This window comes from Schistocerca piceifrons, chromosome X, assembly GCF_021461385.2.
Source record: "Schistocerca piceifrons isolate TAMUIC-IGC-003096 chromosome X, iqSchPice1.1, whole genome shotgun sequence".
Lineage (NCBI taxonomy): Eukaryota > Metazoa > Arthropoda > Insecta > Orthoptera > Acrididae > Schistocerca > Schistocerca piceifrons.
In genome coordinates this window covers 580188955-580333133 of record NC_060149.1, presented here as the reverse complement: position 1 = coordinate 580333133, position 144179 = coordinate 580188955, and the positions used below count along the sequence as shown (strand labels likewise).

At 39.3% G+C, this 144179-nt stretch overlaps 1 protein-coding gene across 1 annotated transcript; it reads left to right on the top strand.

Annotated features, from left to right (window-relative positions):
- The first annotated feature begins 29627 nt into the window (after positions 1-29627).
- Positions 29628-141488, top strand: LOC124721870 (neural Wiskott-Aldrich syndrome protein-like). Its single transcript, XM_047247008.1, has 10 exons — positions 29628-29877; positions 40347-40468; positions 47640-47867; positions 55832-55928; positions 57790-57918; positions 62078-62241; positions 68432-68732; positions 74031-74212; positions 91357-91452; positions 138198-141488. The coding sequence occupies exons 2-10, from the start codon at positions 40370-40372 to the stop codon at positions 138363-138365; spliced, it is 1464 nt and encodes a 487-aa protein (XP_047102964.1). The 5' UTR covers positions 29628-29877; positions 40347-40369; the 3' UTR covers positions 138366-141488.
- Positions 141489-144179: the final 2691 nt, after the last annotated feature.

Sequence of the window (144179 nt, the reverse complement as noted above, 5' to 3'; positions counted from 1 at the left end):
TTGCTACAAGCCCTGACACCCGATGACAAAGTCAAACGCTTTGAATTTTCGGCGCGGTTGCAACAGCTCATGGAAGAGGATGCGTTCAGTGCGAAACTTGTTTTCAGTGATGAAGAAACATTTTTTCTTAATGGTGAAGTGAACAGACACGATGTGCCAGAACTGCGAGCTCGTATCAACGATGCTTTCGAACTCATTGATGGGGACATGCTGCGCCGAGTGTGGGAGGAAATTGATTATCAGCTTGATGTCTGCCGAATCACTAAAGGGGCACATATCGAACATTTGTGAATGCCTAAAAAAACTTTTTGAGTTTTTGTATGTGTGTGCAAAGCATTGTGAAAATATCTCAAATAATAAAGTTATTGTAGAGCTGTGAAATCGCTTCAATCATTTGTAATAACCCTGTATTATTATTCACATGACATTCCTGTTGATCAAATTATCACAAGTGTAAATTTTGTCGTCAGTAGTTGACATTAATGTCATGATGACTGATTTTCATACTTCTTTTACAACAAAAGGTTGTTTATTTAGGTTTCTGTAATTGGGGCTTAAAGGCCTTTCTTAGTTTTTGCTGTCGATCCATATGCCCTATCCTCAGCAACCGTAATTTCTGTCGAACTGCTTTCCGCGCTTGAAGCACTTTCTGCTTCGCCGGCATCTCCGTGTGTACTAATCAGACATCTCCGAAGCTTGAGGCTTTATATATCAGCTCGCTGGCCGAAGTGGCCGTGCGGTTCTAGGCGCTTCAGTTTGGAGCCGCGCGACCGCTACGGTTGCAGGTTCGAATCCTGCCTCGGGCATGGATGTGTGTGGTGTCCTTAGGTTAGTTAGGTTTAAGTAGTTCTAAGTTCTAGGGGACTGATGACCTAAGATGTTAAGTCCCATAGTGCTCAGAGCCATTTGAACCATATCAGCTCATTTCTTCTTCCTCTTACTGTGTACCTGCTCCCCCTTCTCAACAACAAGGAACTCTACATCTATTTTCCCCTGAATAGCGTCGACTTCTTCTGTTTAGTCGGCTACTTTCTTATGGACTTCATTAACTAACTCATTTATCGCATTCACCATTCTCAGAAGAGTCTGGTAATACGTCTCTAGTTCCCTGCGCATACCTCCAACTTTATGCGCAATAGCCTGAATTTTCGCATCCAGGTACAGGCGAATGTTCTGTCTGTGTACGCGCATTCTCTCGGGTTGAGAGCTAGACATACGCGCGAATTTGTCCATCGTGCAGCGTATACTGACGTACTAACCTCTCTTACCGTGCTATATATGCAAAAACTCTTGAAACTTTCGCCTGTACCTACCATCACTCAGTTTTCTTGTTTATCAATAACGAGAAACCTATACCGTGAATGATTCCAGCAGTCAGCGCATATCTTTACAAAATCATTGAACGACATGTTAGTTCCGACATGTGTTTTAAATTCCTTTGTCTTGTTTGAAGGCTATAATGGGGTTTGCATTATCCCTAACAAACTGTTTCGGGATTCTGGAATATGTTTGGCATAGATAAAATACATTAGCACCCATATGACGACTGAAACAGAAATATTTTAGAATTTGGTCTTGGTTTTCCGCAGCAACATCGTCAAATATGGAGAAAGTGTTTGGCTTTGCTTTTTCAAGTGGAGGGATATCACCGCTTTCACTGAATGTCGTGTATGCAACATCATCTACACCACGCAGTATCTGCTGCAATAGTTGATACTTGGGTTGAAACAGTGTTTTTGAGAATACACAAACATGCTCAAAGCAGACTCCGTCTACATGTGTTAGCAGCGTCATGAGGACATTAGTCCTCCCACAATTGGTTGGACCTACAATAATTGCTCGTATATTATCAGAAAGGAGAATTCCGTTCTTGTTCTTCTTCAGATCTTCTTTTGCATCTTCACAGGACCAGTCACCGACAACAAAGTCCTTGCGATGAGGATGTTTGGCCCACCCTGCAATGATACTAACTACACCAGGTACTGACAAGTAGTTGACATATATAGAAAGATGGACTTGAAGGGACAGTAATAGTATGTGTAGCAACTATAGCTCCATCACTTAACCGACTGAGCTATATTGGCTACATAGAGAAAACAGCTATATATTTAACCCATGAAGAGTAACTTGATCATTCATTTTCTCAATAACTGGTATAACATTGAAAAAAATATTAATAATTGTAATACTTTGATTATAATGAGAGAGGAATGAAATAAAACACAAACATGGTTTGACATTATATATAGACATAAATTAGTTATTTATTTAAATATCATACATGGCATGTAGTATTTCAGGAAAATCGTTAAACTCTTTATGTATCTTCTTCTTCTCAGCTGTACATTATTCCCAAACAAAGCTTTCTGACATGCAATAAATTCCGTGTGTATCTCCCTCACAGTACTCAGGTTTTTCACACACGTATTTAATCTGTTTCTCTTTAGGTTCAGCGTTCATGTGCAAACAAAGATGCTGCCTCAAATCATCAACATCTCCACTATGCAAACGTAGGGAGTTTACATCATCATTGTATGCACTCTATGCTTGGCAACCAAAGGTTCAGTCTGTCCAATGCAAGACGTAGCACAGAGTCCAGATTGTATAACTTCATAACTGAGGTATGCCTTAGATGAACACAGTTGTCACCCGATTTCACTCATAATGCACAGTCATCATACACTGTTGTAATAGAAAGTGTCACACCAGTAAGGCAAATGCCTGGGGGAGAACAAGTTGGATAATACTCTGTAGTCATCTGTTGATTGATGTAGCGCTCTACATGGCATATTTCTCCCAGTCGAACTCGGGAATTGGCACTTTAACACACTTTGATACATTTTAAATTTACATTCTTGCATGCAAGCCCCAGATATGATGTGCTTCTACACCAACGTTCACATGTTTCATTCTACTGGGAGTTAAATTGTACGTTGAAGTGAAAAGCATGGGTACAGTCGATGCCTTCTTATCCACAGCATCTGCACTCTGTGGTTGCACTATAACAGGGGCCTTCTGCTGGGATGGGTCGTATGTTGGTGAGCAGTACTGTCCTCCATCTTGATGTTGTTTAGGACCACTAGCAACAGCGATCGATGTGTTGGGTGCAGATCACGTGTCCTCATCACACAAATCGATGAGTGGGATGGACAACAGCAGCTTCGTGTCCTGCTCCAACAAGTGGGCTATGTGTGCTACAGGATCCCACATGGCTGCTACTGGTTCAGACGTGATGGAGGTTGTTGCTGTCGTAGGCCTAGAGGTCGCTGCAGGTCTCAACAAGATGGCTGCCAAGGTTGCTACAGGTCCGGATGTGGCACAATTGGCATGTTGGCACTTGACCCTGCTGGCTTCGATGTGTCGGGGCTACTCCTGAACAAAGACAAGGAAGCATTAGACATGAACCAATACGCGGAAACAATGAATAGTAGTAATAACAATGCTAACCACAGAGAAAGATGTGATATGGGGTACTTACTATTCCATTTCCTCCTGTTCTGCAGGGCCGCATTGGGTTGCGACTGCTGTTGAAATTTAATGGTTCTTCTTCTTCTGCTGCTGCTGAATAACTGAGCAAGACTGAGGCCCCAGAACTGCTGAGTCTCCCCTATATCCCCTCCAATGATCTTACCAGATAATGCCGTCCAACTGGATGAAATTTAACACATGACTTGATTAAGGGTTCTTATTGGCTCCCACCATTTCCCACACCCTGGACCATCATCTTGGATTACATAATTGGGGGGGGGGGGATGACAGTGTGCTCTAGTGACAGTACTGTGTACTAGGTACAGACCTCGTGGTGACCACACTGTTTCCCGCCAAAGTCCGCCATCTTGGATAACGGTACTTATGTCATCAGCTGACGTCATGGCCGCCATCTTGGATTTCGTCACAGAATGGATGACAGTGCTCTCTGGTGGTGGGAGTGTGTTCTAGGTTAGTTGGACTCTGGACCTTGGGGTGAATACACTGGATGGCTGTACTGCATCAAATTGTTTAAGTAAAGACTGTATGCAAAATAAAGACTTATGTCCATCACAGGCTGGGTCCTTTTCCCACCAATCCCTAGGAAGAGGTGGTGGTCGGATGACTTAGGTTAGTGGAGGTAGCCCAAGTGACCTTTTTTCCCGCCATTTTCTTAGGTTAGTAGAGGTGTGTAGCATTGTCCTGATGTAATTTGAACTTCCCACCATTTTATGGGGGAGGGGAGGGGAGTTAGGTTGGTGGAGGTAACACAATTGACATATTTTCCCGCCAAAATCCGCCATATTGGACGATGTTGTCACCGCTATTTTGGATGAAATCATATGCTGTTGCCAAGTCTACACACTGCCATCTTGGATGACGCTTTTCCCGCCATTTTGGATACATTTGGCAACAATGGAGAGTGGGGCTGTAACCACCTTGGGCCACTACTCCTGGTGCGTTGGTGGGATGATTGTCTCAAAACTCATGACGATTGTGCCTGATCGGCATACCGATTACCGGCTGAAGAGTCTTCAAAGAGAAACTTTTTGATCGTCCTTTACACAACAGTAAAACTGAGACATAAACATCATATGTGCTTGAATATCTCACAAAAATGCCTCCTCCAAGTTGTACGTAGTACCCACAACTGATCTGATATTACTTCATTATTTATTTCTCAACATTAACAGCCCAACACAACAGTAACTTTGTAATAGGTAGTACACTACTGTATGATTATTATCATTCTTCTTCTTCTTCTTCTTCTTCTTATTATTATTATTATTATTATTACTATAATCACCATCAAAATTTTCAGAAGTAAGGAGTCCAGCAATCATGGGATTTACAGATCGGAGGCCTAACTGCTGTTCACACATGATCTATGTTGAAAAATATCCACAGCGCAGAATGCCCTCTGATGAGCTGCTCAGTAGACGTTTCCGGTGTCTGAGGGACACAGGTCCCTTGCACCTCAGCAGACTGACACTGGAAGGTCCTGCACAGTCCGTATGCCTGACATGGAGGAGCATGTGCTACGTTTGGTGAAAGCAATCCCTGGAACCAGTGTGCGGCAATTAGTAGGGCGTGCCTCACACCCTTATCTGGGTGGTACTTCATGAACAACTGATGTAGCCATATCATCTACAGGGCGTTCAGGCCCTAAGGCCAGAGGATCATCATGGTGATCGGCAGTTCTGTCAATGTCTGTTGCAGCAGTGTGCCACAGATCCACTGTTCACATCCAAGATTTTATTTACTGATGAGGTAGGATTCACAACAGATGGTGTTGTTAATTTCCATAACCAGCACGTACGGGCAGATGTGCATCCCCAAGCAATTCAGGAAAGAGGGTATCAACACCGATTCTCAATCAATGTGTGGGCAGGCATAAGGCCATATGTGCTACCACTTTCTCATTAATTTGTTGCCTACTTTGCTGGAGGCTGTGCCATTACAGCAATGAATCAAATGTGGTTCATGCATGATGGCGCACCAGCACATTTTAGTCACAATGTTCGTGAAGATCTGATGTAGACATTTCAGGACCACTGGATTGTTCGGTGGAGAGGGAGGGGATCCTTGGCCTGCTCGTTACTCAGACCTCAATCCCCTAGACTTGGGGTTATGAGGACATTTGAAGAAACTGGTCTGTGCCACGCCAATCAACAACGTTTGGACACTACAGGGTCGCGTCTTCATTGCGTGCCAGCTGTACAACAACAACAGGGTATACTTCAAAGGGTGCATCACTCCTTACACTAGAGGGAAAAGGTGTGCATTACCATGACTGCACGCCACGTTGAACACCTCCTGTAAACACCTGTTTATCGCAGAAATTGTATACTTTCGGACCCATGTTTACTGGACTTGAAAAGTATGCATTTTCAGATCCATGTATGTTGGACTTATTTTTCTTGTTTCAGTGAGTACTACCACCTCTCAAAGTATTTTATTATAACTCTGTACATGCAGCACTACACTAGCAGGAAATTTTTCAATCACTTGCTTTTTTGTTGTATGGACTTATGGCAGGCAAGAACTTAAGAAATTCGATTAGCACTTAAACTCAGTACATGCGAACATGGAGTTTACGATGGAGAATCAGAATGATGGGACTTTACCCTTTCTAGACGTTCTAGTACGCCGTAAGAATGATGGGTCATTGGGACATTCTGCGTACAGAAAACCCATGCACATACATCTATATCTCCAAGCGTCTAACTGTCATCAAACCACACAAACCGCCAGTGTCCTTAGTACCTTAATACCTTGGGCGCATGTAATATCATAGAATGAAAACCTCCATGCGGAATTAGAAGCGTTGGACAAGGTTTTTACATAGAATGGCTACACTTCACGCCAAATGAGTAAGTCCTCACACAGCCATAATAACAAGAAGCATCGCACTGAGGACACTGATGATAACTACAGATCAACTGCGTTGCTTCCATATGCCAGGAATGTATCCTCTAAAACAGGCAGATTGCATAGGAGAATTTAAATTAAGGTTATTTTCTGTTCACCAGAGAGAGCTTGGCCCTGGTTGCATTCGTTAAAGATGACTTACAACTGAAAAAAACGGACGTTATAAAATTTCCTGTTAGTCTGGTGCTGCATTTATACGCCAGATGACACAAATTATCCAGGAGTATTGTACAGAACACGAAAGATACACCCGTCTTCGTCAACCGTTAAAGTCAGCAGTTCCATCAGACACTAAATGGGATACAATAAAACAAAAATTCTAGCTGCAGTTTCCAGTTTTTGGGATTCAGTAATCAAAGTACTGATGGAAATACGTCTTGCCGATAATCTTATAAATCGTGACAACAGCTTTCATCACGATAAAACTGGAATGCTATAATTAAAATTATCCAATCATAGCGGAATCGATGGGGTTATTCGATAATTACTTTGTCTCTCTTTACCGGCTTTGCCACACGAGTTTTTAAATTATTACCTCTTACCTTTTAACAAGTTTTCTCCTTTATCAGTTAACAGTTTTGATTACTTATTTTCGAGTCTAGTTAACACTTCAAAGCTATTTTTAAAGGGGAAATTCGTTTTAAAGCCTTCTAGCTTCTTTGTGAATGTTGTTTCTCATGAAAGAGATGCCCATCGCCTAACAACGTTATATATTTGAGCACTTGCTTCAGCAGTGTTGCTACAAGTGTGGTTGTTGGGCTCAATATTCTAATCCATTACACTACCCTTCTCCTTTAGTTTCACATTCTCTAACAAGAGAACTTTACTATCTTCTCTTAACAGTGATATAATGTTTCCGATTGGAAGAACGTGTTTTCCGTTTGTATCTATACAACCATGACACCTTCACTTGGTACTTTCGTCTGGTAGATTATTTTTCTGAAGTTCAGCACAGCGGAACTGACTCCATTTGTCACAGGTGTTGCACAGAATCCCGTTACATACTTTGTTGTTGCACTTAACTCGATTTATATCAAGTAACACATGACTTTTCCTCGACCTATCACAAATGCCACCTCACTACTTCGCACCACACTGAAAAATAAGACAACCTCAATGTCGTTATAATCGATAATTCCATATTATGTTTCACTGAAACTGGGTTCACACGCACAACTAAAGTGCACCACAGCTCGTTGACATACTCTACTGGCACCATAACCTATCCTTCCCACAGGGTGCCACACGTTCTACTGTTTGTACAGTTTTCAACATAGCATCAATTAACATCACAAACATCAGCAATTATTATGTAGTAGTGCAGATTGTGCTATTATAACTGAACCAAGAGTCAAATACAATCCGAAGAAAATTGACACGATTGCTACACAAATAGATTCTGGAATTAATGTACTCAAAGGACTGTTTAATACTATGAAATATTGTGAACCTATCACTGAACCTCAAAAAAGAGAATTTGCTTTTTATCACTGAAAAGTATTAAATCTAATAACAAATATAAGATTTAAATGAACTGGGTGGATTATTACAAAAAGCATTAAAAACTTAAAGTATCAAAAACAATCATAAAATTACTAGAACTGCACTCACAGAACCAACCATGAGAATTGCAAAACCTGGACTATTGGCTGCCATAGTTACTGAATGGCATCAAAATTGCTTCATGATGTCGCATCTAACCTTGTGAAATTTATCTCAACCTGACAATATAACAATTACAGTGAGCAACTGAATAGAGAACCAAAGAACCAATAGATATGAGGACGTATGGATGGAAGTGGGACAGTGAAATTTATCATGAATCTGAAATTCAAATTCTCGATTGTCCTAATATGCCAGAGTTGGTAGCTATGCTGGCCATAATCTTTCGTGTAATATGAGCAGCTTGGTGAAACTATCTCTCGCCACCGTGGAGTTCGACGCTAGGGTCGCTCTGCCAAGAAGTAGAACATTGCAAACCCATCGGCGCCTCCAGCTGAGAGTGCAGCCTGTGTTCAATGCCAAGTCCTTTTTTTCTAAGTCGGTAAAGAACTGAGAGCTCCCTTCTTCCCACAAAGAAAAACTCGACTGCCAGTCCGCTCTAAATTGGTCAACCAATGGTGTGATAGCTTCTTTAACAAAATATCCCGCCAAGAAGAGGCGAAACACCAAACAACAAATAATCAATTTCCTCCTCTCTTTTCTAAAAAATTCCCGCTATATGGTATTTCCTCCTGACGTCACTTTGATTTTACCAGTCAGTTCCCTCTCAGCCACCAGCTAGCCTTGGATTACAGGTCCTGGGGAAAGATAAAGAAACTGCACTCTAGGCTAGCCACAAAACATATGGTATGTCAGAGCTGTTTTACCATGTTTTTTGGAAAACTGGAAAATGGTTATCTACTGAAAGTATCTTTCATGACATGATCCAAACATCTACCTCCTGCTGGCAGAGTTTCGTCGGCAGGAATGAATGCTTTCAGCTCGGCTGTCTGAAGTGGATATGTGCAACAAACTGCTCACTAGGCTGGCGCTTGCATGATACTAGCCAAGCCGCCTTTCCCCAATACAACACAGCAGCAGCTATACTTGTTGGTCACATGGCTGGAATTCTATAAATTGCCACATTCCCTTGGTTAGCTGATAGTCTCCCTACATGTCACCTGTCTCGTATCAACAGCGCTTCTCACTTCCAAAGCTCACCCAGAAAAGTAACTGACTGTTGGATTAAAGAATATTAAAAAGAGGAAATGAAATGAAAGCACACAATCACTTTAATCTCATTAACCCATCTAAATTAACTCGACTCCCCTCGAGTCACTTTATTAATCATAAATAGATGAAAACAGACGAACCAAATAGCTTGCCACTTTTCAAGCTGCATACTGAATTCTATTCAAATAATTGGATTCATATTCAGTACTGGCTCCATTGAAACTACAAGTGACACTTCGATATTTGGCATATATAGATTACCTGTCAGCTCTCCAGTATGAAACTGCAATTTTAAAGTTCTTGTGTGATGTGTTGGATGTTGTTTACTAGTACAATGCCCAGAAGACTCATTTAAGAGCTAATATTTTCATTCTTGCACCTGACATCAGTTAAATAAAATGAACTATAGAAGTTATTCTATACCAAATTCTATAGTTATGCCTTATGCAAGTGCACTGAAAGACACTGCATTATAGTTGGCGATTGGCTATTCATGTTCCTTTATGAAAAACAATTGTCAAGCTGAAATTATACCACCATGAGAAACCTTGTTGCTTCCTTTCTCAAGTCCATGGACAGGTGCTTAAGTGCACTGAATTATCAAATAGCTTCACCCCACAGATTAACCAATAATGCTCTCAATCCAGCAACAGACAAAACCTTTAACTATCAGCAACCTTGACTGCAGAAAATTAATATTATGTTCATATTAAGATAACTACGATGGTGTTCATAGTTCTGGGTGTATGTAGTCTATACTAGTATATAAAGACAAGTTGTAGTTTAATGTTGTTACCAAAAATCTTTAAAATTCTTGATCGATTTACTTCAGTTTTTACATGGTGCTCTAATAAAAATTCAGACAGACGTAAACTACATATTTCTTAATATACATGGTATATAAATATATACTACATAAACAGGAAATGTAGTTAGCAAAATCTCCATATGTTCCTTATTAATTTTCTTCAGATTTTTACATGCAATGCTAATTAACGTTCAGAGAGAAATAGACTACACATTTTAAGTATATGTGGTTTTTAAAAACCTGTATTTATACTACTACATAAAAATAAGTCAATGTTTAAAGTTTTTACAAAACATCTTGAATAGTTCTTGGCAGATTTACTTCAAATTTTTACATGATCCCCTAACACACACTACATCATTTTGTTATCTTGATAATTGTACACTTACCATACAGCATAAAATGATCAAATTTTTGTAGTGAATAAGTATAGTAATAAGATTATTCTTATCTAACTTTCGGAAACTACCACACCTGTATTTTAACAAAAATGCAGATTTTTTCTGAAAGCACTTAAAAGAAAGTGACAAGTCTTAAAATATAATTTATTTTTGTAGAGGGTGGTTATAATTAAACTTTCGCTACATAACCAAATGTAGATGGAAAACGATTTACCACATAGGTACCCAGCTTTATAAGAATAATGTTCACACTGTGCACTGCAGGATTTGCGTTGTTGGTACCATTAGTGTCATGACTTGCCCTAAGGCACCAGTGACATAGGAGGAATTCAGACCTCAAGGACCAACGATATGCAGCATGAACAGAACACGGTATTGTGATCTTCTTCAGCAATATGTGATCCCTGCTCCATGGGAGAGAGGTGCTGTGGGCTGACTGTTTTGATGCACAATGCAGCTCTACCTCACATTGCTCATGAGGTAGCTCGGTTACTCCACAACACATATGGAGGAAACCGAATCAGTAGTCAATCATTCCAAACTGCTTGACCACCAAGATCACCAGATTTGAACTCGTGTGATTGCTGGCTGTGGAGTTACCTGAAGAACAGGTTTTATCAAGGGGGCACTTACGTTGGGGGTTCATAATACCTCCCATCCAGCAACTAAGTTCACAATCACAACAAAAACTTGCAACTTTATGGTGTTGTCGTTTTGGACATGTCATAAAGCACGATGCAAGCTTATCAGTTTGATTGACTACTTAATTAAATTGATCAATTTATTAACCTTTCCCCCTCTGGTAAACCCCCTCCCCTCCCATGCTCCCTCCCGGAAATTGGCGAAAAAGACTCAGTTGATCGGTTATTTGGAGGGAATTCGATTGTGGTGTATGGAGTATTGTTTAAACAATTTAGACAATTTATAGAATATTGTTTAGTTATTTGTGGCAGTGTCTGGAATATAGCTTATTTATTTATTTAAAGAATTTTTCAGGAAATCGATCACCACCCCCACCACCTCAGTATCTGCTACAGTAAAAGTCCAATGTCGGTTTAGGTAGTCCCTACGCATTTTGCAACTGCTGCCATTTCTGCAGCTTTACGCCTGTGATCGTTCCAATTTTAAGTCGGAACTGAGTAGAAGTCGGAAAAAGCTATATCTACCACCTTCTGCAACCTGTGTAGAAACAGGCCAAGCTGAGTTAGTGTGAAATGACTGTGTTTTGACCATTCGCTGGAAGCGGGAACATATTGTCGTAGCTCTGTCAACTATGTACGATGTGTAAGGTCAGCGCTAGACGAAGCCTGCTCCTGCAACAAAAAGTAGTATAAAAGACAGTATCAGAACTGGGAGAAGGACGAGGATTTTGCTACTGCGTTGTGATGGGTCCCCAAACTACATACAAGTACTGTTGTCCGAAGCTGATCCGCGTCCCTCAGGGCCCATTGACGTCTATCACCCCAACTTGCTATCTTCGTTATTCTGTACCATCCAACAGAGGGAAATTACGAACTATAAAAGCTCCACTAACTTTATCTGACAGGGATCTGTACAACAAAATAGTCTTTTGCCGCTGAAAGTCTCATCTGCAAACAAAAAAAAAAAAAAAAATGAGGCGGACATTGCTTCCACACTGGCAGCATCAGTAATTTGGCCAGTAAATTCAGTAAGAGCCAATCAGAATGCTCTATTCATTCACAGGACATCCTTTGTGCTGGGGCACAGGAGTCTCTACATAGCGGTGAAAAAGTTTTTGTTTCGGAGATGTCTGTTGAAAGCAGGAATTAACGATTTCCAAGAAGGGTAACACGTGATGGATGGGGAGCCTCGTTAGGACCATCAGGAACAATACAATCGGTGTCATTCTGAGCTTTTTTCGTGAACAGATCCTGTCAGGACAAGAATTTCCATTCAGACAAGCTGAGACATCACGAAAGCTCTTACATAAGCGACAGTTAACTATTTCTGTGAAACTTTACAATTCTGAGAAGAAGTTGATAAGTAATGGACGGACTGTCGCATTAGGATCACGACGGAGGCTGCAGTTGATGTTATTCTGGGACGCAGTGGAACAGATTACTATCACAGGTAGAGAGGTTTCGTGCCAGCAAGGGTAAACACCTGCGCACAGCTCACAGAGTGACTTGGCGCTTATTTACATTGACATGTGACGTCAGTATAACACTCAAAGAACTCTAACTGTATACCCGAAAATAGACGAGACTTTCACCTGCTGGCTGCCATCTGCAGTGACGTGAGAGCGATGGATCACGCCCCTGTATTCGTCTGTCCAGCGGTGGGTCGTGGTGTCTCGCATGTCCCGTTAGGATCTTTAGGAACAATGCAACCTGAGCTATCCTGGGAAGCATTGGAACAGATTTCTATAATGCTGTACCCGCAGCTGTGTGTCATCATGCCAGCAATGGTGCCTAGGTGAACACATATTTCGACAGGAATTTCCCGAGTGTCAAGTATGAAAGGGATGCCACCGCGCCATCCTTGCGGGACCTGATCTGACACCTATGCATGGTTCGGCAGCTGACAGCTGTGTTGTCACTTTGCGGGGGGGCACCGGTGCATCCCAACTCCTGGGAGTGTGTGCTGTAGTGTCCTGTGTGGTCCAGTGGACAGGGGACGGCGGGCAGTGCGTGCTTCATGATCGAAAGATTTGTAACTGTGTGTACTTACGTGTGATGTGTGTGTGTCATGACGGTATTCCTTGCGCAATCGGAATAAGAAAAGAAGTGCGATCGATGTAATTACTACTCATAAGACCTGCATGTTTCCAAACAGCAGAGAATGATGAGCAAGAGAAATTCAAGTCCTGCAAACTGACTTTTTTTATAAAAAAACAATATACCCTTCAATTTCCCTTCGTGAGATCCTTCCTCTCCACCACAGAACCGCCAATTTCCAGGTAGAGGAGGGGAGGTGGTGAGGGGAGGGGGTGAGGGGGTGGGGTTGGGGTGGTGGGGGTGGTGATCGATTTCCTGAAAAATTCTTGAAATAAATAAATAAATTGTATTTCATAAACTGCCACAAATAACTAAACAATATTATATACATTGTCTAAATTGTTTAAAGAATATTCCATACACTACAATCGAATTTAGTCCGAATGACCAATCAACTGTGTCTTTTTCCCGCCAATTTCTGGGAGGGAGGGTGGGAGGGGGGTTTACCAGCGGGGGTGAGGTTAATTAATTGATCAACTTAATTAAGTAGTCAATCAAACTGATAAGAGTGAGAGCGGCTGTTCCAGTAACTCAGATCTGAAAGTGTACCTACAGCAGCGAGGTGGGAGGTTTCCTGAGGGGTGGGATGGGTGGGGTGAACAATAGGTTAAGGACCTGTCAATCAAAATGAACGATCCTTTTAGCAGAACGATAGGTTAAGCACCTGTCAATCAAAGGAGAACAATTGGTTAATGACCTGTCAATCAAAGGAGAACAATAGGTTTGCCTCTGAGTGCATACCTGGCCCTCATGTGGGCAACCTGCACTAACAAAATGCACTGAAACATACTTTGTTCGACTACTGACAGCAGCCTCAAAACCCTTGAGCGAGATTGCAAGCGAGCTCGGCAGAAAATCGTTAAGAGTTCAAGCTGAACTGCCTTCATAACGTCATGTAAGACAAGTCTGACTAATCAGTAAAGATAATGTAACAAATTCTTTCAGTAACTGTATCGGAACTGAAGTCCATTGACAACACGAGAAGCGCAGAACTGATCCGAACATTGTCAATGACATCATTGAACAGAGCCTCTCCTTGAAGACATAAATACTCCACCCTCCCTAGCCTAGAGCATTCGATCAGTAGAATCAATGTCTTTATGATCTTTGCACTCGATTCCTTGGTAATGGTATGGTAACATCTTGTGTGTGATGTTATTCTTCTCTTAGTTTTATATTTTCTGCCTTAAGAGAAGATGAGCAATCTGTAGCGATCTCCAGGTAGGGCTACTTCGAACTGCTGCACCAAACTCTGATCGACTTCCACTATGAGTTGATGCAGCACATCCTCAGCCTAAGTCTGCTGTTGGATTTGGTCCATTCCTCTCCAGATCACATTGCCATGAGTCATTGCAGAAGACACGAAAACGACTTCTTTGTATTCTGAGTACTAAATGAAATAATCTTGAATACTGTTTGATTGCATTTAGTGGAGCCACGCAGGTCCTTGGTCTGCTTCCTGGCAAAACATTTGTGGTTTCCAGCCAGACAGTGAACGACTACAACAAATTGGTGGTCAGATGTGCCCCAGCCCTATGTCAGTAAGAGTTGGAGGCCAACGATATGGCACACCAAGATCAGCAACCTCCACAGACAGTGAGTCAAAGAGAAGACGCTGGTATTTGTCCTCAAAATAAAGAATGTTTTACTTGCGATGTTCAGGTTAAGACTTAAAGACTCTGAAGTTATCTCGTACAGACTGAGAGCACCGGCAGATTTAACGCAGTAAGGGTAATAGTTAGCAACGATCTCTTATTCGGGCACTTTGTAAAACATGTAATTTAGTGGGACATAGTGTATCCAATGATAGATTTGCACCAGCAACATGTACTATGTGTGGAAAATATGGTCACACGGCAGAAGATTGTTCAGAATGTCATTCGTTAATGATGAGGCGTAGGAATAAGATGTAAGTGTTTATTTTGGCAGCTGTGGCTATTGAGTTATTGTCAGAAGTAAACCCTGTTGATCTCACGTGAAGGAAAGAAAGGTAAGTTGCACAAAAATGGCACAGACATGGTCAGCTAGTACTAACGAAGTGATACACACTGCTACAGACCAGGTTTTCTAATTGGTATAAGATAATGGATAACAGAAAGAATGAATAGCTAAGTCAATAGTTACAAGCTTTATTGGCAGAATAGAATCCACAATCAGGTTTGAATGAAGTTACAACTGTAGTAAGCGTCCTCCCTTCATCCACTGACCCTCCAGCTGCAAATCTCATAACTACTTTCTCTGGGAAAACAACAGAGTATGTTAATGTGTTTATTGATGATGCCTTAACCATGGCCCCGTTTCGTGGTTGGTCAGATGACATATGCTTGCGGATGGTCAAGTTACAAATCACGGGCAAAGCAAAGACCTATATCTCGTACAATGAGGTGCTTAGTAAGGTTCAAAAATGGTTCAAATGGCTCTGAGCACTATGGGACTTAACTGCTGAGGTCATCAGTCCCCTAGAACTTAGAACTAGTTAAACTTAACTAGCCTAGGGACATCACACACATCCATACCCGAGGCAGGATTCGAACCTGCGACCGTAGCGGTCGCGCGCTTCCAGACTATAAGCACCTAGAATCGCTCGGCCACAGCGGCCGGCGCTTAGTAAGGCACAGTGAATTCACGGAGGGTTTGTGTTAGAGGTATAGAAAATAAAGAAATACACTATCCTTAGTGAGAAACTCAATTGTTTAATACAGAAGGAGAATGAAACAGTGGAATTATTTTCTGATAGAATACGCAAAATCAATGCAGACTTTTGAGCTAACACATAGGCGAGATGTGGACATAAGCCTATTGAAAGAAGCAGAAAATACAGCGTTTGACGTATTTCTCCGAAGGATCCACCCAGAGTTTTCGCAACGGTTTTGAACAGAAAGCCCTGACGATTTAGCTTCAGCACTTCGCGTTGCTACACATTTACAAGAAGTGTTACTAAGCACTTCATTGTACAACTAGGATGCATGCTGAACTGGAGATATTTAGATCTGGTGAAAATGTGTTTTGTGTTCAGCAGGGTCATTTAAAGGCACAGTTTCGCCAACCACAATGCTGTAATTGCCAACAGTTCTGACATAAGGTTTTGGTTTGTGAATTTAGAAAATATGACAAGTACAAAGCGAAAAAGAAACAGGTAAACGCCAATGGTAATGTTCCTTCCGTCAGGAAACGTTCTCAGTAAATCGCAGTACTGTAAAAACGTATGCAGAGATGGATTTTTGCTTGATAGTATGGATAAACAAATGGAAGTATAAGTTTTTAATGGATACTGGGGCACACATATTGATTGTGAGTCTGGACCTCATGGGCTAGAGGAGACTGAAGACGCAAAGATACATACAGGGCAAAGTAGAGAATAACAAAATTGATTCAGTGAGGAAAACACAGCTCAAGTTTAGGGTAGGAAACACACAGTTTCAGGAGGAAATAGATATGTTTCCAGCTATGGATCAGGGATTTCCTGCGATACTCAGTTTAGACTTTCTGGTTAGGTACCACTATAAAGTAGACCTTATAATGAGTCCCCCCCCCACCTCTAACGTTTTCGTTTTTTACATAAATGACCGATACCATGTATACTATCGATTTTTGAATAGGTTAAAATTATTTCAGCTGTTTCACTTAAAAGAATTCATATGATTTTGTATGCAATGTATTATATTTCAGGCTAAATTACATAAAAAAAATTAATTTTTTACACTGTGTACATTTGAAATTACGAAAATATCTGGCATATTTAATATTAATATTATTAATTGTACAATCTAATGCTAATTATTAAATTTATTTCTGGACTCAGTAAAACATTATGTTATATCTTGGTGATGATTCTTTTGTTGTCAAGAAAATATGTAAACTCTTTTGCTTTGTAAACTCTTTGGAAATTGTGAGTACCGCAGAATGTAGATAGCGGTGGGCATGCCTCAAATGGAAACGCACGTATTTTGATAATCTTGTCTCTAATAATGTAATTTGTGGTGTGACAAAAATGGAGACTGTGAATTCAATGTGGTATAGAAGAATGGGATAAAATAAAAAGATTTTTATAGCAACAGGCAAATCTTCATCAGTTATTTAGTGCAACAAGAGACCGCAATGTTAAATCAAAATTTTCAGCAGCAAGAGTGTACTCCTAGACACAACAAGATTTTGAGTCAGCTACAACAACAACAACGAGATAATCAAGATAAGTAAAAAAAAGTTCTTATTTTGTAATCTTACTCCTCTCGAAACTTTGAAAATTTGTGAAAAGAATGCGAACTTTAATGGTGATGTGTGGGAGGGTAAGATTACAACCTCCAGCAACAAACAGTTAACTCAACAGGTATTCGTTTTCGATGGGTGCAACGGTTGCAAAGGTTTCTGCATCACAACATACACCACTAAAATGTGTACAAGTGCATTAAAAGTTTGATTCACATGACAAAGTACCAGCAGATGTTGAAGTTCCACAACAACCTTTATGTTTAATAGAACCTCTTTTGAGTAATGATATGTTGGATGAACAATACTGTTTTATACGAAGAAGTATAGAACATGTTAGGGAAATAAATGGCCAGTTTCTGATGGCAGTATGCCTGGAAAAATTCGGAATGAACAAAGTAAGACTTCAAAGTACTATAGGTGCTCAACAAAGAAGACATCGATGGGTCAGAGAAACACTACAATGACAAGCAAACCATTAGCACATCTGCATTACGTAACAAGATTTGTCACTTACAGGGTAGTGATTGATCAGTCTTGGAGTCATTGCTAGTTTAGTACAGATTTAAGGAGTGGGCATCACCAGATTGAAGTATGTCCAGAAGACAGGCTGAAAACATCTTTTACAACATCATCTGGTCACTAACAGTAGCACAGAGGGTCTTCCAGGGTAAAAATCGAACCTGCTACATTTTGGTGCTTATTAGATTGTCCTTCAAGGGTTACAACCAAAAAATGCATGGTCTATTGGAATGACGTTATTGTTTTTTTTTTTTCAAATGATCTAGATGAACATTCCTAAGAGAAGTATTTGATAGACTGAAAAGCAGCTTGCCTCATTTCACTTCGCTCAGTCACAAGTTACTTGACTGAAGCATACTATTAGTCAAGATGGAGTGAGGACAGTCACTTCAGTTGTAAGTGATTTTAAGGTCCCTCAAACAGTATTTCTTAGATTGCAAAACTGTTACAGAAAATTCGTCAAAGACTTTGCAGAAATTGCCCAACCATTAACTAGATTAAATTCCTGAGATTTTCCCCGTCATCTATTGATTTCTTTAGGTGCTAAGTATTCTGCTTGTTATCAGTATCCTTCTTGCATGATATTAAAACAATGTAACTCATTCTTCATCAAGTGCTACTTGATATTTCGTTGAATAGAATAGATCTAGTATTTATACCCACGTTCTTCCCCCTCCATCGTCAGTTCCAGGCGTTCCATCTGTTGTCCATTCCCGCTGGAAGCGCCCTTGGGCGTTCCCTCTTTGGTCTGAAGCCCCTCTCTGTGAGCTGGCGTTCCTTTATTGGTCTACTACGGTTCCAGGTGTTCTCTCTGCGGTCCACTCCCACTAGGAACATTCTAAGGCCTTATCGCTTTAGTCTGGTGCGCTAGGCTGAATGCTGGTGTCTTGCATTTGGTCCCATGCAACAGTCTGCGTGCTGGTATTCTGTTTCGGTTTGGTGCAGTTGCAGGTGTTCCTTTCTTTTGTGGTCTGCCCCCATTAGAAGTGTCCTTTGGCATTCCTTCCTTGGTCTTGTACACCTTGTGCTTTATCTGGGGGTATTTTCCTGTGTCCACGCCTTAAGTTCCTTTTGAGGAGTTATGCAGCTGCCCTTACTGGGTTTTCAGCAACTACTGTGCAGGATTCCAGGCTCTAATGAGTTGGTACCCAGTCTCGCGATTCATTAGGTTATTTGTCACTTACATATCTATAGATTTTCTTATAACATTGTCCTAGTATCTGGGAGCCTGTGCCAAAACCCTCATTTCAGCAGAATACATGGCATGACTGAGTTCCAGACAGTGCTCAGCAATGGCTGATTTACTTGCCTGTGTTACTCAAGTTTGCTTCTGATTTTCTTTGCATCTAATGTCCACTGTCCTAGTTGTTTGGCCAGTGCACCAAATTATAAATTCCTGGTTTTCATAGTCCCAAGTCGTCTTTCATGTTTACCAATAGCGCCCTTATTTTGGTAGGTGGACAGAATCCACACTTGATGTTGTGTTTCCTGAGAATCCTACTGATTTTGGCAGAAACAGATCCTGCATAGGACAGGTACATCATAGTCTTTGCTTCATCATACACTTCTTCTAGATTGTGTAGCAGAGTGGCTGGATGAAGGGCCTTCTGTATGTGTTTGGCCATATATCCATTCTCAAAGAATACTGTCTTTAGATGCCCAGTTTCTACTGCCAGACTATCTGAGTCTGACATCGAGTGTGTTCTATGGACTCATGTCTTCATAACTCTGTTCTTCTGCAATAGATGGTGACAGCTAATGGCTTGCAGATATAAATCACTTTGTGTAGGTTTGAGATACAAACTGTAGCAAAGAACCCATCTGCTTTCGTTTTAACAAGTACATTTAGAAATGGCAGCTGGCCATCCAGTTCCACAATGAACTTAATATTTGGGCGGCACTAGTTCAGGTGTTCGAGAAACTCACTAAGCCTACCCCTACCATGAGGCCAGATCACAAAGGTATCCTCCTAATAGATGAAGAACCATGTAGGTTTGTATGTAGCTGTTTCTAATGCCTCCTCTTCAGATCTCTCTATGAACATTTTGGCAACCACTGGAGAGAGAGGGCTACCCATGGCTACATCTTCTGTCTGTCCATAGTTTTGGCCTTCACACAATCTAGCAAAAAGCCAAAATGAAGCAAGACTGTTGCATATCTGCCCAATGTAGGCTCTGTTTCTGCCGAAATCAGCAGGATTCTCAGGAAGCACAACATCAAGTGTGTGTTATGTCCACCTACGAAAATAAGAGGACTGCTGGGAAATGTGAAATACGGCCTGGTACTATGGAAACCAGAAATTTATTATATACATTGCCAATATTGTACGTTGTACATTGGCTGAACAACTAGGACAGTGGACATTAGATGCAGAGAACATCAGAGGCCCAACTGACTAATACAGGCAACTAAATCAGCCACTGTGAAGCACTGTCTGGAACTCAATCATTCCATGAACTATAATGAAATGAGGGTTTAGGCACAGACCCCCAGATATTGGGACAGTGTTATAAGAGTGTCTATCGAGATACAGGTAAAGAATAACTGATAAATCGTGACACTTGATACCAACTCAGTAGAATCTGGGATCCTGCACTGGAGTTGCTGAAACTGCAATGTGGGCAGGAGCAGAACGCCACAAAAGAAGAACTGAAGGTGTGGACATGTGAAACGACCCCCAGATAGAACATCAGGTGCACGAGACCGAAGATAGGAAGTCACAGGGGCGTCTAATGGGAGTAGATCACAAAGGGAACACTTGGCACTGCACTGAACTGAAACTGAAAGCCAGCGCACAGGCAGGTGCATGGGACTGAAGACGAAATATCAACATTCGTCCTGGGGCACCAGATTGAAGAGGGAACGCCTAAGACTACAGATAGAGCATTTGAAACCGCTGCAGACCGTAAACGGAATGGCAGGCAACAGACATGTGCTCTGGACCGAAGAGGGATTGCCTACAGACGCTGCTAGCAGAAGTGGACCACAGATGGAACACCTGGAACCAGTGATGGAGGGGGAACAGCGTAGGTATAAACACTGGACCTGTTCCACTCAACGAGCAGTCTCAGATAGCACCTGACGAAGATAACAAATCACGTTGTCGAAATATCATGCAAGAATGGCGCTGATGTCTGGCAGAATACCCAACACCTCAAGATGTCATTGACTAGATTATTGAAAAAGGGGGTTATGTTTCAGTGGGCACCTGAATGACAAGTAGCGTTTCAAAATTTGAAAGAGACGCTGACGTCAGTTCCTGTGTTAAGTTTTCCTGATTTCACGAAAAAAAATATATTACCTTGTGATGCAAGCAGTACAGCTTTGCTTATCATTTTAAGTCAAACTGTAGATGGACAATAACATTCGGTAGCTTATGCATCTCGCAAGCTGAGTAAGGCTGAGCGCAGTTATTCTAACACAGAAAAGGGGATGTTAGCTTTGATACACAGTATTTCGTATTTATGTTGCTAGCTATATGACCACAAATTTAAAGTCTACTGAAGGGGTTATTAGGACTAAAAGACCCCTGAAGTCGATTAACAAGGTGGGCATTGAAATTGAGTAAGTTTCAGTATGAAGTAGTTCACGAGCCTGGTGACAAGAAACTGAATGCAGATGTACTGTGTAGGAAAATTGCAGTGTTGCAAGTATTGAGACTTAATCTATTAGATTTGAAAAAAGCACAAGCAGTGGATACAGAATGCTAAGTGTACAGTAAACAACCAGTTTCTTAAGCAAGATGGTGTAAATCAACTAAATTCGAACAATGCATTGTCATTCCTTCAGCACCACAAACTGAAGTGTTATTTACAGGACCATGATCATGCACTACCAGGACGTGGAGGTAGGAGAGATACTGGCAGACGAGATTCAGAAAGATTGCTTTCCATTGCTCAACAAACAGATTTGAGTAACCAGAGTATACAACTTCATAAATTACCAGAATCGAAAAAACCTTTTCAAATGACAGGAAGTGATGTACCTTTTAAAATCAAACTAACAAAAACAAAACAAAAAAACTGGTAGTGCATGATCATGGTCCTGTAGTAACGCTCCAGTTTGTAGTGCTGAAGGAATGATAATGCATCGTTCGAATTTAGTTGATTTACCTTTTAATAGAAGTTTAAGGAGTGATAAATACATGCTGATGATGAGCGACCATTTTTCAAGATAACTTGTAATGACAGCAATACAAGATCCAAAAGCAAACGCTGTACGTCAAGCTATGGCTAAGAATTGGTTACTTACGTTTGATGCACCAGAAACTATATTCACAGATCAAGGAACTAATTTTATGTCTGGTCTGATGAAACAGTTGTGTTGTCTATTGAAAGTAAATAAATTGCATACTAGTCCATTCCATGTACAAGGTAATGGCCATATGACATGAGTCCACTGTATCGCAATGAAGAAGTTAAGTCACTATATGAACAGTTAACATTTAGACTGGGATACCTGTTTAGGCTATGTGGTGGGTGTACACAACTCAAAAATCCACGCAGGGTTAGGTCTTTCACTGTATGAAGTAGTGTATTGGCGAAAGATGGCATTACCTTTTGATTTAAACCACCGAAGATGGGAATACAGGGCCATCATGTGAAGCAAATCTGTGTACCATGAAGGGTAAAACCAAGAAACTTTTAACAAAGTTTCAAGGACCATAGCAGGTAGTGAAGATGATTTCACTGGTCAGAGTCAAGTTGCAATTACCAACGAAAATATTGGTTGTACATATTAGTAGAGTTAAATCTTTTAAGGGTACTGCAAATATCTGCATGTTACCACAGAAAAAGAAATTACAGCATCGAATGAGAGTAGCACAGAGCATACTTTACGACCTTAGATCTAGGAATAAGTGATAAAACAGCAGTGTATTGTGTTTAACTTTGTGTTGGATTAACTAGATTAATATTTTTTTAGTTTGCTATAGTAGTTTTCTGTGAGATACACTTTTACAGAGGAGGGAGAGGATTTATGGTAATCCTCTCTCTTAGGTGATGTCGAAGACAATGTAGAAATGTATTACCGATGAGTGAGCAAAAGTGTCAATTAATAAAGTGTTATTTGGGTCAAAACAAAGAGAGACGCACGTTGTTATGTCAATAGGAGACCACAGCAATTGTGTCAAGGAGTTGGTCACCATTTTTTGAGCGCAGAACGTTCGAACTAACGAGCAGTTATGAGAAATTGTTGTTACTAGGAAATATGGAAGCAAAAGAAAGTAAAATAGTAGTATCAGTGCCACAACCACATTTTCAGTGGATTATCAGCCACTGGTTATATTTTATGTTTTCGTCAGAGATAGTAATAGTGAACTGCTACAATAATAGTACTTTTATAGGTATGACAAAGTTAGAGTTAAAACAAAGTAGATTATTAGTAAATAGAACCACGTATGATATAATGGAAACAAAGTTTCACCTTCTTGCTTTAAGTATAGGAGCTCGGATCAATGTTATATTTGCTTGGATCAATGTTATATTTGCTGGAAAAACCTTTAAGTATATTACCCACGCAAAGCAGCACCTTCCTGAATAATACTTTAGATCCCACTTTATTACAGGCAATAGATGGGTTAATCATTGCAAAAAAGGACTAATTTCAGGAGATCAAATGTTACAGCATGTGTGAAAATATCAAAAGAAGCGTTAAAAAATATCGTAATAATCAAACAATCAACCACTAGTGGTATGATGATATTAGCTTTTATTTGTACAGTCTACTTTTGCCTCAGAAAGAGAATAAATTGTGCAAAGGGAACAATCATCCGTGATATTCCTTTGGAATGGATTGGCACTAATATGTAAGATGTTTTAGAGGAAAGTGTAAAACAAAAGGAAGCTAGAAAAATAATTCGAGCCAGGATAAGATTTTCTTTGTACTTAAATGAAGAAAAGGCTCAAAGTAGATGTAAGTATGCAAGACAGTTAACCAAACAGACAGAAAAGGGTAAAATTAAGGACACATTATGTTAAAGTGGAGGGTTATGTTATGTAACAAATTAGTAAGGAAATAGGGGAGTAAATTTTCTAAGGTCGAATGGCTGTCGTTACTCCATCATGAGGAAGTATCAAAAGTCATTAGCCAGGAAACATAAACATTTCATCATCGTTAAACAGTCAGGAAGACAACAACCTTGGCACTCTTGAGCAAGACTGCGAGCGAGCTCAGCAGAAAATCGTTAGAAGAATGGTCTGAACTGCCTTTGTAATGTTGTGTAAGAGACAGTGGGTAGGACGCAACATCGTCTAGCAACGGTTTGACTAAGTAGCAACTACAAGGGAACAAATTCGTTAGGCATGTGTACTGGAACTGAAGACCGCTGACAACTCAAGAAGAGCAGAACTGATTCAGTCATTACAGTGATATCGTAGAGTGAATCCTGTCCTTGATGACATAAACACCCCATCCCTACTAGCCTAGAACACTCGATCAGTAGGACCGATGGTGTCCATACCATTTACACTCGATTCTCCTGTTATGGTATAGCAACATCTTGTGTTTGAGATTGTTCTCATGTTGGTCTTACAACTGCTACCTTACGAGAAATTTGTAACCTGTAGCCATGGATACTGAAGTCCAGCATCAAGTACTGAAGTCGGCACAGCAGCCAGCACTGATGGGTAATCCAGAGGTCTACCAATATGGCTCCAATTCAGGGCAGAACCATTGTAACACTCCAGTGTCACATGAGTCTGATGGCGTACCATATTCGTGGGCCAGGTCTGGCATTCAGCATGACACTGCAGCATCTGACATCGTGGTCCATCAGATGGGACAATATGGGAAGTGATCTTGAAGCGAATGTGTACTATGGCCGAGCGGTTCTAGGCGCTTCAGTCTGGAAAAGCGCGACCGCTACAGTCGCAGATTCGAATCCTGCCTCAGGCATGGATGTGTGTGATGTCATTAGGTTAGTTAGCTTTAAGTAGTTCTAAGTTCTAGAGGACTGATTATCTCAGATGTTAAGTCCCATAGTGCTCAGAGCCATTTGAACGATTTTTGATGGCTTGAACCAAGTTTCGCAGATACAAGCTACTGATACGTCGTTGCTGCCAAGTTCCCTACAAAGATTTTCTCCATTCAAGATAGCCAATTTTGCATTACAGTGCAGGACTTTAAAAGCCATTGTCAGACTTGTAGAAGTCTTCAACAGTATTCCATATACGAGCAGGGAGTAGAAGATCTGCAGTAGTAAAGCACAAAAGCGGTTAATAGCAGCTACTCGATCTGGCTGAGATATGCCCAGAGGAGTGGGAGGATATGGATTGTCTCATATGGAACTCTGTGGACCCTGAAATTCATGTAACATGTCAGGATAGCCATGCTGGTATGACTGTGAGTGAATGTTTTAGTTTTGTAAGTCCAGGCAGATAAAACCGATATAACTGCATGCTTAGCCCCCTTATGTAGCCTGTTTTCTACCATTTACAAACCCTCTGGTTTCCTGCATGCTTTAGCCTAGTCACTATTGAAGAGCACTCAAGTTGTAGGAACACCGGCAGTAATCTGTGCAAATGATGGACGCTGGGGTGGAGCATCAAAAGAGTAAGAAGTGCTGTAAGCTGCACTGTGCTTGGTTTCTGTGTGCTGCTGATAAAATGGGCAACAGCAGTTTGTGGCGGCGTGGTTCCCATTACAGTGCAATCACCCGAGCACTCCACTATGTGAGCACTTCAAAGTCACTCCGTATTTGAATGGAAATATCTAAGGAAATCATGGCATTGCAAAACTGATTGAACATACAGTGCAACTGGGCAGCACATACTGCACAAATATACATATTAAGGAAATTGTGATATTTAAACGCTACAACCTACTTAGATGTGGGAGGATTTTCACATCTCCATTTTCAATTACTTTATTTGGGATTTTTCTCACTTCTCTGACTAAAAATTCAGACTTTATTTTGGCAAGGATGTTATCTTTAGGTAAAGCATTATCAGCATCTTGAATAATGCCCCATCTCCTTGTGAGAAAATTACAGATGTAAGCATCCATATTTTTCTGCTGAAAGACATCAGACAACGGTAACTTATTTGCTGACTACCCAGATCTGGTTTAAGTTTTGTATCTGTGTCTGCCAATAGCAGAGATATTAAGAATTTCATGTCTTAAATTGTTAGTACTTTCTTTAAACAAAGCTCTTCCCATGGTCATCGAATATACACTCCTGGAAATTGAAATAAGAACACCGTGAATTCATTGTCCCAGGAAGGGGAAACTTTATTGACACATTCCTGGGGTCAGATACATCACATGATCACATTGACAGAACCACAGGCACATAGACACAGGCAACAGAGCATGAACAATGTCGGCACTAGTACAGTGTATATCCACCTTTCGCAGCAATGCAGGCTGCTATTCTCCCATGGAGACGATCGTAGAGATGCTGGATGTAGTCCTGTGGAACGGCTTGCCATGCCATTTCCACCTGGCGCCTCAGTTGGACCAGCGTTCGTGCTGGACGTGCAGACCGCGTGAGACGACGCTTCATCCAGTCCCAAACATGCTCAATGGGGGACAGATCCGGAGATCTTGCTGGCCAGGGTAGTTGACTTACACCTTCTAGAGCACGTTGGGTGGCACGGGATACATGCGGACGTGCATTGTCCTGTTGGAACAGCAAGTTCCCTTGCCGGTCTAGGAATGGTAGAACGATGGGTTCGATGACGGTTTGGATGTACCGTGCACTATTCAGTGTCCCCTCGACGATCACCAATGGTGTACGGCCAGTGTAGGAGATCGCTCCCCACACCATGATGCCGGGTGTTGGCCCTGTGTGCCTCGGTCGTATGCAGTCCTGATTGTGGCGCTCACCTGCACGGCGCCAAACACGTATACGACCATCATTGGCACCAAGGCAGAAGCGACTCTCATCGCTGAAGACGACACGTCTCCATTCGTCCCTCCATTCACGCCTGTCGCGACACCACTGGAGGCGGGCTGCACGATGTTGGGGCGTGAGCGGAAGACGGCCTAACGGTGTGCGGGACCGTAGCCCAGCTTCATGGAGACGGTTGCGAATGGTCCTCGCCGATACCCCAGGAGCAACAGTGTCCCTAATTTGCTGGGAAGTGGTGGTGCGGTCCCCTACGGCACTGTGTAGGATCCTACGGTCTTGGCGTGCATGCGTGCGTCGCTGCGGTCCTGTCCCAGGTCGACGGGCACGTGCACCTTCCACCGACCACTGGCGACAACATCGATGTACTGTGGAGACCTCACGCCCCACGTGTTGAGCAATTCGGCGGTACGTCCACCCGGCCTCCCGCATGCCCACTATACGCCCTCGCTCAAAGTCCGTCAACTGCACATACGGTTCACGTCCACGCTGTCGCGGCATGCTACCAGTGTAAAAGACTGCGATGGAGCTCCGTATGCCACGGCAAACTGGCTGACACTGACGACGGCGGTGCACAAATGCTGCGCAGCTAGCGCCATTCGACGGCCAACACCGCGGTTCCTGGTGTGTCCGCTGTGCCGTGCGTGTGATCATTGCTTGTACAGCCCTCTCGCAGTGTCCGGAGCAAGTATGGTGGGTCTGACACACCGGTGTCAATGTGTTCTTTTTTCCATTTCCAGGAGTGTAATTTTCCCATATTACCATTTCACATTCTACAAACACAACATATGAATCCATGCCTGTTAGCTGATATGTACTCCCCCTGTTGCTATGGTTGCTACGGTATGTGTTGTCTCCTGCAGGAGAGTTTTTTTTTCTTTATTGTACTTCAGTTCCCCATCGGGGTGGGCTGGCAGCAGCATATGCGCTGCTCTTCAGCCGAAAGACATAGAACAAACAAATAGAAGACATTTAAAAATAACAAAGAGGAGAATATGGTGAACATAGATATAAAAAAGGGGGAACATCATGGAAGGCAATAGACTAAAAAAGGGGTGACTGCAAAATGGAGATAAAAAAGTGTTTAAAAGTAGCACACACAAAAAGCCACACACTACGACAATTAAAAGAACACAAGGCACAGTATGACTGGAGCATAAAAAGTATTGACGGATGGCGTAGCACATAACAAACACTGACAGCGAACCTCAAGGCAGTAAGCAATTAAAATCACACCTCTTGACGCACAGTAGAAACAGCACTAAACATAACACTGACTTGGCACACTGACGATGATCAAAACGGAGGATCTGCCGGGTGCAAGGAGATGAGGGAGACTGGAAGAAGGGAGGGTGGGAGGGAGGGAGGGAGGGAAAGAGAGGGGGGAGGTGGGAGGGGGGGGCGCGCTGAAGCGGGCCAGGTAGGGAGGGATGTGCGAAGAAAAGAGGCAAGTATGGGGTGCAGGGTCTCAGGGGGGAGGGGGGGGGTAAGGAGGAAAATCCGCTCTGGGAGAAGGAGGGGAGAGGAAAAAGGGGGCCCTGGGGAGGGTGTAGGAACAAGGCCAGGTTATAGTTGGAAGGAAGGGGGAGATGTCACGGCAAAGTTCGTCATCTGGGAGGGGGAGGCGCTGGAAATTGCCCTGATGAAGGAGATGGAAGGTGTGGAGGTGTAGAGAGGGAGGGATACAGCGATAGAGGCGCGGCAACGGGAGGGGGGTGGAGAGGAAGGAGGAAACCAGATGGTAGGGGGGATGCAGGAGAGACCGCTGTGGGCACTGAAATAGCCACGTCCGTACTACACGATTGGTGGGAAGTATACTGCCCTCTGCAATGGCAGTTTACTGAACTAGCACACAAGTTACTGTCTATGGCTATGGCTTTCACAGTGTAGGCAACATCTGCGGTGTCAACTACATCAATTCCACTACAACATTACTACTATGCAGGTCACTTGGGTTTGCATCAGGAGCTGATACTTGTTGTGATGATGGTGATTGGTGTGTTGGTTTTTGTCGCTGGGTGCTGTGTGTCGACTGTCGGAGACTGCGACGAGACAGCTGTATACGAGGAATGACGTTCCACTTCCATCCGATGATTCTGAGGACAGCGATGTTGAAGGCAGAGTTCAGCAGTAACCGAGTGACGCTGGTCTGTAAATTGCACTGTTGACGGAGACTGTGTCATGACTGGCTCGATGGTATGACCTGCATGCAGTGCCAGAGACGACCCTGGCCTGTAACGCGTCATTTGTTTCTGTTTTAACTGTAGTCGTTGACAGCAATCTTTCAGTGACTTAAGTAAACACTTCTTCTAAACTATTTGTCGCCCCTCCCCCCCCCCCCCCCCTTCGTTTTCCTCTCCTTCCCCGCCCCACCCCCATTTTCATTTTTTATTTTCCCATCAACTGTCCAGTTTGCCCCCACCTGCTCTCGGCTGTGGTTGTCACATTTGCCACCCTTTTAGTGCAGTGTTCCAGTGAATGTTCAGTGTTGTTCGTCTTTCTAGTGTTGCGAACAGAAACCATGCTGTCGCCGTGTTTTTTAATTGTCTGTCTATTATTTTACCTGTCTGCTTCGTATGTATTTTATTTGCATCGTCATCCCTTTGTTGTATGTTTTATGTTCTACGATTTTTTTTCGCCATGTTACTATTTAAGTCTCCGATTTTATCGCCTGTTTTTATTATTTATTCTCTTCATCTTTTTAAAACAAAGTTTGTAGGTTGAAGAGCGGCATACTAAGCTGCTGCCAGTCCGCCGCCTTGGAGGGGGGGGGGGAATCGAAATTCAATAAAAAAAACTATTTGTTAGCTGCCAGGACGAACGCGTGAACCTAAACACACTACTGCTACACCAGAAAAAGTGTACTGCCGCGCACTAAGCTCAATGCGCCCTTGAGTATTCCACTTGTGTCAGCAACGAATGGTTAGCTTTCTAACTTCCTTGCATTCATCAGCCGTCCGGTAACTGGTTTATCTTTGAGCACAGACAATAGTAGTGTAATGCCGTTGTGATGGGGAAGTGTCAGTTCTTAGAATATTTATGATGTCTGTTTAAAAATACAAGTTTAATGTAACTTGAACTCCCACGATTTTACATAATCATGGACATTGATATCGTTTTCATCTCTGCAACAATTAAAGCCGAACATCGTAACTTATCGTTAACCCCACCAACATAACACTTGCTTCTATAGCATTGTTTTTCTCCCGTGGCTTGAAAGTGCGCACAGAGTGAATCGCAGTAAGTAACTTCGTAAAGACATGTTGCGCTTGTGTTGTACTATTGTCTCTAATCAACTGTTTATAAATTCATTGCCACTCCAAGTTATTATAGAATTTTGTTCCTGTTATTGTATACGGAAGCTCGCCTTGAGATAAGATTAGGGCGTTACTGTCAGTGCTACGTGTGGCAGCTATGATGGGGATTTAACTCCTGTGCTACATTAATAAAAATGTGGTTATATTTTTAAGTGCGATTGTTGCCCTATTTTTCTGTGTGTGGACAATGTATTGCGTTTTCTTTACGCCGTTATGGATTAAGTTATCCGTGTGGAAATGTTTTCACATTCCCTGAAACGAAAGAAAAAAAAAGATCTTGCTGTTCTGATTTCCATTTTAAGTTACTTTGGGTGAAATGTCACCTCACAGGTAATGCTTTGAATGTAACCATGCTTGTTTATACGTGACATTATTTCCTTATAGATTGTATCAAATGATTCCAAATATGCAAAGTCGATGTTGTGTTGTACAACATACGGGAAAGTTATGTTAATGATGTAATACTTCCCACCGAACATTTACCCTCCATCTGAATGAGTTTTCTTCTCTGGGAATTGGTCGTTTCAGTGTCTCCTATTGGTTTTATTAAAAATGGCCAGAATGCAGCAGAGTAAACAACTACTACTCTTGACAACAAAGATTGACAGTAGCAACACTTAACATACCCATCCTGAAGTCTTCTGTGGACTTTTATTGATTGAGAAATAGGGATCCGAGTGGTGAAGAAAATTGAAAAAGACTGTGCAGTGTTCTATTTGTTATGATAGTCTATTTGTTCTTCATAGCAAGCTCATTTTTGGAAAAAATGTTAAATGTTTTACCGAAATTACACATTAAAATTTAAAATTTCTGTGTACGGTTTAATGATAAATCTCCTTTCAATGTAAAGAAATTTGTTCCTTGAATCCAACTGATGAAGTTCTTAGATATGTTGCAAGAATGGGAGACAATTTATGTTAAAGTCTTGTAGAACCCAATGTGTAATTTTTCTTCACACTTCATGATAGTGGCCATTTCTGGGACAACTGTTTACAATGGTACAGCTAGTGTGTGGTTGGGGCCTGTCTGAGATCTTGATTGTGGTGACAAAACTTGTGTGGTCTGTAGTGTTCTAAACATTTCAATTGCAAGAGAAATCAGAAAAAAACTATTTGGTAATAAATCTAAAAGTGTTTTGTGCATATAAAATAATATACACATATCATAGATAAACTACAAAAAATGCAAGGGGAGACTGCATTACTCGTAGAGGGAAGGCTTTTCTATTTATTATGCTGATTACCTACATTGTAGCTCTCTCAACCACTCACATGCACTTGGGTCAAGACTCCAGTACATTTTCTTTGTTGTAGCTTAATTTTTTGGGCTCACATTTTTTTAATTGATGTAGTAAGTTCTGAATGTTTTGAACATGTGATAGTGATCGCAAATGTGAAAAATGCAAAGTTGCACCCTGGTTAGGAGTCAGTATTAAACTATAGGTCTCCGATAACTCATTGAGTAAGGCATTTCATAGGTTTGAGAAGTGTAGTTGCCTGCCACCTCTAGTAGTACCATGCCTAGTATTGCAGTGTGGTGTTGAAACCAAACTTTATGTTGAAGACAGCATTGGCCCTTACCATTCAACAACTATGTAAGATAAATCTTTTCGAAAACAGAGCCTATGCATGTCAAAATTATCATTTAATTGCCTGTGTGGTTAACTAATTTCTGTGTATTCATTTTTCAAGACACAAGGTAACTTTATACCTTTTCCACGGCTATCTCATATAAGTTAGTAGTCAAATCCTTTTCCTTTCCTTTTATTACATGCATTGAGTAGTAAACATTTACTGGTTCTCCATAGCCTAATCCTCCACGGAATACAAAAAAGGACAACCTGTGTCAGCATGTTAGATTTTGAAGACTTAAAAAAATAGTCATTGTACTGTCTTTCATTAGTCAGCTTCAGTGATATGTCATTGAGGCATTTGGCAAAAAGTATGTGCTGTGGTGTCATTTAATGTTATCGAAGTACATTAATAACTTATTGTGCTGCATGCACAGTACTTACAATGAAGTACATCAGATAAAATTTCCTGCCAGGGAGGTCATGGTCAATGTATAAAAACTGTCTCTGAAAGATATCGTCTCAGATAAGTCAGCATTTTTGTATTTGGAAAATTTTCATGAAATGTGTCAATGCCTTATTATGCTACCAGACAGAAACAAAGGGTTGTCGATTTTTTGAGGTTTTAATTTAGCCTAAATATATTAAAGGGAGATGATCAAACATTGAGAAATAGTATTAGCTACTTGTATTTTAACATTTCGTAAATTTCATGACTAGAGTGTGATATTGGACCCCTGTGTTGGTAGTGGTGGCGTATCCTGAGGTGTAGGTTAGGTTGAAAGGTGCTAATTTGCCTTTGAGTTGGTGAAGCCAGCTAATGTGAATGCCAGATAAAGGTTCTGGAAACACATTGACCTGTAGTGTAGCCTAATGATCTTGTTCTTACCTTATTTAACCATGATTTAGTGCATTAGAAAGTTTCCCTATTTGAGAAGGAAAGGTACTGTGTGTTCAGGAAGTATCACAATCTTGTGGCAAAATGGCTGTCATAGAAATTGTTGAAAGTGGCCTTGGCTCATTGTTCAGCTTTCCTACAAATCGGGAATAGTTTAAGAGTGAGCTTTGTAAGTAGTGTCATTAAGGTATCTGCACAAGAAAATTTAGATGGGAATATATTAGACCTTAGGAGTCACAACCACCTCAAAAACTCTTGTCTATGAAAACTTTGATCCAAAGACATCATGGAGATATGCTGTACCAAGCGGAATATTTTCTTGCTGAAATCATGTGTAGTCTAGCTGGTCTTCTGCTGTAGGATTGACAAATTGTTGCACCATCTATATGTAGTCCTCACTGTTCACCATACCATGAAAGAATGTGGAGTAGATTTACCTATGAAATTGCACAGCAACACAGAGAGAACTTGGTGCAGCTGACTTGATTTTCCGTATCCCAAATGTTTGATTTCTATGCATTTACATTTCCATCAAGTTGAAACTATACCTGCTCAGACTGTTTGTATCAAATTATTCCCAGTCACGTGAACCACTGTCAGAAAGCTACACTTTACCACTCTCTTCAGGTAAGAGGTCATGACAGTACCAATGGAGAGATCACACAAGCCTGATGACATTGGAGACTTTATGGGACTCGAATATTATGAAACTTGGCTGTCAGAGTTCCTTGCTTTAAAACTTACTGTCAACTGCTTTTCGCTGCATCTGTCTGGAGCTAAAAAGAGATTTGTTGCATAAGGTTGCTTCACTTTTTGAGAACTCTGTAATTATAGCATCCTCATATGTTTCTTTCCTACATATGCCGGCCCTGTGTTAAATACACAGTTAGTCATTCCTCAAAAATTTTTATGTGAAAACTCTTTTAAGACAAAACGAACTTTATTAATATGGTAAAGCTTTATTCTTCACGTCCCTCATTTATATATCAACATAGTTGCCCTGATGGCAAACGTGTTTGTGCCATATGGAGACTAGTTCATTTTTACAGTCACTGTAGAATGTTTGACTCTGTTGAGTGAGGCACAACCTCACCTCTGCTTGCATCACTGGCAAAGTGAAGTTCTCAAAGGTGTTCTTTAAGTTTTGTAAACAGATAAAAATTGGAGGGGGCCAAGTCGCGACTGTATGGAGGATGATCAATGACATTGAAATCAAGACATCAGATTGTCGCAAATGTCACAGCACTCATGTGTAGTCTGGCATTGTCATGCTGAATGTGTGGCTGAACTTGTTGAATTCGTGCTTTCAGTGTTCTGGGGACCTCTCATGCATGTTACACGCTGCCACATGACACACTACAACTTGGAGGCCCCTCGTGGCAAAGGGTTGCACCTTGTGTGAGTGAAGCGTGCAGAATAAAAAAATTGGAGGCATTACTTTTCAGCTTTCCCTTGGACTTCTTAGTAGGTTTGTATCCATATTAGTGTGTGGCTCAGTGGCTAATTGGGTGTGTGTCAGGCTGCAAATCTAAATGTCAGTTCTTCAAGCCTCGGTTGGTCCAAGGAATTTTTTTTTTTTGTCAGTCACATTTTTATTTTTTATTTATTTGTCCATTCATAGACAATACATATTGTATGTTGTCCCAATGTACATGAAAATTTTACTTAAATTCATTATAAGGAAATGGAACACACACAAGCACATGTTTCTGTCTTTGTTCTTCATAGTTTGCTGGTCTTCAGCATGTGCTTCATATTTCCTAAGCAACATATGATTTTTGTGTATGCCAGCAATTCTGTGACATTTTTTCTGTTTGGTAAAATATAAACAAACATAATAAATATTATACACTAGTTTAGTCATCTAGAGTCAAAACGCTGCTCAGGTAGATTTCTTAAATTTATTTTTTCTTCTAATTGTCTGATCTTAACTGGCATTGTGTTGTAATAAAGTATGGCTTACATACCTTTGTGTACAAGTTATTTTGCTAGCTGTATATGGATGGTTGTGCTGTATTTGATGTTGTAGACATGATAGCATTTTTCAGATAATCCTCAAGGTTAGCTATAATAATTAAAACACGTCTTTGTGTAGTGAGAGTACAGTTAGTATTTTTAGTTTTCAGAGTAAGGGCTTATAGTGTGTCTGCAGAGGACTGTGCATTGTTTTTCAGACAGACTTCTTCTGTAATAATGAAAAATAAGATTGTTTCAAAATGCTAAGTGAGTGTACCCTAAATTGTGAAATTGATATGCTGCAAGAGACTTGAAATAGCCAAATTATTCCATCCTTGGCAATACTGTGCTGCAAGCATTTGAAATAATCCTTTGAGCCTCACAGATTGAGTCTGCAAATTTCATTACACAGTGTTGTAGAATCTACTTTTGAGACTTTATTATCCAATATCGGAATTAGATTATTACCTGACCACGATATTGTTGCCTTTGGCCACCCGTGGTCCTTATCGGAAACATGCAGTTATGCTACAGTAAACAGTACATGCACAACTGTCTTGAAATCATTCACAATCTGCTACATTTTCCTTAGTGACCACTGTACTTGTTTACTGTAACATAACTGCATGTTTCCGATAAGGACCACAGGTGACCAAGTGCAATAATATTGTGGTCAGGTAATAATCTAATTCTGATATTGGATAATAAAGTCTCAAAAGTAGATTCTACTACACTGTGTAATGAAATTTGCAGACTCAACTGGTTATTCTGTGATTCACAGACTAGGCTAAAATCAGTCTTCCGCAATATGTTAGTCGACCACAATATTATTGCACCTGGGAGTGAAGGTGCTTCGGTCAGGTTATTGTGAGTTTTTCTCATGATATCTAACTAGGACACACTGTTACGAAATCAGGCTGTGCTGCTGGAATGATATGATGTCTTCTCCTCACTCAGGTCATGTTGCTGAGTTTGTGATTCTGACCTCTCACTCGTGTGAGGTGAGGCAATATCTTCCAGGTTTGTTCTGCTTTCTGCAGTGTCATTTTTCTGCCTGTTTGTTGCTTTGTTTGCAATGTGGGGTGTTGGCCTGGCTTGGCTTGGTGCTGCCTGGAGAGGTCTTGAAGAATATTTTACATTTTCCCATAATACATTTGTGCTTTGTAACAGCACAGTACCAACTGGGTATCTCGCTCTTGCAAAAATTCATAGAGTTAAAAAGTGTTGTTGCTTGTGTAGGTCGTACATGACCGTGTATTCAGTTTGAGATGGTGACCAATAATGTAGCAATTGAAATTTTATATGGGGATTCAGAACAAAGTAGAAAATTCTTACAGAACATGTATGCACTACTGAGATGAATGGACCAGTGTTGATTTAGTTAAGTCATTCTAAAAGATGCAATTTTTCTTTGTTTCATAATGAAACTTTGTTCTTGACTTATTTCAGTGTAAACATTTTTGTTTCTTGCATACACTGATGCAAACGTTTTTCATTTAGATGGTAGTACACTTCTCAAATCAGAAAGATGTGCAGGTTTCTTAAGGTACTGACAATTATTGCTTGGAAATGGCAGCTGCTATTTTCCAAGAATATTCAGGCATGTTTGCACTATTTTCTTTTTTCAGTTAGGAGATTGTCACAGAAACATGTTAAAAGCATCATAGGTATTTTGAAATGAAACTGCACATAATTAATCTTTTTGCTAACTTCCTGGCAGATTAAAACTGTGTGCCCAACCAAGACTCGAACTCGGGACCTTTGCCTTTCGCGGGCAAGTGCTCTACCAACTGAGCTACCGAAGCACGACTCACGCCCGGTACTCACAGCTTTACTTCTGCCAGTACCTCGTCTTCTACCTTCCAAACTTTACAGAAGCTCTCCTGCGAACCTTGCAGAACTAGCACTCCTGAAAGAAAGGAGTGCTAGTTCTGCAAGGTTCGCAGGAGAGCTTCTGTAAAGTTTGGAAGGTAGAAGACGAGGTACTGGCAGAAGTAAAGCTGTGAGTACTGGGCGTGAGTCGTGCTTCGGTAGCTCAGTTGGTAGAGCACTTGCCCGCGAAAGGCAAAGGTCCCGAGTTTGAGTCTCGGTCGGGCACACAGTTTTAATATGCCAGGAAGTTTCATATCAGCGCACACTCCGCTGCAGAGTGAAAATCTCATTCTGAATCTTTTTGCTATTATTCTGTGCAAGTGTGTCCTGGAATTACTGAAATTTGTAATTATTGCTTGATTAACCATTTTTATATAAATACCATAGTGACCATAGATTTTGTAGGGCACTCTGAACGTTGTATTTCAATGACAATTCTACACAAATATCAGCCAGTCTGACTGCTTATGTGTTTGAAGGTACAGAAAAAAATATGTACACAAGAACAATAAGACAACAATACCAATATAAAATATTATTCAGTTTCACTTTGGATTTCAAAAGGATCTCTCCACAGGATATGACTTTTTCGATTCAGGAATCAGATTATGCAAAATGTAAATCACAAAATATTGGCAACTGGTGTTTTCTATGATTTGTCAAAAGCATTTAATTGTACAATTCACAGTATTCTCTTAGGAAAACAAATAGTATTGTAGTGGAAATAATTCTGGAACTGGTTTTCAGCATATCTAATTAATAGAATGCAGAGTGTCCGATTAAGAAACACTATGTTTTTACTCAATGAAACATTTTGAGACTAGGGAATAATCACTATAGATGTAAATGTCGATTAGAGTGATGTCAGCCACAATTCCAACAACAGTATAATTCTGATTTATTTATCTCAATAAAAATAAACCCAAGTGGTCGGTCAGTCAGTCGCGTGGCGTCAGGAGGAGGTCACTCCAATGTTACATAATGCGACTGTGCCAAAGGGAACCAAATGTCATCCTCCTGTTCTGCCACCTTTCTGTCTCTTATAGGCTGCACAGCAGTGGATACATTTTGCTGTAATCATCCTAGTACGTATATAATTTATGTGAACTGGACAGAAATTCATGAATGGAATCAGAGAATGGAAGGATGTGTCTAGTAGTCCACAGGCACTAAAAAAGATTGAAATCATTGCTAAGTTTTAAGATGATGATGTAATGGTTGCCCAGCCAATTGTAGTCTACTTTCAAAAGTTATTGTTAAACATTTTATAGTTAATTGTGACCTATGTACCGAGGTAGGAATGTTGCCTCAGAAGAGGTTATAAGTTTATCTGAAATTCTGACAAAGAATGTGCTCTGTACACACTAGGTGTGTGTAGCCAATCAGTACTGTTAACTGGGAAGCCACCTAGGATTCTTGGCCCAAGTTGCTAACACTCTCTTGTACAGGCACTCAGGTAGGTAGGATGTGTTTTCTTCCTTGTTCCTACATGCAGCATGATCACATATGATATGTTCAAAGGCACCCTGCTAATATACCATCCCCTGGACCCACCAAGACTGGTTGGCTGTCTGTCTGACTGACTGCTTGGACAAACTGTATCCTAACTTGGGTGGGAATAAACTGGAATTCTGAGAAGGAAACAAATTGGTCAATCTCTCAGAACATAATTCCATTGAAATTTTTCTTCCATAATGCCTTGAAGAAAAGTGTGGTTTGATGTTGTTGCAGTTGATTAGGGAAGTCTATCTTCAGATTTTTGTGAGAAGTGAGTTGGACATCTCAATATCAGTGCTAATAATAAGAATGCGGAAGTGATGTAAAATCATTCTTTTGCTTCACAATCAGTGGTATTCTCATGTAATCTTGACTAAGTCTCTCTCTCTCTCTCTCTCTCTCTCTCTCTCTCTTTGTGTGTGTGTGTGTGTGTGTCACAATTTCTGCATTGTTACTGAAAGTTCTATATAAATTACATAATCTGACTCGTGCCCAGATGTCTGTCACTGACACACATCAGCCATGCTTAGATATTTTTCCTTCAGTCTTCATAGCTAACTTTGAAATTTACTTTCCATTACAGTCAGCTTGAACTGTGTCATTTGGAGCCATTGACTCCAGTGTTTGATCCCTGAAGCATTAAAAAAATCATGTAGGGTTTTAGAAAACTTTGTTCTCAAATAAAATCCTACACATAACCATCATTTACAAAATACAAGCTGAGTATCCAGCTTTGCCTGGGTATGTATTCGTTCCAGTCTTCTATTACTCCATCTCCTCCTCTGCCCTCCTCTCTGTCTGTCTCCTCCTCTGCCCTCCTCTCTGACTGTCTCCTCCTCCCCTTTCTCTGTTTGTCTCCTCCTCCCCCTCTCTCTTTCCATTTCCTCCTCCTCCTCCCTCTCTCTGCCTATCTCTTTCTCCCCTCAGTGTGTCTGTCTGTCTCCTCTTTTCTTTCTCTGCCCATTCCCCTCCCCCCTCTTTCTGTTCATCTCCTCCGTCCCCCTCTCTTTCTGTCAGTCTTCCTCCCCCCCCCCTTTCTCTCTCCATATTATCACTCACATACCAGTAGGAGGCTGGTGGTTCTTACCTCCACAGTATTTCTGTCCTTATTGTAAGTAATGTGTGTACCAAATGTGGTGGAAATGGTTACAGGGTTTAGGATGAGCTTTTTACCCATGACATTGCCCACAAATGCCTGTCAAGTATATTTCACACGTACTTGTAACACAATTCACCTGTATCTGTGTTGTATTTTGTCCTGCAGTTTCATTTTCATGCAACTATTTGAAAACTACCCATACATTTATTAGTAGTTGCTTATTGGCCAGATCTCAACTACAGTTTAGTGGCTTCTTTTCACTTAGTTGATTCGCATATTCTGTAGATCCTGTTTTTTCTTTCTTTTTTTAAAATTGGAAAAACTTTCAGTCAGTCTGATACGAGACCATTTATCACTTCTTGTAATCATTTTTCAGCTCACAGAAAAAAATTTTGTAAGAAGGGCATTACAGGCAAAATAAATGTCGTCAAAAGTACGTCCAAATTTCAAACTGGCTATCATGAATAATTATGTTCCATTATAGTGATCATTATAATTCTTGTTCTCCTCCCCCCACTCATGGTAGGTTTACAGGAGAAAATAATTTCCATTCACTTTGGGAGTGTTTTCTATTGTTCACAGAATTGTGTTACAAAGGAGACATGATCAATTAGTTTTTATGGCATAGATTGCACCTTCATTTTTTAAAAAAAAAAAAAAAAAAAAAAAATTGGGTTACTGAAGGCTGTGGAAACAGTATCTCTTCTGACTTCATTCTATCTATTACTTTAACATTTCTTTAATCATAAGATAAAGTGTTAATGGCAAATTAATGTCTCATACAGCTTTCAGATTCCGTACAAGGTGTGCATATGTTGGCTTACATAATGTTGTGTAGTGAATACTTTAAGTGCAACTTGTTTCCTTTTGTTTAGCTCTGGCAGGCATTTGTATTGGAGTAGTTGCTAACACTAATAACATGTTGGAGTCCAATGTAGTTTTTGAAGTTCTCATCCTGTTTTACATAATTTGAACTTCGCACGAAACAGAAAAACACTACCTTGTGTGTGTGTGTGTGTGTGTGTGTGTGTGTGTGTGTGTGTGTGTGTGTGTGTGTGTGTGTGACAAATTTATAGACCTTGACATAGATGCTGCCCATTCAACTTGAGAAGAAAGTTAATTTGCTATGAATCACATTTTCTGGGAAAGTAGCATTCATAGTTTGTAGTCAGTACTTCTTTCTTAGGAATATTTATTTTACTGAAACCAAATGGAAAAAAAAAAACTTTTTGCTTTTCTGTTAAGGAAGATATTCACAAGAGTGGATGCTGAATACATTAAATGAATAAAAATGTAAAAAAGAAGAAATTCGATATGAATAATTGTGGCTATTTGAGTGGGAAATGGGCAGGGTGAGAGAGTTTATAAATAGTATTTGCAAATAAAAATAGCTGTAGAACATTAAGTGTTGTTGCTCCTTTCGTAACAATTAATAATGTTCTACCCAACAGTGAGAGAGAATTCAATTAATGTTTGTTCGTTTTTTCTTTTCTTTTATAGGGTCTGCAAACTGAAGAAAGGTAATGAAATCTGGATCAATGTCGCTTGAACAACGATGTTCACTCCTGCTTACACGGGAAGAAAATGCTCAGGTACACAGGATGCTGGGAAACAGGTGTATGGTATGTAGCACTTTTATCATGCGTTGAGCACTAACCGCACTTGTAAAATGTGACATTTGGTAGACTTGAGCTGTCCATTGTGGGAGTATAATCTATAGTTTGTTACTGTAGCTTTGTGTAGCCATGTCTTTTGACTCATGTGCACTCGTGGTGGTTCCTCTTCATGGAATGTATGGAACACTGCTTGAGAAGGAATGAATTAATGAAAGAGTAAACGAATGGTTAGTCACATTGATGGAAAAACTAAAATACAGGAGGAAATAGATGTTACCATTACCTCTCTTTGTAATGTTGGGTGCTGTAGCCATTGTATAAACAAATAGTGAATTTGGTGATTGATGAAAACAGCCAGGTAGCACCTAAGTGTATGGCATTTCCAATACAACTACAGAAACACGGTGTGAAGTGTGTGTTTCGACGATTGTGTAAGGTTAGGGCTTTTTTAGGATCTGTGAAGGATGATTTAGTTTGTGTAAGGCAGGTGTCTACCGTACCCCTTTCAGTTGTGTGTGACATACATTGATCGGACAATCAGGACTTTGGAGGACAAATACCGGGTGATCAAAAAGTCAGTATAAATTTGAAAACTGAATAAATCACGGAATAATGTAGATAGAGAGGTACAAATTGACACACATGCTTGGAATGACATGGGGTTTTATTAGAACCAAAAAATACAAAAGTTCAAAAAATGTCCGACAGATGGCGCTTCATCTGATCAGAATAGCAATAATTAGCATAACAAAGTAAGACAAAACAAAGATGATGATCTTTACAGGAAATGCACAATATGTCCACCATCATTCCTCAACAATAGCTGTAGTCGAGGAATAATGTTGTGAACAGCAATGTAAAGCATGTCGGGAGTTACGGTGAGGTATTGGCATCGGTTGTTGTCATTCAGCATCCCTAGAGATGTTGGTTGTTCACAATACACTTGCGGCTTTAGGTAACCCCAAAGCCAATAATCGCACGGACTGAGGTCTGGGGACCTGGGAAGCCAAGCATGATGAAAGTGGCGGCTGAGCACACGATCATCACCAAACGACGCGTGTAAGAAATCTTTCACGCTTCTAGCAATTTGGGGTGGGGCGCCATCCTGCATAAACATTGTACGTTCCAGCAGGTGTTGATCAGCCAGGCTGGGGATGATGCGGTTCTGTAACATATCGGCGTACCTCTCACCCGTTACGGTAGCAGTTACAAAACCAGAATCACGCATTTCCTCGAAGAAAAAAGGCCCGATAACAGTAGATGTGGTAAATCCAACCCATACCGTGACTTTCTCGTCATGCAATGGAGTTGTTTCCACGACAGTTCTAGGATTTTCGGTAGCCAAAATTGTGCAGTTGTGGGCGTTGACAGACCCTCGGAGCGTGAAATGAGCTTTATGGAGTTTCCACGACAGTTCTAGGATTTTCGGTAGCCAAAATTGTGCAGTTGTGGACGTTGACAGACCCTCGGAGCATGAAATGAGCTTTGTCGGTCCACAACACGTTACTCTACCAATCGTCATCTTCCACCATCTTTTGAAATGCCCACACCGCAAATGCCCTCCGCTTTACTAAATCACCAGGTAACAGTTCATGATGCCGATGGATTTTGTATGGATAGCATCGGAGGGTACGCCTTAGTGCCAACCAAACAGTAGTGTATGGAATGCCGGTGCGCCTGCACAAACGCTGACTTCCCTGTGCATAGATGAACCTGCTACAGTCTCCATTTCTTCCTGAACTGTCTCGGCAGCATTACGCCTTGTGCTCTGTCGGCCACTACAGGGTCTATCGTGGCTTCAAACTTCGAAATCATTCTCGCCACAGCTGCGTTTGTCAACGGACCTTTGCCCATTCAAATACCCTCCTATGGCGATAGTATTGTAACGCTGAACTCACACATTCCCCATTCTGATAATACAGCTTCACTAAAAGCACCTTTTCAGGTAATGTCAACATGCTGCGACTGCTGGCGCATATGATTCTCTCTCTCATTACAGCTCCTTTTATACAAAATTGTCATGCGCAGTCACTGACATTTTGCTGTCCAGCGCCATCTGTCGGACATTTTGTGAACTTTTTTTTTCTAATAAAACCCCATGTCATTCCAAGCATGTGTGTCAATTTTTACCTCTCTTTTTACCTCTCTATCTACATTATTCCGTGGTTTATTCAGTTTTTAAATTTATACTGGCTTTTTGATCACCCGGTATATAGAATGTAAGCATCTCACATACTGACAGTAGCAGAGCAAATATACTGTGCAGAATATTGGCTTGGTACTGGTAGAGATGGAAGTTTTGCTTAAATTATGCTTGAAATCCTGCAGTCGCCTAGTCGCCTTGGTCCCACAGCAGAGCTCACCCGTGGGTCAATTAATATTCATGTCAGTAATGTCTGATGTTGATTGTCATTAGTTTTGTGGTGGCACTAGTTTGGGTGGGTGGTTTTATTTTAGCGTAGCTTTGTCTACCCAGGGTTTAAATTTCCTTGCATGGTTCTCACTCACTGCATTTGTGCCTTTAAAATGAAAGGATGTTCACCTGTCGAAATGTTGGCAGTTGCTGAGGACATCATCTGGCTGTTGTTTGAACATTTTATATGCTGGGAGAAACTCAACTTTCACAACTATAATGGAAATAAGATAAATTACCTGTGGAAAGTAATCAGTAATATTTAGTAGAGTGATATTTCAAGAAAAGAAATTGACAAGAAGTAAGTAAGTAATTAATTGTTATAAAGTGGTGGTTTCACATTGGAAAATAATTTTAAAATTTTCACAATATTGACCTTTAGGCTATTATCATAGTGAGCAAAGAATACGAGGAGAAATTGGTGAAAAGTAAAGAGTCAGTTTTGATGAGGTGGTTTCACTTTAGGACCAATGGGGTACAGTTTTCAACCATCCATAATTTCATTTGCTATATTTGAAAGCAATTTCATATTTTCCGTAGACACAATCCCATGAACTCAGAGTGCTGAAAAGAAACTGTAGTCCAAAATATCAAGCAAAAATGGACCTAAAATTTTATAAATTAATATCAAAAGTGCATACTGCCTTGATGGTTACATTTCAAAACTACTCATAAAAGCAGTAGTTCAGTCTCAAATTTACGTTACATTAATGTAAGGTATACTTACTTTTACTGTCAATGGCCTACTCAGCACGATCACAAAAAGAAAGGGGGGGGGGGGTACTATCTCCTACAATCATGTAGCCCAATCTCCGTGCTGACTGTTGCTTTGAATGCTATAAATGTCTGCTACAATTCACTGCATTCTCAGAAATACCTCAATGTACAACTAGAGGTATTTGAGTTGCAATAACATCAGTGGTTTCATGTGAAAGGCACTGGGACTTCAAATAAAAATAAATGGTTTGAGCAGAAACCACTCATACTCAAAGGATTAATGAAGCACTTGGACTACTCTCTCAGTTGTGGGAGTGAAAAAATGGAAAAAAGTGATGTTGTGTAATATGAAATTTTGTGTGTGTGTACTGCTGTGTGCAACATCTCTTAAATTATTGTCTCTTGGTGTTTGTAGGTACAGGGTGTTTCAAAAATGACCGGTATATTTGAAACAGCAATAAAAACTAAACGAGCAGCGATAGAAATACACCGTTTGTTGCAATATGCTTGGGACAACAGTACATTTTCAGGCGGACAAACTTTTGAAATTACAGTAGTTACAATTTTCAACAACAGATGGCGCTGCAAGTGATGTGAAAGATATAGAAGACAACGCAGTCTGTGGGTGCACCATTCTGTACGTCGTCTTTCTGCTGTAAGCGTGTGCTGTTCACAACGTGCAAGTGTGCTGTAGACAACATGGTTTATTTCTTAGAACAGAGGATTTTTCTGGTGTTGGAATTCCACCGCCTAGAACACAGTGTTGTTGCGACAAGACGAAGTTTTCAACGGAGGTTTAATGTAACCAAAGGACCGAAAAGCGATACAATAAAGGATCTGTTTGAAAAATTTCAACGGACTGGGAACGTGACGGATGAACGTGCTGGAAAGGTAGGACGACCGCGTATGGCAACCACAGAGGGCAACACGCAGCTAGTGCAGCAGGTGATCCAACAGCAGCCTCGGGTTTCCGTTCGCCGTGTTGCAGCTGCGGTCCAAATGACGCCAACGTCCACGTATCGTCTCATGCGCCAGAGTTTACACCTCTATCCATACGAAATTCAAACGCGGCAATCCCTCAGCGCCGCTACCATTGCTGCACGAGAGACATTCGCTAACGATATAGTGCACAGGATTGATGACGGCGATATGCATGTGGGCAGCATTTGGTTTACTGACGAAGCTTATTTTTACCTGGACGGCTTCGTCAATAAACAGAACTGGCGCATATGGGGAACCGAAAAGCCCCATGTTGCAGTCCCATCGTCCCTGCATCCTCAAAAAGTACTGGTCTGGGCCGCCATTTCTTCCAAAGGAATCATTGGCCCATTTTTCAGATCCGAAACGATTACTGCATCACGCTATCTGGACATTCTTCGTGAATTTGTGGCGGTACAAACTGCCTTAGATGACACTGCAAACACCTCGTGGTTTATGCAAGATGGTGCCCGGCCACATCGCACGGCCGACGTCTTTAATTTCCTGAATGAATATTTCGATGATCGTGTGATTGCTTTGGGCTATCCGAAACATACAGGAGGCGGCGTGGATTGGCCTCCCTATTCGCCAGACATGAACCCCTGTGACTTCTTTCTGTGGGGACACTTGAAAGACCAGGTGTACCGCCAGAATCCAGAAACAATTGAACAGCTGAAGCAGTACATCTCATCTGCATGTGAAGCCATTCCGCCAGACACGTTGTCAAAGGTTTCGGGTAATTTCATTCAGAGACTACGCCATATTATTGCTACGCATGGTGGATATGTGGAAAATATCGTACTATATAGTTTCCCAGACCGCAGCGCCATCTGTTGTTGAAAATTGTAACTACTGTAATTTCGAAAGTTTGTCTGCCTGAAAATGTACTGTTGTCCCAAGCATATTGCAACAAACGGTGTATTTCCATCGCTGCTCGTTTCGTTTTTATTGCCGTTTCAAATATATCGGTCATTTTTGAAACACCCTGTATATGAAGTGGGTGCAGAAGTTAAATTCTTTCAACAGGCCATTATGAGTACAATGTAATGAAAGTGGGAAGTTTCTATCAACAGACCATTATGAATACAATGTAATGAAATTGGGGTGTTGTCACTGAATAACTGTCAGAAGACAGAAAATGAATGTGTAGAGCAGTATGAGACTGCACTGTAGGTGAAGTGGTGTAAAAATGATAGCTATTATAAGGGTCTGATCCTAACAGTTCAAAGTAAACTGGAAAGGTGTCAAGTCAGGAGAAGGGAAAGAACTTGTGTATCATATTTTGGAAAATGGTGCTTCAACATTTGGGCACAATTGTATGTGTATAAATGCAGTGTTCAGAAATGGATATAACTTGAGCAACTCTGACTGGACCACTAAAATAAAAGAGGCAATAACTTTAAATGTAGCAGAGCTAACATATCCTCGATAATGAGTTAAACATTGAATTAGGAGAAGCAAAAATACTTAGGGAAATGATTAAAAAGGCAGAGAGAAACTAATTGCAAATCCATGTGGACAGCATTGATCAAATATAGCTTGAAAGTCCACTTTCATTAATCTCACACACTCGTGCAGCAAGCAGATAGAGCAGTGAAACTGGCATACACATCTCTACAGTAAAGCTCAGATAATGTTAGAGTACAAGGTATGAGCACCACTGATTTGTCGCACTTTGTCCCCACTGTGACCTTAATATGGTGGTACCAATACAGTTGATGAATGTAAGATATGGGACATGTGGTAAACTGCTTTGTTACACATACGACTCACCATTTTATTATTTACTTTTTGACGATCGTTGCTAAAAATTTGTTGTCCAGTGGGCTGATGGTGTGTGTGTGTGTGTGTGTGTGTGTGTGTGTGTGTGTGTGTGGGGGGGGGGGGGGGTGGAGTGCAAGTGCATGTGTTAGTCCAGTTTGAGGGTTGGCACAATTTGTGGTGGATTTGCACTCTTAGATTATAAATGGTAAATGAATGTCAGACTAGTCTTGGAACTATGAGAAGAATTTGTGACATTAGTGTAGTCTCCATTGAAAGTATGAATGTAAGTGATTGATGGAGGCACATCTAAAGTACCTTTGTGTTCAAAGTGGAAGTTGAGCTCGCGCTCTCTCTCTCTCTCTCTCTCTCTCTCTCTCTCTCTCTCTCTCTCTCACACACACACACACACACACACACACACAGGGATGACCCAAAAGTACGAAATGTGTTCTCCTTCTTTGTCATAACAGTAAGATATTTGGTTATGAAAAACCAAAAACTTTTGAGTCACGGCGTGACATGCATAACATAATCAAAACATTACAGTTTGCTAGCATTTACAAGGAGACTCGCTGGAACTAGTGCAAGACAATATGAAGGGTACTCACCCACCAGGGGCAGCTGGCTTCATGCTGCAGTCAACTGGTGCACTGTCTCCACTTGGCGGTCTCAGGTGGAAGTGCCTGAAGCAGTTGAACGGTGCACTACTTGAATGTGCCATGCTGTGCGGCTGTAGTGGTGGTGTAGTAATGTGTGGGTTACTATACTACTGATGCATTTTATGGATTATGGCCATTTTTTAAGTTACAAATTTTGTATGTAATCTTTAGTGTTTGAACCATCGATTCATCGTGATACTGATGTCAGGAAATTTGACAAAAATAATACTCATTTTTCTAGGACCCAAATCAAAGATGTCCCAATTTGCCCTCCCCCCGCCCAAACTACCACAATTTGAAATATATGCTGTGCATGTCAGAATTCTGAAATACCCACAGTTTGCAGCAAATTATGGCAATTGGCTGCCTGTAGATAGAAGTCTGTGTGCATTAAACATACTCTTGAAACTCGATTACCTGTCCCAAGAAATTGGTTTTAGCATGATATTGTAAAATAATTACTGTGTAATATTAAATCATCATTTATTATTAAACATTACTGAATTATTAAACTTCTTGTCAGTGATATAATACTACTTCCTTATGGTTTGAAGTTTTAATTAGTTCACAGATAACAGTTCATATTTGGTGTGAACTGCCTTCAGTGAACATGGTGAGACATTTACATCAGGATTTTCACTTTCAGGCATTGGCATCTGCCGTCATCCAGTTGTTTGTGTCAGATCCACCAGATCACTCATCTTGGAGAAAATATGATGCTGGTGTCTTGTGCCTTGTGAAAGACAATTCACGGAAGTCTTACTTCTTTAGATTATATTGCTTAACAAGAAAGCAGATGGTGTGGGAGCATGAAGTTTATAAGGGGTTTGACTACAAGACACTGAGACCATTTTTGCATTCTTTTGAAGGCGAGGTAAGCTAATTTCCAATGCTTTGATGACTACACAAATAATTTCATTCCTGCATGACATTAATTACAGTATAATTAATTTTTAATGTCACTATGATAACTCAAGTCATTCATCAGTTTAAATGTGTGAGTCTCTTGTTTACAATTGTTGTGACATTGTTTCATTTACTTGTGCAATTTTTTATCATCAGTAAGGTATGCGAGAGATAAATGCTACTTTGCTTTGTGGCTCTCATCTCTTCAATGCAAAGATTTGTTGTTTTTACAAGTAATGTACTAAATTGTGTTGAGAGTTGTATACAAGAGGTGACGTGTTAATGCAGGTGAGCAAGATAAAAACAGTGATTACATGTGAGATTTGCCAGTGATTAAATTCCTAAATACACAAAACCCATGTTTAGCAGACATTCACTGTCAAATGACTGAAATATTTCTGGCTCGAGGCAGTGAGTGAACCAGTGGTTTGTAGATGGATGTGAATCTTCTGAGGAGTGTGTGCACAACTTTTGGAGACAACTGAAAAATGTGTGGGAAGGGCTTAGTCAGCAGTTGAAGAGTACAGACATTTCATACTGATAATTCTGTTCTGCCCAGAACCATTTCTCCTTTGTGGTGAACATGAAAGGATGTTGCCTAGATAGGTGCTAAGCAAGGCAAAATGGACATTACACAGCCAACTGTTAGTGTGTGAATGTAGATACATAGTCCACGGTTATGTGGATAATATCCCCAAAACAATCCACCACACCGTCAATGCATGCATGCTAAAGTTTTTGGGTCAGCCATGATGACCACTCATCATTCAATAAAATGAAGATTACCACTCTGCAGTAAGGAACAGATGTGCAACTCTGTGGAAATTCAAATGCCATTTGATTACAACCTCTCAGATGGTGGAAACAAAAGGCTGTTGTATAATTATGGAGAGCAAAAAGAGATTCTGGCAACAGTCAATGAACTCCATCAACAGTTCTGCTAAACCGAACAACCAACCAATATAAGCCATTTGGGGGATTTCAGAAAGAGATGAGTGGCACCCTATTAATGTTGTAATGAAGAGTACGAGTCTTGTCATCAACATGACAGGCACTGAATGGCCTGTGGCAGAGCACTCAGATCACCCAATTTGTATTGCAAGTAGCATACACATTTCAGTACTTCATATTTTAACAATGTGTAGCTATTCTGACAGCAGGGTACCAGTAAATTTTCGTGGGGAGCTGCCATCTATTTTAGCAGACAGAGAAGAATGTGGTACTCACCTTAAAATTTCGTGATTTGTCTAGACTCCAGCCCAAACCCTTAGGTTTGTGGTTTTATTGCGTTATAGAGTGGCTTGCTCTCATTTTTTTATCCAATGAGCAGACAACTGTAATTCTTTGCTCTATTTTTCATCTAACATTGTTATTTTGCCATTGGTTTCATGTTCGATTTCATGGAAAAGTGTTAGGTTGGTGCATAAGTTCGTAGCATTTTTCTATTGCGTGTTGGTAGTCTGGTTGCTATGGGTTTATTTATCGACTGTCATTTTTTATTTGTTGTTCACTATTGCTGTTTGAGTTTACATATTGTCATTTTGAGGTAGTGAGTGGAGTTGTATACACTAGAAAATGGAATGCCAAGTGGAGAAATCGGAACATTATGACCAGTGACCTACTATCGATATAAACCCGTCCAGGCGATAGTGGCATCACCTGGCAAGGAATGACCGCTAGTTACACAAACGCACGATGCATTTATATCAGTGAGCATACTGTCCGTGTGTAGGATGGGGAAAGCATGCAATCTATTTTAGTTTGACCAAGGGCAGATTGTAATTGTCCAGAGGCTTGGCATGAGCATCTGAGAAACTGCATGTGACTTGTTGGGTGTTCGAGGAGTGCTTTGGCGAGTGTCTTTAACATGTGGTAAAACCAAGGTGTGTCTTATTGACTTCAATTGTGGTGGTCAGTGACTTGCCGAATAATCTTTTACAGAAGCTCCATTTGTTGCTATTTTTGTTATAACTTTTTTGCAACACTCCAAAAATTTTCATTATCAAAATTTGCTAATTCATGTGGATAATTTACTGACCTGTTTGTGACCTTTAGTTGTAAGTTGTCGTGTTTTTTGCCATTCCTGTTCACATGTTTGCCTTGATCTTTGTGTTATCTTTATTTTTCAAACCAGCTTTTGCTCTGATTGAGCAAAATAGTAAGAGAATCCAAGGTCTTTCACAAAAATGTCACAGTGCTCCTTGTTTGTATATTAGAGTTGGCCATAAAATCAGGTTAACTGGAGAGTTAGAGTTTCTGACTAATACATTCCCTCTAGTTGTCTATGATACTATCATAGTAGGCATCTTGTAACTTGGAGGACAGCCAGAGAAAATAGAGAAGGTGGTCATTTTACTGATGTAGAACTGGCCAGTGAATGCAGAGTTACCCCTTAGTGAACTGTGAATAAGTAATTTTGGTAATATCAAAAAAGGCCATGACGAAAAAGAATGTGCAGACTTTCACACTGTATGTCGTGATGTACTTTACATGCCACATAGGGAAGTATTTTCTGTGAAAATACTATTGCATTTATAATTGGGAAGTAAATTGTGTGTGAACAGTGTGGCTTGGTGGCTGAGTATATAAGTGTCAGACTAAGTCTGTAGTTCAGTCCCCATTTAGTTTTAAGATTTTTTCCGTTATTTAACAGTTTTAACCTGTGGCAGGGGTACGATATTTTGGAATGCAAAAAGGACACTTTCAAATTTTAGGATGAAAAAAGAGCACTCTTTTCATATTTTAAATTTAGTGCATAAGAAACAGAAAAATAAAAATATTACACATACCCTAACTTACTTTAGAGCCCATTTCCATACACATGTTTTGTTGGAACGAATCTTTTCCAGAAGTTCATTTTGTTCACACAGATATTTAAAAAGTCTTTGCAATTAAATTTCAGCATTGCAATCAGTTTTACAGATTCAGTTGTCGATCTATTTCTTTCCTTTGTACACTTCGCCTGTATCAAGGAGAACAACATCTCAACACAAGTGTTATGGGCTGGCACTGCAGAGAAGAAAGAAAGAAGTTTTAATTAATTCACTAAACTGTTCCTCACTACTACATGACTCAATGTACTTTCATCATTTCTTCTGGCTTGGTTCAGATTTTCCATCATATGGGCTCTGAATTTTTTTAACGTAAGAAATTGATTGTAAGCAAATAACAAATGGTGTAATTCAGTTACTACATAAAAAGTACCGGGTGATCAAAAAGTCAGTATAAATTTGAAAACTGAATAAATCACGAAATAATGTAGATAGAGAGGTACAAATTGACACACGTGCTTGGAATGACATGGGGTTTTATTAGAACCAAAAAAATACAAACGTTCTAAAACTGTCGGACAGATGGCACTTCATCTGATCAGAATAGCAATAATTAGCATAACAAACTAAGACAAACCAAAGATGATGATCTTTACAGGAAATGCTCAATATGTCCACCATCATTCCTCAACAATAGCTGTAGTCGAGGAATAATGTTCTGAACAGCACTGTAAAGCATGTCCAGAGTTATGGTGAGGCATTGGCATCGGATGTTGTCTTTCAGCATCCCTAGAGATGTGTGGTCGATCGCGATACACTTCAGACTTCAGGTAGCCCCAAAGCCAATAATCGCATGGACTGAGGTCTGGGGACCTGGGAGGCCAAGCATGACGAAAGTGGCGGCTGAGCACACGATCATCACCAAACGCGTGCAAGATATCTTTCACGCGTCTAGCAATACTTTGTTCTTTTTTTTTGGTTCTAATAAAACCCCATGTCATTCCAAGCATGTGTGTCAATTTTTACCTCTCTATCTACATTATTCCGTGGTTTATTAAGTTTTCAAATTTATACTGACTTTTTGATCACCCCGTATATAAATTGTGTATGATACGAGATGGAAACAAAAATCAAATCATTTTAATTCCCAAAACTAAGAAATGCAGACAGTAGTAGAAATCGTAAAAATATATGTGGATGCTACATTAAATGTCGAAAATGAGAACGTGTCCACACAAATGCGGACGTGTGGTAACCCTAACTTACGGCACTGATTTTGGTATGAAACAGATTTACCTTTTGTGGCAAAGAAATCAGATTTGCAGTAGTTATTCTTAAAAGTGTAGAGCCGAAATCTGGTATTTGAACAAAATGATCAGTGTGTTCAAAATTGTTTACAGATTCTTCACAGTTCTCCGTGTCTATATTTTAGAATTAGTCTGGAGACCCAGTTAATTGGCGAGTAAAATTTCCAATTTTGGATTATTTTTTGCCAGTTTTTGTATTAGCTTCTGACAGCTTATTGTTTGTTTTTACAGTGCTATGTTGAAAATGAAGATAAACCTACTAATTAGATTACATTTATCTACTTCAACATCACGCTTAATTACATTATTTAAAAAAAGAAACATGTATGTCAGACATAAAAATTTGAATTGATTAAATAAAAAATAGCTCTACAGCCTTCAGAAGAATATATTGTCATAACTTTAATGTTCTCTTCTGAGACATTCTGCTACCATTTCACCTCTTCACCATAGTGTGAAAACGGCTGTGTGGAGTCTACATTCGAACACACAAGAAAATCTGCCTTGAGCAGAACATCACATATTTAACAATATCCACATTTCCTGCTGATATGGAAAGTTGGTTCTCCACCAAATTAGGAAGGGATTTGTATCCCTTCAAAATATCTACACAGCTGAGATGTGGCCATTCCAGGTGTACACAGACTGTTTGCCATGTCAGTATTAACAGAGTTCATCATTAGCCTGTGAAGGTTGAAAGGAGAATATAGGGATGTGACAGCTGACTTGCAATGATTTTGTGGTCATAAGACTTGTTAGATTAGTTTGAAGGTGCAACACATTGAGTTTCAGTATTTCCTTTACCTCTGCCTGAAGTATTTGTCCCTTCGTATTTCTCAAAAGCTTGCCGGTTTCATCTCTAAAACAGTTTTTTCGCTACAATAATGAAGCAGTCTTTGTACTCTTGTTACTTGTTACCCAGCAATATCACGTTTCCTGGTATTTTTGCACAACAAATCTTACCAAAAAAAGGATGCTTTTTGGAGAGATCTTTAATGTGGTGCATCAGTTACAACTGTGTATAAATACAAAAGCCATAAAATGTGTCCCTATACCTTCACAAACATGTAAATCAACATGGTGTGTGCTTGGTTTGATTCTATAAGACAATCCCAGTTCAGGACTGGTGACATTACACAAACCTATTTCTGGCGGTACAGCAAAACAGTTACTTTCTTTCTTTTACTTTATGTGATCAGGCCCAACGCACCGCGCGCTGCTTTGAGAGTTTGACTGCATTTCAGCCTGTCTTCAGCTCCTTTCTGCCATCCTTCCAGTAGTCCCACTCTCTTCAAGGTCTTTAGATATGCAGTCACTCCATTGAGTTCTAGGTCTTCCTATGGGCCTTCTGCCGGTTGGCTTGATGTTGAGTGGAGTTCTAGGTCTTCCTATGGGCCTTCTGCCGGTTGGCTTGATGTTGAGTACAGTTTTCGGTCATCAGTTGTCCTGCATTCGAGCAACATGCCCTGCCCACTGGAGTAGTCGTGTCTTCATTATAGCCACGGTGCTTGGCTCGTCGTAAATATCATACAACTCTGTATTGTGATGACTCCTCCATTTTTCATTCTCATTGTTGTAAACTGGGCCAAAAATATTCTGAAGGACTTTCTTTTAAAATATCATCAGTCTGTTCAGATCTTGCTTGGTTGTACTCCAGGTGGCACATCCGTATAGTACTACTGGCTATAGGAGCATTTTGTAGATGTTTATTTTGAAATGTCTTGACAAACTTCTGGTTTTGAGGTGAGCATTAAGGCTGTAGTAACAGCGATTACCTGCCTGTAGTCATGCCTGTATTTCCATTTTACTGGATGTTTCATCTCTGAATACTGTGCCCAGATATTTGAATTCCCTGACTTGACGATAAGAACTTTCAGTTGTCTGTAAGGGTGGAAGTGGTTCCTGAGTTTCATTATGTCTACAGTATAGAACCATGTATTCCATCTTGTCGCAATTGATTTGAAGTCCAATTTTCCTTGCTTTTGTTTCCAGAATGTCGGCCATTTCCCCTAATTCTTCTTGTGATCCAGATAGTAGCACTGTATTGTTGACATATCCCTGGCCTGGACTCCTCTGAGAGTTCATTAGATTACATCTCTCGCATTACCTTCCCTAACGCGAGATTGAAAAACAGCAAAACATTGCAAATCTGTGAAGGCAAGCTTGGAGAGATTTGAGCTCACACAGAGACTTATCAGTGAGTGTGCTACCTAAGAACCATTCACAGCTGGAACAGGAAAAGGGGGAAGTGGCCATGGTACACAAAGTACCCTCCACCCCACACAGTAAAGTGACTTCCAGAGTTTAGAAGTAGTTGTAGATGTGTAATATTTTCTCATTTTATTGTGACCAGATAGTTATGTCTGATTTGTTGGACATCTAACCTCAGGTCTTACGTAAACATTGGTATGATGACATTCCAGTGGGCCAAGATGAGGTGAATATCTCAGTTTGGAGGAAACCCTTGCTGCCAGAGATAGTTGCCATAGTTAGTTATAAAGGGCTACAAAATGTGGACAACTGGGATTGCTCTAGATAATCATGATAGCAGCAACTAGTTGATTCACAGTGCAGCACACCACTCACTAACTATGTTGACCACCACCACCAACAACAACAGCAACAACAATAATAATAATAATAATAATAATAATAATAATAATAATAATCTGTTTACAAGGCATACATGTACCTCTGCTTACCTTATTACATCACAGGACAAAAAGATGAGCATGGGCACTGTGTGTGTGAACATGGTGAAAAGTTGCTAGGATTGATGAGTCACAGGACACATTAGTGTGACTCCATACATCTCAGTTTCCAACAAGGCAATATTGTCATGTCAAAAACACAATCAAGTCCAAATCTGAAGGGGGCGTTGTCAGTTAGGTACAAGAAGTAGAACTGAAAGCACATTTATTACTGACACCATTGTGTGGTCAGAACAGGACTGAACTAGTGGATGGAGAGTGCAGCAGTTTATACAAATATCAAGTACTCCAGAATGTTGGTATTTATACAAACATTGAATATTCTAAGAGTATATGACCATTAAAAACATAAGGTATTTCAAGAACCTTCCAGAACTGATCTGTACGAAATAACAAGTAATTGCTGGTGGTTGAGTTTGAACTGGTGACCCACAGCATGCCAGCCAGCCATGCTAAGCGCTGTACCATGTTGCAAGAATCACAGCTTGTGGCATTATCCAGGTAGACATTTTTGATTGGGTGATATTAACACATAATGAGATGGAGCCCCTGATAAATCTTCTATCATCCCTCACTCTGGTATGATAGAGGAACCAACTTTTCAAGCATGTGTGTCTGTTTGTTCACTTACTGCACTCTGCAAGTGACCTCTACTTTCAGCATAACAGTCCACAACTCCATCACTTCCTTGATTGTTTCAGACTGTTTTGATTAAGTGTTCAGTGATCTGAGGGAAGGTGGTTGTGTGATCTGTTCAGTTTTCTGAACTCCATCTGGGAAGCCATCAAGCAAGATTGTGAGTGCTTTGAGCCCAACTTCAACAATCTATCTGAATTGTCGATGTTGTTTAGTGGTTATGCATTAGAATGACTTCCCAATTCTTTGAGTGTCTCAGAGTGCCCAGTCATGGCATGTGCCATCATCAGGGTGAAAGTAAGGTGCAACAAGTTGTTTGATAAATGTCTCTAGTTCAGATGTTCATGAGTGTATAACGGTGGTGTCTTTTAGGTAACTGATGTGAAAGTCTTTAATTTTCTTTTGCAGGACCATCAGCAGAAAGAAAAATGTTAAGGAATCTAACGATGTTGTCAAGAAATTTGTTTTTTGAGACTCGTCAAGTAATGTTGGTTATTTTAATTTCAGGATTGTATGGTTGGGTTCAACTTTGCTAATGAGGAAGAGGCTTCTTTGGTAAAGACTGTATTATTTGAAAAACTTGAAGCAAGGAAGCAACATAAAGGTGAATTTTTACTATCTTTTTGTGTATTATAGCTAGTAAATTTGGTAATTGTGTTTGTATGCTCAATTTTTTTGTCAGTTGATTCAATCATATTGCTATTTTCCTTGCAATGGTTGCCAGAGAAACTACTTTTGCAAAGCCAAAAGGAAATCAAATTTACATTGAAGGAGCACAGATACAAGTTACGGAATATTACAAGGAAACTAAAATGAATTTATAACTCCATTCATGAAAAATGCTAAATACTTCTGTGAAGTTTTGAGTGAACTGCTGGATGTTAGAAACTTTCTGCTGTAATATTTTGTCACATTCTTCTGGCCATCTTCAGTTGTACGCTAGTGAAGGTATACCAAGCCCATCTGTTTAAGACCCAGGTGGCACATGCATGGTGCATTTGTAAGTGGGTATGCACATGTTACTTGAGTGCATGTGCCTCTGTTGCAAGTATGTACGTTGCTACGTGGTGAAGTTTCTTTATTAATATCAGATCAGTCACCCTTTCTCTTTTAGCTTTGAGCAGGACGTCAGCTACATACAGCATGCACTGTCCAGCCGGATGCCACCCTGATTAATAAGATCCAAAAACAGTTGTATTTCCACTGATTACTAAATGATGGTGTCCCAAAAGTTTGATGTGTGGCTATTTCTCTCATGAGATTCAGAGGGTGCTACAGACAAAACAACAATGAGGATGATGCCTTCAAGATGACAGCTTACATGCAGCCTCAGTCCTTGTGGTACCATCAAAGATGACTTGATACTGCTGCATAAGGTAGACATTTACAGGATTCTGTGATTGTGGAAGATCTTATATAGGGCAAATGACACTTACAATTTAGGAGTGCACCGTGGAACAGGAACGCAGATGCATACTTATTTCTTTCGAGCCATCAGGTGTGCTGTTACTGAACATCTCTTAATTGTATTGGGGCTGGGCCAAGGCAAACTGGACCAACACCGAACAGGTAGTAAATTTTTTAGTGACTTGGAATGTAAGTGCCACAGAGAGTTTGTGCTTGATGATCTATTATCAATTTTTAAAGGGGAAATCTATGATGACAAAACTGTATCTGTGTTGGTATGATGTGTTAATTTGTCTCGTACACGTCTTTCACCATGACTGGTGGACTTCGTTAGCTTCATTAAGGAGGCTGTTCGCTTTCTCACACAAGTTGCAACAGAGTAAATTAGTGAGGAGTCTTGCAGAGTGTTGACGAGAGGCACTCCACAAAGAGTAACGTTTCATCTGTGTAGAGGGTAGCCCTCTGTAATGTAGGAGCAGACATGGATAGCATAGTACTTAAAGTGGATAAAGGTAATGCTACAGTGATCATGCCATGGGAGAACCAGTTGTAAGATCAATGTTTTAGCTAGATTACATTAGATTCAGTTTTTGTTACATAGACCCAAAAATGAGATGATTCTCTTGGGTGTGGAATGTGTCAGAAAGTATAACATAAAAAACATAAGCATGTTCACCATAAGCTTCTCAAAGTAATTGGTATGATTCAGCAGCAGTTTTTTCAAATGAAAACAAAAAATTAATGCTGTCCTTGAATGCTCTTTGTTCAGTATAAATTTCGACATATTGAACACAACAGCACATCACTGTGCACACACTTTTCCAATTTATCATTTGTGCACATGTGACACTTGTTGATGACACAACAAAATGGTGCGGTGTCAAATCTTTATAACACAAACTGCAGTGGTTCAACATATGTTGTCTGAAATGTGCATTTCAAACTTGTAAACCTGGTAATATTCTGCACTTAAAAGTATTTGATATAATGCATTTGGAAATGTATTTTATTTCAGAAAGAAACTTAATTTATGTTCACCTGTCATTGTTTTTCTGTAGCAAGGCGTTCTCATACCTCTCCGCAGTCTCGACAGGTTAATGTGCACCAGACAGGGCCACTATTGCCTGGAGATAATCTTCATATGGCCAATGGAGTCATCCCATCTCGTCAGATCCACATTCCCACTGGTAATAAGTAACATCATTGTTACAAAATTAATAAAAAAAGCATGTTGTAAAAGTGTCATAATTCATGTATAACCCTATATATTTATTATGGTTTCCTACTTGTGTTAATGTGAGTCCAAAGAATTTAAACATTTGTCCATACTATGTGGAGCAGGAAAGAACATTTTTTAAGGCAGAATAAAGTAAAACACTTTTGAGGGTCATAATGAGGGGAGGACAACTATTGGGGATTGAATAAGTCACATGGTGCTTCTGGCAGCCTTGTGCAGAGTGCTTTGATCTTTATTTCTTAGTGATAAAAGCTGTTTGGCATGATGTTAAAATTAGTGGGTGCTAAATAGATTTACTACTTAGGCAATATTTATTTCTAGTAATGTAAGAGTGGGAAATTAGGAGCAGCTTTTAACATGTCATAAAATCTGTGTTCTAGCTGTCCTTATCACACCTAACCATATACTTACTGGTCAGTGCTACAGTCCTTGTAGAACCTTGGTTTCCTTTGTCATCTCCCTCCATTCTTCTCTGTCCATTGCTTTTCTTCTCTAATTTCTGCCTCCCATTGCTTTGAGATCCTCCTCCATATCTTCAGGCCACCTTTTCCTGGGTCTTCCTCTTCTCCTTCTCCTTGGGAGCTTTCCTATATATGCTTTCATAATACTCAGAGTATCTGGCATTCCCAGTGCATGACCAGCCCATCTTATTCTTCCTTGCTTGATTTCCACTACAATATTCACCTGTCCAAAAAGTGTCTGTAGTTCTGCATTTGGACTTATTTTCCAGACTTCTTCCTCTTTCTCAAAATCTTCCTTCCCATCTCAGTAACCAGCCTTCTTCATTTGTACTCATCTCCCAGCCTTTCAATCCATACATCACTATAGGTTATAATATAGGAAAATATATTTTGATTTTTGCATTCCTACTAACATTTTTGGACTTGAATATATTCTGCAAGGAATAATGACATTGGTTTCCACTTGCTACTCTTTCTCGAATTTCTACTGCTGTTGTGTTATCTTCTGTTATTGTCGAATCTAAACTTTTAAACTCTTCTATTGTTTGATAATCACTCCCATTTATTTTTATTGCAGTCTCTCCTCTATCCCTACCAGGATCTCCCATCATCATATACTTTGTTTTTGCCTATATTCACTGCCCGTCCTAACTTTCGCACTGCTCCTTCTAAAGCAATATAATTACTTTTCAAAGCTCTGATATTCCTTGCAATTAATGCTACATCATCAGCATATATATCAGCTGCATCTGCCGATTAAACATTGTTCTCCCTTGGTTTGTTGGCATCTGCCGAATTACCTTCTCTAGTGCTAAGTTAAAGAAAAGTGCAGAGACCACAACTGTCTGCTGCAGGCGCCTCCCTACAGGAACCTCTCTTGACAGTTCTTGTTCTATTCTGACCTTGCAAACTGTTGCTTTTCATTATCATTTTGAATGATATCTCAAATTTTAGCAGGATTTTAAAATCTTTCACGTCTTGGAAAATTGTATTCATGTCTAAGCTGTGCTTGTTTAAAATCGGTGTACACCTGGTGAAGTTCCAGAATTAATTTTTCACTCTGCAGTAAATGTGCGCTGATATGAAACTTCCTGGCAGATTGAACTGTGTGCTGGACGGAGAGTCATACTTGGGGCATTTGCCTTTCGTGGACAAGTGCTCTACCGATTGAGCTACCCAAGCATGACTCAAGACTCTGGCAGGTAGGAGATGAGGTACTGGCAGAAGTAAAGCTGTGAAAGTGGGTTGTGAGTCATGCTTGGGTATACCAGTAGAGCACTTGCCCATGAAAGGCAAAAGTCCTGTGTTTGATTTTTGGTCTGGCACACAGTTTTAATTTGCCAGAAAGTTTCAAATGATGAAGTTGTGTGTCATATTCATAAAATTTCTCTAACATTTCTCTCAGTAAAAATATGTGGTTAATTGTGGATTTATTTCTTCCTAATCTAACCTGTTAATCCCGTAGTATCCTTTCCAGCCAGCATTCTGTGAGGCTAAAATCTTACTAAACATCTTATACATTGTATCTAAGAGAGTAAGCCTGTGGTAATTGCTACATTCTGCCTTATAACCTTTCTTATGTATTCAGCAGATTATCTCATATACCAATACTTTGACATTTCTTTCTTTATCACTTTTTCATATCTCAATTCATTAACACCCTACTCCATTGTATTTCCCCCAAATTTTGGTAATTCAGCATCTGTGCCATCTTCTCCTGCTGCTTTATTATTCTTTAAGTTTTTGATTGCATTCTTCACTTCCTGTAAGTCTGGTGGTTTGAGTTCCTGTTTCCCCGCTTAAAATTCTAATTCCAGTTCTGGTTCCTCCTTTTCCTCATTCAAGCTTTCCTCCCATTTACTTCCCCCATTTTCCATCAAGTAGCTCAGTAAAATACTGTTGCCATCTTCCCAAAAGTTTACTTTTGTCTCCAGTTATCCTTACAGAAAACTACTCTATGTTGAAATCCTTTTGTCATTTCTGTAGGTTTTTCATAGAACTTCCGTGTCTCATTATTGTCCCTCATTTCATCCAACTGTTATATGTTCCTCCATTTATTCTGCCTTTTCTTCATCCTACATAACTTATCTGCTCTTTGCCTCTTCTCTCTATTGTTTTCCACTGCTAGTCTTATTTTCTTTGGCGGCATTCTTTGCCTTGCTTCATTTCTCCCTTTGAGTATTGATGAGCACTCCTTGTTGAAGCATTTCCCTGTTCTTTTGTATTCTGCCCTCCCCTGTGTTCCTTCCGTGACTATGCTGATGGCCATTTTCAGTACCTTCCATTTAGTTTTCACATCCCATTCCTTTCCTGTGTTCTTTCTTGTCTTGAGAATCTCATCCAGTGTCTTTCTGTGTTCTTCCTGCTTTTATTTAATTTGGAGAGTTTTGTTATTGTGTTTCTCTTTTCCCCTACTTTTTTGTTTCTTGCCATATCTATCTTCTGTTTATATCTGACACAATCTAAGTAATGATCTGTGTCTCCATTTGTCGCCTTTACTGCTACTGATTTTGATAGTGTCTGATGTGTGGCACACATTTTTAATCACATTGTCTATTTGATTTCTTGTAACTCTGTCTGGCAATGCCAAAGTACACTTTTTAATGTCTTTCCTTGGACACCATGTGCTTTTTATCATCATCATCATCATCATCATCATCATCATCATCATCCCCTTCATGTTAGTGAAGTCTAACAGCTTTAGCCCATTATCATTACAGACGTCATGCAGGCTTTCTTTTGCTATTATGCTTCTATACACCTAATTACATTTGCCTTCATTGAGATACATATAAGAAGACCCATACCATGATGGCCTGTATCCCCTCCTTCATACGTCAGTATATATTTCCCCCATGCAATCATTCCCTGTCCTTTCTATTGCATTTTGTGCTGTGTAGAAATTTTCAGTCTAGGCTTATCCATTTCTCCTCTATTTCTTGCAATTTCTCAGGTCCCTCAATTTTGCGAAGATACTTCACTCTGCTCACTACAATAATGTACCTGTTTTGAGCCGAGGTCTGACTCTTTAAGATAGCATGATTCGTTTTGTGTGGAAATCTTGACAGTCAGTAAGGCTGATTGCTTACCTTTCCTCTTCACATATCTTCATTTTATGTTTATTCTTAAATTTTAAATGTAATTAACAAGAATGAAATAATTTTATGTGCTAGGGTTTCATTTTTTTTTCTTTGGAAAAGAACGATAAGCAGAAACCCGTACAGTTTTAGAAGTAGTTTTATAACTGATCAACATAACTATTGTGCACTATAGCACCTTGAAATGTTGTTTCTTGCAGTATAGTTCTCACTCATCTTAGGAGTCCCCTTGTAAAACCTAGTCAAGTTTGAAAATTGGTTTGCCTACTTACTGTTCATTTGTCTGTGCATAGATGAACTGGACTTACATTCCTTGTACTGTGTGTTTGTCTTGCTAAACTTAGTAACTGTCGAGGAATTCTAATTTGCTTGTATAACAGAAGCTTTGTGCCTGGGGTATCGTATATTTTTTCTATTTATTCAAATAAACTTAGTTTCGAAACTAATATTTAATTTCTTGTAGAAACTGTCACTTTCTCAGCTCCATTGCTCTGGAAGCACGTATTTTTTCATGTGTGTAGTAATTCTGATGTGGTACCAAATTTTGCAGGCTCTGGCAAAAGGAAGGAAAAGGATCCAAAAAGACGTATAACAAAGGCTGATATAAGTGGTCCAAAGGATTTCCGTCATGTGACTCATGTGGGATGGGATCCAAATAAAGGATTTGACTTGGATAATGTTGATGATCCTCAGCTGAAACAATTTTTTGTTAAGGTTTGTTGACACCAAGCTTTTCAGTACGTACTCCTTTGCAAAAGAGCACTTAATTTGATCTCTGACTTTTTCATAGAAATTTTGCTGGACTTTTTACATCTCATCCAAATCAATTCTAAAACATCTAATAATTACTGTGGTGAAAAGGTGAACAAACAGATCAGAAAAAGCACAATAGGTGTGTAAAACAAAATTACAGAAGTAACTGAGGATGCTAGGAAGAGAGTTCAGAGAAATCATTAAAGGACTCGCCATCTGTGGTTGTGGAGAATAATTTATGATTTTTATGTGTAGTGGTGGTAGTTTGGGTTGTTTGTGGTAGGTCATAACTGTGTTTCATTTTACTTTCGGTGAAGTTCTTGTGAAGTTAGATTCACTACATCTTTCCAATAATAAATGACTTTCCATCACTTGCTTGTGATTCAAACAGGAGGAACATTTGGAAAAGTCAAACATGTTGTAACAGGTCAAGCTTAAGGGTAATTAGTCCAAATGAATCTTCTGATACTACTTTCACTTGTTATGAACTTGATCCATTCTCTGTTGTAATATATGTGATCATGATTTTATACAAGTTTGTGAGACATTGATTCTTTTCGAGTTACACTTGTTTCGTATTTATGTATAAATTATGAAAAACATTGTTTTGAGTTACACTGTATATACATATAATCACAAAAAGTTGGTCATTCTATAAATTTCACTTATCAGGAACCATAAATGTAATTTATTGGAGAATTTGTGCCTGTAAAGGATATAATTTGCATTCATTTCAACCACACAATTAATAATGAATGTGCCTTGTACCTACCAAATCTCCAAATTTTATATAAGCTTTACCAAACTGTAATTTATTATTCGTTAAATAAATGGTCGTCATTCTATTCCGAAAATGTAGTTAACTTGACTTGATACAAAAATACAATATTTTTAAATGTACATAAACTTTTTCACATGAAGTATTTTGGAACTTCCAATATTTAATTCTGAACTTTTTAAAATATCTTTTAAGACTATTTTGATTCTCAGATTTTTCTATTCGTAAAAATAGGCAACTTATATTTTCACTGTAGTTAAAAGTGGATGTTATTACCAATATTAATTTCATGAAGAAATAGCTGGATACAAACGTAAGTTAGCAGTATCACCTAATACATTCCGAACCATTTAGTGCAGTTATAATTTTGTATTGTACTGAGACACATCGTAGTTGCCACGCCTCTGCGAGTAATTTGCAGGTCTTTTGTTCACAAAAAATGCGCGGGAATTAAGCTTCTTTGTTATAAGTGCACATGACGGTCTCGTAAGAGTTTTATGGTGTTAAATTTTTATTCTGTTGGATGCAAAAATGTGAATTCTTTCTTAATGTAATAATTTATTGTGAAAATTCTTTAATTGCTCAAGCAAATGTGCAATAGTGCACTCAAAGATTGGAGACAGACAAGTCAAATATTGGCTATACAACAAAACAGTGTTCTTTCTCACAATCAAGACTTGAGTGACCTATTATACCTCCTAGTCAACAAAAGCCACAGTTCAATGAAGATCAGCAACATATGGGTACATTGAATCGTTCCTCTTTCGTAGGATTATTAAATGTACCATGCCAGCATTAAAAGGCTTCAACATCAACTTTTTTATTTTGCTGACAGCTCTGCTTTGTGTGCTGTTTTTCATACAAATATGTAATTTTTTAACAGTGTTTGGACTATAGTTTTTGCAGAGCATTAAATAGTAATTGTATTATTCACTCATTGCTTGTCCTGGTATGCAGTTAACACAAAGTTGATGAACTGTTAGTGTTCACTGATACTATGTAAATCATTTGTGATAGGTAACGTAGTTTTTGATAAAGAAAAAGCACCATGAATCATTGGGAGGGTAAGAAATGGATGCTATGTAAGGCAACTGATGATGAAACTGATAATTACAAGGTGTACAACTTTGCTTCCGCCCTTTTTTCTCCAACATTTGAGGCTTTAATTAAACAAATTGATTACACATGTATCATTCATTGTATTTTCTATCACTGGCCACTACTTTCTCCCATCTATCGGGCAGTGTACGAATCCTGTGTCGAAAAAATCGTTCATCTTCTGAAGCGATCCATGAATCGATCCAATTTGTGACTTCTTCATGAGATTGGAAGTGTTGATCAGCCAGGCCATGCGCCATTGATCTAAACAGGTGATAGTCAGACGCAGCAGTGACTGGAGAACATGGCGGGTGGGCTAGGTCTTCCCATTTTAATGTTTACATGTACGTTTTAACCTCTTTTGCAATGTGGGGTCAAGCGTTGTGCTGCAAAATCACTTTATCATGCCTCTCACTGTAATGCTCTGCTCAAATGCATCAATTGCGTTCGATAATGAGCACCTGTAATTGTTTCACTTGGTTTTAATGCCTCATAGTACACGACGCCGAGCTGGTCCCACCAAATCCAGAGCATGATCTTTGAGCGGTGAATATTTGGTTTGGCTGTCGACGTGGAAGCACGGGTGGGATATTGACAAGATTTTTTGCGTTTAGGGTTATCGTAATGAACCTATTTTTCGTCCCCGGTCACAATGCGATGCAGAAATCCCTTCCGTTTCTGCCTCTGAAGCAACTGTTTACAAACACACAAACTCCATTCAACGTCTCTTGGTTTCAGCTCACACGGGACCCAAGTTCCTTCTTTCTGAATCATGCCCATAGCCTTGAGACATTTTGAAATGGCTTACTGTGCCACTCCCACTGATCATGCCAATTCTTCTTTAGTTTGACACATGTCTTCACTCAGCAATGTCTCCATTTCTGCTTCTTCGAAAACATTCTCTCTTCCACCACTATGCCAGTCTGCAACGTTAAAATCATCGTTCTTGAATTGTTGAAACCACTCATGACATGTTATTTCACTAATAGCGTCCTTACCATACGTGCTTGAGAGCAGTCAATGAGACTCAGCTGCTGTTTACTTCATACTGAAACAAAACAGTAACACCTCTCGCAAATGATGAGAATTAGGCTCGTAAACTGACATTTTCAATCAAGAACAACTTTATGATGCAAACACAAATAGACTAATGTTTGAACGAGGTTATGTTGACCAAGGTCAAAGCTTACTGCCTGACATCTGCAATCTGTTTCTTTCGACCACTACTTACCGTTGTCACCACCTATCAGCAAACGGTGGAAGCAAAGTTGTACATTTTGTAATAAGAACAAATCCTTTCTATGAAGTCAATTAATAAGAACAAAACCCTTCTGTGAAGTCAGTGCTACATATGAAAATTGTAGAGATGAAATACATGAGCTTTCCGAAGACTCATAGGCTGTGTTCCAGTTTGCATTTCTTGGAAGGATGAAGCCTCCTTCAGAGCATAGCATATACCACCACTTTCTTGATCTGGTTGTTGGCTTTGTCACTTGTTGAAAGTGTACACAATAAGGCGAGACAGCAGATGGGACGTAGGCTTTCTTCAAAACATAGTATGAATAGTTATTGGATGTGTTTTGAAACAGGTTAGCAGAGGATGCCTAAGAAATGCATCAAATGCTTATGATTAGATATTTTAGTGATGAAGGCTTTATACCAGCTCACTGTGGTGCTACAAAATATGTTTCCTTCTCGTTATATAAACAAATCTTAAATTTCATTGATTTGTATTATAACTAACATTGCATGACATAAATAATGTGATGTAAATCCTATGGTTTTTCTGTTGTTGTTGTTGTCGTCGTCGTCGTCGTCGTCGTCGTCCTTGTGGTCATCATATTTTGTCCAAAGACTGTTCTGATGCAGCTGTCCTCATTAGTCTATCATAAGTTTTCTAACGATTCCTTAATGGTAATTATATAAATAATATGTGAAGTTGACCACCAGTTTTTTTTTTTTTTTTTTTTTTTTTTTTTTTTTTTTTTTTTTTTAAATAATTATTGATGTGCCTGTTTTGATAACAATGTGCCAATTTGAGTTATTTTTCCTATTAGACTTTTAGTGCTGAAGCCTGTAGAGATCTTACTATGGTTTATTTTAAATGGCATTAATTCGAGCCCCCACTAATAATGTAGATTCCCAAATAGGTGACTCCTGTAGATGTACTTATCTTGTAGCCACTTGTTGTCCAGGGTTGCAGGTCCACTGCTTCTTATGTTGACTGAGGTGTTTTTTAGCTTTCTAAGGAATCCACAAACCCTTCAAACATAAGTTTAATTTTTTGTACATAAACAATTATGCGAAATCAGTCTGCTGAAGTATCTCGCTGCATCGGTGAATCATTGTTGCCATCTCACAGTGACATCTTGGAAGTGTGTGCACATTTGACATTTGTAGCTCTAAAAATGTCCTCTTCCTACACTGTCTGTATTGTGTCAAGACTGTTGCCACAACTCCCCAAGCGCCATTACACTTTGGTTGGGGCTTATTACCTCATTCTAGTGACTGATGACATCATTGCCTTGCCATTAGACAGGCTCCACATCTGAATTAAATCATGTCCTATTACTCAAATTAAATTTAAGGAATTCTGATGGCATTAAAATGATTTTGGGAGTCTTACACAAATTGCTAAAGCTGATCGCATGCAAATTGTGTTAATAATATTTTAATGGAACCAGGTTGAAAGGTGGTGAAAGGGCTGAAAACATAAAAAAATCATTGGAAAAATTAAAAAATTAAAAAATAAAACACCATATTATTGTGATGTATATCAGTAATTCCTTTTGATCAGAGGATTGTGAAACTGAAACTGGATTGTGTCTGGGAAAAGTATTACAAAAGTTATCAACATTTTAATTAAATAATAGCAACTAAAAACACCTTTTAACTAAAACTAATTACTAGAATTGAGGTATTTTGACCTCTTGCTTTGACTGAAATACATCAATTGCTTCAAAAGGCTTTTCTAAAAAAAAAAAAAAAAAAAAAAAAAAAAAAAAAATCAAAATTAATGTGAACTGTGTTCTCGCATCAGCCAGGCTTTGTTGTTTTGATTGTTCCTCATTTTTTAATTGAATCCATGATGCTAGCTATTTACACAAAACCTATTGTGTCCTTGTGAATAAGAGGTTGTTCTGTTTTTCAGTACATATTTGTAAAGCTGGTGATAATTTCTAGAAGATAAATCAAATTCAAAACCTTTAAGCACACCAAGAAAGCTGGGAAAGCAGATACAAGTAAAAATATTGATGTAGAAGGGACAGATAATTTCAAGCAATTTTGTGTAGTGCCCGAAACTGTCTGTTACATTACATCAAACCTGACTTTTATTTAGTAGAATGGCAGATTATAATTTAAAAGGCAGTTTTTATTTGGATCGGTCAATTCAGAATAGAGCAGTTGCTCGTAGTCGATGGCTGATTTCTGAAGAGCAGTGAGTTGAATAGAATTGTATCACAGTTTGACACACTGCATTGAGGCACATTATTGATTTTCTCATAAAAGGTTCAGAATGTGACCTGAGATCGAATTTACTGCTGTGGATGACTAGAGCTAGTGTGCTAACCATTCTTACCAGAAAAAAATGACAGATTTTTAACTCCAGTTGTGTATGAAGTATGAAATGTTGACTGTGGTGTAAAAGAGGTATCCCAGAACATTCACTGATGTTAATTGTCTGTGATTTGTGCCAGACTTCAGTAAAGCCATATTATTGTTTATGCCCAGCACCAGTTATCCAGATTCCAGAAAGCTATAAAATAACACTAGACAGTGACAGTAGTGCTGTCATTGGACTTAAGAATAAAGTTTGGTATTTTACGTTGATATGTCATGTATTTGGTTCAGAACAAATGAGAAAGTTTGGCAAGATTTAGATCAGTAGTACTGTTATCAAATTAACTTGAACATCAAGTACTGTTATCAAATTGACTTGAACATCAGCCACAGCAAAGCGGTAAACGAGCAGGAATCTCAAGAGCTTGTACTACAGTTGAATGCAACATTTGCATGTTGGACATACTGCTATAGCTGTCTGTGACACCTGATGTGTGGTGCACTTATGATGCAATGAATGGCCTCCGCCATTAAAGTGCTAATTAAATGGGGAAAGCTTCAATTAGGTATTTGCAAACTGATATGTATGGATTCTAATTTAACTTATTTAGGCCACACTATGTTTATGTATTGCAGAATGAAGTCATGAACAATTACATTTTGTAGTTATGGTTTCTTACGGTACGGCTAATACCACACAACATTAATTTTCAGGCTGGTGTGTCAAATAGGCAGCTGCAGGACCGTGAAACAAGAGAGTTCATCTATGACTTCATCAGTCGCCATGGTGGCATGGATGCAGTTAAAGAGGAGTTAGTGACACCACCTGCAGCAATTCCAACACCACCACCAGCAGCTGTGCCACCACCTGTTCCTGCACGAACACCAGTAGCTGCAGTACAACCTCAAGTACGATCTGCGCCACCACCACCCCCATCACGATCGACACCATTGCCACCTCCACCTCCACCACAACAGTCGAGAGGAGTTACACCAGCACCTGTACGGACAACAGGTACTATATTTATACTGGCTTAGCCTTGTAATTTGTTGTGAAAATTCTATTTATAGCATGTAAAGATAAAGTTGCCACTAACCTGGAGGAGGATTCTTTGAATGCCACAGTGTTTTATTATGCACAGTCCTTTTGGAAGTCACATGCCCCTGCATTCTTTTGAATTCTGAAGTGGCTGGCCCAGCCAATTATAGGGGAACATCCAGCTTAACATGGCCTCCAAACCACAGTGCATCATTGCATTTTCCACATTGTTAAACTATTGCTGGATGTGAAAGAAGTTGTGAAAGGAAAAAACCCTAGGACTGACTGGGGATCAAACTGTGGACCTTTGCCTTTGTAGTCTGGTTCTTGCTTACTGAGCCACCAAGCCTCACTTCCAGGACAGGACATGGCATTTGGGGCAAATATATAAGAATTAACTTTTTTTGCCCTGTTGGATCAGTGTGTTTAAACAACAGTGCATATTTGACTTTGATGCATACTGTAGGTCAAGACAAAAGATCTTGAGGTTTAAATCATTGTGTTATGTTGCAGACCCTGGGTACAGTTTCTGAGCTGCTTTATGACAATGTTAGTGCTGTTAGATAGATACAAATCATAGCTTTAATTAGTATGTTCTTGATACATCAGTTAGCCAAACTCCTATTTTTTTAGGTTACGTTTGAGGAACTTTTATGTCGATGGTAGGCAGTGAAAACTGCATAACTCCATTTTGCTAAATTTTACAGGTGAAGCAAAAACAGATTCTTAAAAATATATAAAGTGATACAGGTAAAGTTGTTACACGTGTAGCAATATAATAGATGCCTAGTTATTGACAGATTAGAGGAATCCATGTACTTTCAAATCTCTCTTTGATAACTACAGGAAATGAGGGTTTTCACAGACAGATGGAGGTAAGAGAATTTCATTGCCACCATCGATATGTGCTGATGTATGCTCTATAAAGTACTATGTCCCATAAATCATGTTGTTCTTGCTATAACATATATATTTTCATTGTGAAGCAGCTTTTATCAGTGACATTTAGAGATCATAATACTTTATTTCACAAAATGTTGGTTGGTTGGTTGGTTGGTTGGTTAGTTAGTTAGTTCCATGTTACATGTTTGTACAATAGATCACAATGGTGTGCAGTGTATCATTTTACATTCACAAGGCAAATTAATGTATATACGTTCTGAAAAGGTTGTGGTTAGTGAAAGGGGATGTTAGTAAGACAGATATATATGTTTGAAACTGTGTCTGTACAAGATAAATATGGCAATAACACTTTGGAGGACACCCCATGTTGTCTACTTGAAATGGCTAAGAAAAAATAACTGATTTTGATATACTTAAGTTATTGATGTGAACAACTTATTATTCTTAAGGTCAAAATCAGCAAGTGTGAAAAGACTTCTCATTTTTCTAAACAATTCCTTGATTGAGCAAACTCTAAAGTTTTCGTGCAACCAGTCATACCTAATTAACTGCCATACTGTAACTCTGTCTTCAGTTTAATTTCAAATCTCTCTGTAGTGCCAGCATTTGGTTTCCTGTTAGCTGTTCCTTTCATCTGTAACTCCACAAGCACTCAAAATACTCATTTACAAGACAGTACTAGATACGTGGCATACCTGACGGGTTGGAGCAAAGTAATCCACTTCCATTATAAAGGAATTTCAGACATGATTCTGTGTCGTATGTATGTGGGGGAAAAAAAATAAAATATTGTCAATACATGAGAGGACAGCATGTCTCAAATGAGCCAAAGATTGTGTTATAAGGGGTGAAAATACTGACAACTTTAAACAAAAACACAAGGCTCTTGTTCTGTAGTCTCTCATTTTCTCATAAATTGTAGTCACCTGTCTGTTAGGAGACTTTTTGAGCTACCCTATTTTACCATCTTCTGTTTCTGATTATGTAAAAAAAAAAAAAAAAAAAAAAAAAAAAAAAAACCCTCTATTGTTTCTAGAAGCTTGAGACATTTTTACAGATATTTGACATTTGTGCTGTATAATGTAGTCTTTTTCTGGGTATGATGACATCTCCATTGCTGATAAAACAAAGAGTAAGTCTGTTGGCACTAAAGTTGAACCACAATTAAAGAATAATTGCAGTTAATGCTAGTAATCTTCAGCTCTGAAGTTTCCAGAGAGCTGCAAGTGACTGCTTCACACATGGATCTCACATTGAGATTACCAGCTCAGCCATTTAACAGCCACTACTAAGGCCAACTCTATAGACTTTTCCATTCACGTCTTCAGTTGTGTGCATTGATGCTGTTCCTTGTAGCATGAAGTTCAGCGGAGAACATCCTTAATCAAGCTACTCATCCATTTACCTGGATAAATTTCCTTGCAGTTCTTTTCATTTTAATTTCAGTCATAATTATGCCTTCCACTCTAGTCTGTTCCTTGATTCATGTTTGTTTCCCTGTTCCTACTTCTAATTTTAATCCATTTTCACTTGTGAAGCAAATACTTCTGTACAAGAGAAGAAAAAAATTGGTTTGTCTGAACTTTTTCAGAAACTCCAGGGACCTGATGCAATAACATTTCTGACAGAATTGCAGGTTTTGGCATTTTTAGGTTTTTTCACAAAGGCAAGTTGTATGCCCATGTTATACAACTTGCCTTTTATTTTATTAGATAAGTTTTGATGATTACTCAAAGTAACAGGGAGAAAAATACAAAGCCAATTACTGAAAAGTCTAGCAGTATAATTTGTCTTAAGCACGTAGTTCAAATTTTTATGGTTAAAAAAAAGTTTCACATGTAGTTCCTGAAGTCTGTTCAGCAGTATGTGAAGCACTCAGGGCTTTTGCTAAAGTGTAAGCAAATAATAGATGGTACATGACAACAGTGTGCTTTACCCATCAGGGTGGCATCAAACTTACATGCTCACTGTGATTTCCTGTCAGAAAAGTCACAGTTCATAGTAATTGATGGAAAGTCATTGAGTAAAAAAGAATGATATCTGGTGTTCCCAAGAAAGTGTTGTATAGGTCCTCTGCTGTTTCTGATGTTCATAAATATTTAATCTGAGCAGCCCTCTTAGATCATGAGAAGAACCAATTGCAAAATTAGACACAATCTGTATCATGCAAAAATTGACAGTTGACCATAAATAATGAAGTGTGAGGTCATCCACATGAGTACTAAAAGAAATCCATTACATTTTGCTTACACAATAAATTGTATTAATCTAAAGGCTGTCAATTCAACTAAATACCTATGGCTTATGAACAACTTAAATTGGAACAATTACATATATAACATTGTGGGTAAGGGAACCAAAGACTGTACTTCATTGGCAGAACACTTAGAAGATCCTACAAGTCCACTAAAGATACTGCCTACACTATACTTGCCTGTACTCTGCTAGAGTATTGCTGTGTGGTACGGGATCCTTACCAGATAGGATTGATGGAGAGTATTGAAAAAGTTCAAAGGTGGACAGCTTGTTTTGAACTGTCGCAAATAGCTGAGTGAGTGTCTCACATATGATACTTGAGTTGGGGTGGCAGTCATTAGAACAAAGGCTTTTTTTGTTGCAGATAGATCTTTTCATGAAATTTCAATTGCCAATTTCTCCTCTGAATGCATAAATATTCTGTTGATGCTTACATGTATAGGGAGAAATGATCATTGTAATAAGAGAAATCGAAGCTCGCACAAAAAGGTATAAAAGAAAGACTGCTCTGAGCAATATGCGACAGTGGAACTGCACAGTGTAGCACTGCGAGGCAGAGTTGATGAACAGGACAACTGCGATGCATTGTGTGGCATTGTCTAATTTTATTGTCACTGGGGCAGAACAGTAAGTGTCACAACACTGCACATCATTCAAATCATAACTCTTTTGAGATGCAAAATGAAAGTTTGTTTTCCAAAATGGTGGTAGGCAGTTAAAAGTTCATTGTATGTATAAGTGAATATCCAGATTTGTATGACCTTTAAAATGAACATTATATTAGTTGTAGCAGAAAAAGCAACATTTCAAAAGAAATTACCAAGCCAATGACAGTAAACATAATTTATGAATACCTGCAATTTACAATTTTTTAATGTTGTGAAATAGATGATTAGTTCTTTATTTTCTTGTAGCTACATGCTTGTTATTAATTTTTTTTTCTACTTATTTTCTCTTCAATGATATCCCCTGTTTACTTTGTCTTTTGCTAGACCAAACTGCCTTGGGGGGAATTGAAATAATCTTTGAATCCATTCTGTATCTGGACAGCACTATTTATGAAATTGCTTCCTATATGAGGAAGGTTCGTAATTATATCTCTTTAGTTTCTTCATCGTCAAGCAACACAGTATCATGTCTGTGTGAGACACAAGTGGCAAGGATCATTTTCTCTGTGTGTTCCAGACTGAAACAGATCTTGTGATAGTAAATCGTAAAGTTATGACTGCAACTGTGTACTTCTTTCTGTTGGTCATGTAATGGTGTACGAGGATAAGGTCTCATCAAGTAAGTTATTAATGGAAGAGCTTTGATTCCAACAATCATATGAGGCAGCTGAACTCTCGTGCCTGGTAATTCATTTGGGCTTGGTGTATTCAAGGTATTTGTCTTCAGTTTTGTTCCTAAATCTGACCATGAAAAGATCCCCATATCGCTATTCTTTCCAAGGTCGCCAGTTTTCACACGTATAAATTTATAGCCTTCTTCCTCACATAACAAAGAAATTATCATCACATCAATATCACTTTTGTCCATTTTGCTTGGAGGTTGCCAAATGACTTACAAACAAAATTTGCTACGTATTGTCACGCCACTGCAATTCAAATGCAGTATACCAAATAGTGCCATGTCATGCCATGCCATTCTGCTACAGCGCAGTTCCTGCTCAGTGTGTTCTTACCTTAGGTGTTTGTTTTTCCTTCACACTGTTTGATAGGGGAACCATAGAGAAATAGTGTGAAAGTGGTTTGATGAACCCTCTGCCAGGCACTTATGCGTGAATGGAGAATAGTCAGGTGGATGTAGATAAAATGCTAAGCACAATAAGTGCAACCCCATGCAGTTCCATACATTGTTGGACATCCACCAAGTCTTATAATGGGCTGTATTGTTAAAAACCCCGATTGGCCCATACGAAAAGTTGGGTTATTACATGGAGAATAAGATTACAAAACATTTCAGGTATGTGATTGTCAGATACATATTGAATTCTGCAGAAAATAATAGTGGTGAATACTGGTTAAGTCTATCAATTCATGGACAACTAGAGATGTTCTTTAACTTCTGATACATTAGGAAAAAAGTGAAATAAATGCTTCTTACTTCGTGTTTCAGAGGCAGCGTCACCATGTCCCCCACAGGCACCTCCAGCCCCGCCTCCACCTCCACCACCCCCAATGTTTGAGTCAGCACCATTGCCACCGCCAGTACCAACTGTGCCAGCACCCCCTGTTTCAACTGGATCAGATCAACGAGCAGCTCTTATGGATGCAATCCGCTCAGGAAAGACACTAAAGGCAAGTTTAATTGCTTTTTTATCTGCTTATTAGTGGGAACAAGTTATTTCAGTGTTACATTAGGAATATAGACACATAATTGTACTCACTTTGTTTAGTGGGATATTTGTGTGAAATTTATCTTAATTTTTTTCTGTACAGTAATTACCTGTTTTCAAAGTACCAAAATTTTTCATATATAATTTCAAAATAGTTCAATCAGTTTAAAATGGTGAATAACAGCCCTTATTTTATAAGCAAGATGTGTAGAAATTGTAGGACATTTGACCAGCATTTGAGAGGATTTCAGTGCAAATCCCCATCCAGTCATCCACATTGAGGTTTTTTATGGTTTTCCCCAAACCTCCTAAGATGTGTGTGTCAAGAGAGGCAAAGTGGCTGAGGCCACAGAGTTGCCCTGGGCACCAACTGTGCAAATGGAAAACCTGCAGCAAGATCATGCACCCCACACAAACAAAGCTGATTCTGATGTCATTTCTGCAGCCCAACAGGACCCTGTACACATTTTATGAGCAGACTAAGACTTTGGTGATAGTGCCCCATTCCCAGCACCTTTGGTCGCCAAAAACACTAAAAAAAAAAAGAGCAAATTATGCACATTAAACTAAGAGCGCTGTGGGGATGGGCCACTGGCTGCAGAGAATGCAGCAGCTAAAGCATTGTCCTATTCGGCCTTCCTGTAACAGCTCCACCAGAGGTTTTCTGATGCATGATTGAGAAAGGTAGGACAAGAGAAAGAACACTAAAGCTTGATCTTGTCTGTGGAAAGACTGTAACTTGTTCATCTGTTGCTTGAAAGTTCTGATGAAGCGTTCTGCTTCACCATTGGATGGAGCTAGAACAGTGCTGTCGTAATGTGCTTGAGCAGATTGACATCAGTCTTGATAGTCCTAACTGTTGTGGTGAAGTGCACAGGCACCATGAATGGAAATGTGCTGAAGGTGTCTACCACGATGAGCCAACAGGATTGCCAGTAGGGATATTCAAAGTCAATATGCAAATGTTTCCAAGGGGCACTGGGCTTGGGCGAATTGAAAAATTTTTGTGTAGGAGCAGTGTAGTGCTTCACACATGCTAGGCATTGTGAAGTTAATTGTTCTCTTTGCGTGTCCATACTGGCTCAAATGCAGTGGCGCCCGAAGAGCTGCTTAGTGCGTACAATGCCCCAGTAACTGGCCACACACGAGTGGATTTTAGTGACAGGCCATGGATATTTCTGGAGGATTCTTGAAAACCTGCAACCCCCCCCCCCCCCCCCCCATCTTCAGACCATTACCTACAGTTCTAGGAACTGGTTATCCAGCCTGACAGTGGATACACACGTGCAGATTTCTGCACACGCCTGATTCAGGAAGTCCAAGAGCTTCCGGCAAGCCGGTGGCTGATGTGCTACTGTGGCAGAACAGTGCACTAATGTCAGGTATCCTACAATCACTCTCCCACCATTTCAAAGAAACTATTCAGCTAAAAAAAATTGTTTTTACTTTAGTTATAGCTTTATATGTCAACTTCATGATGAAGTGCATATCATTTTGATAATGGTCATAGTTCCATTGAGATTTCCCATGTAAGTAACACATTGTCTGAAATTTGAATGCATTGTAATAAAAATAGGGGTTGCTATGAATTTGTGTTTGGTGCATATTAGACCATATATTGTTGTGTGTGAAATTTAGCTGACATACCTAATTCCAATCTCAAGAAAATGGGTTGTATATAGCACATTCACTTTCCCGCTCACGCATGCACGAGAATGGAATATTCACTATGTTTCTCAAATATCATAAATGATTCAGGATATCGAAATAAGATTACGGCAAATGATAGCACTCTAAGAGCAGGTAGTTTTTCCATATCATAAACGCGTGGACCTCTTTATTTACCGTGATAGATATGTGAGTAACTGTAGACTTTGGCAATGGAATGGTGTAACTTTTTAATAGTCGTCTATAGCTGGTGAAATGAGAATTACTGTGGATTTGCAGCAAGACAAATGAAGGAGTTACGTGCTTATTTTTATACCGAGAATGTGATTTTTCACAAGTTTTTGACCTGATTTGTCCTCAGTTCCTCATTTAACAAACCATTGTTTCAGGATTCTTTTGCATTTGCAACTGCATTAGTATGTTAGCAAGGTGACATGTAAACTCTGCTTCGTTTTGACAAAAGAAGCAACTTTTAACATAGCAACAAGAGAAATACAGGTGATACTCAAAATTCGTCACTGAGGAATGAGTGATTGTTAGGTGACAGCAAGTTTTAATTGCTGTAAGTATAGTGGAGGCGATGGACCAATGACCACATCAAGAAACTTATACAGTTTTACCATGATGTACCTTGTCTGTGAAACAAAACACATTTGGTGACAAAAATTCGCATTTTGTTGTAGTTTCAAAGACAGATTTAAAATACCTTCAATAATTTCAGAAATAATCTCGGAAAGGTGTAGGTCTCTTGGAAGAAACATTAAAGTGGGGATGAGTTGTATAAACCAACACTGTAGTGAGCACCAATAAAATGTTTCTTGTACTACACTCAGGTGGCAAAAGTCATGGGATACCTCCTAATACTGTGTTGGACCTTCTTTTGCCTGATGTAGTGCAGCAACTCAATGTGGAACGAACTCAACATATCGTTGGAAGTACTCTGCAGAAATATAGAGCCATATTGCCTCTATAGCTGTATATAACTGTGAAAGTGTTGCAGTTGCAAGATTTTGTGCATGAAGTGATGTCTCAATTATGTCCCATAAATGTTCTATGGAATTCGTGCCTGGCGATATGGGCGACGAAATCATTCACTTGAATTTCTCAGTATGTTCTTCAAACCAATCACGAATTATTGTGACCCGGTGACATAGCACATTGTCATCCGTAGAAATTCCATCATTGTTTGAGAACATGAAGGCCATGAATGACTGCAAATGGTCTCCAAGTAGCCAAACATAACCATTTCCATTGGTTTACTTGGACCAGAGGACCCAGTCCATTCCATGCAAACGCAGCCCACACTATTATGGAGCCACCACCAGCTTGCACAGTGCCTTGGAGACAACTTGGATTAATGGTTTTGTGGGGTCTGCACCACACTCGAACTCTACCAACTAAAATTGGGATTTATCTGACCAGGCTATGGTTTTCTAGTCATCTAGGGTCCAACCGATATGGTCATCAGCTCATGAGAGGAGCTGCAGGTGATGTGCTGTTAGCAAAGGCACTTGCATCTGTTGTCTGCTGCCCTAGCCCATTAATGCTGGATTTTACTGCATTGTCATAACAAATATGTTCATTGTATGTCCCACATCAGTTTCTGTGGTCATTTCAGGCAGTGTTAGAACTGACAACTCTGTGAAATACTGCTGCTCTTGGTCATTAAGTGAAGGCTGTCAGCCACTGTGTTGTCTGTGGTGAGAGGTAATACCTGAACGTTGGTATTCTCAGCACACTCTTGTAACTGTGAGTCTTGGAATATTGAATTCCCTAACAATTTTCGAAGTGGAACATCCCATGCATCTAGCTCCAACTAACATTCCACATTCAAGGCCAATTAATTCGCATTGTGTGGCCATAATAATGTCAGAAACCTTTTCACATGAATTGCCTGAGTACAGATGACATTCTGCCAATGCACTGCCCTTTTATACCTTGAGTGTGATGCTAGTGCTATCTGTATAATTGTGTTGTGTCCATTATTTTACAGTTATTATGCATTACAGTACTTTACAAATGCTCAAGAATGCCCTCTTCCTAGCATAGTGAATCTCCATGATTCTCAGAGAAATGCCCATGATTCTGAATCAGATCTGGAATGTTGCCTTTTGGCAATTCGTTTTTTTTTTTTTTTTTTTTTTACCCATTTTCTTTAATTTTTCTTTCAAGTTATACATGAATACACAGCATACAAATAACCACTGCTGCCACAGTTTGCTTCATAGCATATTCCATATTTTCTCTTTAAGATAAAAAGTGCAAAAATGTACTGCAGTAAATAAAATGCCTATAAAACACTGCTCTGTACAACATAGTTGTGCAGTTGCAACTCCTGAAATTAATCACAATTAGCCTGTGACCTGTTGAGCATGCACCACAGTCCTAGGTCCACACATGAATCATGAAAATCCACCAATTTGCCCCCACAACAAGCACAGGTGGTGCCTGCACGTTAGTGGGAAACAACAGGCCTCAGATCAGCATACCAGATCCGTCAGAGATACCTGAAGCTTGCCTGTGGGTCTGGCCTGTCACCCACCTAATGGGCTTGATGAAGGAGGTGAAGAACTTCCTTCTGAAGAAAATGTGGCACAGTGAGATGGAACTGGACATTGGCTGCGTGTAAGAGGATGACACCCTGTTGGACCGATGAGCTGTGCTGAAGTGCGGAATAACATTGTATGACTGGATCACTAACCTGCTTAATGGTATGTAGCCAACCGATTTGGAGGTACTGCAACAGAATCTTGAGACTGGGGCCCACAGCCATTGCCTGAGTTATCCATTGGTATTTGATAGGCAAACCATCAAGTGTTCCATTGTTCTGGACATCAATGTGAAAGCAAGAATCAGCTGTGGTGTAAATGCTGAATCAGTGCTGACTGGTAGGTGAGAAAGGGTGTCCGCGTTCAAATGCCTAATCGTTGGCCTGTACACAGTTTCACAGTGGGAAATGGAGAGTCACAGAAACCAATCCTGTGCTGTGGGACTAGCTTTGAAGTGCTGAACAATGAGGTGAGAGGCTTGGGGTCCGTCACCAAGAAGAATTTCCTGCCATATAAGTATTAGTGGAATTTGGTCACCCCATATACTATAGCAAGAGTTTCCTTACACTGCGCTTTGTTTGAGAGTTTAGATGCAAAGGCAGTTGGCCTGTCCAGTGATCCAACTCTGTGTGAGAGAAAAACGCCAATCCCATAAGAGAGACTGTGTTAGATGCCAGCATGACCTGCTTGGTGGGATCAAAATGAACGAAATAGTGATCGCTCAATAAAGCATTTTTCAGTTTCTGAAATGAGATTTGACATTCCCTAATCCACTCAAACAGGACATTTTTTTGTCGAAGTTGATGCAGTGGAGCTGCAATCTGCATAGTGTTTGGAATGAATGAAATGTAATAAGTTAGTTCACCCAAGTTCCAAGCAGCTGATAGATCCCTGATGGCAGTTAAGTGGGACTGCAAAGGGCGGATATCCTGACTGTTGATGACATATCCTAAATATTCAATCTCAGTCTGAAAGGAGGTGCAGTTGTCTTGGACACTTTAATCCAGCACTTGAGAGCGCTTGAAACAATTTCTTGAGATTGAGCCACAGATAGGCACAAAAAAAGACGTCACAAATAAAGCTTGCAGCCAGTAAATCCTTCATCAAAAATAGATGACAGACATGCACACACACACACGCGCACACACACACACACACACACACACACACACACACACACACACACACGACTGCAGTCTCAGGCAACTAAGACCATAGGCGGTTTGATTTCAGTTGCCTGAAATTGCAGTCGTGTGTGTGTGTGTGTGTGTGTGTGTGTGTGTGTGTGTGTGTGTGGGGGGGGGGGGGGGTCTATTTTTGATGAAGGTCTTACTGACCGAAAGCTTTATTGGTGACAGTTTTTTTTGTTGTGCCTATCTGTGACTCGGTCTCTTCACTCTGTGGTGAGTAGCAACTTTCCTTTTCATAATATTGTTAGATCCATTCTGGATTTTCCATTGTGTGATTTCCTGAGACTGTAAAGATGTTCATTTGGAGTACGATCCAAAACTACAGTGTCATACAAATAGCTCAAACGAGAAGGAACTGTAGCAGTCGACTGTGACAAGTAACATTAAAAAATTGCAGGTGCAGATACACTGCGGAAGGGCAACCAGAGAAATGAACAACTCCTTGTTGTGACTGTTCATCTAAGGGAAGCTGCAAATAAGCACTGCAAAGATCAGTCTTGGAAGAGAATTAGCCTGCACCAAGTTTGTCCATGAGTTCCTCAGACTGTGGCAAAGAAAAAGTGTCACAGTCTGTGGATTTACCGTTGCAGTGAAATCTGCACATAGGTGTAATTATTGTGAAGGTTTCTTTATCAACAATGGGGATGTCCACTGATGGGCTGCTACAGGAGAAATCATATCATTGTCCTGCCAAGATAATAGTTTCTGTGACACTTGCTTTCTGATAGTGTGAGGGATGGGCTATGGTTGGCAAATCTATGGTTGTGCATTGTCTTTCATAGTAACATCAGCCTCAAAATTATTAGCTTTCCCTAGGCTACCTTGGAAAAGTCACTAAATTCAGCTCGAAGTTCAGCTACCCTGTATAAAAGCACAGAGGAGTTCACAGAACATATTCTTGAATGTGCAGACCAAACAGATCTAAAGAGGCCCTACCAAAAATATTTTCACTTTCTCGTGATCACAAAACTGTGAATTAAACTGTCTTAGTATTGTAACAAAACGTGGCAGGTAGACTGTACAAATACCTAGTACAGGAATGTCATGTCCACCATAACTAGAAAGCTCAAACAACTTATGTAGTTTGGGCTTGCCTAATAGTTCATATGAGGCAGTGAGAGAACAAGTGGACTAACCCTGGGGAAGTCAATATGGAAACAGGCCTAATAATAAGGGCTCACAAAGAATGTTTTTCCATGATGCATTGCAGCCTTTTAACATGTATACTATGTAACTGTGGTTTTATTGAACAATATTCTGACATAGATACATTACAAACATTAATTATATAGTAGAATATTAGTAGTTTTGTTGTGGCTTAGTCCGTTTTCACTCTGAGTAGTTGAACATTCTCAATGACAGGTCCGTTAGTATGCTGATTATTCATGCTGTTCATTGCACAAAGTCCATCATAGATTGCATGTGACAATATTATACATTATTATTATACATTGTACAGATTACATGTAACATTATACATTGGGTTCTATAATTTTAGCAACTATGTTGCATTTCAAAATCATCCACATGCAATGTTTCTACAGCATTTGAAGACACTTTTAAATTTTTGTAGAAATCATGATGAAGTGGTGGTACATATGGAAGCAAACTGAGCAGATCCTTCTTTTTTGCTTCTGTTATTACATGTCCATTAGGATAAAGCAATTCGAGATTGCTGATGCATGTGGATGTTTGTTTGGCCACATCAATTTCCTGAAATAGCTCTTGGCTTTGGTTCGAGTATTTATACCATATTTTGAATCCGCTGGTTGCTTCAAACTGCAGCCACTGTATGTTCGACCATTGTACTTTACAATTGTCAGAAGACATTTTTCGATTTAGGATGTTTCTTATGATGTTTCTTTAGAGTAAATATTCCTCAATCATATTGATTACCTTGAACCAATTCCTTTTTTGGCACTCACTACCACATCATTCCAGTGTTCAGGAAGGTAAATGTTAGGAAAATACTTTTTATGTTTCTGAACCAAGCCAAAATCCTGATCACAGGGCTGGTATGAGTGTCCACTAACTAAAAATTTATGAAATTTTTTGTTTTTAAAATTCAGTCTTAATCACACCACGTATGTTACAAGAACATAGGTGACCGGTTTCGGTCATATCACATGACCATCATCAGACCTATGGCATCCTTCGAACATGGTAGGTGGAGCACTCTTCTCAGTTGCTGTGATGTCAACTGACATCAGTTTAATCACTGTTCCAAAAATGTTTGTTAAAATTGTTAAAAATTTATGGTCTGTTTCCTTCACAGAGAACTCTGAGCTGCTTAAATGTATTGGCACAGTACAGCAACTTGTATGTTTCTATTCTGGCCTCCACACTGATCAGAGTACATAATTAGTTTTTCAGCCCTGACAAAATTGCATATGAAATACAGCGAACAAGAATCAATTTCTTGTGGCCCCCTCGACTCAGTGTATTCATTACACAGAAACATGTATGCATTATCATTGTGCATACTGTGGATGCCAAAGCAATATGCCCACAACTGATGTTTGTAATAGCAAACTCCAGTTGAGATGACTGGTGTAGGCAAAGTTTTCATCAAATCAAATGTTATCACTGTAACATTACCATCTGATTTGCTAAGCAAAGTATCACTCTGTAAACCTGCCTGTGCATACTCAGCTTTTTGCTGATGGAATTCACGTTCTGCAATTAACTCCCATCTCTCCTTATCATTATTGGCAGCTGTTATTTTTACCTGCAAAACATCGCAAGTTTGACAAGTCAGGCACGGGTGGATGAAATGACAAATTTCAGTTTTCGTAAAAATTTTTGTGGAAAATAAAATGAGATAAACTCATTGAACACTCGTTCCTGCCGTTCTTCATTGATGTTTTTGTGGCTCTCATACCACACGAACACTCGCTGATTGTCCGCAATTGCTTTCGAGGTACAACGTTACCCTTACGGTTGGCATACTCTTGACCTGGGGCTCTCAGTTCTTTCCTAGCATTACAAAGCCATTAATCTTTGTTTCTAAGGCACTTCTTTCCTCGGCTCTGTATCATGGCTTCATCGTTTGTCTTTGGTACATCCTCTGAGGAAGTTGTTGCTGCAGCCGTGCTCACTCTCGCTTCTCCCGGCGCTTCCCCATCTGACGCAAACATCTCTGTAATAAAAATATCCGTCCCTCAACGTAATATTAACTACATGACAGCAATGGTCAACATGGGCATTGGTATCCACAGGCGAAGCAATTGCACAACACAACTCAACGGACGCTAAAACATCGTACACATAACATTAAAAGTGATCATTACTCTCTTACACAATATAGCAATAAATAAAGTATTGTTTGTATTTCATTGTGTTTTCGTATGGAAAACAACTTGCATTTTGTGAACAAAGTCACTGTTCGTGATACCTCTGGAGTCTTTGAATATGAGCAAGTTAGTGTACATTCGACAGTGTTATCCACAAACTAAAGAAAGGAACACGACAACTAAACTTGCAATTGCTCCTCCACACTTTTCGCAGGGGCCTCCATGCTGAACAACTGACATACACTTCCACTTGCTCACTGGCCCAATACGTTGCTCCACGCTGAATACACAAATTCTTCGTTTGCTCGCATCACACGCAGCGACAGTGGATGGAGAGCACAGAGTGCAAATTGACTATGATGCATAGCCCACTCCTGCTCTCAACGGTATTTATCGACAGTTGAGTGCAACAGCAATGTGTATGTTGCTAAATGAGACAAACCTTCAGATAAATGAACAGATCAACAGGCAATGCGTAATAATCGTATACTGTTATCACATCATGTCAGTACCTCAAACGCACAAAAAGTGTGGCTTGGTCCGCTTGTGCTCTCAGTGCCTCATATATGCTTCTATCCAACAACAAAGTCACAGACACACCAGTGCCTAATTGAATGCTTATTTTGTGTTTGGCAATGTGCAAAGTGACAAACGATTCCTTAGTCTGACACTGGATGGAAGAAGTGTGTGGCTTCTTCACTGATGCACTTGACGTGCACTGATCAACACTAGAATCACTATTTGGCCTTAAAAATATTGCATTGATATCCATTGACTGAGATATGGGAGAATGTACAGAGTGCTTGTTGGACTTGCATTTCTGCAGGCAAGCAGATTAAACCTCAGTGTGCTCGCAACAGTGGTAAAACTTAGCATACGACAAGGGCATTCCTGATGATAACGTGCTGTGAAACATTGAGGACAGAATTTAACTCCACTATGCTGCTGCACAGTACAATGGTTTTGTTTATATCCTGCTGTGGCTGAGACTTTGATTGCCACAGTGCACGAACTACAGGCACAACTGGCGTACCATTTCTCTGTACTGCACAAGTAGGAGCAGAGTCAAAGTCTACCGCTGCATTATCATAAGAGCCCTGATGCTCCACTAGTTCCAAAACTTCTTTTGAGCTGGGCTCAGGATACTTCAGAATCTGTGTATGTGAGAATCTGACACATTTTGAGTAATGGTGTCCCTAATAATGGCATCTCTACAGTAGTGTACACACTCGCACTTGATTTGACGATGATGTGTAAGTCCTTGAAATCTGCTACCCACTGCTTATGTGTCTGATTGGGTTGCATAAAGCAGCTGTCACGTTAATCTGCTCATCGTAATACTTATCGAGTGGAGCAATGAGACCATCATAAGGAACACTTTCAGGGCGGGTACTGGGGACCAGTTTGCTAGCGAATCGGTAAACGGAGACTCCAAATTTTGCAAGAAAATAAGGTTGTCTTTTACCATCTTCAATGTAGCGCGCCGTGAAGCATGAGTTGGATTGAGCTGAGTTGTGAATGGTACTCCAACCATTCTTCATGTAGAATCAGATGCACGGAATGGCAGTATGGAAGCAGTTGCTGCTTGCTGTGACAGTGCTGCTGTGTTTGCTTGCGCTGCAAGCATTCTGGTCATAGTTTCCATGAGCTGCTACGCCTGAAACAGAACAATCTTGAGTTATTGACAGTTCTTGTGGTGGACTGGCTGTGATGAAACACACAAAAATAACACCTGAAAAAGAAGTATAGCACAACCGCTAAACAGTGCTGTAAGAAAGTGTGAATTAGTCACTAGAAGGAACAGCCTCTGTGAAGCACGAGACATTGGGTCAGTTGCAGAGCTAATGTTTTGAACACACACATACTACAATACTTAAGAAATGTAGCAGGCAAGCATAGCAGGTGAACACAGTCCTGCAAGAAATATACAATAAATATCGTCACCAGTTGCTTGTTTGGTGAGAAGTAGAACCAGGTAGCAACTGAAGATACTGTTTCCCATGTCGCCAGATGTGTGGTCATCCAGCTGGTGGATGCTAAGGAGTCGGTGGATTCTGTGACAGAAAATCAAAAGAATGAAACCCACATGTATTGTTAAAAAAAAAAAAAAAAAAACCTTAACTTGAATAACGGCAAGTCCAGAACAATGTCCAATGTGAGTTCTTGAGACAATACAAGTCGGATATCCACGACAGTTACAGAGGCTGAATGACAATGCTTAGACTGGACAGGCACACTAGATTAGGCTAAAATAGAATGAGTGACTGATTGGTGCAAATGTCCTTTAAGACGGCTCCGTGGCAATGCTGACTGCATGGACTGAGAAGTACGTGTATCATAGCCAGCTGCAGATTGGCGGCGTAGTCGCATAGCTGTTGCCAAGTTCTAGTCATGGATTGGTGAGGCACGACATTGATAGGATGTGATTCTGCAGTTGATGAATATGGTTTTATGGGAGGTCCCACTGAAACAGATTGCAACTCGTTGCTATAATGTGAGCAGCTTTGTAGCTTGCTTGAACTGCCGCCTCCTTTGTTTTTCTTCAGTGTCATTCACCTGAAAATTTATAAACGTGTTACAGTAAATGAGCTCGTGATGCATGTTTATGTAACTTATATACTGAGAATTCTGTTCTAAACTTATGTCTCCTAGTGTGTTGTTCTTAAGCTTGGCTACTAGCTCTCTTAGTACTTTGCCTAATACCTTGGCCCAGAATGCATTGTGTGAAGACTTGCATAATGATACTGTATGTTGTACTTCTTAGCAGAATTAACTAGAATTAACTACATTGTGACATACAAGGCACTCTGCCCCCTTCCCTTCCCCCATCAATAAATAGAAACGTATCTTCAAGTTGAGGTATAGGCTTTCTGCGATGGACAATAGCTGTTGTTGAACACAGATTGTTGCATTTCTTAAGACTTTATGCAACCCAGGGGCAGTGAGTTCAATTTCCCCCACCTCTCAGGCTTCAGAGTCACTGCACTGAGTGCTCTGGAGCACTCCTGGTTCTTGGGGCACCTTTGGAACAGCCTCCTGTAGGTGAAATGAGACTAAATCTGTGAAGAGGACCATACCTCACTGTTCCTGGGATCTATTATGGTATGAAAGGCACATCCATGGCATTTGATAAGCCACATATGTCTCCTAAGTCATGCTTAAATAGTGAGTGCATTAGGGAGCTGAGTCTTTGTTGGCTGGATAGAGGTTTGATGAATGTGGGGGCTCTGAACTGGGGCTGTTCTTGTGGTGGTGGTACATTGTCACAGGAATCTTGGGTTAAATCCTGGATTATATGGACAGTACAAACCTTAAAAAAAAGTTCAACCCCAAGAAGTGCTCTGTGCCAATGAGAGAGATGGGTGTTGAGGTAAAACATTAACTATAATGTATGGGGCATATGCCACACTCCAGTTATATAAGGCTTACCTAGATAAGCAGAGCTTTTTGTGGCTGGACACTTCATTCTGTAGCTGCTGTGGTACACTAAAGGGTCCTACATAAATTACGAACACTCCCAGCAGTTCAAGTGGTTCGTTGGGTGGTAGTAATGCGCATACAACAAAGAGGCCCTATGTGGCTGGTCCACACGAGACCTCTGTCAATACTAGAGAAACTGCTACCACTACCATGTCCTGTCATGAATAACACATTCATTGTAATTAAATGTGTAGGAAATACATTTGATGAACAATCACCTTTATGCATTAATAAAGCATTGGAGGGACTCGCAGAGACACTAAAATCCATTAATAAACTGTGAAGTGGTTCATTACTGCTCAAGACAAAAAGTGCTGCCCAACTTAGCAATTAGCTAAACACTAAGTTGTTAGGAGAATGCGTTATAAATACATAACCGAACACCACTCTGAAGTTTAGTAAAGGGATAGTCAGCTGCAGGGAATAACACGTCTCTTCACTTAGGAACTACAATGCAAATGGGAATTAAGGTGTTAGAGTAAATGATGAGTTTGAAAAGAAGATACCTGTATTCTCACATATATTGGATTGGTGCATAATTTCATAGTGTTTTTCCACAAGTTTAATAAACACAACAGATACACATAACATAGACTTTGGTCATCAATAATATATTGTCCTTCACTATTTGCATCAGTCTGCCAATGCTGGGGTAACTTTTATATTCTGTGATTGTAGAAATCGTGTGACTTTGAAGCAAAAAATCGTCAAATCATCTTCTGAGCATGTTTTCACCCAGCAAGGAAGTTCCTTGAAGGTTTTTGATAGAGAGCAGAAAGGTGAAAATGTGAGGGCAAAAGATCAGGTGAATAAGGTGGTTGCAGGGAGACTTTCCAATCCAGTTCCTGTGTAGTGTTTTTTGTCAGTCTAACAAAATGCGGGCAGGCATTATCTGGAGTAGCATCACTTCATGTTGTCTTCCTGGTCATTGTTCTTGGACTGCATCTGCAAGACATCTCATTTGTTGACAATAAATGTCAGCAGTTATGGTTACGCCTCAGGGAAGCAATTTGTGGTACAATATACTGTTGCTGTTACACCAGGTGCATAATGTTATCTTTTGTGAATGCTGCAGATCTTTGTATGGGGAGTTGTTGCTTTTTCTTGGCTCAACCATTCCTTTCTTTTCTTTATGTTAGCATAAAGACACATTTTTTGTCACCAATAATACAGGGTAGGAATGGCCAGTGTTGTTCACAAGCCAATTGATGGTGGGCAAGCAGAGATGCACATATGGTCATACACTGAGTTTTGTGATTTTGGTGTGGGGCATGCAGTATATATACACCCGATTTTTGAACTTTCGCCATTGCATGCAGATGTTGCACGATGGTGGAATGATCACATTTCATCACATTTGCCAGTTCTCAAGTACACTGACCTAGATCATTGTGGATTAATGTGTTTAAATGATCTTCACCAAATTGCGAAGGTCATCCTAAACTTGAAGAGTCATTAATGTCAAAACAAGAAAAATGTTTTTTTGCTGTGCTCTGTCGACTGACCGTATCCCCTTACACAGCAGAAATGTTTCTATCTGCCTCTACTGCTGTCACTCCTCTGTTGAACTCAAATGCAGGAATATGTTGGAAATGTTCTGATTTCTCCACTAGACACACCGTTTTCTAACATCCACAGCTCCACTTACTATCTCCAAATGATAAAATGACAATATGTAAACTCAGATAGCAACAATGAACTACAAGTAAAAAATGAATGTCGATAAATAAACCTGTAGTGATTGGAACACCAACATGCGAAACAAAAATGCTATGAACCTATGCACCAACTTAGTAATATGCTTAAATTACCTGAGTGCACTGCTGGAGCTTTCATCCGTGAATAGGTTAGGCCTTATATACCTAATCCCATGTGCTACATTTTGAGAACACAATTGTAAGATGCAAAGGACAGGCAACGAGTGGCAGATGTGGCAGTTGGCTGCCAACAAAAAGTACTCCCCAACTGTGAATTACTCCCAACATCACCCAGTATGAAGAAGACAGTGCTGAGTCTTCACAGAAGAGAGGAGGATGTGGAAAATCGAGCTCATCCAGGGGATCCCGTACTATGAGGTGAAAAAGGCACTTATGGCCATCCAGCCACCACTTCCATAAAGTCATCCCCTTCATAATAAAGACCACTTTTGGCACCTAGTCAGTGACATCTGAGTCAAGCACAACAACTTGCATGTGTAGATGTATACTGTGTGATTGACATTTCTGTGGGGTCAAATGGTGTGGACCAGGCACCAGCCCATAGCTAGTATTGCTTGGGCTCCACTTCCTTAAAATATCTTTGTGATTGATGTTTCTGTGGGCTGAGTAGTAGGAACTGGGCACCAGCCTATTGCTGCTACTGTTTTGGGTCCACATACTGTTCTACAGACACCAACAGCAGTGCCTTGCAGTGCAAGCTCCAAAGGGAGGTAGGTGCGCCAGGTGGGCGGGCCACACGAAATACTTTTCTTTTTTAGACTCGCAACTGTCGGTTGCATGAGCATATGCTATTGTGTGTATGAGCTGGCTACTCTGCTCCCCACCACTGACATTTATTAATCACAAAGTTATTTTAATCAAAGTATAGCTGCAAACTTGCACCTCTGATTAGACGAGCATGTATGTGTACAACAGAAACATAATGTAGCTGAACCTGTCATTGAGAAGAACAATGAACAATTGTGGCAGGCAGAGGGGAAAAAAAAATTCAATGAAACGGCTTCCCCAAAATCCAAGCAAGGGAATAAGAAAAACAGGCCAAAATGATCTGTTACAAAACTGACAGTGTTACTGTGTGATTGGTCTGATGACAACCAATTATTCAATGTTACGGTCAGATGCCAGCTTTTGAACACCACAGAATTGTTGCCAAGAGGGGTCGTTGGGAATTCAGTTTCGCCAGTGATGAAGCATATAGCTTTTCCAGACAGTTCCTAAGTGATTTTTAATGTGGTTTTAGGTAATATTAACCCATCTTTGATAACTTGGAAGCAGCCACATAATATGATATCATGCACTGCTGTTGTGAAATAGTATATTTTTTGACATTGAGAAGGCTCGTGATGCATTTTGGAGGCAATAGATTCTCGGGCAGCTCTACAAATCGGCCTTCTGATGTCCTCCCATCTTTATGTTGTCCTTCTCTCCCCCTGGTATTTTAAATGCCAATGTGGTGATGTCTCTCTGACCTCCTTGAACAAGAGAATGGTGTCTGCCAAGGAAGTGTTTTCAGTGTGACTGCCCTTGCTGTAACTATTAACAGTAAAACAGTGACAGTAAGAAATCCTGTCCAGTGTTCATTGTTTGTGGATTACATCTCTTTCTTTTGTTCTTCCTCTTGCTGTGTATGAAAAGTCCATCAGTTGCAGCTGACAGAATACTGGAGGAATAGCTGGAGAGCAAAGATTTTCATTTTTCAACTGAATTCAGTTTGTACCCCTTTTAACCATTAATGTTTTGTTTTTAACTTTCCTGAACTAACGATAAGGGATACTGTTCTTAATTTTAAAGAAATTATGAGATGTTTTTATGTTGATTTAGAAGATCCTTCAGTTTGTGGATTTGAGTTGTCTTTTTGTATTCGTGCATCCACAGCTGCATTAAATTTCTTTAAAAAAAGGTCAGTTTCATGTGTGAAGTTATCTTTTAGGGTTCCGTACCTTAGTTGATAAAAACGGAACCCATATAGGGTCACTTTGTTGTCCATCTGTTAAGATCCTGTTTTCTCAAAACCAGATAGAGGCATCAAGCTGAAATTTGTCAACTATTAAGTTCTAACATCCACTGGGGAAAAAAATTTAAGCTATTAGTCAGTGCAATCAAAAGATAGTCATTTATATCACCTAGTTTGATACTTGGAAACTTGATCATCAAAACTTAAGATGAACTATCTGTGTACATAATTAACACCCATCCTATTCACAACATTTAGCAGAATGTGACCTCCACCTGTTCCCACTTTTAAAGGCATTCGTCGTTGGAAAACATTCTGAATCCAGTGGAAAAGACTTGCATGTATTTGTATTGAACACTGAATCACCATAGTATTCATCTTGGTGATTGTGGATATTGCTTACATAGCAACATAGTGATTGATCATTGTACCATCCTCTTGTGAGTGACATATTAATGGATTTGAAGTTCACCCCTCATGCTTTATATGAATATGAATATGTGCCTGTAGTGGGTGTAATTTTGAGATGATATGTTTGTATTTTTTATGATGATTGAGTAAAAAAAGAGTCTCCACTGGTTTTTGTAAGTGTAATATTTTTCTGCAATAATATTGTTATACTGTGGCATGAAATGTTTTGAGAAAACACCACCACTGTATTTCACTCTGAACTTCCATTTTTACAGCATTTGAAATGAGTGAGGAACTACAGAGCATAAAAAACTGATCTGTGTGGAACAGGATTACAATCCCTATTTGGCCAATGGAAAATAGGTCTCCCACATCTGCACATCTGGTGACTGTCAGGATGGAGTCTTTATTAAGGAATGGCCTAATACTTCTCCACCCTTGTAGAACTGGATTGGTGCTCCATCTATAATGAATTTTTTGCTGTTTGAACATTAAACCCCAGTTATACTCTTCTGATGCAAGCCATCCTAATATAGTGTATATAACAGTTTCTCATGCTTCAACAGTCATTGACATTTATTTGTCTGCTGTGTTCATTGGATACCATGATATAACTGGTAAAGAAATTGACTACACAAACCATTTTGTGGCTTCAAACTGGATGTATTTCATTTTGTTGTAAATTGGATTCATTCTCTCTCCATCATGTTGATAATAATTATTTTTGTTAATTTTTTCATATTTTTTAAAATAATGCAAACAGTTTAGAAGCATACAAATATTTGTACAATTGCGTTTACACAGCAGACTGTAAACAATAAAACAAAAAATCTCTTATTGCAGCATGTGGAAGTTGAGCAGAAGAAATCGTCAGGAGGTAGAGGAGATTCACGTGGTGATCTGCTTGACCAAATAAGACAAGGCGTTGAGCTAAAATCTGTGAGTAAATGAGTATTTTCCAGTAAGATATAGCAAAAGACAATTTCTATTACAATTACAAAGTTAATCTTAAGTTTTGTTCTTTCATTTTATATTTCTGTGAACATTAAGCAAATAAGCAAAAGGAGTCTATGCATTTAAAGAAAGGCCAATAAGATTATTTGTTAGAAGTTGTGAAGTGTTATCGTTGGAGAAGTGTTAGGTGATTATTGGTGGAAAAGAGTGTAGGTTGTTTCAAAGGAGGCATCAGTATCGGTCAACTACACCAATTAAAATTCTTTCTTTCCTTTTTTTTTTGTTGTAAATCAGAGATGTTTATTAGAATAATAATCCACTGATAACTGTGGGTTTTGAGGGGTGCTAATTGTAGTCTCTCTGGATAAAGAATGCCAGAGAGGCTCAGTTGAGGTGGTGCAATACGCAATATACAGTGAAAACTCAAATCCCTATTTGGCCATCCAGATTTTGTATTTCCATGGTTTCCTGAAATATCATAAGACAGTTATAGATACGTTTATATTTAAAAGGACATAATCTATTTTCTTCAGTATCTTCCCCAAATTCGAGCTTGTACTCCTGCTCTAATGACCTCATTCGTAATTGGAGGTTACACCTTAATATTCCTTTTTTCCATCCAAGGATGAAGATATTGAGGACAGACTGTTGTTAAAAAAGTTTTATAAAAATTTAATGAATTAGACTGAGGAAAGTCAACTACTTTTCACTAGCATACTGATGATTTGACGCATACGTACGCCTGACAACTCAGAATTAACTTTTAGCTCGCACTGGGCTACTGCTATTTTTCCAGTTTAAGCATGCACTCTCACAAGGATACAACCGTAGTGACTGCCAAACACATCACACTGTGGGCAATGTGACACTGATAGATTATGAGTGATTGCTCAGGTTAACAAGTCTGGGATGTTTTATTTATTTATTTATTGTTCCGTGGGACCAAATTAAGGAGAAGTCTCCATGGTCATGGAACGAGTCAATACATGAAATTATAACATGATATTAGAAACAGATAAAATGAAATATAAAAAAAGATATTCGGGTGACAAGTCGTAAGTTTAAATGAAGAAAATCAACAATGTAACACTGGAATTTGCTTAATTCTTTAGCTCTTCCAGGAGCTCCTCGACAGAATAGGAGGAGTGAGCCATGAGGAAACTCTTCAGTTTAGACTTAAAAGGGTTTGGGCTACTGCTAAGATTTTTGAGCTCTTGTGGTAGCTTATTGAATATGGATGCAGCAGAATACTGCACTCCTTTCTGCACAAGAGTCAAGGAAGTGCATTCTACATGCAGATTTGATTTCTGCCTAGTATTAACTGAGTGAAAGCTGCTAACTCTTGGGAATAGGCTAATATTGCTAACAACAAACGACATTAAAGAAAATATATACTGTGTGGGCAATGTCAGAATTCCCAGATTTTTGAATAGGGGTCGACAAGAGGTTCTCGAACTTACACCACATATAGCTCGAACAGCCCGTTTTTGAGCCAAAAATACCCTTTTTGAATCAGAAGAATTACCCCAAAAAATAATACCATACGACATAAGCATATGAAAATATGCGAAGTAGACTACTTTTCGTGTTGAAGTGTCGCTTATTTCAGATACTGTTCTAATGGTAAATAAAGCAGCATTTAGCTTCTGAACAAGATCCTGGACATGGGCTTTCCACAACAGCTTGCTATCTATCCGAACGCCTAGGAACTTGAACTGTTACGTCTCGCTTATAATATGACTATTCTGTCTGATCAAAATATCGGTTCTTGTTGAATTGTGAGTTAGAAACTGTAAAAACTGAGTCTTACTGTGATTTAGCATCAAATTATTTTCCACAAGCCACGAACTTATTTCATGAACTACATTATTTGTTACTGTTTAAATATTACACACAAGATCCTTCACTATCAAGCTGGTGTCATCAGCAAACAGAAATATTTTTGAATCACCTGTAATACTAGAAGGCATATCATTTATATAAATAAGAAACAGCAGTGGCCCCAGCACCGACCCTTGGGGAACGCCCCACTTAACAGTGCCCCATTGGGACTGAACATCACTACCACTCTCAATATTGCAGAGAATTAGCCTCTGCTTTCTGTTCTTAAAGTAAGAGGCGAACCAATTGTAAGCTACTCCCCTTACTCCACAATGGTCCAACTTCTGCAGTAATATTTTGTGGTCAACACAGTCAAAAGCCTTCGTTAAATCAAAGAAAACACCTAGCGTTCGCAACCTTTTATTTAATCCGTCCAAAACCTCACAGAGAAAAGAGAATATAGCATTTTCAGTTGTTAAACCATTTCTAAAACCAAACTGAAAATTTGACAGCAAATTATGTGAATTTAAATGCTCCAGTAACGTTGTATATACAACCTTCTCGATAACTTTAGCAAACACTGATGGCATAGAAATAGGTCTAAAATTGTCAACATTATCAATGTCTCCCTTTTTATAAAGTGGCTTCACTACCGAGTACTTTAATCGGTCAGGAAACCGACCACTCCTAAAGGAAAAGTTACAGATATGGCTGAGAACTGGGCTAACATATATAGAACAATACTTCAGTATTCTGCTAGATACCCCGTCATATCCATGAGAGTTCTTGATCTTTAGTGATTTAATTATTAACTCAATCTCCCTCTTGTCAGTATCATGGAGGAGCATTTCAGGTAACAGTCTCGGAACACTTTTTTCTAAGAGCGCTATATGATTCCCTGTTGGGACTAGGTTTCTATTTAGTTCACCTGCTATTTTCAGAAAGTGATTATTAAATACTGTACATATATACGACTTATCAGTAACACGGACATTCCCACTACGCACTGATTCTATATTCTCGACCTGTCTCTGCAGACCAGCAACTTCCTTTATGACTGACCATATGGTTTTAATTTTAACCTGAGACTTAGCTATTCTATCTGCATACCACATACTTTTTGCCTTCCTAATAACATTTTTAAGCACCTTACAATACTGTTTGTAATGGGCTGCTGCATTTAGATTTTGACTGTTTCTAACGTTTTGATATAATTGCCACTTTGTTCTACAAGATATTCTTATCCCTCTAGTCAGCCACCCAGGCTGCCTGTTTGTGCTAGTACCCTGTTTTGAACGTTCTAACGGAAAGCAACTTTCAAAGAGCATGAGAAAAGTCTTGAGAAAAGCATTATATTTATCGTCTACTGTATCAGCGCTATAAACATCTTGCCACTCTTGTTCCTTGATAAGGTTTACAAAGGTCTCTACAGCAACTGGATCAGCTTTCCTGAACAGCTGATGACTATATTTAACATGTGTTGCAGCACAAAAATCTTTTAAAGTTAAAATTTGTGCATCATGATCTGAAAGGCCATTCACATTTTTGCTAACAGAATGCCCTTCTAGTAATGAGGAATGATCAAAAATGTTGTCTATGGTTGTTCTACTGTTCCCTTGCACTCTCGTTGGAAAGAATACGGTTTGCATAACATTATATGAATTAAAGAGGTCTACCAGCATCCTCTTCCTTGCACAATCACTTATACAATTAATATTGAAGTCACCACATATAACTAACTTTTTGTATTTGCTATAAAGTGAACCAAGAACCTCCTCTAGCTTTAACAAAAATGTTGTGAAATCGGAGTCTGGGGATCTATAAATAACAACAGTTAGAAGTTTAGCTCCGTTAAATTTAACCACAGCTGCACAACATTCAAACACCTTTTCAGTGCAGTACTTTGAAACATCAATTGACTCAAATGGGATGCCGTTTTTCACATACATGGCTACTCCCCCACACCGCAAAGAGCTCCTCGAAAAGCTGCCAGCCAACCTGTATCCTGGTAAAGGAAGCCTCTGAATTATCTCCTTATTTAAGAAGTGTTCAGATATACCAATAATTTCAGAGTCAACATCTATAAGCAGTTCACTAACTTTATCTCTAATACCTTGTATATTTTGATGAAATATACTAATTCCCTCATTACTCGGATACCTAAGCTCTGTCAAAAGTGATTCCCTTGTTAGAGAGACTTTCCTTAAGCAGGAATACCTATTAGCTGACTTCAATCTAAAAAAGGTGCAGCTCTAATACCCACTACTGCAGGAATTTTCCCATGAGTGATCCCACCAACCCCACCTATGCTGTCACCTATAAGCTTTGCCAACCTCCCCTTCCCATACCTGTTGAGGTGCAGGCCATGTCTAGTGAAACCCGTCCTGCTGATGGACTCCACCGACACCACTGAAATGTGACCCATGCTTTCTGTCATCAGCGCACCCCCAAGTCTCATGTTATTAAGCCTGACGGCTGTATTAAGATGAGGCAGATCGTGACGCTGAAACAGTTCCACGAAATGCACATTCGTGTTGCCAGTCTTGAGTGGCTATCTTTTCCTACGGCAAAGCCCACACTTCTCACTCATGGTAAAATTTTACTTTTTCTAAGTTCCGCTACTACAATAAGAAGATGTTAAAAACCTGACTACAATAATCACAGACTTACTCTACAAGGGAAGTAACTACTATTATTAACAGTATTAATAAACAACAAATGTGAATATAACAAAAGACTAATACAGAAAGAGAATCAAATGTCTAATGACACAGTAACGAAGCTGAAAACAGTTCCCAAAAGGTCTGAAATTATTTCACCAGAAAACACCAAGAACACCGGTTGAAGACTACTAAAGTTCCTAAATAAACCACTATACACAAACAATTAATTAGTACTTAGCTTTCCATGTGCCGCTACAGCTGCAACTGGTCAGCGCGGAATGTAAACACAGGCAAGAGGTTAAGTTGCTCGATACGAAACACACACAAATATCAGGTCACAACACAAGAAAGGCAGAGGTGAATGAAGAAACCACTAATACGTCACTTATGTAGTAAATATTATCACAAAAACCGTTAAAATATGTATCTGAAACCTAAAAATATATGAAAACTTAGAGAGCGATCTCTCACGCAGTCACTCGCTTATGACGTCACACCAAAGATGTTAACAAAGCTGTTATGGCTAATACCATAAAGTCCCATGGGGCACTGTCACCATTAGTATTTTTATTCTTCTTGAGCTAATGCATACCAGTTGTGATGTATTTCCGGTATGTGGTTGTGTTATGCAGTTATATAGTTATTTCACAGTAAGGAATGGATTAAACTATGCCTGTTGTTTGTGGCTGCAAGGTGAAATGACCACTGTCTGGAAACAGCTACTTGGCAACTGTCATCACACTTCAGGGTACTGCTCTAAGATGGAACGACTTTGGGGCACAACTGGCAAAAGCTGCATCATCTTTGTGATTCCCTTGAAATCCCCCGGAAACACCATTGCCATTGTATCATTCAGTGTGTAACAGGTGATCGGTCTGTCTACAGTTCAGGGTGAATGAGGGATAATGATGGGTTCACGTATCTCCGGGCAGAGGGTGGAAATGGGAACTGGTCACATGGCTGCCCCATACCTCTTAACCACAGGTGTAAGGTCTACCCAGTGTTGATAAAACATCCAAGCCAGCATGGGATGCCTCACCTGTTGGGCCAGTAGCCAGTTTTATTATACAACCTTTAAATATGTGTTATTTATTGTGTAACCAAAATGTAATGGAATTCTTTTAGTACTTATCTGATGGGCTCACACTTTTTATTATTTTGAGTCAGTTGACACTTTCACACCATACAGAAAATGTTTAAGGTATTAGGAATGCAGTGATCTGTAATGCTGTTATAATTTCATGCTAGGACTGTTGACACCTAAGTGTAATTCATGGTATGTGGAATAGTGCAAAGACGTGACAGAATAGAATACTGATGATATATAAAACACTAATCTTCTTCTCTGATGCGGTATATTTTTGTAGATTTACTACTGATGATGACCATATGCAAATTTGGTGGTGCTAAGAAGCAAACCACTTTCTGAATGAAAAACTTGTACTTTTTTCCGGAATTTACAGTGTGATATTCATCTAGTATGGCTTCAAGTCTCCATTGATCTTGGAGCTCTGACAGTAAGGGAAATATCACAAACATTTTGAAATTTCCTTATTTTACCTCTTAGAGTCCAGTATCGACAGTATACTGATCATCAGTACACAGAATGTTTCTATAGAACACTCATATTGTATCTCAAGCGAGGTCTTACTAGAACAGTCCTTCAAAGATCCAAGAACCAGCTGGGATATCATCTAGGAAAGTAGAGAGGTGCCTGATGTGTGTGTCATTGTATTGGTAGTACCCGTAGTGCCGATCAGTCTCTTCATACCATGGAGCATGTGATGTTTCCAGAATGAATATGATGATATCCACAAGATCTGATCAAAATTCTTCTAGATTGCTCACGCATACATACCAGTCAACAGCTGTTGTCCTGGTTTGTAGAGCAGGGTGAAATTGAGATCCTTAACCTGCAGAGGAATCCAACTTAAAACCTAAGGTTTATGTGTATTCTAAGACGAAGCAGACCATGAGATGAGACTGACCATGTGATCATTGACATAGCAGACTCATGCTTGGGAAAGAGCAGCACTTAAAGGCCTGGGAAGCTAGAGTGGCCATTGAAAAGTCAGTTTATTACACTTAAAAGAGGGTTTTATTTCTATGAAATATCACAGAGAAACATGGCCTTACATCAGTGAAAACTTTTTTTACATGGAAATGACTGTCTTGTTTTCACAACAACACTTTTTTTGTCTTTCATTTCATAAGTGGAGATTGGCTTTGAAGATACCGGTACTACAATTAAAATGTTTTGCCATGTGGTTTTTACCAAAAATTAATGTTTTACATTTGCCTTAGTATGAATATTTCGAAGCAATTTGGAAAACAGAGTCTTACATCACATTCATCACAATATTGCCTGATATCTTTCGTTGCCACTTTCCCAGATTTTGTCTTGTCACTCTGGCAAGACCTTACCTCTCTTATGATGAAATTTTGACATTTCTTTGGCTGGAACCAATTTCAAAAGATGTCTTCCACCGAGCCCTTTTACAGGTTATGTTATGTTATGTTATGTGGTTTATTCATCTCATTACATACAATTTTCAAATCATTTGATTTGATGTACAGGAGACATGTCAAGGTTTACAAAAGAAACTTTTTTCACTTTTTTAAGAGAACTACAAATGTTTACATTATATTTTACATTTCTAAGTTACAGCTACACATGTACATAAAATAATAAATGTATTACAATCCCTGTGTTCAGATTGTGAAGCTGTCCTCAATGAATTCATCGACAGAATAATAACACTTTTCCACCAGGAGAGTAAAGAGCAATCTTTTCAGTGAACCAATCTCCATTTTAAATATATTACTGCCTTTTATTTTATTGAAAATTTTTAACCCCATATACTCTGGCGTTTGGGCATAAAGTTTTAAACGATGTGTTGGAAGTTTGAAGTTATCTCTGTGGCGAGTGCTGTAGTTGTGGTCAAAACGGAAATTGTCTAGTGTATGTTGATTTCTATATAGGAACACCACCATCTCATATATGTAAAGTGAGGGGATAGATAGTACTTTTAAATTTTTTAACAGTGGTCGACAGGATTCCCGTTTTTTTGCAACACACATGTTTCTAATTACTTTCTTTTGTAATACTAGGAGCCTAGTGACATTTGCTGAATTTCCCCAGAAGATTATGCCATAACGAATAACTGACTCAAAGTAGCAGTGATAAACTATCTTTCTGGTATCTATGTTTGTGGCACCTGACAAAATACACATTGCAAATGCTAAGTTGTTCAGTTGATTTGCTAAGTAATCTATGTGTACCTTCCAATTTAAATTTTTGTCAAGATTTAGGCCTAAGAACTTCACGTGGTTTGCTTCTGTGATATCCTGATCATTGCAAGTTATCTTTATTTCACTCCTTTCTACTGATTTAGCTTCAAATTGCATCATTTTGGTTTTAGTTACATTTAGTTTTAGTCCATTTTGATAGAACCAAGATTCGAGTTTTTCTAAAGTGTTTTTGGCTTTTTCTGGAATATTTTCAGATACCTCATTTTCAATTAGAACTGATGTATCATCAGCAAATAAGACTGAATGAACATCAATAGCAAGTGGTAGGTCATTTACGTAAAAAAGAAACAGATAGGGACCCAATATCGAACCTTGTGGGACTCCTTGGGGAACTGTTTTCCAGTCTGATGAATAATTGGTTCCATTTGAAGTTAAAATTACTCTTTGTTTCCTACCTGACAGGTAAGAGCTAAACCATTTTAAAGCAGTGTCTCTGATTCCATACATCTGTAATTTGTGGAGGAGTAATGCATGGTTCACTGAATCAAAAGCTTTAGTCAGATCACAGAATATACCTGTGACCTTTCTACCTTTATCTAACGTGGAGCATATTTTTTGGATAAACTCATTTATAGCATTCGCAGTGCTTTTACCCTGTTGGAATCCGAACTGGTTTTTAAAAATTATATCATTTACAGTAAGAAAGTTATTAATTTGTTTTGCTACAATCTTTTCAAACACTTTAGAGAAGACCGGCAAGAGAGAGATAGGGCGGTAGTTCCCCATATCTTCTGTCGATCCTTTCTTGAATAGAGGTTTGATCTCACCATATTTCAATACCTCTGGAAAGCATCCCTGTTCATAAGATTGATTTATAATAGTTGACAGTGGTTGGGAAATAATATCATACACATACTTGATTACAGATGTTGTTATTTCATCCCACCCATGTGAGGTTTTGTTTTTTAGAGACAATATTTCCTTTTCCACATCCCTTTGGGTTATTTTTTCAAATTGTTTAAAAGATGTGTTCTGGCTGTTTTCCAAATTTGTGATGCCCTGATAGAATGTCATATCCACATCCGATCTTACTACGTTTAGGAAGAATTCATTGAAACAACTTGACATCTCAACAGGGTTTACTATAATTTCATTTTCATGTCTAATTTTCAAAATCTCATGAATTTTTACTTTGGCCCCTAGTTCAGACTGAACAACTGACCACACTGCTTTTGTCTTATTTCTGTGTTCTCGTATGAATTTATTATTTGCCATTTTTTTAGCTGCTGCTACAACTTTCCTAAATACAGCTTTATACTGTTTGACATAAATGACAAAATCTGGATTTCTGTTTGATTTTAACTCATTGTGGAGCTCTCTCTTTCTGGCACTAGAGATCTTTATTCCTGTTGTAATCCATTTGAGTTTACCATTAACCTTCTTTTGCTTATATCTACGAGGAAATGATTCATTAAATACCTCTAAGAAACAATTTAAGAATTTGTCATAGTTAATCGAGCTTGAACTATTGTAGTCTACAGGCCAGCTTATTATACTTAATTTACTGCGGAATAAATCCATTTTACTTTTACTGAGATCCCTTTTTATACACACTTCTGGAGACTTTAGGTTATTTGCTTTTGGGAGCTCAATAAACAGAGCTGAGTGATCTGAAATACCCAAGTCTAAGCAGTATTTGTGCTTATTTCCACTGTCAAATATGTAGTTAGTAATAATATTATCAATGCAGGTCACTGATCTGCTGTTTTCCCTAGTGCCTTCAGAAAAATTTAGCTTGAAACCAGATTTCTGAATTAAGTCACGAAATTTTGTGGAATCATTGCTTTCAACTAAGACATTTAAGTTGAAGTCTGCTGCTATAACAACTTTTTTCTTACTTTCTTTGTGGAGTTTTTCCAGGAGGCATTCGAATTTGGTTAAAAACACTTTTGTTACCGCACATCCAGGAATTCTGTAGATTGCTATAACCAATGTATTCAGATCACTCAGCTCTACAGAGCAACTTTCAAACACGCTCTCTTCATTTAAATAGTTAAAAATATCTCTTACTGTATAACTTATGGAAGAATTGACAAGAATGCAGGAGCCTCCACGAGATTTGCTTATTCTACAAAAGCTAGCAGCTACCTTAAAATTATTAATTCTATTTAGTACTTTTATACTATCTTCTGTTAACCAGTGTTCATTTAGGCAGATTATTTTAATATTTACGGATTCTGAAAGCAGAATTTTTAGTTCGTCGATTTTTGAGAATTTACGATTTGGTAGTTCTGCCCCTAAGCCATTTATATTCAAGTGCATCAATAGATCATTTTTTCTTTTAGTTATTTCGCGTGCATCCTTTATTTGGTACCTAAACTTTTTATTTTCAGTTTGAATTTTTTCTGTGTCACCCCTATCACAATGAATTAGTTTCCCTTGCTTCTTAGGACTTTACACACGTCTATGAACATTTTACTAAGGTTCACAGAGCCTAATCTATTCAAGTGCAGGCCGTCTTTTCCCAGACACTTGCAGTTTAAGAATTTGTTTGGGTCAATGAATACTGCACCGAGTCTGTTGCACTGTTCCCTAATGCCGGTATTTACCCTGTTGATGTAAGTATCACTTACCGATCTTCGATGAATGATTCCACTAATTACCAGCCTGGCTGTAGGGTATACAGTTTTCGCCGATCTAATCAGATTCCGCGTTTCATTCACGATTTCTTCCTCACTGTTACTGCGGATGGAGTTTGTGCCCACGTGGATTAAGACACCTCTGTAATCGTCGGTACTTAAAGTTTTGTTACCAGTTTCGCCCGTGTTTCTTTTCGTGGACAATACATTCTTAAAGTGTTTGTTGAGCTGATGCGATCGGATTCCAGGTCGAACATCGACCTTGCAGTCCGGCACAATAACATTTTTTAATATAGAATCACCTATTAACAGAAAATCGTTTTTGTCATCTTCTTTGTTCGTTGCACTTTTACGTTTGCCCTTCTTATTATAGGAAACTGTTTTCCATTTATACTTATCACTTGTTTCACTGACAGAGTTCTCTGTTGTATTAATTTTGGTTCAAAAGTTGATACAACCAGTCCTCCTTTGTTCACAAATGGCACTGCAAAGTCAATAATGATTTAAACAAAATGTTTCTAGTTACCCTCAGGTTTTTATATAAAATCTATGAATTTACAGTCACTACCATGAAAATGTGAAAAAACTTTCTTCCACCACTTTGCTTCCACTCGGAAGAGGTATAGCCCAATAGGTTATTGCTGTGGCCTGTGACAGTCTCCTTTTTGTTATAATAAAAAATATAATCAGGTCTCATCTATATCACTCCTAATTTTGTTCTGACAGTTACACTGGATGCAGTCATTTTTTGATTTGTCATCAGCTTTCTGGTGTATGATAGACAATATGTACATTTACAGAAAAAAATGTGATGGAACAATAAGCTTTTCATCACTGCTTTAAAAATTAAAAATTTGTTGATCAAGCACTGAACCACTATTGTTCAATAAAAGCTCTCACTCTTCATCATGTAAGGCCATCGTGAAAATATATATGAAGCATGTAGCAGACAACAGTTGAGGCTGTTTGCACTGCATGTGACCTTGTGAGGTGTAGCGCACGGCAGCAAAGTGAACGTGGAGTGGACATCACAGAGCAAGTAACACACCTTATTGTCTGTGTTTCTTTCCTGCCAACATGAGAGACATTATAGTATAAGCATCATAGAGCACCATTATACAGATGACAGATACAAGAAAAACATTGGAATACATTTTAAAGCTGAGAAATGTGTCGTATGTCTTACATCACTTATCTTTTTGGAGTATAGTCTGTGCGACATAGGAGCAATGTTGTTCATCTCAAAGGTGTTCAGTGTCGATTACGATACATTTAGGTAGTCCGGTGTCATCGCTTTGGGATCAGCTACATGGCATATGTGACTACACCACTAGCCACAGTCCAAACTAGCACTTTCAAGAATTCCTGCACACACACACACACACACACACATACACACACACACACACACAGTTTTGTCTATTTGTAAGCCTTTAATTGCTTGTAATCCCCATACAGTAGAGTCTCGATTATCTGACCTAAACCGACCGCGGCAAGATCAGATAAACGGGAAGATCGTATAACACAGGAAAATAATACAAAAAAACACAAAAATTAAATTTAAGTAGTCCAATACAATACAATACAAATCAAATTAGACTGAATTGATATATACTGTGTGAAGAAGTTAGTAATTGTCTTTTGTTTGCCTGCTGTTTGCTGTTTTTTTTGCTGCTAAATCACGTCGTCTCTTAAGAAGTAAAACCTCGGTCGACAATGTTTCATCCAGTTGCTTTACATATTTTAAAGCAGTTTCTAAGGCCTTGTGTCCTTGGTTGTGAGAAATCTTGGGCGCACTTTCCTCCACTACATCCACTTCTTCGTCGTCTTCTTTTTTGTTTACCATGTTGCAATTGTGTTTGCTCCAACACTCTCTCAAGATTGGGCCACATCATAAACTACGTCTTTCAAATTAATATGGCGCAACTGCTCTAGCATGTCTTCTCCCTTGTCCATAGCATTAAAGAGGAAAGCAAGTTTCTGCAGTAGTTTCTCTTCTGTGTCTCTAAGGTCCGTTGGTCCATAGGCTGACATAAGGATGTGACATTTGGAGGCAAAAACATGGCCTTTATATCTTGATCTTGAAGTTCATCTTCATTAGGATGACAATTGGTATTGTCTAGAAGCAACAGTGCTTTGCGGGGCAAGTTGTTGGCTTTCAAAAACTTTTCAGTTGGTGCCAAGCTCATTAAAAAACCATTCTTTAAAAATGTCTGAGCTCATCCAAGCATTTTTTTTTTTTATGTAATATTTCACCAGTAAAGCATTTTTAGATACATTTTTAAATGCTCTCGGTTTTTTTGGCATACCTATCATAGACAGTTTCATTTTCAAATTTGCTGTGGCGTTACTGCATGCAAGAATTGTCACTCTTTCTTTGCTACATTTGTAGCCTGGCACTGCCTTTTCAGCCTTTGACGCTAATGTTTTTTCCGGTAACATTTTGTAATTGAGACCAGTCTCATCGCAGTTCAAAATTTCATCACCTGTTTTCCTTGTCCAATACATTGTGAAGTTTAGTCCTAAACAATTGAACAGATTCAAAATTTGCTGAAAGCTTTTCACCACAGACATTAAGTTGCTGAATTCCGTATCTTTTCTTCCATCTACCGAGCCAGCCTACACTAGCTGTAAAATCAGGTTCACCTTCGTTTAGTTTGTTACGAAACTTTAAGGCTTTTTCCTGCAAAATAGGCCCCGACATGGGTAAACTTTTATCTCTGTTGAGTAAACCATAGGAACAAAGCTTCACTTACTTTTTCATAATCACATTTTTTCATGGTTTTCCAATCTTCCAAAACAGCCGAGGTTGCTCACTGAGAACACCACTTCTCAATTTCATTGCAGTTCCTTTACCAGTCTCCAGCTGTTGTTATCCCGATGTTATAATCTTGTGCCACTTTTAATAAAGTTTCACCATTGTCTATTCTTTTTAAAGCTTTAAGTTTTTCTTCCATTGAAACAACCACTTTTTTCCATTTTGAAGCCATCACCACAAATTTTTACAATAAACAAAGTGCAACACGTCCACTCCACTACAGATCTAAGTTAGCACTGAGGAGTGAGGAGTAGCAGACGGCGACAATGAACTGAGTATCAACAAACAACACGTTAGTCACTGACTTGTCGTTGGCTGGCACACGTCCGGTGTGGTGAAAGGGTCGGATAACATAGAAGGTCAGATAACCGAAGATTGGATAATCGAGACTCTACTGTACTTGTACAATCTTGGATGTCCAGACATAAAATAGAAAGTTTTCACATATTCTTTGACTGTAGTTTGTGAATGTTAAGCATGTGCCAAGTCTTTTGCAAGAGTGTTTATAGGAATTTAAAAGGGTAAAGCCACATATTGACGCAATAGATACCTCAAACTAGAAAGTATGATGTATTATCTCAATATAAGTTACCAATTTAGAAGTAAAATTCACATGCACACTATGACGTGAAAGGTATTCATTTACCCACCATTTGTCCTTTTGTCTTTGTTGCAAAATAATACCTATGTGGTGCAATTGTTTTTAACAAAGCAGTCATTTTGAACTCTGTAATTAACTGTGCATGCTTTTGTCAACATGTGAATGAAGTGTTGCATGCACATGACATGTTCTCAATATGTGCCTCTTTTTGTGTGTGAGGCAAGGACCAACACGTGGCAACTGAGAGCAAGCTGCACAGATGCAAATCCACCTTTAGGAAAGTGCAGAATGTTAAGAACTTTTGGCAGATATTTTTGGTACTGTCAGGGATGCAAATTATAACACACAGACTATCCTGAAGAGAAAGTAACTTCTTGAACTACTTTGGAACAAGCATGTGATTTACTTGGAAAAGGTTACTGTATGTATGTTAACAACCACAGTATTTGCCCGAGTATAAGACGACCCTGATTATAAGACGGTCCCCTTTTCTTCAAGAGGCTTCTTGAGAAAAATTTATTTTCAACATATTCTGACTAATCAAAACTACAAACTGCTTTATTGACATGCAGTATCTGCCTAAAAAGCTAACATTATACGTGTTATAAATTTATGTTGTTTATTGATTGTCTACACTTTGATAATACAAGCAGAAATAAAATAAATGAAAATGAATGGCTTACATTAAATTGTGACCCATTTTCTTTTCTATGTTTTTCGCTTGCTAGCCCTGTTGTCTGTGGTGTCATTATTTTTGATCAAAATTCATTGTCACAAATATTTGATTGTTTCAATTTTTGAGGCTGTGGTTACCGTGGGACCTGAGGAAAAACAGTGAAACCCCACTTTTACACTTATCAAGGGCCTTAAAAATGGTGTAAAATGTGGGAAATAATGTTTTTAAGCTGTAAAAGTTATGTATAGGATACACCCTTGCATTTTCGCACGTTGTGTGATATATGTACGTAACAGCCTTCAAAAGACTTGTCAGGAACTTATTATCTAATAAAGGTTTATTATCTAATAAAAACCGCTGATGTAACTGGAACTGATAACTTTCTGGAAAGTATGAACATTTGACTCAATTTCATATGTCATAATAGATGTTTTGAAAGCCTGCTGCTGTCATTCAGTATTTAAATAATGAAATACTGCACTAGTTACGTATTTTTTCATGCTTTGCAGCGTGTTTCAAGAATTTTTTCTCATTGTCAAGTGAAAATATTGTAGAGGGTGCAAATTAACATTGTGGACATAGGAAATTTGACGGGAACAATAAAAAATGTCATAAACAGCGGGAAAATGTTAATTCCGGGAATGTGAAAGTGGGGTTATACTGTAGCTGTTATAATCCAAATGCATATCGACTTTAGCTTTTATTCTGAATTGAGAATGTTATAATGTCTCTTGCTTACAAATGTATAATTTGCCCACCACTATCTCATTGGTTGTGTAGAACCAGAAGCTTTTACATCCCTTTTCATTCCTGTCATACTTCTTGGTGAGTGTCAACAACAATGCACCATGAAACACGTAAGTTACGCCACTGGCTCCTATCTAGACTATTATCATCTCCACAGAAATGAATACTGTTGTTGAGTAATTGTCCAGTTTTAAAGTAATTCAATTCCGAATACAAATGGATTCAGGTAAATTGCAGTCAAATGTGGTAGAAGTTCCTAAGAAGCCACAGTGTGCAGTATAGATTTCCATGGTTGGCAACAGGATGTAATTTTCTGCCTGCTCACTAAAAAAAAAAAAAAAAAAAAAAAAAAAGGTTCAAATGGCTCTGAGCACTATGGGACTTAACTTCTGAGGTCATCAGTCCCCTAGAACTTAGAACTACTTAAACCTAACTAACCTAAGGGCATCACACACACCCATGCCCGAGGCAGGATTCGAACCTGCGACTGCAGCAGTCGTGCGGTTCCTGACTGTAGCACCTAGAACCGCTCGACCACCCCGGCTGGCTTGCTCACTACACCCCTCCTTGCAATCGTCAAGTTCTCAGCCAAGCAAATATCACTGTTTACCCTCCAACTCTTCCATAATACTGTGCTTAAGCAACTGTGAAACACGTATTGCAATATCTTCTCAGGTACAAGTCATATATTACAACAGTAACTAATAAATAACTAAAAGATCGCAATCACGATTCAGTCTAATTCTTGAGCTTCCGCTCATCCCTTGATCTACTGACATCTGTTGGTACTATCCCCACGATGGTCTTGCTGCTGTAATTTTTTCACAACAGTTATTATAGTTAGATTAATATGATTAATTTCATGTGTTAGGCATTTAATTCTGGATTGACTTTCCTCCTTGTTTTATCTGAATGTCACTATCATGTTCTAAAGCTGATTAAAAGCTGATAAAATTTTTACCTTGTATTCTATTATGTGAACAGCAACTGAATTTCTCATTTGCAACACGCTTAGTAAATCATTACAGTTTCTCATAGCCAAGTAAAATATTGATCTCCGTTCAGAATCAAGTAATGTTCTTTGAAGGACAACATTTCTGCTTTTTAATATTACCTTTACTTAAAAAGCAGGATTAATGTTTGTACACAGTATTCATACCTGTATGAGAACTTTTATTGCAAACCTGTTTGAGTACAACAAGAGTTTGTAAGGTGATATAATTTAGTGCTATTTTCTTCTGCGTTTCACAAAACTGTCAGTTTTTAAGCAGAGCAATAGGTTGTTGTAGTGGCTAGTTCATAATTTCTTGCATATCCTTCCTCTAGTGCCATGTGAGTCAAATGTCATGTGAGTGAGCAACTTCAGTACTGTATCGAGCACTGAGACATACTGGGAAACGTTGAGCATCTTTGAACGTGAATATCATTTACCCAGCCTGCCCTTCCGAATTCTTTAGAATAAATCTGCACATGACCTCAATTGCCAGAACTTCATTTGTAAATGTAAGATGACCCCTATATAGTCTACTAAAACAATGTAAAAATGTTAACCTCAGCAGCAATAGTTTAATCTGCAAAAGATGGCCCTGTATTTTTTGAATGACAAATTAGGGAAAAAGCCTCATCGTGTAATCAGATAAATACAGCAATACAGAGTATAAATTTGATCAACAAACAACCTAGGAAAAATACAGGTACTTATGTTGTTGTAACAATGTGGAAGGAAGGAACGAAGAAAGAAGGAAAGATAGAAAGAAAGTAGGAAGTGCATTAGTTTCATAAGATACTGAAAGCAGAAGATGAGACTGTATACTGTAGTAAACAACTAAACTAAACTAAACTAAACTCCACCTAAACAGACCACGAAGGCCTAACGGTACCAGCCAGCCACCATGTCATCCTCAGCCCACAGGTGTCAGTCGATGGGTTTATGGAGGGACATGTGATCAGCACACCACTCTCCAAACTGTGTGTCAATTTATGAGACCGATATACAATAGTGTACAGAAACAGATAGATATTGATGGCATGAAAGGGCAAAAGCTGTGTCATAGTCGTCTGCAGATTACATAATAATTCATTTGTAAAAGTAAGATGGGAGAATTGGGTCATGTAAAAGTAATGTGTTGTCATAAATTACATCAAGAATCCAGATGGTCTGTGTAGAAGTGATTCTCACTGAGTTATCAAATGTTCAGAACAGACTGAACAAACAGTCTCACAAGTTTGTTCACATTTTATTAGATATTTCAATTAATATTTTCTGTATTTAAAAAAGTGACGAAAGTTGACATGAATGCATCATTAATTTCTGTAAACTGCTGGCTTTATCGTATCATTTCGATGCCAAGTTCCCGAAAGTTGACATGAATGCATCATTAATTTCTGTAAACTGCTGGCTTTATCATATCATTTCGATGCCAAGTTCCATCACCAAACACCACTCATTTAAAGTTTAGGTGTAATTTGGTGGCTAACTGCTGGCACAAGGTGGCTCAGTGGTGCATTAATTGCGTAATCACTTCCATCCATGTGAATGTAGTAATGTATTAACTTGGATTTATTTATTCTAAAAGGTTCAAAATAACTTTTGTTATTCCGAATTGGCAATGCACATGAACTAGAAAGTATGGTAGGATTTTCCAGTTTTTTTGTAAGAAATCCATCCAACCTTTTCAAATGTATACAGTACGTCATTGATGCAGGAAGTGACAGAGGATACTGCGCATTATTAGTTTCAGTATTTGATTTCCAGATGAAGTAAAGTTTTAAGTTTAAATATTTTCTAATATTACACCAGTGTAAATCCATTCTACCCATGGGCAATGGGTTTAACGCTATTTATCATACTACACATGAACACAGTAGATTTACTTTCAGTGAAATAATTTTTCACTTTAAAAAAAAAAAAATTACATCAGTTGAATTTCCTGAGACTTGTGAATTATAAAATGGAAGTTGCAGTATATTGGTTGATTCTTGCAAAGAAAAAACCAGTAACTAGTCAGTGTAAATACACAAATAGTGCAATTACCGGTTTTGAACCAAAAGTTCATCTTCACATGGCTGTTCACATGTAGATTACATTAAAAGCACGAACATTTCTCAGCACCTGGTTTGGTAAGCTTAAGACTATTTTGTCGAAAATTTGCATTTCGCGTCCTTGAGTATGTACAAAGCACATGTTGATTCTTGCAAAGAAGAAAACAATATCTGCACTATTTGCATAGTAACATTGGCTCGTTGCTGTTTACTTCTTTGTAAGAATTAATTTATATTTTGTACACAGCAATGATTGCAAAATGTCAGTTTTTGGCAAATTGCCTGGAAGTTGCAATTATTTGGAAGTATTATTTTGTCATTTTTCTACCACTGCTTGGTATTGTGATGGCTCCAACCATGTGTCCTTTCAGTCTGTTTAGCAGTTTCATTTCTGCTTTTCCTCTCTTCACTAATATTTATTCATCTACTGATGCTTTTTTATATAAGCATAACTCGGTCTTATTTTTCGAAACAGTAGTTTCTCTACTGTTATATTAAGTGATATAGGTCTGGAAACATGTCAACTGAAAGATCTCAGCCAAAATAGTTACATGCAGCCAATAGATAACACTCCTCAAGATATCAGTCGAGACAACAACCCTACTAACATAATGAAGAACAAGTGAAAATGTGCAGCACCAAATGCATTGTCAGCCCTCCATACGTTTCGTTAACAGGGGCAGGGTGGGAGGCAAGAGCTTGGAATATCGGAATATATGTTTTCATGTGCTTTATGTTTGCATATTGAAGATCCAACATTTTCTCTAAAAAAGCTCCTATGAACGTGTCCAGAAATGGATGGTCTGCGTGCAATGACAACAAATCATTCCAGAACACAGTCCAGAACTGCAATGCATCCACATCACTACAGGCATTCAGAGTGGCCTACGTGGGATTGCAGATGATAAGGACAGTAGCAGTTGTGATGCAGGATACGTGTAATTGTACATTGGTTTATACCATGTTGGTGGGGCACGTGCCTGGAGCTTGTACTAGGGTTCATCTAAATATCCTGTAGAACCTGATCCTCCAAATCTCGTGTAAACACAGTCCGCCACCTCCGTGGATCTGTCCAAAAGTACCCATGATCTCACAAACTCACAAAAAGAGCTTGAAATGTTGTGTGATGTGGTTGGTGTGTGTGTGTGTGTGTGTGTGTGTGTGTGTGTGTGTGTGTGTGTGTGTGTGTACATACTTGCTGTTTTGGTATAACTGTGCTACCTCTCGACCATTTACATTTGCTTGGCCATACACAAACACAACCTCGGCTTGTTCCTAACATCAATACCAGACCATTCTGCTACGTAGAGTATGCTGCATCAATCACAGAGCTACAACATGGAAGAAACACATGGCATGTGAACAGAGGAACTGTCATTAATCAGTGCCATCTACCATGGCAACAATGCATTTCTGTACACATGATCATATTTTCTTCCACTTCCAGTCATGAATCCATCCCTGAAATTTCTCGGTTTTGTTATATATATTCATCTCCCTCCCCCCTCCCTCCCTCCATTTTTTAAAGTCAAGCTAACTGATGCCCCAAGGGAGTGGAAGAGTTTCACAGTTTTTCACAGATTTTGTCAATATTTGAGGGAAACTGGGCAACTGCAATAGCACTTTGAAGAAGGAGAGTGGACAAGAACAGCAGCAAGATCTTGTAACTTTGAAGAAAAATTACTTCATTGGGTGACTGACCAATCATCAGTTGCCCAAGAATTGAATGTTGGCAGCAGTAATGTTAGGAATGGTTACTATGACAACAATCAAATAAAATCAGTCAAGTCCACATACTTTTCAACAAGGTAAATGATCCAATAGGAGCACCGTCTGAATCGTATTTGAATTAACTCGGGATTAAAAACCCCATCTAGAAATCTTGTTTTAAGTTTTCATAAATCATTCAACGTGAATTCCAGGGTGATTCCTTTAATGAGGACGCAGATGTTCTCCTTTGCCCATCCTTTTCAAGCCATTATTATAGCCAAGTTTATGGTGACATTGATGTTGACAGGGATTTAAACTCTTGCTTTCTTTCCATCTCTACAGGCCGCCAACAGATTAAGCATATTTCTTTGCAGATGTGATATGTAATAGCTACAGTAGTCATTATGTAGATCCCATTGCTAGTGCTGTGGTGCACCAACAACAAGGAGTTGCAGTGAACATGTGGCTATGCATGGTGAACACTTACATAATAGACACCTATTCCTCAGTGTATTTCCTCAGTGTATTTTTATTTATACACAGTGAAGAGCAACTCTGCAAAAGCTATTCTTGCGAGTAGTCTTGTTCAAATAATGACATGGTGGTTAGAATAGATATATTAAAACTATAATATCTGTGTAGAACTTGTTGAGGATTAAAACCCTGGTTCCACAGTGGCTATAATTTTTTAACAAAATTTAACAATTTTCACATACACTACAATCTTGTTTCAGCTTTTAACATTATCAAGTACTGCTTGTAATGTGAGAAATATATGTGTAATTACACAGATATAAAAAATCGTTAATTGTAATTTCACAACCATAAAAATATTTAGAGCACAAAATAAGTTTCAAGCAGCAAAATTAAAGTTTACTGGCATATACGAGGGCAGTTCAATAAGTAATGCAACACATTTTTTTCTGAAACGGGGGTTGTTTTATTCAGCATTGAAATACACCAGGTTATTCCCCAATCTTTTAGCTACACAACACTATTTTTCAACGTAATCTCCATTCAATGCTATGGCCTTACGCCACCTTGAAATGAGGGCCTGTATGCCTGCACGGTACCATTCCACTGGTCGATGTCGGAGCCAACGTCGTACTGCATCAATAACTTCTTCATCATCCACGTAGTGCCTCCCACGGATTGCGTCCTTCATTGGGCCAAACATATGGAAATCCGACGGTGTGAGATCGGGGCTGTAGGGTGTGAGCTCCTCTCGGGTGCGAAGACTTGTGTGCGGGAAAAAACCTTTGAATATCCCAACTGGTGAACAATTGTGACAGCACTACCAACAGAGATGTCAAGTTGAGCAGTCAGTTGTTTGATGATGATCCGTCGATCATCTCGAACGAGTGTGTTCGCACGCTCCGCCATTGCAGGAGTCACAGCTGTGCACGGCCGGCCCGCACGCGGGAGATCAGACAGTCTTGCTTGACCTTGCAGCGATGATGACACACGCTTTGCCCAACGACTCACCGTGCTTTTGTCCACTGCCAGATCATCGTAGACATTCTGCAAGCGCCTATGAATATCTGAGATGCCCTGGTTTTCCGCCAAAAGAAACTCGATCACTGCCCGTTGTTTGCAACGCACATCCGTTACAGACGCCATTTTAACAGCTCCGTACAGCGCTGCCACCTGTCGGAAATCAATGAAACTATACGAGACGAAGCGGGAATGTTTGAAAATATTCCACAAGAAATTTCCGGTTTTTTCAACCAAAATTGGCCCAGAAAAAAAGTGTTGCATTACTTATTGAACTGCCCTCGTAGATATGTGTAAAAAACATTTCTGCACTGACCCAGTTTTCAAAAGAGTTCTGCATTCCTACGCTTTAACCGACACCATAAGATGAGAATATATTTAACGATACTTTGTTTCACTAGTTGAAAATTAAAAATGTTGACAAAAAATTACAACCTTGGTAGAACCACGGTTTTAATTAATCTTAGTGGCTGTGGAACCCAACACAAAGAAAATGTTTCCCTATATAGAAACTTTGAATGAGCATGAGGGGGGGGGGGGGGGGACCAAATGATATGTATGTAATTGCAGTCAAGGTAGGGTTGTTTCTGTTAGAGGCTGTCTTGTTAACAACTGTTTTGCTGTGTAACTTTTGTACTAAATATTCCCATACAGGTTCCTTATCTTAATTTGCTTCTTGTATTTCTACACTGTCTCTAGAAGTTCATCGCATTATCAGGGAAACATGTGGTATATTACAGAACACTGGCTAATACCAAGCACATACCACTTTTATATGCTTCTGAACTGTGTCTGTCATAGATGCTCAGTTTGCAGTGCAATGGTACAAAAGGTGATGCCTTTGACAGAGTCCACTAAGATGAATTAGGTAAGGAGATCCACAAGCATTGTTTTGGCACCCATTAGGCAACAAGTGAAAGATGTTATCAGATGCCTGAGAACTCAAACCGAACTCAACATTCTGTATGATATCATGCATGAGCTTCTGAAAGTACAGGGCTATTACAAATGATTGGAGCGATTTCATTAATTCACTGTAGCTCCATTCATTGACATATGGTCACGACACACTACAGATACGTAGAAAAACTCATAAAGTTTTGTTTGGCTGAAGCCGCACTGCAAGTTTCTGCCGCCAGAGCGCTCGAGAGCGCAGTGAGACAAAATGGCGACACGAGCCGAGAAAGCGTATGTCGTGCTTGAAATGCACTCACATCAGTCAGTCATAACAGTGCAACGACACTTCAGGACGAAGTTCAACAAAGATCCACCAACTGCTAACTCCATTTGGCGATGGTATGGGCAGTTTAAAGCTTCTGGATGCCTCTGTAAGGGGAAATCAACGGGTCGGCCTGCAGTGAGCGAAGAAATGGTTGAACGCGTGCAGGCAAGTTTCACGCGTAGCCCGCGGAAGTAGACGAATAAAGCAAGCAGGGAGCTAAACGTACCACAGCCGACAGTTTGGAAAATCTTACGGAAAAGGCTAAAGCAGAAGCCTTACCGTTTACAATTGCTACAAGCCCTGACACCCGATGACAAAGTCAAACGCTTTGAATTTTCGGCGCTGTTGCAACAGCTCATGGAAGAGGATGCGTTCATTGCAAAACTTGTTTTCAGTGATGAAGCAACATTTTTTCTTAATGGTGAAGTGAACAGACACAATGTGCCAGAACTGCGAGCTCGCATCAACGATGCTTTCGAACTCATTGATGGGGACATGCTGCACCGATTGTGGGAGGAACTTGATTATCAGCTTGATATGTGCCGAATCACTAAAGGGGAACATATCGAACGTTTGTGAATGCCTAAAAAATTTTTTTGAGTTTTTGTATGTGTGTGCAAAGCATTGTGAAAATATCTCAAATAATAAAGTTATTGTAGAGCTGTGAAATCGCTTCAATCATTTGTAATAACCCTGTATATCCACTCAAAAATTTCAAGCATCATAAATTGCTGGCATCTCTGGAGCTGAGGGCACCCCTCCCCCCCCCCCACACGCACACCAGTACAATTTTAGTGAATCCTGGCCCAAGAAGAGAAGCACCATTCCTTGAACACCTGTCTTAGAAATTCTTCTTGTTCTTTCAGTTTGTGGGTTAACAAAATTTCCAGTGTAAATCCAGTAAAAATTAGCAAATTTTAGGTGGAAGAAATTAGATGAGTTCAAAAGTTTACATGCATTTTGTGATTGATGTGTGTGATATTTTTTCTGTGTATAGAATGATTTTGTTAGACATGTTGTAAACATTGTTATTAAACTTCCTAATCTCAAGGTCATGATTGAAAAAAAAAAAGCTATAGCTTTCACAACATTTGACAAGTATAGTTGCATTCAGGCTTAATTTTATGAGTGGTCTGTTAGTCAGTTCTAGCAGTCTAACTTGATTATACTGGTGCTACAAATTGGTCACTGTGTTATACTTTCTCCAGGGTTGCCTGAAGAAGAGACTAACTCAGCCCCTCATTTGTAGTCAGTGACAGATTTGAGTCTCCTGATAGCCATCCAATAGACATTATTTCAAGAGCCACAAGCCAGCTGCTTGAACTAACAATTGTAAACAACAGATGTGCATCTGACCATTCAGTTGTGAGCAGCCAGTGTTAAGTAGTGGTTGTGTGACTATTTTGTGTAAGCATTGTTGCAGTGGGGCAACATCTCTGTATAAAAAGTTCAAGATCTTCAACAGCATGTTTTGAAGAAGAGAAAAGTGTGTACAAAGTTTGTACTGCAAACCTTGACTCAGGTGGGTGGGGGAGAAAAAAAAAGAAAATATGTTTTGATCCCTGCCACGACTTGATTGAAATGCAAAATGTGGACAATTATTTTCTGGAAAAAGTTATCACATGTGACGAGAGTTGATGTTATCGGTAGGAACCTACCACAAAATGACAGAGTGCAGAAATATACACAGAGTGCAAGTGCTCGTTGATGACATAACTGACATTAAGCCAATGTTTTGTGCAAGTTAAACAACTTCTCAAAGAGGTTCTTTTCTGAGTGTTCCCCATGATTGTATGGACATTCTATCTGTGCTGATTAACATGATGTACCATGTACCATAAGGACCACTTTTACAAGTTAGTGTACAGATCTGGTTTATTTGTGAGCTATCCAATGTGATAAAGCTCCTCCAGTGTGTTGTAAGACGTGTAATGACTGTGTAGTCAACTTGTAATATTCTGAGACTAGAGGGGGGGGGGGGGGGGGGGGAAGATGTAATGTTGGTTGATCGCAGCCAGTCTGCAAGTACATAGTCATACCGGAAACAGGTCATATGTTTCTTCAAAAGTTCATACACACATACCGTAATATCCATTATTTGCCAGACTATCACAGCTCTTTCTGGTTGTTTATTGGTATGGTTGGAATATGCAAGTAGCAGACCAGTTGGCAGTCTCACATAACAATGGACTACAAATCAGATGAATGCTGGAATTGTTCCTATGTGTCTGTTTGTGACAAACACATTATTTTGCATTCAGATAGTCTACTATGCTGATGTATTAACACTTTCAGGTCGCTGAACCCAGTATTTTCTGTCAACCTTCTGCTGAACCTTGCAGCTGTACTGACAGTTCATTTATTCTCTGTATCTACACCACTATTGATGTATTGTTTTGTATTGTATTGTTTTGTTTTGTATTGTATAGTATTGTATATGTCTTGGTCCTGTGAATCTCACATTCTACAGGGATACATAGTGATGTTGGACAAGTCAAATAATTGCAATAAATTCTGAACAGAAGCTGTCGTATAGCACAGTATGTAGCGATATAAGCCTAAGATAAGGAGGAAAACAGTCTACAAATACAGAAATAATGTTACACATACACAGTTCTTACTTTTGGCCTTGATTATACACACACACATTTGTATATAACAGTCCACACATAAATAGAATACACAAATAAATTTATACATACACATTTCTTATTTTGGCCTTAATTGTATAAACTATTTAATTTTTTTCACATATTTACATAGTAGATAAAAATTCATCAGCACTGTAGCAGCAATTCTGTAGCAAGTAGTCACTCCCTGTTATTTTGGTTTTATGAAAGCCAGTTATTATCTTAATTCTTTTAGGTAGTGTGTTGTAGAGTTTTTTGCTGCTTGCAGAGGTCCTTTCTGTTTCAGTGTGGTATATGCAAACTGCACATGTAAATCTTGGTTATTCCTGTTGTTGTATGAATTGGTTTTGATTTTTTGGAGCAATTTTGCTGTTGTCCTCTATGATTTTCCTTATAAACATTATTGTTTCTAAGATATATAGGTATGATAATGGAAGAATATGAAGCTTTTCAAATGATATTTTGCATGAAGGTTGAGGTGCTGTGCCTGCCATGGCACTTTTAATTCTTTTTGTGCAATGAAACAGCCTTTGCCGGGTGTTGGATTTCCCCAGCAAATTAAACCCTATCTCAATTGTGACTCTGCTAGGGCATAGTACACATTTTTATGACTTGTATTGATGTGCATCCAACAAGAAATTTAATACTATAACAAATGGTATTTAGTTTACTACTTAGGTGTTCTGTATGGTTCTGCCATCTTAGGTCATCTTGGATCCAAACTTCTAGAAATTTGGTGCTGTTTACAGTTTCAAGCCTTTTGCCTAACAGTTCTATGTTTGCAGTTGGGGCTGTTTATTCTGGTCTGTGTGTTTGTTTTCTGTGAGTTTATTAAGTTGTTCATTATGAACCATTCTGATATACGTGAAGTGATCTTTTTTATTTCGTTTTGGAGCTCTTCTGGGATCTTGCATTTGATAAGAATATTTGTATCATCAGAATATTTAATGTACTTATAGTTAGGGCTGGGTGGTTCCAAGTCATTTACAAACAGTGAGAACAAGGTTGCTCCCAGTATGGAACCCTGTGGCACACAGTATTTTTCTGAAAGATAGGAAATTCAATTTTTGCCTTCTTTGTGCAAGACTTCAAACATTTGTTGTCTATTTTGTAGGTATGACTTTACCCACTCATAGGCTGGACCTCTGACACCAACATTTTCTAGCTTTCTAAGCAATAGACTGTGGTTAATGTCAAATGCTTTTGAAAGTTCTAGGAATATTGCTGCTATGTGTTCGTTTTTGTATAATGTGTTCAAAGCTTCATTTAGGAAATCAGTAATACCTGTCTTGGTTGAGTTACATTTTCAGAAACCATGCTGTGTGGTTGAGAAAAGTATATTTTTTTCAATGAAAACTATGAGTCTGGTGTAAAAAAAATTTTTTCAATTACTTTAGAAAAGAGTGATAGTAGAGAGACTGGCCTATAATTTGTTTCTTCTGTTTTTTCACCTTTTTCGTACAGTGGCATCACTTGAGCTATTTTTACCTTTTCTGGGAAGATTCCCTCAGAAAGTGACCTGTTGCATATGCCAACCATGGGCCTAACTACTAAGTTTGGTATGTTGTAAGCACCAAAGGAAGATTTTGATTTTAGCTCTGCTATTGTTTTTAGCATTTCCCATTCATCTGTTGGGTGTAGGAAGAGAGACTTATTACTAGGGATAGTTCTAATCTGACTTGCAGTGCTAGCATATTGAAAGTTTTGCTTCACCAGAATCTCAGCTGCCTTGGCAAAATATGGGTTGAAATTATTTGCTATCTGATGGGGATCAAATATTACTAATGAGTTTTCTTTCAATTGTATGTTATGGTATTTTCTCTGTTGTACGCCTGTTTCTTGTCTTACAATGTCCCATGTGGCCTTCATTTTATTTGGTGCATTTTTTATGTAGGAACTATTTGCCATTCTTTTTGCTTCATTTACAACTTTCGTTAAAACTCTTTGTAATTATTAAAATAGGAGGCAAATTCTGGAGATGTGGTGTGCTGTCTAGATATGTCATGAAGTAATCTGTTTTTCTTTTCTGATATTTGTATCCCTGTTGTAACCCATTTTATTTTCAAATCCCTTTTTTGTGATTGCAGAAAGCAAAGTTCAAAATAATAGCTAAAACTACTTAAGAATTTGTGGAACTTACCATTAGTATTTTTACATTCATAGAGCTCTTCCCAAGTTTCTTTACTCAGGCAGTGAAGGAAATTTTGTATGTTCTCGTCATTATACTTCGTAGATGTAGTTGTTAGCTATTTGGTCAAACAAAGCTATTTTCCTAATCATATATTAATTTCTTGGGCTGTGTGGTCCCCAGAACCTGTATTGAAGGTCTGTGTTGAATATTTCAAGGGCAGATTCGTAAATATTTGATCAAGGATTGTGGATGAGGTTTTTGTGATATGTGTTAGTGTTTCTACAGTAACCTTTAAATTGAAAGTTGCTAAGAGATTCAGTAAAACAGTTTTTTGCTGGGACTCACTTGCAAAGTCAGTATTGAAATCCCCTCATATAATTACTTTTTTGTGCAGTCTGGTGTAAGATATTTTCAAGGTTCTTTAAAATGATGTATATTCCAGTTGGTGCTCTTTATAGACAAATTATAACTATTTTTAATTAGTGATTTCAATTTCACTTACTACCTACATCTACATCTACATATACATTTATACTCCGCAAGCCACCCAACGGTGTGTGGCGGAGGGCACTTTATGTGCCACTGTCATTACCTTCGTTTTCTGTTCCAGTTGTGTATGGTTTGCGGGAAGAACGACTGTCTGAAAGCCTCCGTGCGCGCTCGAATCTCTCTAATTTTACATTCATGATCTCATCTACATCTACATCTACATCTACATTTATACTCCGCAAGCCACCCAACGGTGTGTGGCGGAGGGCGCTTTACGTGCCACTGTCATTACCTCCCTTTCCTGTTCCAGTCGCGTATGGTTCGCGGGAAGAACGGCTGTCTGAAAGCCTCCGTGCGCGCTCTAATCTCTCTAATTTTACATTCGTGATCTCCTCGGGAGGTATAAGTAGGGGGAAGCAATATATTCGATACCTCATCCAGAAACGCACCCTCTCGAAACCTGGCGAGCAAGCTACACCGCGATGCAGAGCGCCTCTCTTGCAGAGTCTGCCACTTGAGTTTATTAAACATCTCCGTAATGCTATCACGGTTACCAAATAACCCTGTGACGAAACGCGCCGCTCTTCTTTGGATCTTCTCTATCTGCTCTGTCAGACCGATCTGGTACGGATCCCACACTGATGAGCAATACTCAAGTATAGGTCGAACGAGTGTTTTGTAAGCCACCTCCTTTGTTGACGGACTACATTTTCTAAGCACTCTCCCAATGAATCTCAACCTGGTACCCGCCTTACCAACAATTAATTTTATATGATCATTCCACTTCAAATCGTTCCGCACGCATACTCCCAGATATTTTACAGAAGTAACTGCTACCAGTGTTTGTTCCGCTATCATATAATCATACAATAAAGGATCCTTCTTTCTATGTATTCGCAATACATTACATTTGTCTATGTTAAGGGTCAGTTGCCACCTCCGTATCTTTTTCTTTGGATAATTTTTCTAAGTGAGGTATACATTTAAAATTTATGCCATTTTTGACATAAATGCAACTACCGCCATATTTGTTCAGTTTCCTACAAAAATAGTTACTCAGTGCAAAATTTGGAATGGATACCATAGTAAGCCAATGTTCAGTAAAACATAATACGAAAGTGTTTTACATGTTATTTTCTAACAAAATATGAGGGTTGGAATTTAAATAGTGCCAACTATTTATTCACAACCTGTACAAAAGAGTTACATGTTTGCACCTGTTACTGTCCTTCAAAGTAGTCACCAGCATTGCGCAGAACCCATTGCCAGCAATGTGGAAGGCGTAGTATACCATTAGCAGAGCCTGTTCTGTTGATTGTGCGAATGGAGCGGTCTACTGCCTGTTGAATCTCTGGAACAGTTCTGAAGCAAATGCCACGAAGTAGTTCCTTCATCTTCAGAATCAAATCAAAGTCACAAGGGCTAAAGTCTGGGGAGTATGGTGGATGGTACAGTACTTCCCAGTCCCATTGACTGAACAGAACAGCCACAGCTGTAAGCACCCGCTCATTGTTGTGCAAAATGATGGGTGAGTTGCTCAAAATGTGTCGCCGCTTCTTTCGCAAAGCTGGTCGCAGGTGATGCCCCAAATACGAACAATACGATCTGCCATGGAGGAACGTAATGCGTTAGGATAACACCATCAAAGTCATACACGAGAATCGCCATAACTTTCTCCATACTGGGGCTCTGACGCACTTTTGACTTTCGCGGTTACCCATAATGAAGCCATTCGTTGGATTGGCGTTTCAGTTTTGGCTCGTATGATGTGGCCCATCCAGTTTTACGATGTGGCACAAAAAAGCCTCTCCTTTACGCTCATAGCACTCAAAGTGCGTCTGAGCAACGTCGTAATGCATCCATTTCTGTCAGTTAATGTGGAACCCATCATGATGCAATTTTTCACATGCTCAGTCATTCCATTAGAATCCAAAGCACAGTCGTATGCGCTAATCCAGTTTTGTGGGTGAGCTCACAAATCGTATGGTGTCGATCACTGTCCACTAACCCGGCAACAGCATGCACTTCTTTTTCAGATACACTAGGACGACCTGCCCGATGTATGTCTGCCACAGTTTGACGACCTACATTGAAGGCTTTTTCCCAATGCACCACTGTTCTGTGTGGCAATGCCAATTCCCTGCATCCCTCTTGAAGACCTTCATGACACTGTCGTTCCGTACAACCTTTGGCAGAGTCAATCTTGATTCAACTCCATTGTTCCTGTTTCAAAAACATAGTGACTTTGTTACATTAGACCCCTCGCTCACAAGTGACTGTGTTTCACTCGATTGTGCGCATGCCGGTGATGTGGGACGGGTGAGTCCATTTGCTCAGAAGTAAGGTAGGTATGTCAACAACGTGTGCTATCAGCGACAATAGTAGATTCCAGTGCATAGTGTCTCCACAGCAGTGTTGCCACTATTTAAGTTCTAACCTATTTATGAAATTTATTTGTTTGTTTGTTGGATAGCGATTATACATTGTGATGAAATACCATCAGGTTTGGAGTTAAATCTAAGATCTGAAACTTACTGCCCTTAGTACTTATATTTATATTGGAATTTCTGACTAGGAGTTATTTTTTATTTTCAGTTGTGACTTTTGAAATTTTACCGCCCTTCACGTGGTATCAGTTTCCTTTGTTCTTATTGATTTTACGGATGTCTGTAATCATTTTACTATAATTCATTGAGCCTTGTCTGTTTAAATGCATACCATCCTTTCCCAGGCATTTGTCACTTAAAAATTAGTTAGGATCAACAAATATTGTGCTGGATTTGGTGCACTGTTCCCTGATACCGCTGTTTATTTTGTTTATGTAAGAACTACTTACTGACCTTCTGTGCAGAATTCCAGAGTCTTCAGTTTTGTGTACAATGCTTTGGCTGAGCGAATAATGTTTCTGATCTCACTTTAAATATCTTCCTCATTACTGCTTCGTACTGAGTTCATCACAGAATGAATAAAAACACCTATGAAATTGAAATTGGTCTTTACAGTGTTTCCTTTTTTAGTTGTGGACTGTTATGCACGAGATTTTTAAAATGTTTGTTGAGCTGATGAGGTTGGGTACCAGGGCAGACAGCGATTTCATAGTTTGGTGAAACTACATATTTTAGTATAAAATTGCCAATAAGAGGGAATTCATTTTTGTTTATCTGATTTTGTGAATCAATTTCATGTTTCTTCCTTTTATTATATGTGGCTGTTTTCCAATTATAGTTACTTATAGGTTTTTACACTCTGCATCTTTTTCAGTCCTATTTTGCCCATGAGAATTTTTTGTGTTTGTTTTCGCACTGGGCGCAGTATTCATAGTTTGCACATGAGAATTTTCAGTTTTTTTTGTGCGTGGCACTGGATTCCCACAAACACAGTGTGCTGATTCACTTAGTAACTTGGCGTTTGTTTCCTTAAGAGATTTAATTTCACTTCCGAATGATTCAGTATAATTTTGCAGCAATTTGAGCATTTTGTCCTTTGATTTGATTGTGCTGTAGCAGCTTCCAAACATGAAAAAAAGCACATAATTGTGATAGTGCTTTTCAGCCCTCCAACTCCTTATGAGTGTCCTTTATTTGCATGTACATGCAGACAAATCAGCTGATCATGCCAAAACATTATTTCAGTTGACAGCAGGACTATGACGACAGGATGTGGTCAGAAATAAGTAATACTGTGTACACTGACCAGCACAAAAGAATGCAACACTTCAGTTTTGTAAAAACTTCTATTTAAATTTTTTGTTTTAAATTCCAGTCACTTTTATATCGCTAATCTTCTATTTTATCATAAAATATTGTCATGTGGTCCAATCTACGTGACTAACAATGAAAAAAAGATAATTATGAATGAATTAATTTGGAGATGTGGAAGTAACACAAATGGATTCACATTTAAAACAAAGTTTAAGCAAGCTCATAACAGTAGTGTACCTCTCATTTGGTTTTCTACATTTCATTCCACAGATCTCTTTTCAAATCTTCAAAAATATGTATTATTGCCTCTTGCACCTATCACGGCATCCAACATTTTCAGTCGTACTCCTCATTACTGCTGCAGTGTCCTCTTGAGAAATCATATACCATTCTTTCAAGAGGGCCTACCATAGGCCCTCTCAATAGTGCTAACTGGACCTTCTCCCCAGCTACTTTGATACATACTCACTAGAATTCAGATAAGGGCTTTGGGCAGGCCAAGTCATAGCATAAATCTCTTTTTCATCCAAGAACTGTTGTACTATTCTTGTAACATGTGGGTATGCATTGTCATGTATTTATATAAAACCATCACCATTAAATGGAACGAAAGACACCATGTGCTTCAAAAGGGTCTCTTCCCCATGCCTATGTGCTTTAAGGTCCCCATGCTCCACAAAGATGAGATCCATACAAGCAGTCATAATGATTCCTCCCTACACCATCAGAGAACCACCCTGAAAAGGTGTCCTGGGTGAGAATGTTCAAAGGAGAACCCCATACTCTCTCTTTACTGCCAGGTAATTGCAGGTCAAATTGTGACCCATCAGTGACCAATACTTGCCCCAGTTGTCCCTTGCAAAACATAGTCGAGTTGTGTGATGAGTCTGGTGAGTTCTGGGTCTGTAGCAGGTCTTCTGGATTGAAGATTGGCTTCTTCCTGTCTTGTTTAGACAGTTCTCTTACTAAAATTGACCTCTTTACCTTGTCGGAGTCAATTTCATGCTTCAATAGCAGTTGTGTGACAGTGGCAGAGAAATTGAAATTCCAAGAAGTGGTCACCTCTTGCTATTACTATTACAACATTGTTCACCGGCCATGGCCGCCTGGATTGCATCCCATCTTAGCAATTACATATTAAAACCACTACTAAAACTAAGAAAACAGACAAGAAGCATTACACAACAGTTGGTGTTATAAGCATTAGTTATAAACAACACTTTACAGCTCTTAAATGTTTCCAGTTTGTGGCTTCACATGTGATGGTAACATGCTGACCAGTCTACAATTCCACTTGTAGAGGAAAATTTATTTACAGAATATAGTGGTTGTTGCTTGGGCACATGCGTCAGTCTAGCTCTGAACATCCTCTGTGGCAATGTTCGAACATCCAGTGGTAGGCAGTTGAATGTCATCATGGCTGTTGTGGAAAAACCGTCCCGTGTCTTACTTAGGCGGCAGCTTGGAAAATCAATGTCGGCTTTGTAATACACGAAGCCGATTCAAGTATTACAACTGTGACTTTATTCATAAGCCTCTGAACAGTAACAGAAATAACCCTGTTGGGAATCCATGCAATGTGATATACAGAACAAATGGTGTGAATGGTAAAACTGGATGAACACAGAGAGCATCAGTCGGTGCTAACAGACAGTGTGGCGGAGACTACGACTCTTTCACGCCTGTAGTAGGCGGCCTCCAATGGCCAGCCCATCCTGATACAGTTGGTGGCATACACACACACACACACACACACACACACACGTGTGTGGCAACACCACACTCGGCACACTCATATGCAGTTGTAGCAAGATACAGCATACCTCTCCCTCATGCGAAATGGGCACCCAGGCAACGGAGGAGACAGCAGCAGCCCGACGAGAGAGGCATCCAACAGCTCCAGATTGGCGGCAGCCATTGCGGACAGAGGGGGCAGAACAATGTGCCAGGCAGTCACTGGAGCATTGGGTCGGAATGTGCAGGGATGTGGGCACGCCCGACTGTGGTGGTCCTGCGTGACACCTTATGACAGCACCGGAGAGTAGGATGCCATTGATATTTGTGTGTTGTCATAAGCAGACAGGTCCCAGTGTGGTAAAGGTGGGGCTGGACCCACTGATGACAGTGGCTGAGGCGATGATAGCAAGGGGGTCAGTGGAGATGGCCTGACTGGAACAGCAGGCCATGGCATCGGACTCAAGTCCGGAGATGGACTGGAACCCAGTGACGGGATGCTGGAACCCCGTGACAGGAAGATGGAACCCCAGGGTGCCACACCCAGAGAAGGCAGCCAATGGGATGGGTTCACCTCCACAGCAATGTTTACAGTCTCAAGGCAGAGGGCAATGGGGCAGGTTGTGGTGATGGGGCCACACCTGCAAACCAGTAGCTTCCAGTGACGAAGAGGGTACAACTGATCAAAGTGATGTGCCACCAGCCCATCGGCTGTACAGATGTCACAAAGATGGCACCCCCAGCAGTGGACAACAGTGGCCAGTATCCACTTGGGCTGGTAACCAAACCTTCACGCCCACACCAGTGATCCCAATGTGAAATGGCCAGACGAACCCAACTGCGGCAGGTGTGGTGCAGGCTGAAGGAGATGGAGGAGCATGCACGGTTGCCAATCGAAAAGCAACTTGCCAGCCTCCACTCTCCCATAGGCATGAAGCGATAGGTGCTCAGAAAATGGAGTTGGGTATCATCCTGTAAAGAATCCACAACAATCTTTTTCATTTGGGACTTGAATGTATGCATTAGTTTTTCTGCCTCGCCATTTGATTGAGAGCGGAATGATGGAGCCATAACATGGCTAATGGCGTGATAGGAGCAAAACAATTGAAAGATGTGAGGAATGAACTGGAGCACATTATCAGGAGCTAAGGTACAAGGCAACCAAAAAGTAGAAAAAAACCTTTAAAAGTGTGTGAATTGTGACCTCAGCTGATGTCTAAACACACTGGAGAATGTAAGGAAACGGGGAAAATGCATCCAGAACAAAGAGCCAATAGGAATTGAAGAAGGGACCAGCAAAGTCCACATGAATACATTCCCATGGCTGGCAGAGAGCAGGTCAGGGGGACAGGGATGCCCTGGAAGCTGTCTGTTGACGGGCACACTGCTCACAAGCCACAACAAAACAGACAATTTCGCCATCAATCCATGGCCAAAAAACATGTCTCCTAGGTAACAGTTTAGTGTTCGAAGCTTCGCCATTGGCCCTGGTGGAGGATGTGTAGAACCGTGTGCCATAAGGCAGCGGGAATGACTACTCTTGGAGGGAAGTCTTCCATGGAAAACAATGTCTAAAACAGAGAGGTGATATCATAAGAAAAAACAGTTGCTCAGGGAGTCCGAAGCCTGACCCGGCAATTTATCTGGCCAGCCCTGTTGACAAACAGAACCACATGGTGGTGAACCATGTAGGCAGCATTGGCAGCTGCTATGCACGTGCTCATAATTGGGAAACCTTCAACCTTGGCCTGTGTTTAAATATCAAGCTGGAAGCAAAGCATTTCTTCACAATCAAATCCAGAAATGTGGGACAAGGTGTCTGCATTGACACGTTTTGACATAGGCCGAAAATGGATTTCATAATTGTAATGAGACAAGAACAGTGCCCAGCATTTTGGCGATGTGCTGCCGTGTCAGCAAGTTAGTGTGAGGATTAAATGAGGAAACCAAGGGTTTATGGTCAGTAATAAGGTGAAACTTTGAGCCACATAAAAAAATACGAAACTTCCAGAGAGTGTAGACTACAGCAAGAGCCTCTTTTTGCACCTGAAAGCAAGGCTGCTGCTGTGGAGTGAGAGATTTAGAGCCAAAAGCAGCAGGCCATTCATAGCTGTTGGCATATCGGTGCGCAAGGACCATGCCGTGGCTTTGCTGTGAGGCATCAGTCACCAAAACTGTGTGCTGGTCCAGAGAGAACATAGCTGAACAAGGGGCCAAGAGTAGTTTGGATTTCATTTGAAAATCACATTAGGAATTTGGCTCCAGTGAATAGGTCCATTCTTGCGTAACAAGGTATGTGACTGGTAGGCCAATGTGGTTGCCCATGGCAGGAATTTATGGTAGTAGGTTATCTGCCCTAGGAAAGCCTGAAGCTCCTTTATGAACGAGTGGTGAGGCATAGACGTAACAGTGGAGATGTGGTCTGGCGGGGAAAAACCCAATCCCACGAGACCTCAAACCCTAAATAGACAACAGAAGGTTGAAAAAAACTGAGATTTCGTAAGGTTACACTGTAAGCCTGCAGACTGTAAGACAGAAAACGAAATGTGCAAATTTTTTAAGTGATCAGCTGTGGAGGAGCCCATGACAACAATATCATAGTCAGTTGCTCTAAAAATCCTTGAAAAATAGCGGTGGTGCTAGCCACTCCGAAAGGAGACCAAAGGAGTACTCAAATCCAGAATCGCTGATACTGTTTGCCCACAGTAACCTACAGATACACTTCAGACAGATCAATTTTAGAAAAGTACTCACCACCCAATATTTTTGCCAACAGTTCCTTCTTGTGTGGTAGAGGATACATATCCATGATTGACTGTGTGTTGACAGTCGTACTGAAGTTGCCACAGAGGTGAAGTTTCCCCAGTGGTTTCTGAACTAAAACCAGTGACGACCATTCACTAAGCATAACAGGTTACACCACCCCTAGAGATTGAAGTCTGTCTAATTCTGCTTTCACTTGATCTTTCAGGGCAACAGGAATAGAATAGGTGTGACAGAAATGGGGCTGAACTGTGGATGTGAGCAGAAAATTTGTAGCAAATACTATACCTTTCAAAAACAAAAAAGTCCAAAAACTCCTTGCATAGTGTTTCTAATTGAGAATTCAATAACATCACTGCAGCACCTGTGTCGACCTGTAGCCAGAGTACTTGTCAAAAAACACTTAACTCGGTAAATAACTGGGACAGTCACAAGTATTGGAGTCACACTGTTTATGTCCATGTCCATATCCTGAGCAGTCTTCGCCAAATGACACACAGAGGCGACGGGGCTTTTCTTCTGGCAAGCATTACAGTTAGCCCAGTGCTTACGGCATGCTGACTTTCCTGTTGACAAAACAAAAAGGACAAGATGGAAACAGAATGCTGATGGTGGTGCTATGGTGGTCGCGGCTGCTTGGGCCGGCCTTGATCCACTCGGCTCTGGGTCCATATGTTAACCATTGCTACTGCTGTTTCTCTTGCAAGCTATCTGTCATCATAGTGGGCACATCTTGTAACACTACTACCCCATCATCCCATGCTTCAGTTTGGTCACCTGCTGCCTCAGAAACTTCAAGAGATTGTGCTATTTGCGAAACAACTGCCAATGGGGGGGTTTTCACAGAGTAAAGTCTTGTGGTGCACTTCGTTGTCCGTAGCTAAACAGATAATTGCAACACGCACAGGAGAGCCTGCGTAAGAGTGATTATGGGCATCAGTAATGATTTGGCACTTTCTGCTAAGCTCGTGAAGTTTAGCTGTCCAGGTCCTGTATGACTAGTATGATTTCTTGTGGCATCAGTAGAATTCAACTCGCACCGCTATGACAGGCTTTCATTTGTGATCGTAGTTGGACTATAAAGTGTACATGTGATCAGAAGTAAGAGCTGCTGGCTCTTGTAAAGAGGCAAGCCGACACAGTAATGGATACTTTTTATCTAGAATAGGAAGAAGGCTCTGCACAAATTTGAGTCTGTCACATCGAAAGTGAAAAAATGCTGTGTGAGTCTTTTGTTGTAAGCTTCCCAATCATCGGCCAAATCATCATACAGAGGAAAAGTGGCTGGATGGACCATTGGAATGGTACCCTGTGTGTTAATGGAAGCTGACAAAACGGTCACTGCCGAAGTAAGCTGTTCAATCAGGGTCGGTAACATGGTGTCCATAACGACTAATTTGATGAAACTGCACTTAAAGACTGCACACGTGGAAACCGTTCCAAACTCGTCACCAGTTGTGTAATAACCAAGTACTACACAAAACTGATCCAAGTAACATAAATATGGCTTTATTCGTAAGTGATAGCAGAAATGAGCTAGTCAGGAATCCACACATTATGAGACATCTGGTGTGAACAGCACAACTGGGTGAACATAGAAAGTGCCAGTCAGCACTGCCCCGTGCATATATATGCGCAAGCTGGCAGCAGATAGTTGATGAAGATTGGGCCATGTGCACACTTCCCACAGGTGCGTCCAGCAATCTGATACAATTTGCAGCCGATTCAACTACACATGCACGACAACACCACGCTCGGTTCACTGAAACTCACACGCACTAGTAGCAAGATACAGCAAAGAGAGTTGAAAACATACTGGCTAAATATTGTCATTATTCCCAACTGCTTGGAAATGGGTCTACAGTTGTCAAACTTCTTGCTGGAAGACATTATTCTTTCAGCCTTCTTTTGTAGGCTCAATATGTTTACTTCCAGTAGAGTGTCCCCACAGCAACAGTCCATATGTGAAGTGGCTGTGGAGCAGTGCCTAATATATTATGATTAAGTACTGACCTATTATCACACATTTGAGCTTCCTGAGGAGGTAAATTACTCTTTAGAGCTTAGAATACACATGTGTAATGTGTTTGGTTCACATCAGCTTATTGTCAGTTGTCATTCCCAGGAGTCTGACACTATAAATATTTGCTGTGGGTCCACAGTCACCAAGGCTGCATAATATTTTCTGGCTTTTATCTTAATTTAATCCCATTTTGTTTGCTTTGAACTACGTTTTGGCTACTTCAAACAAAATATTAGCATCCATTAGTGCCTCACCTGAATTTCTACTCTTAGTCATTAATGTTGTATCATCTGCAAAGAACAGACTATGACCATCACATCTTAAGTCGTTGAAAAAATATTAAAAAGAGCAGAGGGCCAAGTACAGAGCCCTGCAGTATGCAGTGTTGAAACACCATTTCACGAAACATTGCTCTCTAGATCTCTAGATACAAACAATCTCCCGTCTGTCTCTTAGGTAAGATGGTAGTGTCCCAAAAATGACACCCTTTATACCATAAAATTTTAATTTTTCCAACAGTATCATATTAGAGATGCAATCGGATGCCTTGTGTAGAGCACAAAGAATTAAAACCATGCAGTTCTTGTTATTACATCAAGCATTGCAGTAAATATAGAGTTCGTTCTTCTAAATCCATGATTGTTATCCAGGAAGAGATTGTCATCTTTGAAATAACATAACAGTTGGTTCTTCACTATAGTTTCAATCATGTTTGCTACTATAGGTATTATAGAAATTGTTCTATAGCTGGCTGGACTGTTAGGATCACCTTTTATATACACTGGTATTGTCTTTGCCAATTTATGAAGTCTGGAAAAATATCAACATCAAGCCTTTGGTTAGTGACAGCAGTCAAAGGTTCAGCAATATCAGATACAGTATCCTTCAGAATAGCACATGACATACCATGTATATGTATGTCAACAGAGTATTTAAAACCTTTCACAATTTTCACTGTGTCCTCTGGAAGCACTTTATTCTGCCTGGTCAAGGTGCAACAATCACTAATGCTTATATTGCTTGTAATATCAATATCTGAATCTGGTACTTCAACTACATTATTCCCAATAGTTGCAGATGCTATTTTTCTTGGACCTGATCCTGATTTCGTTGCATAGCCTTCAGATTCCCTGTACCTTCTTACGGTTATGGACATATAGGAAGGTGTAGATCTGAACACTTTTGCAGCATGTTGTGATCATCTCCCACCAAAGCAACAGTTTTTACAGTATCTTCAGGTTTAATGGCACATTTACCCTAGAAAGTTGATTACCATAACCACGAAAAGATCCTACAGACATGAGTGTTTGAAGGGGGACCAATACATGTTACAATAATAAGTGCTACAAGAGCAGGGAACCATTATTGTACGCAGAAAAAAAAATTGTTTAAACCACTATTGGTCAATACAGTTATGTAGCCATTTTCATGTGGATAAATCCATGTACATATATGTTATATGTTACCCAAACAACTACCCACAGTATCTAATTGTATACAGTATATTACAATCAGTAAACATGTAAGCCTGAGTCATAAAAGACTGGACTCGGTACATATCTTCACTCATGCTGATGAAAAAAACAGTTATTGCCAGAGCTGAAGTATAAAGACTTAGGTGGGTATGACGAAATATCAGTTACGCTCAAGATCATCTGTTCATTTTCATTTTACACTACTGATGTACTCTGTTCCTTGTGTCATGTTTTTCTGGAGTGGTTAGTTTTCAGACTGCTGTATGTGTGGCTGAGACCTTCCATCGGATAGACTGGTCACCTAGTGGAAGTCTTTTTAGTTGATGCCAGTTTGGCGACTTGACCAGACTGATAAAAGTAGTCATTAGTACACCCACTGTTTAAAATTGTAGAAACAAATAAGGCAGACAATTACAGCCAATTTCATTGGTACTAGTGTTTTTGGAGGTTTTTGAGATGTCTTCGTAAGAGACTAGTAGCACGACTCAGTACATGTAATTTGCCATCATATTGGGAATTTGTCTTCAGAAGAGGTACATTAACAGAGATGGCAATTCATTCTTTTGCGGGTGAAGTAGTTTTGGGGCAAAATGATAACTTGAGTTCAATAGATATCATAACAACATTTGAGTGTGTGAACCAAGCAAGTTATACTTTATCACAAAGTGAAACATTGCAGAATTAGTGGGAACGCTCATCAGTGATACCTTTTGTACCTAGCGATTTGCAGTAGGGTTTTGGAACATATACTGTATTCGAAAATTATGAAGAACCTCGAAGAAAACGATTTATTGGCACATATTCAGCACGGATTCAGAAAATATAGTTCTTGCAAAACACAAGTAGCTCTTTATACTCATGAAGTAATGAGTGCTATCGACAGGGGATGTCAAATTGATTCCATATTTTTAGATTTCCAGAAGGCTTTTGACATCATTCCTCAGAAGCGTCTTCTAACCAAACTGCATGCCTATGGAATATTGCCTCAGTTGTGCAACTGGATTTGTGATTTCCTGTCAGAAAGGTCACAGTTTGTAGTAATAAATGGAAAGTCATCAGGTAAAACAGAAGTAATATCTGGCATTCCACAAGGAAGTGTTATAGGCCCTCTATTGTTCCTTATCTATATTAACAACATAGGAGACAATCTGAGTAGCCCTCTTAGATTGTGTGCAGATGATGCTGTCATTTACCATCTTGTAAAGTCATCAGATGATCAAAGCGAATTGCAAAATGATTTGGATAAGATATCTGTATGGTGCAAAAAGTGGCAGTTGACCCTGAATAAAGAAAAGTGTGGAGTTATTCACATGAGTACTAATTTCAAAAAAAATCTGCTAAATTTCGATTATGCGATAAGTCACACAAATCTGAAGGCTGTGAATTCAACTAAATACTTAGGGATTCCAATTACCAATAACCTAAATTGGAATGATTTCATAGATAATGTTGTCGGTAGAGCAAACCAAAGACTGCAGTTCATTGGCAGAGCACTTAGAAGGTGCAATAAGTCTACTAAAGAGACTGCTTGCACCATGATTGTCCGCACTATTCTGGAATATTGCTGTGCGGTTTGGGATCCGCATCAGGTGGGAATGACAGAGGACATCGAAAAGGTACAAAGAAGGGCAGCTCATTTTGTATTATTATGAAATAGCGGAGATAGTGCCGCAGACATGATACGTGAATTGGAGTGACAGTCATTAAAACAAAGGCGTTTTTTGTTGCGATGGGACCTTCTCGTGAAATTTCAATTACCAGTTTTCTCCTCCGATTGTAAAAACATTCTGTTGGCACCCACCTACATAGGGAGAAATGATCATCATAATAAAATAAAAGAAATCAGGGCTCGGTTTTCCCACGTGCCGTTAGAGAGTGGAACAGTAGAGAGACAGCTTGAAGGTGGTTCATTGAACCCTCTGCCAAAAACTTTATTGTGAATTGCTGAGTAATTGTGTAGATGTAGATGTATAGATGTGGCAAATTTGGATCAGAAAGTTATCAACTGTCACCAACAGGGAATAAATTCTTGTATCTGAATGGCTACTGTGAGATTTTAAATGAAAGTGCTGGCAGGTCGACAGACACACAAACATACACACAAAATTCAAGCTTTCGCAACAAACTGTTGCCTCATCAGGAAAGAGGGAAGGAGAGGGAAAGACGAAAGGATGTGGGTTTTAAGGGAGAGGGTAAGGAGTCATTCCAATCCCGGGAGCAGAAAGACTTACATTAGGGGGGAAAAAGGACGGGTATACACTCTCGCGCGCGCGCACACACACATCCACACATATACAGACACAAGCAGACATATTTAAAGACAAAGAGTTTGGGCAGAGATGTCAGTCGAGGCAGAAGTGCAGAGGCAAAGATGTTGTTGAATGACAGGTGAGGTATGAGTGGCGGCAACTTGAAATTAGCGGAGATTGAGGCCTGGTGGATAACGGGAAGAGAGGATATATTGGGGGTCACCCTCACAACACCCCCACAACGACCCCATTAAGTTTTATTTACATTCCCTCCGCAAACATGCCTTCACCCTAGCCAGATTACGCTCACATATTTTATTTTCTCAGACTTGTCTGACATTTGGCATAACCCCCAAAGGCCTCACACTTAAAGTTCCCATCTCTGGCTGCAACCCTTCTTTCCATCAGTCCCTATACCAGTTCCAAACTGAACAATCCATTGCCCTCACCCACCTAATCCTTCACCTACACATCAACTCAGCCAATGAACACACCCGTCAACTCCTATCCTTAATAAAAGTCCTCAATCTTTCATCTCCCACATCCACACCGGCTATTCAGAGCATCCTCCTACAGGCCAACCGCAAATTAGAACAGCACGCCACCCTTCACCTCAAAAAACTATCCAATCTCCTGGTTTCCCACCTCCGGAAAGGCAACTCACTCACCCTTCACAACCTTTCCAGCAAACCTCAACCACCTCTCATTGCAGACAAACCCAGTCTCTCCCATCTACTCAATCTCCCACTTCCAGCTCCACTCCCTCCAAAACCTCAAAATTCCAATCAACACAATCTGGTACCACAACACCCTAATTCAGTAGTTAACCTTTCCTCCAAACCTCTCTCCCAATCCGAAACCTCTGTCCTATCCAAAGGCCTCACCTTCAGCCCCACTCCCAGATTCAACCAAACAGCCCTTGTCAAAGATTTACTGTCCTACACTCGTACTCTCTGCTGGAAGTATCACTTTGCCACGAAGAAAAATGATCCTAATCCTACCCCTAATGATCCAACTCCCCAAGACACTATCCAAATTGAACCCTGCCTGGAACAGTTCCGTCCTCCGTCACAGCGGGACCCACCTCCTCTTCCTCAAAATCACCCTCTCCAAACCTTCCAGGAATTTCTGACTTCCAGCCTTGCCTCTCAATCCTTCTTAAAAAACCTTAATCCTACTCCCAACATCACCACTGCTGAAGCCCAGGCTATCCGTGATCTGAAGGCTGACCGGTCCATCGTCATTCTTCCGGCGGACAAGGGTTCCACGACCGTGGTACTTGATCGTCGGGAATATGTGGCTGAGGGACTGCGTCAGCTTTCAGACAACACCACATACAAAGTTTGCCAAGGTAATCCCATTCCTGATGTCCAGGCGGAGCTTCAAGGAATCCTCAGAACCTTAGGCCCCCTACAAAACCTTTCACCTGACTCCATCAACCTCCTGACCCCACCGACACCCCGCACCCCTACCTTCTACCTTCTTCGTAAAATTCACAAACCCAATCATCCCGGACGCCCCATTGTAGCTGGTTACCAAGCCCCCACAGAACGTATCTCTGCCTACGTAGATCAATACCTTCAACCCATTACATGCAGTCTCCCATCCTTCATCAAAGACACCAACCACTTTCTTGAACGCCTGGAATCCTTACCCAATCCGTTACCCCCAGAAACCATCCTTGTAACCATTGATGCCACTTCCTTATACACAAATATCCCGCACGTCCAGGGCCTCGCTGCGATGGAGCACTTCCTTTCACGCCGATCACCTGCCACCCTACCTAAAACCTCTTTCCTCATTACCTTAGCCAGCTTCATCCTGACCCACAACTTCTTTACTTTTGAAGACCAGACATACCAACAATTAAAGGGAACAGCCACGGGTACCAGGATGGCCCCTTCGTACGCCAACCTATTCATGGGTCGCTTAGAGGAAGCCTTCTTGGTTACCCAGGCCTGCCAACCCAAAGTTTGGTACAGATTTATTGATGACATCTTCATGATCTGGACTCACAGTGAAGAACAACTCCAGAATTTCCTCTCCAACCTCAACTCCTTTGGTTCCATCAGATTCACCTGGTCCTACTCCAAATCCCATGCCACTTTCCTTGATGTTGACCTCCACCTGTCCAATGGCCAGCTTCACACGTCCGTCCACATCAAACCCACCAACAAGCAACAGTACCTCCATTACGACAGCTGCCACCCATTCCACATCAAACGATCCCTTCCCTACAGCCTAGGTCTTCGTGGCAAACGAATCTGCTCCAGTCCGGAATCCCTGAAGCATTACACCAACAACCTGACAACAGCTTTCGCATCCCGCAACTACCCTCCCGACCTGATACAGAAGCAAATAACCAGAGCCACTTTCTCATCCTCTCAAACCCAGAACCTCCCACAGAAGAACCACAAAAGTGCCCCACTTGTGACAGGATACTTTCTGGAACTGGATCAGATTCTGAATGTGGCTGTCCAGCAGGGATAAGACTTCCTCAAATCCTGCCCTGAAATGAGATCCATCCTTCATGAAATCCTCCGCACTCCACCAAGAGTGTCTTTCCACCGTCCACCTAACCTTCGTAACCTCTTAGTTCATCCCTATGAAATCCCCAAACCACCTTCCCTACCCTCTGGCTCCTACCCTTGTAACTGCCCCCAAACCTGTCCCATGCACCCTCCCACCACCACCTACTCCAGTCCTGTAACCCGGAAGGTGTACATGATCAAAGGCAGAGCCACGTGTGAAAGCACCCACGTGATCTACCAACTGACCTGCCTACACTGTGATGCATTCTATGTGGGAATGACCAGCAACAAACTGTCCATTCGCATGAATGGACACAGGCAGACAGTGTTTGTTGGTAATGAGGATCACCCTGTGGCTAAACATGCCTTGGTGCATGGCCAGCACATCTTGGCGCAGTGTTACACCGTCCGGGTTATCTGGATACTTCCCACTAACACCAACCTATCCGAACTCCGGAGATGGGAACTTGCTCTTCAATATATCCTCTCTTCCCGTTATCCACCAGGCCTCAATCTCCGCTAATTTCAAGTTGCCCCACTCATACCTCACCTGTCATTCAACAGCATCTTTGCCTCTGCACTTCTGCCTCGACTGACATCTCTGCCCAAACTCTTTGTCTTAAAATATGTCTGCTTGTGTCTGTATATGTGTGGATGGATGTGTGTGTGTGTGTGTGTGTGTGTGTGTGTGTGTGTGTGTGTGTGCGCGCGCGAGTGTATACCCGTCCTTTTTCCCCCTAAGGTAAGTCTTTCCGCTCCCGGGATTGGAATGACTCCTTACCCTCTCCCTTAAAACCCACGTCCTTTCGTCTTTCCCTCTCCTTCCCTCTTTCCTGATGAGGCAACAGTTTGTTGCGAAAGCTTGAATTTTGTGTGTATGTTTGTGTTCGTGTGTGTGTCTGTCGACCTGCCAGCACTTTCATTTGGTAAGTCACATCATCTTTGTTTTTAGATATATTTTTCCTACGTGGAATGTTTCCCTCTATTATAACCATATATATATATATATATATATCAGTGATTATACCCTAACTTATGTAGAAGATGCAAAGTTTTTTCCTCTTTGAAGATTACACAAATTATCATTGTCAAAGGCACAGAATATACTGTAAATGATTTAGCAAATAATAGTGAGTAACATTGATTCACTGGCTGCCAGAAAACATATTGTCACTTAAATTGGGAAAATGCACACCACATGTAAAATTTTTGCCACTGAACTCTCATGAAAATTTTATTATCGTAAAATGTAGTCACTATAACAAAATATTTTAAGTTACAAGGACTGAATATAAATAAAATATTTATTTGGAAGTTTCATATTCAGAATTCTGTGTAAAAGCTGATTGATGCTATCTATTATTAGAATAATCCCCACTGTCATTTACACTGCAAAAAGAAAAAAAAAAAAACAGCCTTGTATACTTTTTATGTTGTCACTCTCTTATGTTCTACAGTATTTTAACCTGTAACAACTCGGTGTATTCAAAAAAATATTCATAGCCCAGGAATGGGCCAATATAACAAACTGCAATGTTAGTTAAATGAATTTGATTGGAACCAAATGATGTCATCTTTTGCCTTGGTATTTTGGCTGACCACCAGCAGCCATCTTCAGCTGAAATTGGCAGCTGAACAGTACTAGTACTCTTTGCTGTTTGAAGGATTTGGGAACATCTGCAGTCTGTGTTCCAAGAAAATGGGCATTCCTCTCATTAGATTTGCACAACTTTAGTGAGGAATAAATGTGACCATTAACAACACTAATAGGATAAGGAGCTGTTTAAATCCTGCATATTCCTCCCACTTAGTGGCAATATTTTATCTTCATTATGCAGAATTTTAAAAACTGTTCTCCAGAAACACTGTTAAATTTGTACTAAGACAAACTGCTGTGGTCTTACCAGTTTTGAGTGTAGAATTAACTATGTTCTTTGGGAGTGTTTTGCACGTGCATTATACATTAGTCACTTGCTCAAGAGTTGCTTGAACTAAAGAGAGAAGTATAACAGTGGTTATGTTATGAGTTCTAATAAATTGCTGCACTTCTAAAGTACCTCTCCACTGTCATTAGTCGAAGTAAATTCTCAAATTTGGCATGTTTTCATGTTTGCTGTCTGTCATTAGTGGAAGTAAATTCTCAAATTTGGCATGTTTTCATGTTTGCTGTCTGTCATTAGTGGAAGTAAATTCTCAAATTTGGCATGTTTTCATGTTTGCTGTGTCATTGCAACTGACTGCATTGTTTATCATAAAATTGGTTTGTCTATATTAAAGCAGCACGTGGCACAATGTTTTACGTAATATTCTTTTTTACAGGTACAGCCAAACCAACGTCCACAAGTTGAAGAGACACAGAATAGCTTAGCTGGTGCATTGGCTCGAGCTTTAGCAGAAAGGGCTCGTGTAATTCATTCAGAAAGTAGTGGATCAAGCGGAGATGATGATGACGATGATGATGATGGGGATGATGAATGGGAAGACTGAAAAACCTGATAACGCCTGTTTCTTTATTCAAAAGTTGTTTTCTATTTATGAGCTTACAAGTGCTAAATTACAAACATGAATGTCGTTGCTTAAAGCCCACCCTCCCACCACTTACACCAACTAATTGTTAATCTTTGCAATGAATTGTTAAATATATTATGAAGAGGAATTATGCTCAGAAGTTGCTGATTCATGTAGTGGATCGTAAATTTGGAATGGTTGAGTACATAAGTTTTCTGCAGTCAGGTTCCTTGGGTTGTGCCTTAAGTTCGCTCTGAACTGGAAATTCATTGGTTAATGCCTGTTTCTTTTCATGAAATGAGAAAAATTCCATTGCCCTTGTGTGTAAGTACTGAAACTGCTAGTTAGCTGTTACAAAGTAAAGTGGGAGAGTAACAGAACTTCAGTAGAAAAAGTACTAATGTTAGGCATCATATTGTTTTCCCTTTATGTTGTTGAGGAAAAGATTAGAGAAGCACATCCCTTTTTGTGTGTGGAAATTTTTGTTTGTCAGGCATTGATGATATTTTAATGACCATTGCAATGTTCAATGTGGAATGGGATGTGCTGTGCATTGCTGTGATTAAAAGACATGTCAAAAATGTTAGTTACTGTTGCTGTTTGTTTTCAGGGTTTACATGTATCTTCGCATTCTAAAAGTTTTAGTTTTAGTCTCACTAGTAACTTTAAATTTAATCATTCTAATTTAAAAAAAATTGAACAGGTAAAATGTATAGATATGGTGTCTGAAAGAAATTGTTTCCTACACTACAGAAATTTATTGAAATTAAGGAATTTCTTTACATTGATTATGAGAGATATTACCACTAATGTTTATTTAAGTGCTTTTTTTGTGAAGTGTGAACGTATAATTCCTGAATTGCGGGTTTTGTCACATGGCAGTCATAAACACCAAATAAAATATAGTTATAGTGCAGAGCAACAGTATATCTCCTGTGTGTTAAATGCTATTTTTTAATGTGTTATATATCTCATTATATATCTCATTGATTCATAAGTGTGTGTGTGTGTGTGTGTGTGTGTGTGTGTGTGTGTGTGTGAGAGAGAGAGAGAGAGAGAGAGAGAGAGAGAGAGAGGAGGAGAAGAAGGAAAAAGAGTGAGTGAGTTTCTGAGTGGGAGGAAGGAGGAGCTGGAAATATACGATTGTCACTAATGGGCATTGATAATTATAAAAATTTGAGAATCCAATGAGTTAGAATTTTATTCACATTCAAAAAACTTGGGGGTGGTAGTTAACATTCATGAAACCCATGGAATACATTTTAATCTCTCTCTCTCTCTCTCTCTCTCTCTCTCTCTCTCTCTCTCTCTCACACACACATCCATCCATCCATCTTATTCTTCTTGTACCTGTTGTGACAGTAGTATGTACATTGGTATTATCTTTTTTGTTTTCAATGTAAATATGGAGCTGAATTCGTCAATGTATGTAAGTAATAAATGTTTCCCATCTACCACATGTTTAAGTTCTTAAAACCAAGAAATCTAAGCAACAACATAATTTTTGTTCTGCTGATTAGATTAGAAATACTCTTTGTTTTTTACATTGATGGTGAGGAGTCACACCAGGATGTGGAACATGTGAGAAAAACAAGAATACAAAGTTCAAGTTTCTCTATCACTTAAAGCTTGTGTACAATCTATCACACATTTATCATGTGGGAAAAAGTGATTAAACTGGTGTTTCCCTTGATTTTTGTCTGCAAACATAAAAAATTGTTTGTACTGTAAACTGTTAAATGTGATTAAGAAAATTGTTACCGCTATGACAATTTAGACATAGCACACCGAGAAATACACTTCAGAATTTTTATTGTAATGTGGCAGTATGTTCAAAAGGTTTTAGTGCAAAATTTGCATAAATACAAAACCAAGACTAGGAAAACTATGGTAGCATTTTCAAGCTAAAGGCCTTGAGTGACGTTAGTTGACATTGAAATAAAATCCACTTACTTTCTTTCCAAGACATCACGTTATATTTTAATGAGCTTCAAGATTTTTCTATTGCTTTCTGTCAGCATATCTAGTTTACAGTGTGTGAATGTATTTATTTTTTTGCTTCATATATCAAATTGTTAGATTTCCTCCATCAGAACAGAATGTTAATGTGTTGGTAACACTAATTGTACATATTATTGTGAAACAGATGTCTGTGATAATATGTGTATTAAATGTGCATATATGTTGTTATATACTATGTTTGGCACATGACCACTAATCATTTAATTTCTTTATTCCTTGCTGTTTTGGTACATTTGTGCCCTTACATAAAGTTTATGTTAATACCCATATTGAAGGACTAAGGAAACTTCATGTGTTGATGCAGGTTGGGCTGAGGTATATATATGGAGATAATTTTGATTCTTGGCAGTTTCCAGCTTAATGACTATTCTATGAGGTTTCACGCTTGCAGCCAAATGACATTGACATTTTGCCACAATGTACATGATGTAAAAACTCACCTGAAGATGGCTGAATGGTTGTCAGCCAAAATATTGTGGCAAGATGTTGATGTCATCAAGTGTGAAACCTCATTTAATATGCAATTAATTATTTACAAACGACTGAATATTTTTGTAAGTTAAATTTCATTATTTGACTTTGGTGTCTCATATTGCTGTTTTATAAGTGATGTCAGATGTTCATAAAACTCTGTTTCTTCCCTTGCATTTCACAGATTAATATTTCAGTTATAAAAATACTTTTAATCAGTCATAAGGCTGCTTCAAATCATGAAATCTGTTATTGAAGCAGGAAGTCATATGTTGTGATTCAAAAAGTAAGCTTTTAGTAAAACAAAACACTTTAATTGGCAAATTACATAATGTAGCAATTAGTGGATTTTTTAAAACTGTGTGTTATTGAAATCTGAAATGTTTATTATTATTTGTGAATGGAATTTTATTTCCTGTGCTGTACAGATGAAGCAGCAGTTCAGCTGTGAAAGTCATCATGTGTAAAGTAGAAATGATTAGTCAGAGTTGCAACAAGAGAAGACAAAGCCTGCTGTCATAGACTTTTTAATACTTCTCTAAGATCCTTGTGTTGATTGTTGTTAAAAGCAGTTAATTTGCTAATAAACACAGATCTCTTCAAACAAGACACATTCTCTTATGCAAAGTAACCATGAAAGTTTTAACTACTGCCATGTTACAAAATAGTTAATTTTTAATAACTATTTTAAATCTTTGGTAAGTTTACAGAGAAGTATCATAAAAGACTGATTCCATTATTTATTACACTGTTTAAGACTTGTAGAACACTTAGAGCAACTAATGCCTAAATTACTTCATAGCTATATTGCATATCTCTCCTCAGCAACGAATGGGATCTACACCTCATATTTGATACTTAATCCAAGAATCTTTACAATATGCACACGAGCTGGTTGTCTTTGTAATATTCGTTCGACCACCTAATGAGATGGTGGTGATGGAAAAATGCTTGCACCTAGCAATAAGTAAACTTGTTGTTAATATTAAACAGTGATTACAGAATTGATCTATTTTCTAATAAGTAGTTTTATGTGGAATTTAAGTGGCCTTTTTCTGTATTTTATTTATTATTATTATAATTATATTTTTCTCTGAAAACATGCAGTGCAGTTCGTATTTCATGTCATATATGATCGCAGTACCTACTTACATGTTTACACAAAACAGAAAATTTTATAATAAAATCATGACTACCTTGCTGAAGGAAATGATTACATGGTTCTTGCTACATATTGTCTGTAATCATGTAAGGAATTTTCAGTGGAATAAGAAAGATAACTAAATTAACCAGTGACAATTTTGTTGATACTTTTGTGGCAGCGTATTGATAATCAACAAAGTGTGAAGTTGATTGGTTTGTAGAAAAGAAGACATTTTCTGAAAGTGAAGGATGAAGTCAGTGACTTCCATTTCTCATTGTTTCAGTGATGATTCTAAAGAATTGTTCATGGCAAAAACAAAATTTCTTGTTGAAGCAGAACAGTGTGTAATATTTACTGCTCCTACATTTGTTTAAAAATGTTTATCATGTCTTACATAAAATTAGTTTGCATCATTGTGTGTGTGTGTGTGCGTGTGTGTGTGTGTGTGTGTGTGTGTGTGTGTGTGTGTGTGTGTGTGAAAAGGAGGGAGGGGGTGTTAAAAGTTGTCAGTTGGAAGAGAAATTGGTGATCATAAATGAGATACAAGAAATTAAATTTAAGTTTTGCAAACTGGTGTTGCTAATGTGTTTCTGTTTAATTTCCTGTCTTATGTTTTGTTTAATAATTGTATTCTATGTACTACATGTGACATGAGTTAGTGCAATAATCTGGAACATAAAAAGACAGTAAGTACAGTGGGACCTACCTAACCTTTATATGCATCGACACTATTTTAAAATGGTGATCTATTCAGGTCTTTAAAAAGTTATAATTTTAATTTTTAGAGCATATAAAGAATTGTGCACACAAGCTTATATTTTACAGAAAACACGCAAGCCATTATATTATTGTACTATTCTTGTGTTGATTTTTCTGTACAATGATAGGTCTTAAAATGAGCAATATTTGGTTGCGAGTTTGTAAGTTTCTCTGTGACTGATTGAGAATTGAAGCAGGTGCCCCTAATAAATTTCATGGAAGTCCACATTTATGTAAAAAAGTTAAACAAACAACATGTGATAATTTGTACAAATGAAGTAGTGTTATACACTTACAAGTACATCTAGACATGACTAAATTACTTCAAATACTTTTGAGTGTATAAAAATTGGAAGTTAATATGCATTGATTTTGTATTATTATAAGTACTTTAATGATAATTTTTTCTTATTTAGAAGTTTTTCCAAATTACTTTTCGAAGTTTCATTTTATTTTTTGTGTGATTGCGTGATAATCTAAAATAATGATGATAAATTTTTACTTGTTCAGTTTTATTGTGTGAAATGTTTACAGCTCTGTATACTCAATGTGAAGTAATTGTGTTTGAATTATTGGTTTGCTATACTTTGTTCATGATAAATTTCTTACTAATTTATTAATTATTTCTGTACTCTAAAATTTAATTATGAGAGCTAATTAAATTTTTGTTGTTAATTGTTTAAAACTGAAGTTGGTTACTGTTATTATAACATTATGGTCATTTACCATATCTAGCTGAGCAAGCCTTATAGTTAAGGAAAATGATGCTCTCTAAGCCGTATAGTTAAGGAAAGTGATGCAGCACTACCAGTATATGCTGAGCAAGGCGGCATCGTGGTAAGAGACTGGTTTGACATTCATGAGAAGCAGAGTTCATAAACCCCTCCAACTATCCTGATATAGGTTTTCTGTGGTGTCCCTAAAGACTTACGCGGATAATGGAATTGTTCCTTTGCAAGGGGCATGGATGATGTCCTCCTCTGTGGCCCAAGCCAAGCTCGGGACATGTCTCTGAAGGTCCAACCATCAACAAGTCAATACGCTGATCGTCCTTTCCACATAATTCTCTTTTTGACATATCTGGTAGTATTTCATAGATGCACATAGTATTTTGTTCTCAGAAATAAGTGATTTATCTCAATATACTTATGAGAATAGTTATCAACTCGTGTTGTTCTCAGTGGAAGTGAGTAACATTACTGTTTTTCTGCAGTAGTCCTATTTGTAAGAACTTCTGTGGAACTCCAGAAATGTAAACTGGGCAATGAGAAAAAAATGGCTGCAAACACATGTAGCTGGACAGTTGCCGATGCATCGATAAACATAAGAGTTAATAAAAATGTTCTGATTTTAGAAAGTTTTATGGTTTATTTTTGTTACTCAGAATGCAAGATGTA

Bases quoted from the DNA above. Each gene is read 5' to 3' on its own strand.
- LOC124721870 (XM_047247008.1), top strand. From the start codon at position 40,370: ATGAAATCTGGATCAATGTCGCTTGAACAACGATGTTCACTCCTGCTT. The intron at 40,469-47,639 runs GTATGTAGCACT...TTTCACTTTCAG, and splicing joins TGCTGGGAAACAGGTGTATG to GCATTGGCATCTGCCGTCAT. The intron at 74,213-91,356 runs GCAAGTTTAATT...CTCTTATTGCAG, and splicing joins GCTCAGGAAAGACACTAAAG to CATGTGGAAGTTGAGCAGAA.